The sequence below is a fragment of the Squalius cephalus genome, assembly GCF_949319135.1.
Source record: "Squalius cephalus genome assembly, chromosome: 20".
NCBI classification, from domain to species: domain Eukaryota; kingdom Metazoa; phylum Chordata; class Actinopteri; order Cypriniformes; family Leuciscidae; genus Squalius; species Squalius cephalus.
The window spans coordinates 6,698,030-6,842,208 of NC_137141.1; the positions used below are offsets into that span (position 1 = coordinate 6,698,030).

At 37.6% G+C, this 144,179-nt stretch overlaps 2 protein-coding genes and 1 long non-coding RNA gene across 8 annotated transcripts; 2 read left to right on the forward strand and 1 right to left on the reverse strand.

Annotated features, from left to right (window-relative positions):
* Positions 1-10,690: 10,690 nt before the first annotated feature.
* Positions 10,691-25,605, forward strand: LOC307147752. Its single transcript, XR_013819358.1, has 4 exons — positions 10,691-11,123; positions 23,204-23,312; positions 24,298-24,357; positions 25,430-25,605. It is a non-coding gene; the product is annotated as an uncharacterized lncRNA (long non-coding RNA).
* Positions 25,606-34,246: 8,641 nt separating this feature from the next.
* nkx2.2a (NK2 homeobox 2a) lies at positions 34,247-105,426 on the reverse strand. Of its 4 annotated transcripts, none has more exons than XM_079852409.1 (3): positions 105,215-105,426; positions 36,048-36,353; positions 34,247-35,376 (listed from the first exon to the last, which is right to left on the reverse strand). In XM_079852409.1, exons 2-3 carry the CDS (start codon positions 36,313-36,315, stop codon positions 34,826-34,828), a joined length of 819 nt encoding a protein of 272 aa, XP_079708535.1. In that variant the 5' UTR covers positions 36,316-36,353; positions 105,215-105,426; the 3' UTR covers positions 34,247-34,825. The 4 variants fall into 4 exon arrangements, with proteins under 4 accessions (XP_079708535.1, XP_079708534.1, XP_079708532.1 ...); XM_079852408.1 differs by lacking the exon at positions 105,215-105,426 and adding an exon at positions 41,178-41,196; XM_079852406.1 differs by lacking the exon at positions 105,215-105,426 and adding an exon at positions 41,082-41,136.
* A 1,111-nt stretch (positions 105,427-106,537) lies between these two features.
* On the forward strand, positions 106,538-118,901 carry pax1a (paired box 1a). 3 transcript variants are annotated; one of them, XR_013819467.1, is made up of 6 exons: positions 106,759-106,962; positions 107,331-107,960; positions 109,033-109,166; positions 109,512-109,722; positions 110,575-110,711; positions 118,364-118,901. XR_013819467.1 is itself a non-coding variant. In XM_079854284.1 (5 exons), exons 1-5 carry the CDS (start codon positions 106,959-106,961, stop codon positions 110,658-110,660), a joined length of 1,065 nt encoding a protein of 354 aa, XP_079710410.1. In that variant the 5' UTR covers positions 106,538-106,958; the 3' UTR covers positions 110,661-111,111. The 3 variants fall into 3 exon arrangements, 2 of the variants coding, with proteins under 2 accessions (XP_079710410.1, XP_079710411.1); XM_079854284.1 differs by lacking the exon at positions 118,364-118,901 and having other exon boundaries at positions 106,538-106,962; positions 110,575-111,111; XM_079854285.1 differs by lacking the exon at positions 118,364-118,901 and having other exon boundaries at positions 109,512-109,712; positions 110,575-111,111.
* Positions 118,902-144,179: the final 25,278 nt, after the last annotated feature.

The window sequence follows — 144,179 nt, forward strand, 5'->3', positions numbered from 1 at the left end:
AAATGATTGGCTGCATTGCAAAAGAAGTCAGAGGGAAAATAATAGATGAAGTGAAGGAAGCAAAATTCTTTTCTGTGTGCCTCGACACAACTCCAGACTCAGCTAAACAGGATCAGTTGTCGGTCATTCTTCATTTTGTTGACAAAACAGCCAATATTCAGGAGTGCCTAATTGATATGGTGAACGTGAAAGATACAACTGGTATTGGTCTTGCCAGGACTCTTGTGGAGACAATGGAGAAATACAACCTTGAAGTCAGCAACATCAGAGGACAGGGATATGATGGTTGTGCTGCCATGTCAGGAATATATAGGGGAGTACAAGCGATCAGAAAACAGACCAATGACAAGGCATATTTCGTGCATTGCTATGCCCATCATATGAACCTTGTTGTAGTTGATATGTGTTGTAAAAATATACCCTCCCGCAACTTCTTTGGTCTCATTGAGCAGCTCTACGTGTTCATGGAAGGTTCCACCAAAAGACATAGCTTGTTCATTGATGTACAAAAAGAGTTGATGGGAAATGACCCCGGGAGACCCAAGACACTGAAGTCCTTGACTACAACAAGATGGGCAGCACAAATTGACAACTGCAGAGCACTTCTCATTACCATAGATTCTGTGGTGGAGACATTGGATCGGATTCAGACAAGTGTTGCATTTGACAGGGACACATCAGGAACTGCAATGGCACTGAGAAGAGCCATTGATTTTGAATTCTGTTTCCATCTGGTGGCCTTAAGTAGAATTCTGTCGGTGACAGGTACACTTTCAAAATACCTTCAGGGTGAAGGCATGGACATCTGCACAGCTATAGATCTTGTGCATGATTGCAAAATGGAGTTGTCTGTCTTGAGGGGGGATGAAGTTTTTAATGAGATGTGGAATGAAGCAGAAATGGTGGCATCAAAGATTGATGTTGAATGGGAGGAAAGAAGGCAACGAAAGGTTTCAAGGAGACTGGATGACAACTGGCAAAGCCAGACACAGATCAATCAAAAAGAGGAGGTGAAGGTTAATTTTTACTTTGCCACTCTTGACCTCTGCATTCAGAGCATAACTGAAAGGTTTAGCATTGAGAACCAACCTCTTCTCAAACACACAGGCTGCCTCACAAGACCATCTTTAGAGAAGATCCCAAACCTGAAACAGCTGTGTGCATACTATGAAGGGGATGTAAATTCAAATCAAGCTGAAATAGAATACAAACTCCTGATACACAGATTAAATTGAGAAAACACACCGCCCTGCAAGATGTTGGCTATTTATCAGTTCCTACATCAGAATGGTCTTGTTGAAGCATATCCTGAAATTAGCTAAATGTACCAGCTCATTATCACTCTGCCAGTCACATCATGCAGCAATGAAAGATGCTTCTCTGTGCTAAAATTCATAAAGAACAGATTGCGTACCACAATGTTGCAGGAAAGAATGGCTGATCTGATGGTGATTGCTGTTGAGGCAGAGAGGACCCAGGATGTGAACTTAGAGAGAGTGAGGGATTCCTTTTGGAGCCTTGCAGACAGACGTTAGGGTAGGCATAAAAGTCCTCTAATTTGTGGTTTTATCATCTGTGTTTTAAGTTATTGGCATTGTGTATAGTCATATATCTAAATTGATGCACCCGTAATTGTTGAGTGAAGAAGTTAAGATTGCACTATTTAAGAAAAGGGACAATATTGCATATCCTAGTGTAGAAGTGAATGCCATTTTCAATATGTTTAACCATAACAGCACAAATAATTGACATGAGCACTTCTGAATAAACATACAGGGCTGGCCCTACCACCAGACTTCCCTGAGGAATGGACTTTAAGAGCCCCTCTCCCTAATCCCCACCACCATGACCTTCACCTACCTGAGGAATGGTTTTGCAACAGTTGTTACCCAGAATCATAAATCCAATGGCTAGCTATAGCCCTTCTGTCTGGTTCATAGGTTAAATGTACAAGTTACAGGTTACTAGCTTTTCTGTTAGCTCATAAATTACTCTTTACAAGTTCCTTATTTAAAATATAATAATGAGCAGTGTAACTACAGTATTTCAATGATTTTACTAAAGTAATGTTACATATTACATTTGATTTGATTAGTTTTTTACATTTCTGTCAAATATTAACCATTTTCAAATAAACGGGGTAGTGTTAACCTTATTCAGCACTGAAATCTGTCAAACTTCTTTCAAAGTCCTTCATCACATATTAATATTAAAATAACTTAATTTCAGAGCACCACAAAGTCAGACCTCAGCACCTTTATGTACCTTTAATGTAAGATTGTTCTTAGGTCACATACCAATTTAAAATCATAACATAAAAACTGCAATGGTACTGTTTTTAAAACCATGTGTATTAGGCCTAAGTGTACAGTAAGTGTGTGTGTGTAAACATGCTTTAATGAAGTAGACTTCAAAAGCTTTTGAATTTGAGCTTACAGTTATTTCATCAACCTGTCTTTTACATAAACTTACAAAATAGATACTTTAACTTAGTCCTCAGATAGAGGAGGGTTGCTGCTAGCTCCGTTAAGGTATTTCTGTCCCTCCCAAACTGCATTGAAATGGTATGTTTAGCAGCCAGAATTTAAAAATTTTCAGGGGGAGAAACCCCGACCCTTCCTAACATGATCCATATCACCCGTCAGAAAACAATTGCAACGTCTCAGATTGTGCCCCCCCAGAATTTTGGCTTGCATGATGCCCCTGCTTGAAAGAAATGATATCTGCGAGGATTTCCAGTCAGGATTTAGACCGTACCATAGTACCGAGACAGCTCTCATTAGAGTCACAAATGATTTGCTCTTATCATCCGATCGTGGTTGTGTCTCTCTATTAGTGTTCCTCGATCTTAGTGCTGCATTTGACACTATCGACCACAACATTCTTTTAAATAGACTCGAAAATGATGTTGGCATTAGTGGAATTGCACTAGCATGGTTTAAATCATACTTATCTGGCCGTTATCAGTTTGTAGCAGTAAATGAAGAGATGTCTCATCGATCACAAGTTCAGTATGGCGTACCACAAGGCTCAGTACTAGGACCGCTGCTGTTCACTCTGTACATGCTACCATTAGGAGATATCATTAGGAAACATGGCATTAGTTTTCACTGTTATGCCGATGATACTCAGCTCCATATTTCTTCAAAACCAAACGAAACCTACCAATTCACAAAATTAACAGAATGCATAGCTGATATAAAAAATTGGATGACTCGTAATTTCCTACTTCTAAATTCTGAAAAAACAGAGATTCTAATTATTGGACAAAAAACTTCCTCATGTAATAACCTAGAATACCGTCTAACACTTGATGGCTGCTCTGTTAAGTCTTCGTCGTCGGTTAGGAACCTGGGCGTGCTCTTTGATACCAATCTTTCATTTGAAAGTCACGTGTCTAGTATCTGTAAAACTGCTTTTTTCCATCTTAAAAATATATCTAAATTACGCCATATGCTCTCAGTGACAAATGCGGAACAGTTAGTTCATGCGTTCATGACCTCAAGGCTAGATTATTGTAATGCTCTACTGGGTGGTTGTCCTGCACGCTTAATAAACAAACTACAGCTAGTTCAAAACGCAGCAGCTCGAGTTCTTACCAGAACCAGGAAGTATGACCATATTAGCCCAGTTCTGTCAAAACTGCACTGGCTCCCTATTAAACATCGCATCAATTTTAAAATGTTGCTGATCACTTACAAAGCACTAAATGGTTTAGCTCCGCAGTACTTGAGCGAGCTCTTAACACATTATAGTCCTTCACGTCTATTGCGATCTCAAAAATCCGGCCAGTTGATAATACCTAGAATATCAAAATCGACTGCTGGCGGTAGATCCTTCTCCTATTTAGCACCAAAACTTTGGAACAGTCTTCCTAACATTGTCCGGGAAGCAAACACACTCTGTCAGTTCAAATCTAGACTAAAGACACACCTCTTTGACCTAGCATTCACATAATGCATTATAGACTTCTATAATTCAGTGTTAGGCTGCATAGATTAGGTCAGCTGGAACTGGGAACACTTCCCATAAATCCTGATGTACTCGTTACATCATAAGAAGAATGGCATCTACGCTAATTTTAGTGTCTTTTGTTTATCCCAAGGTTTTCCCGCAGCCTGCCGGATCCAGGCCGTATCCAGATCTGACGAAGGACCTGCGCCTGGACCCGATGACAACGCAGTGCTGAAGTGCCAACTAGTCTCTCCCTATGGAGAATCCCTTTACCACTCTACAGATAAAGCGTCGTCGGGAAACTCAATTCGCGTATCTACCCCGAATTGATCAAATAAAATAAAATTCTGTATCAAAAATTATAAGGAAACACCAGTACTTTGTTTAGGCTTGGTTTGTAGGGAATTCCAAACCTGCGCACATATATTCAAACGCACATAACTATAGAACCCGTTCTTAAATGCGCATGTGAACGCCATCAGCGTTTCTCACAGCGTTCGCGTCACAAAGTCTGTGTAGAGAGAATGGTGTCGTCTTAGCGGCCCCTAATTTAATAACAAATGATTGTTGCGTCGGAAGCGAATCAATCAAAACTAATTTTAGCTGGAAAATAACTTTATTAAAGGACCGCTATAAAGCCAAAACAATCTCTGTTAACTTAAATTATACGTTTATCTCTGTAAAGCTGCTTTGAAACAATCTACATTGTTAAAAGCGTTATATAAATGAAGATGACTTGACTTGACTTATGTGTGTTCTGTGTATAATTTTATATTGAATTAACTGGATGTTTATGTTTGTACTTATGATAAAAGTGTTTCTGCAGATTGTTTTCCAAAATTCCTCATTTGTGTTGATATTGAGATCTTTTTCCCATTGTTTAACTGGTGCTACTATTGTTTTAGAGTGCTACTATTGTTTTAGAGTCTATAGATGATATTAGGGTGTATAATTTACTAAGTGTTTTTAGTGAGTTACTAATTGTGGTGATATGTTTTAGAATTGGGGGAGGTTGTGCAATGTCTTTGTTTCCAATTGTGGTTTTAATAGAATTCCTGATTATGTAATAGTAACACTGTTCTTTTCCTAAATTAAATTTCTGAGTTAATTCTATAAATGTAGCGAAGGTGTTGCCAGTAAACAAGTGATGTAGATGTGTGATACCTTTCTTTTTCCATTTAATATTGTTAAGCGGAATTTTGTTGATAGTAAAATCAGGATTATGCCATATAGGTGAGTTGATGTGTGGTATCAGCTCATGTTTTATCAATGTATTAATTTGCCACCAAGCATTGAGAGTTGTTTTAATCGTTACGTTCTTAAAAATATTGTTCTGTTTGATTTTTTTTGTGAGGGATGGGAGATCAGATATGGTTATTTCTTTGCATTCTGTTTGTTCTAACTCTAACCATGGGTTTTGGGGGTTGTCACCTTTTCAGCGCATTTCTGTATTCGGCTACCTTCTGAGTATTTGCAGCACATGTGTGTCAAACTGATGGCAATGTTTTCTTAATTTGCTGGTGTTTTTTTTTATTAGGCTATTATTTGCATGTGTTTTCTTCAGTTGCAGCAGTTGAGCTTTCTCGGCCACCGTAGTAACAGCCTTACTCAACCAACTTTGACATCTTGTTGAGACACCAGCAATAGCCTAATACACACACACAAATAACAATTAAAAATATACTGAGACAATACCAGAGAACAAAGTTTAAGTTCCTTAAAAAGTTCAGAATGCCTGCATACTTGCCTTCAATCCACTTACATAAGCTAATTAATTTTTATGAAAGCTAGCAAAATATTTGGTAACACTTTAAAATACTGTTTCTTACTTACTGCATAACTAATAAGGAATTATTGAAGAACTAATAGGTAGTTCTTCATTAACTACTGCTTCGCTAACTACTTCGCTAACTTAACTACTAAGTAAGATGTGTTAACTAATCAGTATGTAATATAATTTTATGATTGTGTTAAGTAACAGCTAGTCAATCAATAACTAATGAATTCTGTCATACCTCCTGAAGAACCACTATTAATTATCTACTAATTAAGGTTCAAGAAAAATAACCAATAAGTAACTAATGAACAGTCATACAAAACTACATTGAGTTGTGACCTTCAATTTGAACAAATACATATAAATGTTAAGAGGTTTTTGCCTGTGTGGTTTTGTGAGTGTGTTCTGTAAGAAATCAACTTCAGAAAGGAACCCCACTAAAGTGCCTTGCCATAACTAAACTTAGATTAGTTTGTATATTCTATATACAGTACTGTGTGTGTCTGTATTCCTCAGCATAGAATGCCATTGAGTAAATTCATGTATTTGAGGCAACGACTGAGGGAAACTGAAAATATAGGGAACTTAGTAATTAATAAATAATTATCAAATAATTCTGCAGGAATTACTTAGAACCTGAAACAGTATTCTAAAGTGAAAATATAGGGAACCCATTAGTAATTCATAAAGAATTATCAAATAATTGTCCAGGAGTGCGTTTCCCGTACAACTATATAGCTCACTGCTTAACTACCATAGTACGATGCATTGATCGATGCCCAGGTGAAAAAGACGTAGTATTAAATGTATTAAAAATATACTTGAAATACAAATAGTATGTTTATAATACATTTGTATTACCAACATGCTTATTTGAAGTGCATTAAAAATATATTGAATTGCATTTTAATATATTTCTAAAAAGTATACTAGAAGTACATTGGCAATAAATATATGCTTAATAATACTTTTAAGAAATATGCTAAATACCAGCATAATTTTAATATATTTTTAACAAATGCACTAGAAGTACATTGGTAATAAATATATGCTTAATTATACTTTTAAGAAATATGCTAAACACAAGCATACTTTTAATATATTTCTAACAAATGCACTAGAAGTACATTGGTAATAAATATATGCTTATTTATACTTTTAAGAAATATGCTAAACACAAGCATACTTTTAATATATTTCTAAAAAGTGCACAATAAGTACATTGGTAATAAATGTATGCTTAATTATACTTTTACAAAATATGCTAAACACAAGCATACTTTTAATATATTAACAAATGCACTAGAAGTACATTGGTACGGAGCCCCTAAAGGGACGTGGTGGTGGAAATTTTTTTAGGTTGGGAGAATTTTTTTTTCCAAATCTTTTGCGTTCCCTCGCAAAACTTTTGCGTTCCCCCGAGAAACTTTGCGTTCCCACGCAAAACTTTTGCGTTCCCTCGCAAAACTTTTGCGTTCCCACGCAAAGTTTTGCATTCCCTCGCAAAGATATTTGCGTTCCCACGCAAAGTTTTGCGTTCCCTCGCAAAGATATTTGCGTTCCCACGCAAAACCTGTTTTGAGCTCGGACAGACACTTCCTGTTTAATGCCCCGCTGTCAGTGTTTCAGAGCTCCGTACGTTAATGGAGCGTTTCATAGTGTTTGAACTTGGACTCAGATATAAAGATGCGGTCAGTGCTTAACTCAAGGAGTTCAGTGAAGCTGGCAATATTCATATAGGCTATTCGAACGTCCCTATCTTGAGCTAAACGTTGTTAAAGCACAAACGACACCTATTTACAATCACAGTAACCTAGACAACGAGCTACAACCCAATTCTCATCAAAACGAGCTTTATAATATTAATTTGTCTCTAACCAGACAAATGAGAGACAAGTCCAAATAAGGGGCCATCTGTAAAGTGCAAATCCCCAAACCTTCTGCACATTTTATATTATTGAACATATTCAATAGCTTCACTATGACGCACTGTACTGTCACCAAATTCAGTTCACACATCACTGCTCTCCTGCTGGTTATACTACATAGTTATAGTTATAGTACATTTAAAAAAATGCATAATTTTTATAATTATTTATTATTAAATAAAATCAATAACTTCACCCTTTTTAGAAAATATATTAGGCTATAAATAACTTCACACTGTTATACAGTGATGCCATCAAATTCAGTAAGCAAATATAATGCAAAAGCTGCGTACAGTACCAAAATAATTTGTGTAAAGAATAGGCCTACTTATTTTTTATGTGCAATTGCTTCCCAAACTAAGTGTTGTAGGCCTATAACCAACATTAGAGCGGTGATGTGTGAACTAAATTTGGTGTGTTACAGTGAAGTTATTGAATATTTTTCATAATATAAAATGTGCAAAAGCAGTGTATGACCAGTGGGTCACCATTGATATGTAAACTGAATTGGGTGGCACTACAGTTTGTAACATTGAAGTCAATGACTATTTTTGACTATGAGTTGATGCTGTAGTCGTTTTTGGGTTATATTGCACTTTGCAGACGGTCCCTTTGAACTTGTCTCTGCCGCATGCTCATAGAGATCCATTTAGCCTATATTATAAATGCTTGTTTTGATGATAATTGGGTTGTAGCTCGTTGTCTAGATTACTGTGATTGTAAATAGGTGTCGTTTGTGCTTTAACAACATTTAGCTCAAGAATAGGGACGTTCGAATAGCCTATGTGAATATTGCCAGCTTCACTGAACTCCTTGAGTTAAAGGGTCATTTCACCCGTGGAGACATGAATGTGTATTGAAAGTGGGTCATTTATGTAGAAGAAATGTGAAATTATTTTTGAATTTGGAGCTTTCTAGACTGAGAAAAGCCAGAAAATGTATTTTTGGCTTATGTGGATGAAAGACAACAACTCCCAGAATGCACTTGCTTCGCTGCCCTACAAGGCCACTCCCAAGTCACGCCTACCGGTTAGAGAGCGCAGTTGAAAACAAAAACATCAAGGCAAGGCTAGGCTACGAGTGAGTCTCCGTGACGAGTTTGCCCAAAATGTCCGGGATTCGGCTTTTGCGTTCTACAGTCGCCATTCATCATGTTTACTGTGGCGAGCAGGACGAGGCTGAGGGGCGCGGGAGAACGGCGCGAGGCCGGTGGCGTGATTACTGACGACCGACACCTGTGAGGCACTGTTCTCGTATCTCGCACGGAGGAGCAGGTATTTTCTTAGCAATGGTAAAACACACATCAACCGATCACGCCACCGGCCTCGCGTCTTTCAACCGATCACGCCACCGGCCTCGCGTCTTTCTCCCGCGGCGCTAGCCTCGTCCTGCTCCCTGTATTACTGTGATTACTGATGAGCGCGCCTGTGAGATGCACCGGTCTCATGGGCTATCTCTCACGGAGGTGCGGGTATTTTCTTAGCAATGTTAAAACGCAAATCAACCGATCACTTGTTTAGCATTCATGTAAACATTACATTCAGATTCACCAATCAGGGTGAATTCAGTTAGATTGAAACAAAAGGTGAGCATGTAAACAATGGATGGCGACCGCAGAAAGCAAAAGCTGAATCCCGGACATTTTTGTCGATCTCGACGGCCGGACATGTCCGGGAAATAGAGTATGGTAACCCCTACTACTCAGCTTTCTTCGTCCCTGTTTTCTGCAGGTTTCTGCCGTTGAAATCAAATGCACTCTCGCACTGATCTGTGATAGGTCTGTTAGCGCATTAGGTCCAACCCCCTATGGGCGGGTTTGAAAGGGTGGATCTAGTGCTTGTAGTCTTAACAGAAATCCCCCCCTCTTACACTTCCTCCTACAATGACGCAAAATGACGATTTTTGCGTCATTGTAGGAGGAAGTGTAAAGAGGTAAATACAGATTTCTCTCGTCTCGGGGGAAAATGAAAAAATGTTGCATGACCATTCAATAGTATGACTGGGTTTCTAACAATGCAAAACTTAATGCAAATGGGTGAAGTGTCCCTTTAAGCACTGACCGCATCTTTATATCTGAGTCCAAGTTCAAACACTTTGAAACGCTCCATAAACGTACGGAGCTCTGAAACACTGCCAGCGGGACATTAAACAGGAAGTGTCTGTCCGAGCTCAAAACAGGTTTTGCGTGGGAACGCAAATATCTTTGCGAGGGAACGCAAAACTTTGCGTGGGAACGCAAATATCTTTGCGAGGGAACGCAAAAGTTTTGCGTGGGAACGCAAATAACTTTGCGAGGGAACGCAAAACTTTTCGTGGGAACGCAAATATCTTTGCGAGGGAACGCAAAACTTTGCGTGGGAACGCAAATATCTTTGCGAGGGAACGCAAATGTTTTGCGTGGGAACGCAAAGTTTCTCGGGGGAACGCAAAAGTTTTGCGAGGGAACGCAAAAAATTTGAAAAAAAAAATTCTCCCAACCTAAATTTTTTTCCACCACCACGTCCCTTTAGGGGCTCCGTACATTGGTAATAAATATATGCTTAATTATACTTTTAAGAAATATGCTAAACACAATATTTGTGTGAAGTTTTAGTGTATTTAAAGAAAACATTCTTATGTTGCTCTTACTTAAAGTACATTTTATGTGTAACTTGTGTAAGAACATAGCAAAATGATTAAGTGTGTGTTTAAACACTTAGGCCTAGTGCAATATATTTGTAATATTTATGTATTTATCATTTTAATATTTTAGATTTTTTTTTTTTTTTTTTTTTGTATAAAGTACCAACTTCTAATGTATTATAAACATTTGTCAAGTTTATGCATTGCAATATAAGCACTTAAAATTAATGTTGTTCACTTTTACTTGTTTGTAGGCTATACTTTGTAGGCTAGGCTGTTGTCCATTACATGATATGTTTTTACTACTGAAATTCCCACAAGGATATGAACATCATATTATTTTAATTGCATATAGATACATTTTCCAAAGATGTTTAAATGTTGTCCAAAAATATGTTGTAGGCTTGTTTAAATTTGAAAAATACGAATAACACACGTGACTAATCCTGATTGGTTCCAGAGCCGTTGAACGGCTGTGATTGGTTCTTGCTGTGCGTATGTTCCTTGAATGTGATTAGATTTAGAAGTCTAAATTTAAACTGGAGCGATCCTGTTTCTTTAGAGGACTTGGAGGAAACCACGCGATTCATATGGATTAGGTGATGTTTTTTTGCGATTAACTTTCTTAAATGTTTTGCAACTGCTTAAGGTTGAGTGATCATGACAGCATTTAGATTTTTTTTTATCTAAAGTTAATAGAAAACGTAACTGTTAGTGTTGTTTTTATTTTTTCCCCCATCTTCAAGTTTGCAAGACGTGTGACATTTGGAACCTCATCATGTTGTGATTCTAGGTTTGTATTACATTTACGTTGTCTTTGCCAGTCGTATTTTTACTCAAGTGTAACCCCAGCAAACACATTTACGTTGTGGCAACGTCTGTGGCACGTTGCATTTCTTCTATGGCAACGTCGCTGTCTACGTGCTCGCAACATTGTAACAAGAATTGTAAGACGCGACAGGACTGTAGCAACGTTGATGCGCGACATTCAGCAACTGAGAGACAACGTTCTGACAATATTTTTATATGCTGCTATATCCCCCATTTAGCATTTCGTTAGATAATGTTAGAATTTTGAATTTAGCTGGATCAATGTGCACTGACCGCCACAGTGTTCTTGTCAGAGAACTCAGAGTCATGAATAGATGATAGCCTTTTAATGATTGCTTTGGCATCAACATAGATGGACATGTGCAAGGTTTTCTAAAACAATGAAAGAAAATAATAATCAACATAAATTCACGTAAGTGTTACATTGTAGATATAAATGAAAAACTCAACATGAAGTATTTGCTCCCTTATACAAGTTATAACGATCGCTATTCAAACTTCAAAGGATTGACGGCATATAATACAGCGTGCAATTCACGTGCGGTAAATCGGCCGCTTTAATATAGATGAATAAACTTAGAAACACTATCTACTACAAATACTCTTGCAATATAACATTAATATTCAAATAACACTGGACTTACTTGTCCGTTACTCGTACAATGTCCTTATAATGCAAGCAATCCCGCGAACTTTCCAGTCAGAACGGCTGATGCAACTCTATGGCGCTACGCTTATTCTCAGTCTACTAAATCAGCGTAGGCTCCGCAACTGCGCTTGTTGCGCACTATTCAGTGATTTACAGCGCTGATTTTGTGCGCATCTCCGTTATTATGCTAAACATGGAGAATTCAGAACAGCCGCCCCCACATTTGAGAAGCAAATGTGATGATTAGTAGAATTCTTTATGTTTGCAAATTTTCTGTATTATCTGGCAGTCTGGGAAGTGGGATAAGACGGGCTACAGGTCGTGTGTAGATTTTATCCCGTACTTGAATTTCAACAGTTCGTACACAATCATCTCTGCTTGGAAGGAGTTTCACCACACGACCTATAGGCCACTGGGCTCGTGGTAGGTTGGGGTCAATTATCATTACCACGGTATCCAGTGCAAGGGGCTCTGTTGGATGCTGCCATTTGTAGCGGGGATGAAGGGTTGGCAGGTAATTTCGTAGGTAACGGATCCAAAACTGATCTATTAAGTTCTGACAATGCCGCCATCTACGTCTTCCTATGGTCTCAGGAGCATAAACGGCTTGTGGCAAAGAAGCGTCCCGCCGCCCCATGAGAAGCATATTTGGTGTTATAGGGTCGGGATTAGCCACGTCAGCTGAAACATACCCTAGAGGCTTGGAATTGAGGATTCCTTCCACTTCAACTAGGACGGTGTGAAGTACATCTTCTGACAATGATTGAGCTCCCACAGCGACCTGGAGTGCACTCTTGATGGAGCGAATCTCCCGCTCCCATGCTCCTCCAAAGTGCGGTGCATTAGGGGGATTGAATTTGAAATAAACCTGGTAATTTGCCAGTTGTTGAAGCTGCGGTTCCAATTCTTTGAAAGCTGTTTGGAGTTCCCTGTCAGCTCCTTTGAAATTGGTGCCTCGATCCGAAATGATTTCTGCTGGTTTGCCTCGCCGGGCAATAATCCTGCGGAGGGCTAGTAGGAAGGCATCTGTATCCAGTGAATTAAGGAGATCCAAATGAATGGCACTATCTTGGCAATGAATGGCCCAAAACAATCAACACCTGTTGAGAAGAAAGGTGGGCGAAAGATGCGCAGGCGAGCCTTTGGCAGATCTGCCATTTGAGGAACTTTAGGCTGTGCTCTCCATCTCTGACATTCTGGGCAGTGAAGTTGGTACCTTTTAATGACTTGTCGACCTCTCAAAATCCAATACTGTCTTCTGATTTCTGCAAATAATCTCTCAGATCCAGCATGTAGCAGCTGTTTATCATAGTCTTTAATTATAAGCATGGTAGCAGAATGACGAGGGTCGAGAACAATGGGATGAATATCAAGGTCACTGACTTGCTGTAACTGCCGTAGCCTCCCACCTACTCTTATGAGACCTGTTGTTTGGTCCAGCTCTGGTTATAGAGATTTCTAAGCCTGCTGCTGCTATGAACTGGCTGGCCTGCTCTTAGAGAAACAAGCTCTTCAGGAAAACTTTGTTCTTGGCAGGCTCGCAGTAGAATAGCTTCTGCTTCACGGTAACTGTTTATCAGTTGAGTCTGGTTTGGCTCTGCCGCCCCGTGGCATTGCTGACGTACAGCCTCGACAAGGTCCTTCCATGAATCAAACTGGTTTGCGTCTGGAATATTCTGTGGTACCGATGCAAAACTACAGAAAGTCAGACTTTTTAGTTCATTGGACTTATGTGGCTGAGTGATGTGTGGTCTCTTAGGCCATTCATCTGAAGCTTGCAAGAGGAAAGATGGTCCATTACTCCATCTGCTCGGTCCAGTAAGCACTAGAAGTGTTTTGCCCCTTGTCAAGTCATCAGCTGGGTTATTAAGTGAGTCGACATAACGCCATGATTGCTGATCTGTCAGTTCTTGTATTTCGGATACACGTGTGCCGACAAATATCTTGAACCGGCATGACTCTGACTGTAGCCATTCTAGAACAGTTGTAGAGTCTGTCCATAGTGTGGTCTGTTTCAAGCAGAATGACAATTCTGTATGGATTAATTTTTTCAGCTGTGCTCCAACAAGCGCTGCGCACAACTCTAACCGTGGCATGGTCTGTTGACGTTTTGGGGCCACTTTTGATCTGGCCATTATGAAGGAGACATTGGTAGTGCCCTCATAAGTTGTAGAAAGATATGCTACCGCTCCATACGCCCTTTCTGACGCATCACAGAAAACATGAAGGTGGTGCTCGATTTCAGGATTATCCATTGCTTCAGGAACATAGCAACGCTGGATTGAAACTGAGCTGAGGTGTGGCAATTCACTCTCCCAGACATTCCAAGACTCACGCAGATCTGCAGGGAGGTCTGGGTCATCCCAGTCTCTTTTCTTTGACCATAGCTGCTGTATGGGCCCTTAAGAGAGCAGCTAGAAAAATGGAGCGCAACTGGAAGAAAACAAAACTAGAGGTATTTCGCATTTCATGGAAGGAGAGCTCTATTACTTACAGAAAGGCTTTAAAAGCTGCTAGATCTGCTTATTTTTCAACCCTATTAGAAGAAAATAAACATAATCCTAGGTATTTATTTGAAACGGTGGCTAAACTAACGAAAAATAAAGCTTCAAGCCCAGAAGTTTCCAAGCAACACAGCAGTAATGACTTTATGAACTTCTTCAATTATAAGATTGATAATATCAGGGACAAAATTATAACTATGCAACCGTCTACTACAGTATCACATCAGGCAGTGCATTGTAGTCTCCCTGAGGAAAAATTTGATTCATTCGTTGCTATAGGAGAGGAAGAATTTACTAAACTCATTAAATCATCTAAATCTACAACATGTATGTTAGACCCTATACCGACTAAGCTATTGAAAGAAATACTTCCAGAGGTCATAGATCCTCTTCTTAATATCATTAATTCGTCTTTGTCTCTAGGATACGTACCAAAAAACTTTAAGCTGGCTATGATTAAACCGCTTGTTAAAAAAACGCAACTTGATCCTACAGAATTAGTCAATTACAGGCCGATCTCGAATCTACCTTTTCTGTCAAAGATATTAGAAAAGGCAGTATCCTCACAACTGTGTTCCTTTCTTGAAAGAAATGATATCTGCGAGGATTTCCAGTCAGGATTTAGACCGTACCATAGTACCGAGACAGCTCTCGTTAGAGTCACAAATGATTTGCTCTTATCATCCGATCGTGGTTGTGTCTCTCTATTAGTGTTACTCGATCTTAGTGCTGCATTTGACACCATTGACCACAACGTTCTTTTAAATAGATTAGAACATTATGTTGGCATTAGTGGAATTGCACTAGCATGGTTTAAATCATACTTATCTGACCGTTATCAGTTTGTAGCAGTAAATGAAGAGATGTCTCATCGATCACAAGTTCAGTATGGCGTACCACAAGGCTCAGTACTAGGACCGCTGCTGTTCACTCTGTACATGCTACCATTAGGAGATATCATTAGGAAACATGGCATTAGCTTTCACTGTTATGCCGATGATACTCAGCTCTATATTTCTTCAAAACCTAACGAAACTTATCAATTCACAAAATTAACGGAATGCATAGCGGACATAAAAAATTGGATGACTTGTAATTTCCTACTTCTAAATTCTGAAAAAACAGAGTTTCTAATTATTGGACAAAAAACTTCCTCACGTAATAATCTAGAATACTGTCTAACACTCGATGGCTGCTCTGTTAAGTCTTCGTCGTCGGTTAGGAACCTGGGTGTGCTCTTTGATACCAATCTTTCATTTGAAAGTCACGTGTCTAGTATCTGTAAAACTGCATTTTTCCATCTTAAAAATATATCTAAATTACGCCATATGCTCTCATTGACAAATGCGGAACAATTAGTTCATGCGTTCATGACCTCAAGGCTAGATTATTGTAATGCTCTACTGGGTGGTTGCCCTGCACGCTTAATAAACAAACTACAGCTGGTTCAAAACGCAGCAGCTCGAGTTCTTACCAGAACCAGGAAGTATGACCATATTAGCCCGGTTCTGTCAAAACTGCATTGGCTCCCTATTAAACATCGCATCAATTTTAAAATATTGCTGATCACTTACAAAGCACTAAATGGTTTAGCTCCGCAGTACTTGAGCGAGCTCTTAACGCATTATAGTCCGTCACGTCTATTGCGATCTCAAAATTCCGGCCAGTTGATAATACCTAGAATATCAAAATCGACTGCTGGCGGTAGATCCTTTTCCTATTTAGCACCAAAACTCTGGAACAGTCTTCCTAACATTGTCCGGGAAGCAGACACACTCTGTCAGTTCAAAGCTAGACTAAAGACACATCTCTTTGACCTAGCATACACATAATACATTATAGACTTCTATAATTTAATGTTAGGCTGCATAGATTAGGTCAGCCGGAACCGGGAACACTTCCCAAAAATCCTGATGTACTCGTTACATCATGAGAAGAATGGCATCTACGCTAATTTTAGTGTCTGTGTTTATCCTGAGGTTTTCCTGCAGCCTGCCGGATCCAGGCCGTATCCAGATCTGACGAAGGACCTTCGCCTGGACCGATGACAACGCAGTGCTGAAGTGCCAACTAGTCTCTCCCTATGGAGGATCCCACTACCACTCTACAGATAAGGCGTTGTCGGGAAAATCCGTTTCGCGTTCCTACCCCAAAGCAACAAAATAAAATAAAATTCTTTATCAAAATTTATAGGGAAAGACAAGTACTTTGTTTAGGCTTGGCTTGTAGGGAATTCCAAACCTGCGTATATTCAAACGCACATAACTATAGAACCCATTCTAAATGCTCATGTGAACGCCATCAGCGTTTCTCACAGGTTCGCGTTTAAAGTCTGTGTAGAGGGAATGGTGTCGTCTTAGCGGCCCCTAATTTAATAACAAATGATCATTGCGACGGAAGCAAATCAATCAAAACTAACTTTAGATGGAAATAACTTAACTCTGCTGTAAAGCCGAAACAATCTCTGTTGCCTTAAATTATACGCTTATCTCTGTAAAGCTGCTTTGAAACAATCTACATTGTTAAAAGCGCTATATAAATGAAGATGACTTGACTTGACTTGACTTGACTATGAGAATCTTGGCTCTGGTGGTAAAAGGCGTGATGAAACCCAAAGGGTCATACTGACTCGCTAGTATCTTGTAAACTGTACGCATTGTTAGTGCTGAATGTTTGATAGGTCGGTATTTGTAACCCAGTGTCTGTTCTACAATTCCAGCAGAGTCCTAATGCGGGTTCTTGAGGGTCACACCGACTGTGTTCAAGCCACAGTTCCATGTCCTGAGATCTAGCATCAGATGGTAAGTGAGCCACTACTGATGACTGGTTGCTCGTCCACTGCCTAATTTCAAATCCACCATCCGCCAGTATTGCACGCAAGTCATCCACTCTAGTCTTGGCTGCTTCAGCAGTAGGTAGACTCTCCAGACAATTATCAACGTAGAAACCGGATTCAACAGACTGGATGAGGTCAGTAGTGCTGCGTGGGTGTTCTTTGTCGTGCTTTTGTAGTGCATAGATAGCACAGCAAGGACTACTGGTTGTCCCGAACGGTAGCACCTGCCATTCATATACTTGCGGCGGGATCTCCCGTAGTAAATCCCGCCAAAGGAATCTCAGTAAGGGACTGTCCTCAGGTAACAGTCGAACCTGGTGAAACATACCCTTGATGTCTCCACTGATCGCAACACAGTGCTGTCGAAATCGCAGTAAGACCCCGAGCAGGGATGGTCCCAGGTTTGGTCCTGGCAGGAGCTGCTCATTGAGTGAAGTACCTTTGTAGACAAATGAACAATTGAACACCAGACGTGCCTTACTATTATGGTAGACGAGATGATGTGGCAGGTACCAAGATTCCTCCGATTCATTAGCTTCTTTAGCTGTGATCTCCTTTACATAACCTGCTTGAATTAGTCTATTCATCTCACCTTGATAGTCGGCTGCCTTCTCTGGTTGATCCCGGAGTCTCCTTTCAGTACTGCGGAGATTGGCAAGCACAGATTCCTGAGGAGCACGGAGCTTGGGGGAATCGTCTACATTAATTGTTTCCACTGCAGTAATCAGAGAGCTATTATCTGAGCCAATCAGCAACAAGGGCTGAACATTCTTGAATGACTGCAAAGGAATATCTCTCAAGTGGACATACCGACGTTGAAGAGCTTTCACTGGGTAGCTCTGTTCCACAAGATCTAATCCATCTGCAGTAAAGGCATTCTGGATTCTGTACTTGACTACTGGATTGCTTCTGGAGGACACATCAAAGGTAACAACTAAGCCAGTCAGGAATGTGACATCAGGACGGATAGTACGTAAGGCTAAAGTTTCCTCCTTCCCTTCCAGCTGAAGCTGTTGAGCAGCAGCAGGTAGCAGCATGGTACGTTCAGCTCCGTCGTCTTATATCGCAAAGGTCTCAATTGTTCTGTCCTTATTATGAAGAAGCACAGGCACAACTTTCAGTAGTACTCGACCTGAGGGACTGGAAGGTGTGAGATAGATCCTACTGTTTAATGCACTGGTGTGCTTAATCTTGGATCGCTGTTCAGCGATTCCATGGAGGACTTGGAGATGTATCTCCCCACAGATTCCACATTGTTTCTTTAAATTACAGTCCTCTGGATGATGGGAACGACCGCATTTCCAGCACCGTTTCCCTTCTGCTATCCATTGCATGAGGTTTTCTGTAGATTGCTCCTTTATTTCTGAGCACTGGGTTATGTAATGCTCTTTGCTGTGGCAGAATAGGCAATGGACTTTGGATTTCTTCCATTGAGAGGGCTGAGATACCGGCTTATGTGATTTGACACTTTGGGGTTCTGTACCATGGTAGACTGAAGCACTCTGTCTTTTCGATCGGGTTGAATCCTTTCCCTGAAGTGAGTAGGAGGATTTCTCTTTCTGATAACGTTCAACTAGTCTACTGGATAGACGCTGTTGTTGAGCTTTACTCTGCAGCCAACCAGAAAAGTCCTGAAGATTATATGGATTGAGGCTGGCGACATTCAACTTGCCTTGCATCTGTAAGAACTCAATGAAATTGTCTCTGAGATACTTGGGCAGTTTGCTGAGGAGCCGGTCTACATGGGAACAACAGCTGAGTTCAATGCCTCTCTGGCCCTCCAAGGATAGTAACATACTCACAAGAAGATGAACTCTTAAGGCAAATCACTGGAAACTACTAGCTTCACCGACCTTCACATCTGGAGCGTTGAGTATGGCTGCTATTTCGCTCTGTGCTAATTGATGTGGCTGTCCATAATGCAACTGCAGAGCCTGCATTGCTGCTGTATATGGCCGAGCTTCATGTCGACAAGACTGTCCAATCATTTGAGCCTCTGGAAGTTTAAGATGTTCAAGTAGCACGTGATATTTGTATTTCTCTGACAGCTCAGGATGTGGGTCTAGTAGATTATCCAAAGCTAGTTTCAGATTAGCGAAATCCAGTGGTGGAATGTAACGAAGTAAAAATACTTCGTTACTTTACTTAAGTACATTTTTCACGTATCTGTACTTTACTTAAGTAGAATCAATAGTGCATACTTTTGACTTTTACTTCGTTACTTTTTGCAGCAATTATTATACTTTCTACTCCACTACATTTCTACAACGTTTCGTTACATTTTCTGATCAGTTTTTCCCCTTGCCAAAACAGGGATTGAAAAAAATCTCCATGTTTTCGGTGCAGACGCGTTCATGTAACATGTAACTGTGGCGCTGCCAATAAAGCTGTCACAAAGAACCGGCAAAAGTAATGATTATGAATATGTAAAATATAACAAGGAGACATTTTAATTGATGCTGACGCGCGATCTTTGTAGTGAACGCGCCAGAGAGAAATGCACATTTCATACGGATTACATGCAGAAAACAGTCTGTTTTCTTTCGTTTTGAATTGTTCTGTTTAAAAGTACACATTTCAAGTTTTCTATCTATATATATATATATACATCTCAGACCTGAGTTTCGGTTCATGAGTTTCACCAGTTCACGCGCCCGCGCCTCCGTGTCCTGATCTATTTTCTGCTATATTTACTTATTTATTAAATCCATGAAACATGAATGAAATATTGATTAAAATTAAGATACAATTAATACGAAACGAAATTCACTTTAAAGAAGGGCTTTTGAGGTCTCTGTGAACGTTTTAAAGCAGTATTTTAGTGCCGCTTTCAGAGCGCTCACGTGCGTAACGGAGAACTGACACGTCCGTAACATTGTTTTTCCCCATAAATGTGAACACAAAAAATAAAATAAATATGATATGTTCTGTGATATGTTCTTCATCCGGTGGCTATTACTTTTGGTTTGCACAGTGAAATTCACAGAATTACTAAAAAATATTTTGCCACCTAAAAGTTAAAGATTTTTTTTGTGTCACGTCCGTTACGGATTTATAGCCTATTTCCCTCATATTAAAATATAAAACGCATGTGTCTGTAGACTAGTATTTTTCTAATGTCTGGACTTCTTTATTAAGGGAGTATGGATATATAAACAGTTTCAATTGGTATTTGAGAATTTACATTTCAAGTTTTTACTGCAATTGTCACGACCATAACGCTGGGATTGCCCAATTTAAAAGAATTTATCCAGGTCTACGTATTGTATAATGTTAACTTCAAATAAGGGTGTCGCAATTCTGCCTTCTCACACTCACACCGCGACACAGGTTCGTGGATCCGAGTGTCGCGATTTCGGTTTCATATTGTATATTGTTACAGCCCTAATTATTAGAATATAGACATTAAGAGAATAAATTGTTATGAAAGTACTTTTACTTTTAATACTTAAAGTACATTTAAAATCAGGTACTTTTTACTTAAGTAGGGTTTTCATTGTGGTACTTTTACTTTTACTAAAGTAAATATGTCTCTGGTTATTTGTACTTTTACTTAAGTACTGAGATTCAGTACTTCCTCCACCACTGGCGAAATCCCTTTCACTGTCTACAGCAAAGTCTGGTATGGAAGGTTTTGGCGCCCCATATAAATTAATGGGAGGTGGAGGAGCTGTCTGACAATTATCATATTGTGGCCAAGTTACTTGTTGTGCTGGGTAGTGAACACCATGTGCACCAGTATAACTAGGCTGTGCTGGGTAGGCACCAGGATAATTAGGACGACAGCCAGCATAAACGGAAGGTACAGAGTGTTGCATCGTATGTATTGCAGTCTGAGGATTAGTGGCCCATTGCTGCTGGGACAAAAAAGGGCTGCCTTCAACTCCTAAGGACCTTCTAAGTTCAGGAGGTGACTTATCTTCATACTGCCTTTGTAGGAGTAACTGTCCTTGTAAAGCAGCATCAGAAGCTGTAGGGAGTTGTGGAGACACAAAGCATGATGATGGAATTGAGTGAACTGAACTCATACTATTCAATGCAAGTGTTTGCTGGGCAGACTGAGCTCTTATGGTACCCTGTGCCACGTTTCGCATAACTGGAACTTGTGAGATTGGAGGTAATTCAGCTCCTTCTTGTTTAGGGCTCATTGCATCAGGCGGAGATTCTGGAAAGTCAACTGTTGTCTTTGTAAAGTGTGGAGCAGTCGAGGTAATGTTATGAACAGACTCAGGGGAAAGTGCTCCCTTCTGAGATGCTATATCTGCTTCTTGGAGTGAGAGGTTATCTGCTTCCTCCTCCAGTAGGAAAGCATTAATACGTTTTAACATATCCTGTCGACGCTGCTGCCTTTTCTCATAAAGAGACAGTCTGCTTGTAAGCTGTGCAATCTCAGCTGACTCCTCCCTATCAGCTGCAGAGATGTTTTCCATCAATACTCTCAGGGACATTTTATCAGTTGATTGAACTTGTTCTGCTTTACGTACTGGTGTAGACATCCTCGGCAAGGATAATGCTCTGTCCACAGCTCGGTTTACTGCTGAAGGCACTGGGGGACTAGTTGACCTTGGAAAGTTATAGTCCATAACATAGTCCTCCAGGTGCCTAGGAAGTTTACTCTGTCTCACTGGTCTCCCAGCTGACTGGTCTGAACTGGATGGGTTATCATCAGGCAATGACATATCTGTAGTAGTCAGCATCCGGCTCGAAGGACCATGTTAGAATTTTGAATTTAGCTGGATCAATGTGCACTGACCGCCACAGTGTTCTTGTCAGAGAACTCAGAGTCATGAATAGATGATAGCCTTTTAATGATTGCTTTGGCATCAACATAGATGGACATGTGCAAGGTTTTCTAAAACAATGAAAGAAAATAATAATCAACATAAATTCACGTAAGTGTTACATTGTAGATATAAATGAAAAACTCAACATGAAGTATTTGCTTCCTTATACAAGTTATAACGATCGCTATTCAAACTTCAAAGGATTGACGGCATATAATACAGCGTGCAATTCGCGTGCGGTAAATCGGCCGCTTCAATATAGATGAACAAACTTAGAAACACTATCTACAACAAATACTCTTGCAATATAACATTAATATTCAAATAACACTGGACTTACTTGTCCGTTACTCGTACAATGTCCTTATAATGCAAGCAATCCCGCGAACTTTCCAGTCAGAACGGCTGATGCAACTCTATGGCGCTACGCTTATTCTCAGTCTACTAAATCAGCGTAGGCTCCGCAACTGCGCTTGTTGCGCACTATTCAGTGATTTACAGCACTGATTCTGTGCGCATCTCCGTTATTATGCTAAACATGGAGAATTCAGAACAATAATTATATACTTTTTATAGTTTGTTTATCAATATTATTATTTAATGGGGCTATCAACACCTGCAAGTGTACACTCTGAAGAGTAAAAATGACATAAGGTTTCGTTAATTCAACTTTATTAAAACTGCATATGGTAATCAAATTGCACTTCCAAAAGTAATACATTTGTGAGAAAAAAATAAAATAAAATAATAAACGAATATACAAATTTATTTTAAGTATAATAAATGAAACATAAAAAGCAAAGGCAGATCAGAACATTTAATGAACAAAACTGGTTCTGTATGGCAGACAGTAGCCGAAAGCCGGACGAGAGGAGCAAAGAAACGAATGAGACTAAATAGTAAAATACTAAAAAACTAAACAGTGCAAGCGAGGCTACATTAATCACATTAGAAATTAAAGTTGTAGGTTGTGTTTGATAGCTGAGGTAGGCTAAATTAAACGCAATACTCACGTATCCTTGCTCGATGAAGAACGAGACAACACAATGAGCCCAACAGGTGGTTGGGATTTAAATAGCTGATTTTCCCGCTTCAGGGCAGTGACGAGTAGCCTACAGTATGTAGTCCAGTGGTTGTCAAGACACCGTTGGCACAACCTTAAGCAATGGTCCTGAACGGTGGTTCAATGTCAACATTGTGACAACGCTGTAACAACCTTCACCACACAATGTAGCTATAGCAACCTTTTGGCCATGTTGTTAAAACGTTGTTAGAAGGTTGTGTACGTTGCGCCAACGTTCTGTGTTTGCTGGGACAGCACGTCTTTTTCAGTTCAGCTACATTCAATTTGACCAATCAGAGCCAAGCTTTTCAAGTCGAAGTCGAATCAGACTCGAAGAGATGAATACTGCTATCAGAAGTTACTGGTAAGTTTTAGTTGCTGTTTGCATAAATAAATATCTCACTGTATTTTTTTTTTGTGTGTTTTTTTTTTTTTTTTCCTAGTTGGATAGGTCTCATGCATTTGCTAATATGACGTGTACGTGTAATACTGACGTTAACCGCTGTAACATGATGCTGATAGGCTACTGATTTCTAGCAACTTCAGCACTGGGTATATAGTCAAAGTCTAAAGTCTTTGATAAATGTGTTTAAAATCTATGTGGATAGATTTGTCTCTGTCTTAAAACAACTATAAATCATTGTCCAATGCATCTGCAAAAAACAGAATTAGTTATTATAACATGTACAACATGACATAAATTTTATTTGTATTTGCAAAATGAAGCTGTGTATTTATTTCTGATTACCTGAACATTTTGGCTTTATGATCTTTGAAAAGTTTTAAAAAAACTGACCAGCCAATTATGGAAGTGTGTGATTGGTGTTTATATTTGTTCAAGCTTGACAACCTTATTGCCTTTTTGATAACTTTCTATGGCTGCGTTTACACTTTTTGACATTAACATGCGACCTGTATCTGGAAGTTGTCCACTTACACATTTAAAAGGCAAGTGTAAACGCGCTTCTTTATTTGCAATCAATTTCCAATCAGTACACACTTCTATAATTGGCTGGTCAGTTTTTTTGCAAACTTTTCAAAGATCGTTTACAAAATCTTATTATAGATTAGGCTAAAGATGATAGATTTATTATAATGATAGAATGATGATAGATGATACTCTATTATTAATAGAGTTACAGATTTTTAATTGATCTTTTCTCTTAATCTGGTGTCCTACTTCAGACCTAATTTAAATTTATGCAGGAAACAGAAATCCGATCAGTTATCCAGATACAGAGGCTACTTAATGTGAACAAATGTAAACGTGCCATGCCTGACTGATATATAAATATGTATATATGTAAATCTCTCTCTTTTTTTAAATATTAATATTTGTTGTTTTTCAGACCAGCTGCTATAGAAGAAAAACTGAAATCTGAGTGCAGTGACAAGCAAAGAGTAGAGTAGTAATATGGTTTAATCTCATATCACCTCTGTTATAGAGATTTTTGAATCAGGCTTATTGAAAGGCGATTCGGTCAGTCTTGGTGGGAAAATGTTAGCAAAATGTCCATTTCAGGTGTCTAATTTGTGCTCATTCATGTAAAAACCTGTTTATTTAATTGATTTTTGGGAAAGCTGCAAGTTATTTGTCCTGGCTTACAATATTTTACACAACTTCTAATTTCCTTAAATCTTTTTAACAGAGGTGAAGTGTATGTGTTTCTGTACATCACTTTTTTTTGCTCTCAAAGTCAAAGGGGGCTGACTAAAACATTAATGCTAAAAATAAAGATTAGCATTTGTTATACATTATAATTATTATTCTTGTTGGCTGGGTATACTTTTTCATTTAAACAGTTAAATTGCCCTTTTTTGCTGTGATACAGTGACATACCATGTAGACTTACCATACCTGACATACCATGTAGACACAGTTGTTCAAGAGATATTTTATTAACTCCTTTTCTGAATTACATTAACATTTTATATTGAATGCCTACTGTTAAAATATGAACTAAGCATTACATGCCATGTTAAAGAATTCCATTTTTACCAGGCGAAAAAGACTTACAATTAAATGTATTAAATATGTACTTAAGTATGTTTTTAGTACAAAACAAATGTACTTTAATGCATTCATAATACATTGAACAGTACGTCTTTTTCACCTTGTATGTACAACAAGGGGAAATGTCAAAACATCATACTGTGTTGTAATAAAAAACGTCTAGGTTATGACCTCTGTTCCCTGAGAACAGGGAATGAGACACTGCATCGATGACGCTATGGGGAACACCCTCCATGTGAACCGGTGTTTGAAAAGTTGTACAATCAGGCAATAGAAATGAACTGCCGACAGCCTATGACACTACTAGTGCGACTCAGAAGAATTAAAGAGGCGCCTAGAGAACATCGTTCCCCAATAGCATCATCGAAGCAGTGCAAGTTCCCTTTTGAAAGGGAGCAGTTACTTTTTTAACAGAGGTTAATTTTGCTTTAATATAAAAATAAACTCCTCTTTTTCCCCTTTCACAGACACTGTGATCAAACAATTTCCAACACGTCTGAGGTGCGAGCACTGATTCGAAGGAAATGCAACGAGGCAAACTCAAAGACCAATCACTCCAATTCACTTGAAGGATGAAGATGGTTTGAGTTGTAACAGTACTGTAACTGTTTGCAGCTATTAATGACTGCACTTTATTGACTGTAGTTAGGTTTATTGACTCAAGGTAGTTTTTTGTTGTTGTTTATAATACCTCTGCAGATCACTGTATTTTATGTTAATGTATTTTTTGTATTTTTTTACAGTTTACATATGCAGCTGTACTGATGTACACTGGGTGTAGTACGTTAAAGTTTACTAGCTTTCAAAGTGTGTGTGTTTTATACAAATATTTTTTACTGTGTGTTTTACGGAATGATAATTTTTCACTGTATTTGTAATACATTAAAATATATTAATTTCATACTGAATGGTTTTGTAAAAATATATTTTTAATGTACTAATAGTGGGTCTTATAGTGTTCTACTAATACATTATTAATACGCTGATATTATATTTAAAATATATGGGGAACACATTAATATGAAGTTAAAAATATACTTAAGTTGTATTTATAGAGTAAATTTAAAATGTATTAAAAATACAATTTAAAGAAATGCTAATAAAATACACTAAATGTACTTAAAATAGGTCAATTTTAACACAATTAAGTATAGTAAAATATATTACTATTACCTTAAAATTGAACTTAAATACATATTAAAGTATATTTAGTATACTTTAAGATGTCTCAAAATAACACAATTAAATATATAATTAATACAGTACACTTAAAATACATTAAGTATATCAAAATAAGCACAATTTAAATATATTTCCTTTTTACCTGGGTGGAGAATCGACTGTTTCCCGAAACCGTATGGCATCTGAAGACCATTTCTAATTTTTTTCAGTTATTTTGCTTTATTACCAGACTCAATATTTAGCTCGTTCTTACATAGTAGAGCACGTTCGCACATGCGCAGTCTTCAATAACGGTGCTTTAAATCTCTTGACAAACTAAAAGACGTAAATTACATTTGTATGTATTCTAAATAAATAACACAGGTTGTAGGCTACTGAATGTCAGCTTGCTTATTTTGCTAAATATAAGGATTTATTCAGTCTACATCTCATGTAAACTAGAAACTATGCTTCTAACCACAGCTCGAGAGCTGTCGTTCCAACCACACAAGTTTGCGATGCTGTTTGCGAACGTTCGTTGGAACGATGGTTTCGGGAAACACCAAATCGTTGAACTATGCTGATAACGACGGAACTTGCGACCATAGTTGGCTACTTATAACCTGAAACAGTAAAAAGTGAAAATATAGGACACTTATTAGTAATTAATAAAGAATTATTAGATAATTGTTCAGGGATTACTTAGAACCTGAAACAGTCATTCTAAAGTGAAAATTTAGGGAACCCATTAGTAATTAATAAGTAATTACCACATAATTCTGATTCAAATCAAACTTACTGTAAAAAGCTCTAAGAACATATTTTAACATCTGATGTAAATAGATTTAGTATCTTTAGAAATAAAATAATTTGTTTTATGCAAGGGATCAGGCGTTTGCATCATGCAAACAAGACAGACTCTTTAGCTAGGTAGGCTAACTGACATTGCGTCCTTGTATGTTGCCTTGCATAAAATAAAATGATTTACAGCACATTAATGATTTTATAGATTAAATAAAACGAACACAAACCTGTATTTCGCCGAAGAAATGCACTAAATCGGCGGCACTGAGAACCCTCCAAAAGAGGATGCAAATGCTCGCGCTCTTGCATCACCAAATTACTGTAAAATGTTTATAAAATATGATATTGCCAGAACTTGAATGGTACAAAAGAAGTTTAAAATGTATAATGTTTATAAGGTGTAATGTACATGATAAGTTTTGCTGGTGAAATAAAAAGTTTGCTTGCAGATCAATATATAGCCTATAGGTAAATGTCTGCACTTACCTTTCTTATTAGTGCTGAAGAATGACTAAAACTGTCTAGAAAAAAATGATGATTTTTACTATTTAAGTACTTTAAAAATGAATTACCTTTGTACTTGTATACTAAGGTAATTTTGAAAATGAATAGGCCTCATTATAATTTTACTGGAGTAATATTTGATTGGGGTATCTGTACTTTTACTCAAGTACTTGATTTGTGTACTTCATCCACCACTCCACTGCTGAAACAAACCCGGATTATTGTAGAGACTACTGTGTATGACTGTTCATTAGTAGTTACTTCATAGTTATTTTTCTTGAACCTTAATTAGTAGATAATTAATAGTAGTTCTTCAGGAGGTATGACATAATTCATTAGTTATTGATTAACTGTTACTTAACACAATCATAAAATTCTATTACATACTGATTAGTTAACACATCTTCCTTAGTAGTTAACAGTATGACTTAAGTGTTAATAAAGAATTACCTATTAGTTCTTCAGTAAGAAACAGCATTCTAAAGTGTTACCAAATATTTTACAATTTTGCATCAAGGACATGTAATGATTTTGTTTCAATTTGTTTTGTTTGTTTGTTTGTTTGTTTTTTATTATTTGCAAATGTGGCAGACGTGGCTGAATACAATTTATAGGAGAGACAGCACAAGTTATTTTTGTTGAGGAAGTTGTATGATTATCATGAACAAACATTTACTGCAGCATGCATGGCATCAACCTGAAATATGCACTGTATATGGATGTCTGTAAGAAAACATCCATTCCAAGGTAGGAAATTCATCCAGCACAGTTTCATGATAGTATTTCACAACTTTAAAGTCTTTTAAAGTCTTAGTGAAAGTCTCATTATGATATTTGTGTACAATCTGCTCACCCAAATTCATCAAATGCTCCTACAAATTCTTAAAGAAATCACACTCATATTATATTTACAAATTACGTACACAATACAATTCAAACAATTCAATTAAACTTGTGATACAAGACTTAATACAAGTCTTGCATAATATAAGTTACTGATGATATGTTACAATTGTGTAATTGCAATTCAGATCATCTGAAATGATCTTCCAATTTGACAGGTTAAAAAAAGGCAAACAATCAGACTTGTTTTACAAAAACTGTCCATTTATTTTTCCTTTACAAAGATGTTCTTAATGATCACCATGGTCAGAACAAGAATTGGTCATTTACCCAACCATAATTATCACAAATGTTTTCAGCGTTTCAGGTCTCTTCTAGTCCATATGTTGTTAACCAGATTCTTTTTTCTTCAGAAATTTATGAAAAGTACTACTATTCACACTTAGAAAACTAGAGTATGCCCTATTAATTATTATTATTATTATTATTATTATTACTATGAAAATTCTACTGCTTATTCATCTTTGGTTTGTTGTCCACACTCAGCCACGGAGGATGGACTCCCCCTGGTGTTTCGGTTCCCCTCAAGGGTTCTTCTTTAGAGTTGTTCTTTGTCATGCTGTATTCAGCCATATGTATTGTTAAACAAATGATGTAAAATAAATTGAATATATTTGATGGAGGTTTGCATTAGAGTTGGGCTTCTCAGTATATCCAAGCTATCGTAACCAAGCGAGACTTGTTTAAAGGTTATAGGCCAGAAGGCTTATCTGGTCACACATCTTAAACAACTTTTTAGGAAAGCATAGATAATAAATGTAGAGAATCAAATGGGGAAGGGGTATACTAATACTATTAGTCCAAATACAAATACTAATAGCAATAGAATGTTTAAAAACTATTATCAAGATAAACACTTATTCAACTTTTGCACAGATACAGGTACAAATTAATTCTTGTATCTGTTTGATTTTCACATTTGGACTCACATTTGGACCAGAGGGAAGCAGTACATACTGTGGATACAAGAAGTGAGTTTGATCTCCTACAATCTTCTGTTCCTGATTGAGAATGCATTTCTCATATAAATCTTGAAGATTAAGATGTTCTTCTTGCCCCGCAATTTTCAATGCTGTCAATACCAGGTGCACCCATTTAGATTGAAGCTGTACAGTTCGGTTCCCAAGCCATACCGTAATACCTACCAAACAATACTTTCTAAAACAGCTTTGTAAAACAACGGCATAATCTTCTTGTTAACCCCATAATGACATAATCTGCGTAAACATGGTCACATATCTCTTCTAAACAAGATAACAGATCAATTGCTTGATACAATTGGTTATTTGTTGCAGTTTTTAAGGCATGTGTAACTGTGTACCACGGTCATCTTGTTATCTGCATCATATGAAAAAAATGTATATGAACTTTTAACTTATATATCTCACCTGGCAATGCATCCTTATGTGGTTTTCTGAAGAGAGATAAATTTGGTTCAGAAGACTCTTGAAAAACTTGAATGCTACAGTTCGTCATCAACACTCTGGATTCCTAAAACACAGCAGTTATAGTGTCACATTATGTCCTGATGTTTTCTATATGATCACAGGATGCAGGCCTGAGTTAGGTCCAAATGTTGCAATAGACTTATTTAAACAAGCTATATGAACTCAAAAGTGTTGTTGATGCATCACCCAAACTGACAGTTTGGTCGCAGACTAGCATTGTGTCAAGGAGCATTCATGTCTGGATTGTCCTTTGGAAGAAATGCTGTACTAGATACAGGTCAAATACCAAGATGGGTCGAGTCAACTAGTTAACGGTGACATTGTTTGATTTCATTCAGCCTTTTTTGTATTCATTTTATACATGGTGCTGTGACTTTCTCCCAGAGGAAGGTCAGCCCCCGAATCTTCTTTTACTTTTACTTTTACTTCTATTACTTTCAAGACTGTGTAGTGAGGGTTTTGTGTATTTGTTGTTAAGGTTGAGCTCTGGGTGAAAAAGTTTACAGGTTTTTGCTTCATTTTGATATATGTGATAATACATCTTTATAGGAAGAAACTTCACAAAAATGCTTTGGGCAACATGTATGTAGAAATGTTTTTGTAAGAAGATATTGTCTCCAATTAACATATGCCTAAAAAACCCAAGAAAGCATCTGTTGATGACAGAGACAGAAATCTCCAAACTCCTGATCTGAAGCAACTCTTGAATATTTCACTTTTTGTACCAGACTGGCTGTCTATTTACTGAAAGGAACTTTTTCCAGCATAAATATATTAGTAAATTTGAAGATAGAAAAAATATATGCTATCAAGTATATTATAATTGCAATAAACAAATGTATACATTAAAGAATAAAGAAAAGGCCTTTTTTTTCTATAGTTTGTCAATTATGCATTTCAAGTTTGCCATTACTAGAAGTTTTCATAGAATGTTTTGATATATCCAGCTTTGTATTACTATTATTATTATTATTATTATTATTATTATTATTATTATTATTATTATTCAAGTATGGAAACTCGGAAGTAGGAGTGGAAGTAATAGTATAATCAGCAAATTGTATGTAAAAATGGGACCTTAATTTATTGGTTGAAATGTCCAAAGAACATTTGCTGACAAAATAAAATCAAGGACGCAAATATATGTCCCGTATTATCCTTAAAGTGATGTTAAAGATTATTTGTGGACCAATTGCGCCTCTCTGCGGATCATCTCATGAACCCGCAAGATTGATCATAGCATCAAACACCTCGCTTAAATACAGGATTCAGTTTTAGCTACCTGTATTAGTAAACTTAACAATTGGCTAACTACCTACAATTTAGGGTGTACATTTTTTTTTTTTTTTTTTTTTTTTTTTATTGTATTGATGCCGTTGATGATTGCCATCGATATCTGCAGCATGAAATGAACCAACTAGTCGAACGGAGTGAGCGGCGTTAATGTTCCTATCAACGGGCTCTGTCGCCATCTTGTGGTACTTTTAATGGTGATTTGTGATTTGGTCCATATCACGCTGAAAATGCACTCTTTTTGTAACACGTTCGAGGTGGTAGGGGAATCTAATCTTTATCTTTTATTGGCAATAAAATACCAAATTACTTCCTTCAAATGCTAGTCCTGCTTATTAAGGCGTTGAGAACCCTCATTTGGAGATATGGATGATAAGAAATGATTCATGTTGAAGTTCAAAAAATGGTAACAGTTATCTGGATCCATGGACATCCAAGTGCACACTTCCTGAAATATCCCATTTGGAGGCGTGAAAGGGTTATTATCCACGCGTTAACTTCAGCATACATTCAAAATCGTTTTATGAGGGTTTGTGACTCCCTTACTTTTTATATTTTCGCTGAAATGCTCCGTAACCGAGAGTAGGCTAATTCCAGATAATAGCCTACCCTACAACACTTCAATATATATATATTTTTTACACATTAGAGTTTTCTTTTCAGCTACGGCAGATGTCGTGTCCTCAGGAAATTTCATGAAATCGGTCTTTGATTGCTTGGATTTTTGCCATACGTGGAATATTAGGTGAACGGTGTTCACTTTTCATCCACTCTCATTTTAGTTAAAAATGTGACCAAATTGCGAAATGGAGACTTTGGTTATTATACATTATATAAGCTGCTGCCTACAAATATTTTGCAGTGCCGCGTTTTGCCTATTTTGAGATAGATAGATAGATAGATAGATAGATAGATAGATAGATAGATAGATAGATAGGTTAAATACAAGTTCGCATTCTTAAATGCATGTTTTGCTTAGCATTTATTCAATAATTGGACATTTCTCTATTCGCATAATAAAAAATATCAACACATAGCCTTTCACTTATGCAGGACAGGAAATAAGAAAGTATCTATTAAATAGAAGTTCTAACGCTACAGACTTTGCAGAACAGACAATAATCATCCCCTTTCAACGTCAAGAAAAGGGGGAGTGTATGAGAGGGTTAAAGGAATGAGAGAACTGTTGTTAGCACTGCTATATCAAGGAAGAAGGACTCCCTGTTATCTGTGAATGGGTTTGCCTTCTTTTCCAGAATAGATATAGCACGAATTTTTAATTCGTTTTTCTTTGAGAGACAACAATGCTGCGTTTGAAAGCGGGACACAATTTGGGTTTTGTGAGGGATTCCTTTCTCCTCTTGCGGGCCCAGCTGTCCATATGGAGCAGAACGTGTACAACAAGCACCACAATGGCACCAACTGACAGGCGCCACAAAAAAAAAACAAAAAAAAAAAAAACAAAAAAAAAAGGATAGGATATATCTCCCTGACTCAGGGATGCACTGGTCCAGATAAAGGACCTGAATAGCACCAAGAAACCCGGACTGTCTTTCTCCCTTTCTCCACCCGGAGATACACTCCCCCTGTTAATATGCACGCCTCTAACATTCACAACAACCGACCCTAAGCTTTGTTAGTTTTTGTGCCATGTACTGTATATTGTGCAACTATAGACTGCTCAAAAGTGCTTCGCCACATTGTTGACCATCAGTCCAACGCCAGTGTGGCCAGTTTTTTTTTTTTTTTTTTTTTTCTTTCTGAGCAACACAATCTCAGACTGAAAGTTATTTGGAAAGAAAGTGGTAAAAAAGCTTTAAAAACGTTTTCTGATAGACATTTTATGTGTTCCTTTGAAATAGCATAGTGAAGAAACGTTTAGTATAACACCACAAATGAGGTCTTATAGTCGACAACAGGTGCCATTTTCACGCCGCCTTCTCCTTGGCTACTGAACAATAACGATAATGCAATAATCAAAATATTAGACAAATAATTATATCGAATAAACAAAATAAATCAATACAAATATCTAGAATTTCTTCTTGGTTGAATTAAATCTAGTGTAGAATATAAGCACACGGGGAAAAGATCGAGTCGCGTAAGACTAATTCTGTAAATAATTAGCACAGCCGTTTGTTTAATGAAGGCCAGGCTTGCCCTCATATCATATTTGTAAAACAAACCATTTCGGATTTTGCACTGAACCGTGGTATTTACCCACAACGATGATATATAAGATAATCCTCATTGAGAAAGGAATCAAAAAAGGAGCTGTTGTCGACTTGCCCGTTTGAAAACATATACAAAATCCGGTAACACTTTAATTTACAGTGTCCGTTACACATGTTACATGTACTGTAGTATTTATTATTTATGCTTATTATTAATTGTGCTTAATTACATGCAACTAAGCCTAAACCAACCCCTATTCCTAACCCTAACCCTAACCCTATAGTAAGTAGCCTACGCTACATGCAATCCATTATTATAACTCAGTATTTAAATGTATATATAACACTGTAACACGGACACCTGAAAATAAAGTGTTACCCCAAATCCCTAGACTAATGTTGACACTTTTCTTAGTGGACATAATTGTTTTTAAAAAAAAAAATGCTCTGACCTGCACGGCCGTTGTGTTTATCATTTCAAGCAAATCATGTTTTGATACACACTGTGACAACGCGTAACAACAGCCAAATATAATTGTAACTACTAAAATCACTTAAAACTTTGTCACGCGTGTTTTCCCTCTTAAATGTGCCGATTTAACACCCGAAATGTCAGCCGCGGGGCCTGAAAAGGAAGAGAGCGTTTGAATGAAAAGCTGCTTAGCTGAAGAAGCCCTCTTATATTAAGTGAGTGGATTTTTACCCCCATTTCACAAGTGACTTTAGCCTTCTTATTGCTGAAGTGTTCGTACAGATAAATTCGGAAAACTGAAGCCAATTGTGTTGCTGATGAAGTGACAATGAGAGCGACAAGGTGTCCAAAGCAAAGTTTGTGCAAATATAAAGGCTTTATAAATTAACATAATTATATTAATTGTATTTATTCGTTCTGTTAGCTTATAATAAAGTATTTATGTTAATGGAAAATAGCGAAGAAACGACTCATATTTTGCAAATGAGGCCGAAATCATTGAGACCAAACGCAAAGCATTTCGGAATTTCTGAACCACATCATTTTTATTAAAAGTCTTAATAAAAAGAATTGTAGACCTCCCTCGCCAGCGCGCGTTCTTTCTGAAATTAACATGAGGGGTGTTTATCGACAACTGAGGTTCCCTAAATATCGGATATTTAGGCTAAACGGTCAAACATAATATTGCAAACAATTATCACAAAATATTTACATAGAAAACAAACCAATGAAATAAGCTAAAGATTGCCAATGTTTATTCATGGCCATAAATATATTCGGTCCATTGTAAAAGAAAGAAATAAAATTTTCTATAATCATAAAGTGGTTTTTGCACGTGCTTATAACACGAAGGACAAAAGGAAAACATTTCTACAACACACAAACATACTTTACAAAATTTCACAAGAGCTTTAACATTCTTAAATTTGGGGAGAGGCTTGACCCGGTTTTCTTAACGAAAACATGTAAACATGGCGCACACACGTCAATCCCCAAAATAAATTGGTGAGAAAGGGTCAAGCTGCAAAGTCTTGTATTTTTGTTTGGAAAGCTCCTTACCACGGTCTTTAAAATGCAGCCCTGCATTTGCAAGTCAATGTTTGTTCACCAAGTCCACTGTTGCGTTTGCACCAAGTGATGTGCTGGGAACTGTGGTGTGGTGGCGGCGCTGTAATGCGCGTTATATTGCATGTGCTGGAGAGACTGGGCGCTATATGCGGAGAACGGAATTCCAGCCTGAAAAGTAGCTGCCAAGTCCTGAGCTTTTAGCGTATGGCAGGGTTTGCCATCTCTGACTAACACAGGCACGGCCACCCGCCTAGGAGAAGGGAGATGGGTCACTTCCATACCTTTCTCCGCCCGGGCTCTCTTCATTTTGTATCGATGGTTCTGGAACCAGATTTTCACTTGGGTTGGAGTCAGGCGGATCAAACTGGCGAGATGCTCCCTCTCCGGGGCTGACAGATATCTCTGTTGCCTAAACCGGCGCTCGAGTTCGTAAGTTTGTGCCTTGGAAAAGAGCACCCTCCTCTTTCGCTTCTTACCAGAGTCGCTGCCGTTGCTTGAAGTTTCCTTATCGTTGTCCGGCGATTCGTCAGCTGAAGGTTCCGGAGATTTTGCAGACGAGTCTTGAGAGTTTGCGGATAGGCCGTGTACTGGTCAAGAAAAAAAAAAAAAAAAAAAAAAAAAAAAAACGAGAGAGAAAGAGAGGGAAAAAACAGATTTAATACCACATCAAATAAAAATACATTGCATTGTTAATTGTGTTTGTTGGTGACATTTCTTATTGTCAAATTTACAAACTAACACATTTCTCGGAGAACATTAAGTTAGGGCAGACGGACTGATAAATACAGCCAGTTCAGCAATCAGATTTATTTTTGTTATTACAATATGATATTACAGAATTAGCATTAGCCTCAATAAACATTATCATCGGGTATGTGACCCAACCGAACCGATGGCTTTGCCGTAGCCTATATGCAACAGTTTACAAAGAGAAAAATGTAAGCGAAAACTAAGAGTCAATAAATAAACTATTCCAGAAACTATCTAGACAATTTCAACTGCATTTAAAAAAAAAAAAAAAAAAAAAAAAAAACCATGCTAATTTAACCGCAGTTATGACCACGATCCAGAAGCACATAGTTACGTCTTTAGAGAAGCGCAACAGTGGAAATCTACATCTACAATATCAAACACAGCGGTTATGTAGAATGATTTAAATCAAATATTTGTAATAGATGACCAGTATAAAAAATAGCGCTGATTTAGAATCGAAGAGAGTTTAAACTCATGTGAATTCTTGTGAGGTTGCTTTACTTACATGAGTATTGGATGCTGTCCGTAGTTGCGAGCCATCTGGTATAAGGATTGTCGCTATTATCATAAAATGGATTCTTTAAAGGCAGGTTCGGAACATTCTCTAAAGGACTTTGCACTCGCACTCCAGGCGTTTTAGTCGCCTCAGAAACCTCCGTATCTTCCTCATTCCCGGTGATAGATCCTTCTTCATCGTTAGTATCAGGGAGGTCCAAAATGTCCTTTACTGAAAAGCCCGTCTTTGTGTTGGTCAACGACATGGTCTGGGGCATTTGATGCAGTAAAGTTGCTGCACCAGTTTGGCAATCCTCTGTTTAAAAACACAAAAAACAAGGACGACTTATTGAAAATAGGATATCGGTGCCGTTTCAGCGCGAAGTAAACTGAAGTCGACGCATGAGGCTCGGTCGTTAACCGTTGCTTGGGGGAAAAAAGTAGCGGAGAAATCAGTTCTGTAAGTCCAGGAAGAATGCCAAAGTGACTGAAGTGGTATATCTAGCTCATGGATATTGCGCTACTGCTGGGTGTTAGGGGGAAATAAGCCATTACCAGACTGATCAGTCCATATAAGGTTGGTCTCAACACATGAACCTGCAGTGAAAAAGCATTAAAAACGAAAAAGGTTGGCCACGTGTGGGCGGGTCTTGGGAGTCAAGTGGATGAAGACAGTGTTTGCCGATGTGAAATTGTGGGTTTTGGGGAGATCCTAGCCTATACCATTGGTGCTTCAGAACATGATGAGTGGTATAACGTGTCAATTAATTACAAAGATGGGGAGGGCCTTTTTTCACCCTATTTACATACAAAGAACCTCCGAGTAGCTTTATACACATCATAGGCCTTCTTGAACTGGAAATGGACAAAACCTATGCATAAAATATTCCAATTGTAGTAACTTATAACGCAGATATGAACGAAACACCTAGTGAAAATGATGTTTGGATCCTAAATTTAGAACGATAACATCTGTTGTTATAAACAAATGTTTATTTTATAAAAGGGCAACGAAATCGCCTCAAGTGGTAGCCTACAGACTAATTTATGTAGGTCAATATTTTGGTTCGGGATTAAGGAGAAGGGTCGTTCACTGGACATGATTAAGCCATCAAAAAAAAAAAAAAAAAAAAAAAAAAAAAAAGGACGAAACGGAAAAAGAACATTTAATTATCTTTTCTTTTTTTTCTTTCTTTTTTTTGTGGATGATGATTATTAGTTTCTTATTAATATTCCAGAATTGATGGCGTTATAATTTTTCATAATTTGTAAAATAATTTATAGCGCATTTTTACAAGCGAAATATTTCTAGTAACATGTTATCATCGTTTTCCAAAGACAACCGAAAGAATTATGAGGATAAACAAAACTGTTTATATCACATAAACAACATTTTACTTTCAAACAAATTTCTGATTTATTTTCTGTTTTGTATTGCTTCTTTCGGTTGTACAAAAAGTGAAGCATTATTGTTGTGTATTTTGCCTCTCCTTTTCAACCCTCTGTCCTATCTTTTCTTTTTTGCCTCTTTGCCTCCTATCTAGTATGTGATGTGGGTGACAATGTTGCACGTTTCTAGCCAGTCCTCTGCTCATCCTGGGTGGTCGAACCCGGGCAAACACAAATACAAACCGATTGCTAAGCTGCAGACAATAGGGGAAATGTAGACAAATGTCCGGCTCCTGTTGGAAGCCTTTGTCCGGCCGTAGTTTTTGCATTTATTTAAGGGCCAAAATAATAGATGATTGACGCCCCTGTACAATACGTTCTAACTGTTTGGAATAAATCTGAGGTTGTTCCTAGTTGTCATGGCATTCACTGCTTTCAATGGACTATCTCTTCATTCATTTCTGTACCCCTTCACAATATCAAGGAAAGTCCTTCATCTCTCTCTCTCTCTCTCTCTCTCTCTCTCTCTCTCTCTCTCTCTCTCTCTCTCTCTCTCTCTCTCTCTCTCTCTCACACACACACACACACACACACACACACATAAGCGCGCAAAAGCAAGCACATTCTACGCGCAATTTCTCTTTTGCACGCGCGCATGCAAGCATATTGCCTACACTGACTGGAAGATTGGTGATAAGTAGGGTACAAATTAGATACAATTATTTATTTATGTGATCCATTTCATTTTTTATTATGTGTTGAAATTATAGATTATTGCTGTTTATGTTTTAACACTGTAAGTCACTAATAGCTGCTGTTAAAATATGTTTTTTTGTTTGTTTGTTTGTTTGTTTTTTTGCTAGAATATCAGTTAGGCTAAAATATAGTGAAAAACAAGATTTATTTACAATATCAGCAATTGCATCGAAGAATTGTTCATAAAAACAAACAAACAAAAAACACGAATAAACAAGCATATTTGTCATCTTATGATCTTTTCTATAATCAGTTACCTGATAGGTAAATACTCAACCAGAGTTTCACGTAGAATTAATCATGCAGCGACAGAAAAATCGGACAATGGAAGCATTGAACTGGACGGGCCAGGAGCAAAGTCTAACAGTGAACGCTTTTCGCAAGGTCATTCTCCCAGCCTTCCCTTCCCAGCAGCAGAGACAGGTTACTGAACACATCACTGTAACCATGAAATGATAAATGACGAGAGCCTCTCAAATACGCCGAATTACTCTAAACACTATATAAACGGTTACTAGGCTGATCTCTTTTATCGGCATTGATGCAATTGAAAATTTTATTTCCAGCATGTTATAGGCTGGTGACAGAATTGGTAAACAAGGTACTAATTAATGAGCCAGTCTCTTTTCCCATGTAACCAGAACAACACACTCCGCAATCGATGGCAGGGCTCGTGGTTAGTCTGTGGCCAGTGATTTGGGAATGTGTTTGAACAATTGAACCGAGGAGTTCGGTAAGGAGAAGTAAATGTGCACAAGCTGAGTGGCTATACTTCACTTCAAGAGCCATTTCCTTCTGTTTACCTGTTTACTTTTGCAGGTAGCTCAAACAGACTGTTGGTCTTTACGCGTAGACTGAAAAGAGGAGCGACACTATATCTTAGCGCACTGATTTTAGTTTAGTCTAGTGTAATTCCCTATGAGCATTTTCATCGGTGTTGACATCCGTCTTTTCTGTCCAAATGTTTCAGTACTTGATGTCCCTTTATGAGTTGTGAACATTAGTGTCAGATTGGTTATAGGGATGATAATATGCTGTCATAAATTTCAGGTAAAAAATAGACATATCAACAACAAAACCAATAATAATAATAATACATTTTCATATTTTAAAAATAAATATTTTTGTTGAGCAAGCAGCGCACAATTTACATGGTATTGTATCTATTATAGCTTTACAAACAATACAAAAAAGGACAAAACAAGAAAATAAAATCTGCACTAAGCATCACATTATTACTTAAATTATTATTATTAAATCGGATATATATATATATATATCAGGAGTAGCAGCTTATGCATGTTTTGCAAGCTATATGCTGTTAAAATAAAAAAAGCAACATAGACTAATCGATTTGTTGAATTTTCGAGGAAACAACTGTCGTTCACTGCAATCTGGCATTGTATTTATCATCCTTAAGATTTATTTATTAATACAATATTTCATAATACGACGATAAAACAAATGAAAACATCCTTTAATTAATTCCTTTTAACAAAAGAGAATGTTAACATGTCTGAATCTGCCAGTTTATGGAAGCTATTGTTAAGGGGGGGGTAGAAAAAAAAGACCTTTATACGCTTGATTAAAAAGAAAATCCTAATGCTGCCAGAAGGCTAGAAGAGTATAATAACGTTGATCATTTCTTGCTTTAATCGACGAATTTCAGCGTATTCCGATGCCTTGGGCGAGCAGTTAAGCTTTGATAAATGTAACCCTGTTTCCCTCTAGGTGCTCATGATAAATGTATAAACTGACAAGAGCGATTTTCTGCTTTTCCCCTGCGATTAAAAGGCCATAAAAGGGAAATGTTGGTATAAAAATAAGTCTGGTGGTTTGTGCGACTTAGAGCTGCTGCCCCAAGAAAATGCCCCGAAGCACAGATCGTTTGGAGCTGGTCTGATTCTCCTCAATGCTAGGGCAAACGCTGCGCCTTTATTCGTCTCAGAGCCTCTAATGATTAAACATGTCACAAGGAGATTAACATGGTGCCCATGGCCCAGGGACATGCCTTCATTTGTTTAACTACCAGTTTATTTGTAACGGCGAATTTCATGGCGCATAGTGTTAAATTCTCCATCCTGGCACCTTTATCAGCGTACCCAAAACAAATTGGTTTAAGGATTATCATTTTAATCACGTCTTTTCTCTGTATCTCAAAGTCCACTGGGACTGTTTCTTCTATTTTTGCAATCCGTTTGAAATTAATTATAGATTAATTGAAATAAACTGTCCCTGCTTTACGTATACGTGAAGTTAGACATAGTGCATGTTTCAGAGCGAGATTTCTTTCGTTCACACCAACAAATTATACTTGCATCCATTCATATGATTTCCACAGAGGGTGATGGTGGAGATGGACACCGAAGAAACATTTTTGATACTCGGGCGAACTCTACTGGTACAAATGCGTATAGCTTGAAGAAAAAAAGAACGTTCACCCTAACTTATCTAAAATACATTTAAATATTAACAGATGATAAACGACAGAAACAAACTATAAAAAATAGAAGCAAATAAATAACAACAACAAAATATAATACAAAATCATAATAATAATAATAATGATAATAAACGAATAATAATAATGAATAATTAATAGTTTCTTTTATTTCATATGGTAAGAGTGCACAGGCTTACCCTATACAATAATGCTATATGTAGTTATGCACGTTTTCATATCCAAAGCTAGCTTTTTCATAAAAGAAAGGTAGGCTAGGCCTGCACCGCACGAAACATTACAAGCAAGTTACTTGCTTTTAATAGAACTCGCATAAGTGCGTGCGCGTGCGCAAGCACGAGCTCAAACAAACACACACACACACACACATTTAATCTTTGCACAACCTACCTAACGCACTGTACGTGGAGAGGTCGAGTGATAGTAATAAAGGCTCACCTGGCGGCTGACGGAAGAGGGTAAGTGGTGCAGCTTGCGTTAAGACACCGCACAGTTAATGAAACATCCCCAAATGAAAGAAAGGAGTGCACGCACCGATAAGCCTGATGTGCTTTATATACCCGGGGAGCAAGCACTCCTCTTCTGATATTGTCCAAGTACGTTTGCATAGCTGGCGAAGTGGCTCTGCCTTAGATTTGCTACTAACATTGCATGATGTTTGTTTTCCCCCTGCAATGACGTGAGACAAAATATTGGCCATATGTTCGTCGGCAATAAATTGGTCATGAGAGCAAACATGATTGCCTCATAAGAGCGCTTTTAGCTGATCCGTATTCACCGATTCATGCTACACTATTGACCGAAGTGCTATTACTACCTTCTGTGTCGTTTTGATACACTTAGGCTGTGAATGTGAATTGTTCTAAGCTGTTTATTATATCAAATAGCCAACAAAAAAAGTTTATTCACATGGCTTTTGTAAACCTGCGGCTAAGAATGTCTCTGCCAGAAATCTCTATAATAAATCTCTTGGTTGCCATGATGTTGCACGGCCAAAAGAGCAGATGTGGCATGTTCTGTTGGTGGAAATCCCGTTTACTTAAGATACCCTTATGCAATTGTTGATATCCGAGGTCAGAGGACTCGGGTCTTATTCGAGGTCTACTCAAGGCCCTGTTTATGGTAGGCCTATTAAGATGCGTTTTGGTCGATTGGATCAGACACATTACTGTTTACACCTGGTATTTAAATCCGTCTCTTTTGACGTTTAGGGTATACTGACCTAAAGCGTAAACATTACGGGAAGCGCACTAGTCAGACGGGATTGTGTCTCCCTCATGAACTTGTGATCCGATTGATCAAAACGCATCTTAATACTAAGTGTAAACAGGGCCTAAGGTGTGAACCCATGGCATACATTTTGGATCAGTACAAATGGCTTAAAGCTTCTCGTCAAGTCCCATTTATAGTCAGACACAACACAGTGTGCGTTTAATAAAGTCATACTGAATATGGGTAATAATAATTAATTGGCAGACGTAATAAATAAGTTAAGCCTCAGTGGTAATTAAAGTAGGCCTATTACAGATTCCTCAGATGGCTAATGCTAAGAGTAATACTTTGTCTGGTGCTTAAATAGAAAATGGCCATTTAAATTACACACGTCAATATTTGTGATGATATATTAAATAAAACAGCAATGCAATTCATGAACTTTAGCCTATATTTTATTTGCTTGCAATGAAGAAATAGCGTTATAAATGTTAAAGTAGAGCAGGATAACACTTTTTAATTCTCTAAATTTAAGCTACCTTTTGCCAATATGCGTGTTGCATATCCTTGGAAAAAGCTTAAATTTATCGAAGAAACTGACATCTACAATAACGGATGCCAATATGTTGGGAGAAAAGGCACGATTTGCCAATTAACTTTTTTGTTGTTGTTGCTTTAATTAAACAGGTCTTATTATAAAAAGACATTTTATCACAGGATCTAATTTGCTTTTAAAATACAAATGTAGGCTATGTAATGTTATGTATCTCTCACAATTAAATTAAAATGTATTTTATTTTTTTCTGCAATGTTTATTGCAGGGATGTTTGTGAAGCATCTTCCAAAACTAACCTCTGTATTCTTACAGACAACTGAAAAGAGGCTTAAAGATTTTATTGTGGGCAGCCTAGAATCCTTCCATCACAATGATGGTTTTGTTAAATACAGAGTGACCATTAATCAGTGGAGGAATACATTACCACAGGTTTTTGTTGGCCACCACTTTACTGGTAAAAGACTGAGATTAGCCTCATGTTATCCTTGCTCTTGAGAGCAATGCCACAGTGTGACGAATACACATAAATAAATTGGACTCATCACTCCTTTCAGATTCCATATTAATCTAAATTAGCTGGTTTAACTAGCAATGTATTCATGAAGCTCTTTGCTGGTACAAAAATCCTTTTCTATCATCCTGTTGTGAATCTTTGTGCGGTGGGAGCCCTATTATGATCACTCAGAGGGCTCCCTCAAAGACCTTCAGAGCAAGAATGGAGATGATAGACCCTTGTGGTCAAGCTATTAAGATATATCCCTTGCCAAAGCCTGATGACTGAAACACTTCAAATGAGCTGGACGGGGCACATAAAGACTCCAATGGCATGCTATTCTTGTATCTATCAGTTCAAGTTTTGATATATCAACCACTTGAGGAGGGTCGCTCATACAGAGAGAATGCTTCTCCAAACATAAATGCTTCATTCGTTCTCAGCCAAGGATGCACTTTTGGGAAAAATGTTTAATTAACACCGGGGCAGCCCGGTGCATTGGAGAAGATCCTCTGCCTGGGAGTTGTCCACTCTTTACGTTTGCCTGGTTGTAATGGCTAGTGCTCTTCACTAAAAAGGTGCCTTTTTATTTGGTTCTCTAAAACACCATCCCGTTAATAGTTTCTGAAGATTCCAGGTCAGATGAATAGGGTTTCTGTGGTGAAGAGATTCATGGAAGTAAGTGTTCAAAAAGAAAGTGATTAAGTGATGCTGCCTGACACACTGGCGTTTCGAGTATCTGAGATGAGCACGAAGGGTCATAGATTGAGCCTAAGAAACAGGAGGTGCGATCAAGAGAATATTTTTAAAATGCTTACCAACTGTTACTCCTGTTTCTCCTGACAAAGATGTGCAGTTAATACAGGATATATATATATATATAATATGTACAGTCAGAAGTCTGTTGCACCACCTTGTCATAGTTGCAAAAAGCATGGTTCTTGTCAACATCAGATATTATTCTGAGAAAATTCAATATGTAATATCCTTGAACTCTTGAACATGTATATGTATACGAAATGTTTGAAACTGAGAGTGATTAAATGTTACATTTTTTTTTCTTCATTGGTTATTAAAAATGGCTTGCTTGTTTAGAATTGAACCTGTCCAGGGTATTTCCCTGGATTCAACCCAATAAATCCTGGGATAGGCTCCAGTACTCCCTGTGACTCTACCTTATGCACCAGAGAAACAAGGGTGCAGCCATCTTTAGAATGTTGTCTTTGAACTTCTGTTTTTGTGGCCGCTCTGTATATTTCTATGGCATTCCTGTCCAGGAGTAATTCACTTTAGAAGTGGATTTACTTAATGTAAAGTTAACGAAAGTTATCATGAGGATTGTAATGTTTAAAGCAGATGTCTTAACAAATGTCAGTAGACCGGGAAGATTTTAAAATGAGCCGTTCATTCATAAATACGCAAGATCGCTGTGAAAATACAGACCAGATGGATGGATGGATGTTTAGAAAAGTATGAGAACAGAAATGAATACATTATGTACAGTATGAAACAAAGTTAGCCATAATATTTTTCATCGGGTTCCATCACATCTGTGGCGATGACCAATAGGAGCACAGAATCTCTTCTGTACACAGCTTTTAGACATGGAGAAACGAAAGAGAGATGATGGTATTGGTGCCGCTAGGTGGAATTATGCAATAGAGGAAAGGTTCATGGAACTATTACAATACTCCTGCTTTTATTGTGTTTCCTTGAGGGACTACCATGACACGAAAAAAGATAAATGCTTGCGAGTGATAGTGGAGGTGTTTCAGCTAGTACTGGAGTTAGCATTAGCTAATACACCACTTCGATAGACTGTTTGTTTACTTTCTTGTTTCTGGAAGTCAGTCGCTAGTTCTGCCCTCTCAATGACATCATGCACGTTGTTAAAGACGGCAAGTGATGATTGGTCGGGAAGCAACGTTTAGTCTGACATGTTTTTTGTCCATGACAGGACAAGAATTTAGGAGTCAAAATAGCACAATCTGACACTGAGTCGTAACAGACAAGAATATTGTGTAGTCTGAACCTGGAATTACTCTAGCTAGATCAACACTGAACATCTTATAGACCTTAGAGCAGAATGGAAATAGGAAGCTTTTGAATGAAGCAACAATGCAGTTATGTGCAATGTTGAGGCCTTCATCTCTTGGCGCAGAAGAGAAAGTATAAAACGTAGGTAGTTATGCAAAACGAAGAGAAATGTGTAGTGACATCTTATAGTTATTTTGCTTGTATTTTAAAGCTTTCATTTTATAACAGCTGAATTCATCCAGCTGGCAGCTACACACAAAAAAAGGGTCAAGTTAGACAATTGTTGGAAGAATTGATTGTTGATGTAATGCAGTGGTTCTCAACCATGTTCCTGGAGCAGCCCAATAGTGCACATTTTGTTTGTCTCCCCAATCAAACACACATCATCAGCTCATCAGTAGAGACTCAAAGACTTGAAATTGGTGTGTTAGAAAAAAGGAGACTTCAGATTGAAGGTAATTTGAGAGACAGTGTATTTGCTAAGATCAGACCAGACTGTTCTGCACTTCAAGATTTCTGTATTTTTAGTTTTGATATTGTATTTAATGGTCTAATAGCTCACAAATGAATAGAACTTAAGCTTTATCAATGACTAATTTCAATTAAAGAAACATGTAAAAAATGTTACCTTTATGAGTACAACAGCCAAGGGTAGTACCCTTAAAATTACTATTTATACATTATCTACCCCTAAAGGTGCGCATTACTACCTTAGATAAGTAATATGTACCCTTAAAGTACTACTATGAACCTTTTAGGCAGGGGTAAACGGGTACAAAGTTGTCACTTTAAGGACACTGCTCCAGTCATAAGCTGTTGTAAAAAAAAATCAGAGTGTAGTGATGCTTACGGTAATGCACAAGTCCTGCTAAGACCAAGCTGATTTAGGGGCCGTTTACACAACACCGTTTTCAACTAAAAAAGTAAAAAACATATTTGAAAATGCGTTTCAAAGTGTAAGTTTTTGAAAACAATACCATTATTGTCTTTGTGTCAACAACAAATTAAAACGGTGACGTCATGCGCATGCATATTACATGTTCAGTCTATAGACGCATAGAGTTTGTTTACAAAGTGACATCACCAACTACTGGCCTGGCATGAATGATACATCGCTTTTAATCGTTTTCGTGGACTCGTGTGAACGGGGATAGGTTTGACAACGTTGTCGTCTGTATGTGAAAAATGCAAAGGCAAAACGTTTCCATCATTGTCGTGTAAACTTACCCTTAGTTTTGAAATGACTAAATCAGTCTAAAAGCCCATGGAAACGCACAAAAGACAGCAAAAATCATGGCATGTAATATACTGTATGTAATTTAAAAAGTAATCAAAAGGTAAAATCATCAGATGTTCTAGGAATCATAGCAAAACTGTATTCATCCAACCACTAGCTAAGACACATAACCTGTATGCTAACCTTTGCTCCACACCACAATGTATTACCAGATTATCCAAACTGAATTTCTCTTATTGCTCCCAACAGTTTTCTTATCTCATCCCCCAAATTTTGGGAAGCATCACTGGCAAAATGCACACTTCAATTCATCAGCAGAATAACACACTGCACAAACTCATTTCATAATTGATGAACTTTACACTCTGAACTGACTGGAGCTGAAAAATAACACGTCTTTTTTTAGAGCTGCTTTAGAGCAGAATTGAATTGTTTGCACCATTGATCATTATTTTCCTGTTTATCAATGTAAAGCTGCTTTAAAACAGTCTATATTGTATAAAGTGCTATAAAAAATAAAGATCAACATTTTCTTTCACTATACCATCTAAGAGCTGAACACAGTCCTAGATTTGGAGAACAGGGAAAACAATTACACCAGTTCAACAGGTGGATTTTATTTTTATTTTTTTCATTGAATCAAAGGATTAATACATTAATCCTCTATGGTACTTAATTCGTTTGCAGAATTATGTTGAGTTTGGTTGAAAGTGGTGGCTAAGAAATTAGATTTTATTTTGAGAAAACTTTCTGCAGCTTTTCTCCTGCAGTATTTAAGTATTTAAGGGGTCCTATTATGCCTTTTTACGAAGTCTTGATTTAGTTTTTGGGGTGTACTTGATAGAATATGTTTTCATGCTTGATTGTTCAAAAACGCATAATTTTTCACATATTTTACAGATCCTCTCTCCCCAGTCTGTTTTCGATGAAGCCCCTGCTTCAGAAATACGAAATGTGCTGTGATTGGTTAGCTGGCAGAGCGTGTTGTGATTGGCAGTGCTTTGGCGCATGTTCGGGAAATGTCCCACCCCTTCATAACCTAGCTCTATGTAAATATTAACAATGGGCAATTTCAAACCATTTTGAGCCCGATTCAGACCCTGAAAATGTTAACAAACAAGAGGATTGTGCTGAACGGATTTCAAGTACGGACTTTGCAAGCACTGATTTCAAAGTGATATTTTTATGTGTGCAATTTTCTTATAGATGCGATGTTATCCTAGACTGGGTAAACCCAGCCCGATCTGCCGGCGATTTGATTTCGCCCTGCAGCTCAGGCTGAAAACCTGTACATTCTTCTATCCTGCTTCCGTTACAAATTTGCAGGGACCAATCACAATCTGGCTTATCCACCTGGCACGCTATTGGCGGGTTTAATCCAATCCAATTCCTTTTAACCTCTCGACGATGCTCAATGGCTTCTTTAGTTTAACAAACAAATCACTCGAGTGGGTGTAAATACCACTCAAAAAACTGCAAAAATCGCTGTATGCCATTGCTGCTTCTGCAAACCGCTGATCAATGCTCCAAACCAACACGTCTGTTGACACGTTTCCTGCCTGGAGTTTTCACTGCAAAGTACGCCACCTGGATCGTTGGTCTGAATCGTTGTTCTGATTGGTTGAAGGACTATCCAATTGCGTACAGAGTCATTTGAACTATGCCCGTTGAACACGCCTCTTGTGCAGTAGAAAATACAGAGCAGACTCCCCAGACTAATGTTCAATCTTAAAAGATTGAGCTTGGTCTGGTGATAGCCAGATTAATGTTATCCTCATTTTTGTCAGAAAACTATTGCAATACAAACAGTATACAAAAATTATCCATGGGTATTTTTCCTAAGGGGCTGTTGAACAGTCTTACAAAAGCTAAAGTAAACACTACATCAATACTGTGATGTTAGTTAGCAGGCTAGCGGAGGCAAAGCTTTGCCCTTCGTTTACATCTATCTTAGCAACTACATAAACCTTATAATTGGAACTGTAAATTGAAAGCACAAATAATAAGACATACATGTTGTGATTGGAAAAGAGGTTGTTCCGACAAAATGCGAATGGCTACATCTTTCATGAGATGCTTTTTTGTTTGCTATAGCCTGAATTGTACTCTCTTCTTTTCTGGAAGCTGTTCTCCATAAAATGTCCAGCGCACAGACAAACGTTCGTCAGCCTTAGGACAAACTTTTTCCGGGGTGTAAAAAACAGCGACAACAACTCTCCCTCCTCTCAAAAACAGCCCAACATGGCCTCACTCCCTTTGTTGCGTGTTTCCGGGGGCAAGTTGATGTACATTTTAGGGTTTGTGATAACCCGGGAAGAAGCTTGTTGTAGTCCCTACTAGCCGTTTATTGTAGTCCTTAAAAAGCTATTTCTGTAAAAAAAAAAAAAATCTCCCTTTGCATTGAACTTTGAGTGTCATACCTTTGCAGATGCAGATGTTGTTTATACTCAAACAGCAACATTACACACTAACTAAAATTAAAAAAGTTAAATCATAATCAAAGACCCCTTTAAGGACTGATATTAATTAATTTTATTCTTGCACAATCTTGAAAATGTTTTTGCAGAAGATTGGCACAATATGGTATAACGTGGTCATATCCACAAAGCTTCTACCGTAGATTCTGTACAAGACTCATCATGTGCACATGGTAATCATTATTAACACTCCCTCTCTTTCCCACACTCTGAGTCTGTATGTAAAGCAGTTAAAGGTTCTTCTCTTTTGAGGCTAGGGTACGCTCCAGCTCTTCTCCAGGTAGAACGGTCGTACAAAAAAACAACAAAAAAAAAACAACAGATGACCATGGTTTTAAGGAGGTTGTAAGGCTCTCCTTGAACCACACATCACCCTAGAGATACACGTTACCCATCTGTGTTTTCTGAAGCCTTTAATTAACAGATCCCAAAAAAGAAAAGAGAAGCAAAAAATTCAATGTCCTCTCCACAGATGGGCAGCCAAATTTCAGGATAATTATTCTGTAAATATACTCTTTCTACTCTGCTTTTGAGGGCAATTAGCTTTTTTTGTGAGAAGGTGAAACTTTTCACAAAAGCGGTCAAGATGACAATTTGAAATGAAAGATGGAAATCCATTTAGAAAGATAAGATTTGTGTCCCCATTCTGTAACAACTGAAAAGGTGCTTTTATAAGATGATATCTATTGAAAAATAAAATGTTTTGAAATGTTTTTTTTTTTTCAAGGGCACAAAGAAACTCAAGCAACCTTAATTGCCCATCTCTTTTTTATTGTTGAGTTTAAATACAAGTACTCACTGATGTCTCAACCACATTTGGTGTTCAATAATGCAAAACACTCTTAAGCTTTGATTTGTAGGATGAAAAATAATGGTTATAAAACCCTTAATAGGGCATTTGTCAATTTCAACAATATTACTTTTTGTACTGAGCAATCCAACCAATCTATGTTTGTTACCAAATGTTAAATGTAAAAAGCTTCTTTGAATGGGGACATGCTTATTAGAATACGATTTCATAAACAGATTACTAACTTCCAGTTAGTGTTCTATTAAAAGCTCTCCATGTTTATCTCGCCACTTTAGATGATTTAAAACAAATGATCAATGATTTTTAAAAGAAAGAATTTTGCACCTTTCAAATGGCAAAATAGCATTTATTAAATAGTTTAATTAAAAATTATAACAAACCTAGAATGGAATGAAATATATTCCAGGGCTTCTAATCAGGCATTTGCTATGTTTGAATAAACATTGTTTGAGTTAACAGGTGCATATAATTTGCACAGATTAATATTATCGCACAGATTTTTCTCAAAGCAATAAGGAGCTTTAGAGTACATATGGGGAAATGCAGAGGTGGACAGTAACAAAGTACACTTTTTGAGTATCTGTACTTTACTTGAGTATTTGTTTTTTTTCCTGGAAACTTATGACTTTAACTGCATTACATTTGAAAAAGTCCTCAAAAGGTCAAGGTTGTCAAAAGTCGTTCCTATGCAGCAGCTTTAAAAATCAGTGGATGATTTTTTTTATTCTCTAAAACGTGATTGTTTTTTTTTTTTTTTTTTTTTTTTTGCAGACAGCCTATCAGTAATCACTTTTGTTGGGTCACGTGAAGTTTAATGATTTCCCAGCATTTTTTGAACAGTAGATGGCAGAATGGAAGATGGTTCTTCGTAACTTAGAGAGTATGTTTCAGTATTCTGAAAAGATTAAAGATTGGTTTTGTTTTAATTGTTTGCTTTGTTTGCTTAAAACGAACCATATCACAGCCTTCAAAAACTCACCGTCCAACCTTCGGAAGCACATTAAGGTATGTACACTTCTGATTTCTGGTGAAAGCTTGAAATGGAAATTGTCTGTGCTTTCAGAGCTAAAGTTTCAGTATGAAACATGGTCGGTCACATGATTTTTTTTTAGGATTTGGCCGCCAAGTTGCCATAGCCTTAGATACACCATTAACACTTAGGTAAGGTTCGACAATGCCGTTAGTTAGCATGCAAAAACGTAGTTGGGCTAATAACTTTAACTGAAATAGAAATATATTTTATAGCATAATCTTGTCAAATGAACACAATGTAGAAACCTTTTTCCTTTGTAACTTTTAAACAAGTCTTTAAATGAGTGCAAAGGTAGTCATATGCTAGCATGTCGGATAGAGAATCACTGACTGGCTTAAACCACCATGATGGCACAGCGTGCATTTATACAGTACAACAATAATAAAACAAATTTACATTTGATACTTAAGAACTTTTAAAAGCAAGTACTTCTGTACTTTTACTTAAGAGAAAATCTGTCTTTACAACTTTCACTTGTTGACCAGTAGTGTATATACTTTCCCTAATGGAGTTGTGTACTTTGTCCACCTCTGGGGAAATGTCTGTAGAGGCCGTCAGCTTGCGAAGTGCTGGAGAACAACTGAAGAACTTCTTAACTATGCTGTACACAAAATATTCTGCTACGTTAAGGTCTCTCTCCTATGCACAATATATAGGAAGCTGGTACAAATGTATCATATGCTGTTGAGAAGCTAAGGATGGAAAAACTGGCCAATGAGAAGACACTGGAGTGATGCCACCAGTGCCCTGCAGGAGCGGCTGTACTGCTGCCATCTAGTGGCAAGAGCGCCATATGCTCCAGGCCTGCTGTTCTGCAAAAGTAAAGCAGAAGTGTTGTATGCAGCACCATGTCTCGCCATGAGGCAATTATTTCTTTTATCTACAGGTCACAGGCTGCCACATTCTCATTGGCCAACACCTAATGGGCCATTATTTAAATAAATGGGGGTAACAGGGTGGGGCTGGTGACCCCCGTCAGTGCCATGAGCCTCTCCATACTGGCACACCTGCCGAGACAAGGTAACGTTTATCGGTGACACCTTCCAAAGCAGGAAGAGAAAAGAGAACCAATGTGGCTGTCAAGGTCAGGGCTCCAGGTCCAGCTTGGGCTCACCGCATCCCGAATCCATCCATTTGCTATAAAGCCACGCTCTTCTGGTTGCCTGGCTACCAACTAATAAAGGTGGCGAAGCGTGGCATCATGGAAAACAGAGGTAAGATGTTGACTTTGAGATAAGTACCTCTTGAAATTAAACAGAACCATCACATCACATTCAAAATAGCATTTTCAGAGGTGAACTTTCAATGGCCCATAAGCTGAAAGTGGGTAAAATCTGTGTGTTCCGCAACTCAAACAATAACTTGCATTTGCATAGCAGTTAGGTTAGTTAAAAGAATACTTATTAATGTTTTAATTATACCGTGTGAATGGGATAATATCATTATTCCTGTTTTTGGCCATTTTTTCTAGTGTTTGAGAGTGTACGTGTGTGCTTGAGGCTGGAGTACTTGGATGCCTCTTTATTAAAGTAAACAAAAAGATAATTATGTATTCTCCTCGATAAATGGTAGTGTGACGGGCGCTTACAAAATTCACGGTGGAAATGGTTAACAGTGTACACTGTGTCTGTTCCTCTTTCTTTCAGTGGTGTAAAGGTCAAGGGTGAGGAATATGTTTTGATGGCACTTATTATAACCCATCACATCTGCCACATTGTGACTCAGTGAGCGAGCGGCTCGGAGTGACTCTGTTTGGGCCAGAACAAACTTTCTCAACCCACACAGGGCTGTTTCACCCACGACTAGACAGGGTGAATCTCCTGAGTGAGTAAACAGAACATCTAAAAAATTAAATAAATTAAAAAATAGATACATTCTTAAAAAAAAAAAAAAAACATCCTGGAATTTTTTAACAGTAGCAGCCTCTTTCATGCCTCTTTGAATTAAGTCAGAGACATGGGTATTTTTTAATCACAAATATCTGCAAATTGAGTACACGCCTCCGTTCAGTGTATGCAGACCTAAAATAAGTGGCAGTTAGAGACAACATTATAAAAAAGCCTGTAAAAATAGGGCTTAATGTACTGTTAATATGAATAATTTTTCCATATTGATTTTTGTTTATCCCGTATTTTTAGTCACATATTGCATTGTGTTGTGTTTTAGAGTTAAAAGAAATGCCTGTACATTTATTGGATAAAGGTGAAATAAAAATGACCAGTATGTTTTCTGTTTTTCCACAGATTGTTTTACAGCGTATATGAAAAACATGTATAAATCCCACACACTACTCAAACTTGCACACAACTCAAACATTTAAATCATACAAAAGTATCATCAAATTTTAAAACAACTCATGAACAGTATTTACAGCTAATAATACTGCCAAACACCAAACCTCCAAATTAATTGTAACATTAAAATACCCATTACAGATAATCAAATATAATTTGCATAAATGACAAATGACAAACATAATTCATCATCCAAATGCACAATAATATTAATTCAAATTCTACAGGATAAACAAAAATCTTAAATCAATAAAAAAAAAAGTAGTGTAAAAATGTTACTTTTAGGACTACAGCAGCTTGTCACTGGGGCAGTACCCTTAAAAGGACACCTTCATACCTTTTTTACTCTAAAAGGTACATATTATTTCCAAATACATACCTCAAATAAGTTAGGTAGGTACTACTATGAAACTTTTTGTGGTAAAAAGGTACAAAGATGTCCTTTTAAGGGTACTGCCCCAGTGACAAGATGCTGTACTGTGCTATTATATGAGGAGGTATAGGACCCTATCTTACACCCGGCGCAATGCAGTGCCAAGCATGACACAAGTGTTTTTTGCTAGTTTCAGCCTGACACAGTTATCATTTTCACATTCTGCGCCACGTTGTTTAAATAGCAAATGCATTTGCGCCCATTTGTGCACCCATGGGTGTGCTGGTCTGAGAACGAGGTGTGTTCTGGTGCATTGTTGGCACGTTGCTATTTTGAGGCAACAGTGTGCGTACACTGCTTATTAAACACACAGGGACGCACAGCAACACACAAACATGCCAAATATTTAAAATAAAAGGATTCCAATGTAAAAGATTATTACTGTGTACATAAAGATATGGTGGAAACCGGCTTGTCCCGTAGATGTTCTGCTTGCGCACTTTTACCTCGCGCACGAGCAGATCCGTTTGCGCTCTGGAGACGCATTCGGTCTTTCCACTATCAAATTCCTCCATGTAAATAGCAAATCCACCATGGCGCGAGCGCAACTGGCATTTAAAGGGAATGGGAGATGAGACTCTGATTGGTTTAACGCACATAAGTCCCAAAACACACCCATTGCTCATTAAGAGAATAGGGACAACCCTTTTAGACCATGGGCCTGGCGCGCCGACCATTTTCCCCATCGTTATAGCAAAAGTGGATTCGGACGCCCTAAGTGCACTTGCGCCCTGCGCTTTAGACCATGCGCTTAGATCGTTAAAATTATTCATGACAATTAAATAAAAGTTGCAAGCTCAGAACTCATGAGGGGTTCAGAAGTCGGCATGATATAATATTTCCCGCCATATCTGCCTCTCCCACAGTAAGCGTTCCTTTACTTGGCCCAGACCCCTGTGAACATGATGTCACTGGTAAGGCGCACTGACTACCTGAGGCGATGCAATTAAGAGGATGAAAACACCCAGAGCAAAGGCTGTGTACATAGAGAGAGACTTAGGACAATGTGCAGGGCAAGCCCTATTCAGGCCCCCATTTCTCAAGCACTGGCCTAGTACAGAGAAGGGCTTTTGAGAGGGGTGCTTGGTGGAAAGAGCATAGTTTATGTTGGGATGTAAGTGTGTGACCAGGGAGGTGGACAGAGGGTGTTGCTAGGATGTTGCGAAGTGGCTCTGAAGGGCCCAACTCTTGTTGTTTCAGCATAATTGCCTGACACGTCGATTTGCACAATGACATCTCAAAAGATGGCCAATGGGGGTAGGCAGAGATTTGCTCTTATTATTGAAATATACACACATTTACTAAAAGGCACAAGTTGGGATAGATTAATGCTAATTGCAAGCTATTTGAGATACACATTGAAAATAATGCATTGTGTGAAAATTTCGGTTACACTTTATTTTAAGGTGTCATTGTTACAGTGTAATTATATATTTAAGTACTGAGTAATATTAATTAACTACATGTACTTACTATAGGGTTAGGGTAGGATTAGGGTTTGGTTGAGGGTTAGTTGCATGTAATTATGCATAATTTACTGTTATTACTATGGTATAAGTACATGTAACAAATGTAACAAGGACACTGTAAAATAAAGTATTACCAAAATTTCTTTTAACTCCTTAACAACATTCAAGACAACATTCCCCACATTTGATCCACAACATTGAATAGTTTTAAGTTTTTTAAAATTATTATTTTATTTACGTTTTAGTGCAATACATATTGTTTCAAAGCAGCTTTACAGAAAATGCTTCAGTGTTACAATTAGCACATGCCAGAAATGAGTGTTTTTAATAATTTTATAGAATTTGGATTTCAGACTGTCTTTTCTTATTCAAACAAAATCCTGTCATCCAGCCATCTCCTCCCTTCCTCTTTCATTCTTTTCAGCAAAAATGTATTTTAGGTGAACAGATCAATTCAGTACAAAGAACATAAAAAAATAGGATGTTGGAAAATAGTCTTTTCTGTTAACCAAATGCTTTTTAATCTTCGCTATTGCTTCGATGCAATTGAACAAGCGCGCTGTTATTTGTTGCGTAGTGACTGGTATGTTCAAGTAAGCCAGATTCGGTGCACTGTATTTAATATATCATAATGACTCACAAGTTGAGTATTTGCAATAAATCAGCGCAGATTTGGCTTACACAAACTTCCCCAGCAAAGTGAGTAGACATAATAAGTAACCTGCCAAATTGGCTAGTGATTTGACAGCGTTACCCGCCACAGTTGATTTTTTCTGCATGTGTTAACACTTGGCGGAAACCCTGATTACAATGTAAGGATAATATGTGACAGTTTTGTAGGTCGATCCAAAGTCGGAAAGTGTTTCCTAAGTGTTGGAGTCACCTGAAATCTTCGCAAAGTCTGGATTCAAAGTGGAGCTGGCACAATCTGTAGTTACTCCTGGATGGGCATCCCAAGGTAGAAACAGGGAAGCAAAAGGAGAAGAATAAGCATAGCTGCAGTCCGTAACATTTCATGTGTATTTGGTACCATTTCATCAGGTGATTGTAGGAAGTTTACCATTGGCTAAAGAGATGTCTTTAGTCTTAATGTATTCAGAGTCCTGATTATCAGGAATGCCATTCCAGAGTTTAAGAGCCAGATGCAAAAAAAAAACAAAAAAAAACCCCTACCTCCTTTAGTAGACTTTGATATCCTTGAAAGTCTTTGTGACTTTAGTTAATCATAAAAACAAAATGAGTTAACAAGCATCTCCACATCTCCAAGATTTGGTCCACCAAAGGAAAAAACATGCTTTGTAAATAAAGAATATATTTTTAAAACATCTCATTTAGCCTTCAATGTAATCTTCCACCACCTCTGTGAAACAAAGGGCAAAGAGTTAGTTCAGGATCATTTGCCCTTGATGACACGTCTAACTGCATGTCCCGAACCACTGGTTTGAACTCACAATGTTGTCTGCTTCATCTGCAACCCAGGTGTCACACCAAATCCACCCCACACACTTTGTTTCTTCATCAAACAGTTCTACATTAGCATTTTTTCATTAACAAGATACTCTTATCATTCAAATTGTAGATTATCACTTGTCCTATAGCAACACAGGTTGCCCTTGACAACAAAGAGGAGGTGGTGTAAGCGGAGCTTGTCTGGCAGATAAAGGGTACAGCCATTTAACCACCACAGTCACCATATAGTTTAAGAAACAGTAAATGTTGCACATACTGATGAACATTCTAACCTATACTCCTTTATTGGCATTGATGGTTCCATGATGAACCTTTAACATCCATGGATATTGTCCATAAAAGGTTCCTCAAAGTGGAGAAGGGTTTTTCAGATTTTTAAAGTGTTCTTCACTCTAAGACAAAACAAAAAATTAAATGAAAGGAGAATGAAAGGTTCTTTGGGGAACCAAATGGCTGCTTCTATGGCACTGCTGCAGAAACTCCTTTTGGAACCTTTATTTGTAAGAGTTTAGCAGCGTTCTTCTCCGGACAGCTAAACACAAGTTATGAGAAATTTCTAAGAGAACCTCCTCTAGTTACAATAAAGAGACAAATTCTTTTTTGTACAACAAAGATTATTTTTTACCTATATTGCAACAGATTTGATTAACTTCATGCAAATGAACAAAGGTTTTCAGAAATCGTTTTGTGCGCTAACAGCAATGCACAGTATAATATACAATAGGTGGCATATTTTCATAGTTGGCTACATAGTTTACAACACAAAGGGGTTTATAATTTAATTAAATTGTGAGAATAGCAAAAGCAAGATCTTTTTATGTGTGCGACTGAGTTTTGGTGAGCTTGTGGGTTTCAGTGTTTTGGAGGAAGGGGTGTCAAACTGTGTAGAATAATCTGAAAAAAAATATTCATGTTCTTGTGTTGGGTATGGTCAAATGGCAAAGATTCAACTAGTTTTGATAAAATATATAACTTAATTGCAATTGTATTTATGAAGAATGCATAACAAACAAGGAAACACATTTTGCAAAACATATAATTTTCTGTATACATCAGGTCACATAAATCCCTAACATTTTAATAAGTAATAAACGATAATCCTTACTTGCTCTGAAAATTCAGTTTTTCATCCAGCTGTATCTAACATAACAGGTTTTAGATTAAATTCACCAGTAGGTACATATGAATACAAGACAGAAATGTGATAAAAACAAATGTTGCACCCTCAAAACAATGCTGTTCCGTTGAAAGTTTTTTTTCTTCTGTCATGCGTCACATATATAGAAGTGAGCTGGTAACGCGTGTCACAATGGGCTCATTCCCTTAGCTGCAGTTTGTGACAGTCAGTCCAGAGAAGATAAGATGTTGATGGATGGTCTGCTGGATATCAGCATCTCATTAAGTCACATGAACTAAGACAATGAGTGTACATGATGTAACAACCTTCTCTTTAAGTGAGAAGAAAACACAACTTTTCTTTCTAAAATATAATTATATATTTTTTAACTTGTGTGCTTTTATTAGCCAGGAATTATCACTTCAAAATGAATAGCACATTATTAAGTCTTCTAGTGGCTCTTAGGGTGTTTTATCAGGGGTTTGTATCAGCGTGCAATTCATCTAAAGCCATTCTTCACTCTGAATATGTTTTATATGAGGCCCCATTTATCATCGCCTGTCAGCTCTTAAACGCAGCTTTATTCGGTGTAGAGTTATAAATTGGAATCATTAAACAGTTTTTCATTTAATCTGATGCAATAACTGCCTCGCTTTTATTGGCTTGTGAAAAGAAAACAGTAAATACAATTGTCTGTCAAGATGAGCCGAGATAGTGGCGAGTTCCTGGCTCTCCCGGGTATTTGGTGTTGAAATGAAATTAGGCTGAGCAACGAGGTAGGATCAGTGTCGTGGGGGTTGTGGAAAGAAAGAACTGGGCTGAGAAATTGGGAGAAGCACCACGACACTCCACTGAACACCATAACAAATTCAAATATTAAAATCGTTGGGTTTTTTCCCCTCTAGGAAAAAAGTCAGTCCAAAGGCTTGTCTGTACAGTTTGAGATATGAATGCGGTGCACAATTATACACAGCAAGTATGAACCACATAATGCCTGACCTGTGAACTCAATCAGATTTTCAAGCCATAACCTGCTTGCGTTTAACCAGAGTGCAACGACCTGTCAAACAACAGGTGAATGTAAAGAGTTTTGGTCAGATCTATTTGTAAAATCCATTTTTAACAACATCTGTCGGTAAAGTTAACGTTGCACCTATTTGACCCACATTGATTCCTGATATGAAGAGCATCAAGACATACAGTAGAAGTAAAAGCACCATGAAAAGTTTCATTAAAACTTTTTTATCTAGAGAGTAACATTTCAACACTTTAAGAAAAGTCTGTCATCATTGACTCACCCTCATGTTGTTCCAAACATGTATGAATTTCTTTCTTCTGCTGAACACAAAAGAAGATATTTTGAAGAATGTCAGCAACCAAACAGTTAATTGGCCCCATTGACTTCCATAGTATTTTTGGGGTCCATCAACTGTCTGGTTATCGACATTCTTCAAAATATCTTCTTTTGTGTTCAGCAGAAGAAAGAAATTCATACATGTTTGGATCAACTTGAGGGTGAGTCAATGATGACAGAATTTTCATTTTTGGGTGAACTATCCCTGTTGTTGATCATAAAATGGGTTGATGGTAAAAAAAATACATAAATAGGGGAGCGCGGGGCACAACCTAACACGAGGTTAAATGTAACATGCATGATAAGATTTCGTGAAGATACTGGACAAAGAGTGTTTTAACACCATGCAAGTACATTTTTTCATCATACGTTTGTTTTGGTTTCTGGGTTGGGTGTGTACATCACCAAATCTAACTTTAAAGGGACTGTGTGTAGGAATTTCTCCCATCTAGTGGTGAAATTGTATTTTGCATTCAAACGAATAATGCTCTCCAGCGCCTCACTTTTTCAAATGCGCGTTGCATCTACGGTAGCCGTTATGTACCAAAAAGCTATGACAGGATGTTTTATAATAGCACTTCGAGTTTTTCTTCGGGTGAACAGGTTTGTTATTTAAAACAAACTGAAACTTGAAACAACGAAAAAAAGAATGTTACAGTTATCAATTACTGACTGTGAAAAACATTAACTATGGTAGTTAGTAGTAATGCCTTCTTTACTCGTTATATTTTTTGAAGTACGTGCATTGTTAGATATCATCATCATCATCATCATCAGCGCATTCTCTAACGTTACTTTACTCAATAGCTGCTATTCATCAAAGAGCCTGTTTAACTTTTAACTATAAATGTTCTACTGTCTATATAATAAAGTACACAACCAAGCAATGAAAAAAAAGCTTGTATATAAGACCGTAACATTGACTTACCTGTCGAGAAGAAAGCAGGCAACTTCAGCGTCTCTTTTGAAAGCTTTCTCCTGCATTAGCTATCCCGACATTAACCCTTGTTTTTGTAATCTCCGGTCACGTTTCCTTTTACGGTCGATTTAGGACTTTTTCGACGACGAGGACTCATCCTGTGACTCAGCATATGTATGAATGAACGGTGTATAAATAACCGTGCAGTGCATCCTTTTAAACTTGCCAGGGCAGTGACAAGCGCCTCTCACTGCTCTGCTCCTCCGCTTCTGCTGGCTTCAGTCACGTGACGCTGGTTCTGAACGAAAACGCGTTGTGGAAACGCGTTGGCCTAGTACTTTTTGTCCCTCTTTTGCTATTATAGTTTTTCAAGATGGCGGAACTACATGGAAGCCTCCGTGGACCTACCCGTCCCATGTATATAAAGATAATAAATTCTTCGTTTACGAGAATTAGTCTGATCATTGGCATAGGTATTTGTACACCATTGAGGGCATATTTATTAATAAAAATATTGATTTTAGATAATAAAATACTTAAAAAGCTACACATAGTCCCTTTAAATGACCTTAATCACTATCTTGTTGGCTAAAACATAGCACCATTTTGAAACATGTCAGCAACTCCTAGCAACTGTTAGCTAGGCTTAAAATATTTTTACACAGAGGGGTTAGTTGTAGCACAGTGTTACAACTAAGCCGCCAAGTGTACAACGACAATGAAATGAAAACTGGGAGGCACACAATTTTTCAGGTTTGGGTATTTATTTATATATTTACTTTGCCACATTTAACTTTCACAAACAATGTTGGAATTTAAATGTCAAAGTATGATTTTTTTCACTTTGTAGGCTATGGGATTTGTTTACTATGCATTGATCACTTGTTTATTTATTCAAAATATAGCCTGTTATTCAAGCAATAAACATTCATTTTTATTATTAATGTTATTAGAATTAATAATTTTGCATGCAGCTGCCACACAAAAATATAATTCAATTGCAATTACAATATTTGATGATTTATTTATTTATTTATTGCAAAACTGTGCAGCCATTTTCTACATCTCTATCCATGATATTGATCCATGATAGAAGGATGATTGGACGAGGGATGGATGTATGGATATCTATCTAGATGCACAAACAATATCAAACTATACAGATACAATAGTACTGAATTATGTGTTACACACAAGTGTTACAACTAACCCCTCTGTCTGTTACAATTAAACCCGCATATGGGGTAAGTTGTAACATTTGCACTTCTGTCACTTTCAGTGCAACCGTACGAAAATGGTAGGTCCTAGAAAAAAACTTCAAGTGTTCATTTGTAGCAGAGATGTGTATGTTGCTTGTGTGGAAAAAAAAGAAGAAGATTAATCTAACTTAATTATTTTTTTAATAACTGAGACAAAACCAAAATGTGTTAGGTTGTGCCCCGCTCTCCTCATAACACGGTATAACATTCTTTGTTTAAAAGTAACCTTTTGTAAAACACAATATAAAAATACAATCTTTATAGTCAATGTTTGTTTAGTATAGATTAACATTCGTGTTTGATGGGGATTATGTTGGGAACATCTGCTTCTATTTGCAGACAATGACACAACATATATTTTTGAACAGTGTATAAAAAACAAACCAGACTGGAGGAAATGTCAAGGTGAAGAAAACAAAACATGTAAACATGTAGAGTAAACATCTTTTAAAGCTAAATAGAGAAGCTCTTTTCTTTGAAATGTTAAAGGATAGCAAGCATGCATTTCTGACAAATGAATGGACGTCTGTAAGAATGTAGGGATGTAAAAGGAAGGACAGAATAAAGGGATGTGGAATAAATGCACTGTAGAAAATAAGTGCCAGCACTGAATTAATGCCTTACCCTTATGTCGTTCCAAATCCGTTTATCTCCGAAACACAAATGAAGATATTTTAAATTAAATTAAGAGATTTCTGTCCCTCCAAAGACAGTCCACGCAACTTTGTTGCTTCAACTCATAAAAAAAATCGTAAAACTAATGAATCGAGTGGTTTAGGCCAAATTTTCTGAAGAGACTGGTTAGCTTTATATGACGAACAGAATGAATTTAGGCTTTTATTCACATATAGCCTAAACATTGATCAGCAAACAGAAACAGGGCTGCGTTTTAGTAAATATATATATTTTTTTGCAATAGGCTACCCTATAACTTCCCTCCGTTTCGTTCACACGGGTACGTCATTGCTTACGTTGCACTAGTGCCCACTACTGCCAGACAACCCTTGCAATGTGTTTAAATCAGGGGGGTAATCTTTCAGAAAAAAACTGAAGCTTCCCCTGGGGCCATTGATTAGCAGACCATCACCTGCTGTTAGCATTCCATTGACTCCCATTCATTTTGGCATCAGCGAAAAACTTTACATCTGAGGCGTTTAAAAACTCCATTTGTCCATCATTTATTTCTAAAGAAACACGAAAATGTATAAAAGGCTCCATTACCTTATATCTTACGTTATGGCCCCGTAGCAGCTGTTTTTGTAAAAATAGGCTAATGATTGCATCATAACCACGCGACTCTCTGTCGCACAGTAGAGAAATTACCGTAGCTATGGACAGGAGGAGAAGCTCCAGGCAATCGGGGGGACGTGGAGGCAAAATGACAAAATAATTAATCAGAATACTTAGCAAAAGTTTCTCCTGCTCATAGCTCATGGACACCTCCTACTCACACTCTCCGTCTCTGCAAGTTTCGGAAGGGAATGATTCAGATTTATCTTGGCACAGCTACTAGAAGACAGACAGGTTGCTCACATCACATCTACGTTGTCAAGCTCAGTTTGAGTCTGCGCAGTACGGTCAGCCATCATGAAGTGACTGCTTCTTGACTTCACTTTTCTCTGTTGAATCCAATGGGGTCGCTTTGTCCATTTCTTTTACTGTCTATGGTTTAAATGGAGTGGACTAACCCCTAACCCCCAATTTCCACCAACTGCAGAACGGCTACGGATCCGCTCCAGAGCGGTTTTAAATGCAAAACTTCTGCGGAGAGAGCAGTTTCATCGCGGCAAGTTCAAACTAAACGGACATTTAAGAGATACGGTATACAGTCATTCATCACTTATTACACAGCATTTCGCTACATAAATAATTATGGGGATAAGATGTATTGATTTCAGATTAAACGGTTTCAAAATCGTACCTGTGTGTGCCTAATCCAACAGGGTACAAAACAATAGTCACAAAATGGCAGCAGCTGCGTTTGTATGAAACGAGAGAGCAAGTCCACCATATTGGGTGGCATAATTAAATAACTACAGACAAAATATTGATTCGACTGAGTTTTAATATTTTATTAACTCACCAAACGCAAAACTTTAATGAAGAAAAACGGCATTATCTGTTTTGTATCGTTGTTATCTGGGAATAATTTACCGCTGGATGGCGCTATTAACCAATCAGAATCAAGTATTCCACAGAGCATTGTAATAACGTTAGATATAGATAGTTAATTGCAGTTAGATAAGGTGAGCAACACTTCAATACCATAACCAAATGCTAGTTGTCATATTTTAACAGTGCTTAGTCTTTTGATATCTTTCTCTCAGTAGCCGAATGAGTTCATGAAGATTCAAGAAATACCGTGATCTCGCGCCTCTGGATATAGGCTAATACAGACTTTTGTTGAATGCAATGGGTTGCAATTGGGGGGCAATGGGTTGCAATCTATAGGTCTAGTAGTTATTAGGTAATCAATTTAATTATAGCAAATCATATTTTATTTTAAAATATGCACACATTCACTCAATCGTATGTCTTTTTATAGGCCTATGTCATAAACGAAAAATGTTTCGTCACATTCAGTTATGAATTAGGCCTAAATCATGTGTTCAATAAACGGCGACATTTCATAGAAAGTTGACTAGTTTGCATCGCTGGATATAACTGTCGGTCGTTGAACATTGCTATCATAAAACAGTTGTCAATTTTTAAATGTTTAGCTGCTTACCACCGCAATCTTGCGCACTTGTCTTCTGTGAACAAGACCCGCTTTTATTTGATTGGCCATCTCGTTAATTTGACATTGAGGAGCGCTGTTAGACTGCTGAGGCACAGCGACTTTCAAACATTTGTCATCCTAACAACAACAACAACAACAACAACAACAATCATAACTCATTATATCCAGTAAAATAATAAGGTAAGGCGAATCAAATGAGAAAATATCAATTCTACAATTTTTTTTATTGATACCACAAAATTACAATTGAATCTGATAGTCTGAGGGGACATGACATAACGTTATATATATATTTTTAGCTGTAGACTACTATGGGAGGTTTCATTCTTTGCATTGTGAAATGTTTCAAAATAATGTAAAATGTTACAATATTGGGAGAAGACTGCCATCCTCTGGGCTGGTGTTTTATTTAACATTTTATTATTAATTCAGTTTTTTATTAACTAATCAAAGATAACTGTTTGTAGTTAACAGATAGATCTGTAAAGCTGGGAAAGTCTTTAGTAAATGCTTTTCTGTCCTCTTTACTCACCTCTTCTCTGGTAACTTCTTTCATGGCACGGTAATGAGGACAGAGGCGAATTTTAGCCTATAAGCATATGGAAACCCTTGGCCTTGTAAACACTCAATGAGAGAAAGCCTATTCCTTTGGTCATCGCACCAACAACTTGAAAGTGAAGAACTCAATTACAGGTGTAGAGCAGCATGTGAGGGTCAGCCACTTACATTTCACCCCAGTTTATTTCTGTCTAGCTCTCAAAGCGACAGTCTAACAGCACCTTCTTCCACTCTCTATCCTTCACTGCCATCTGCTGGTCGTTCAAATCAACACTTCTTGTTATCAATAAAAATCAGTGCATTATTGGTACAATGCATCACCAATAGGCCTATATATAATTCACACTTTATAGGGTCCAATTCCTATTAACTACGACTTAATAAACTCATATTTACTGTTTATTAATAGTTAGTAATGTAGCTGTTAAGTTTGGGTATTGGGTAGGATTAAGATATATAGAAAATGGTCATGCAGAATAAGGTATTAATATGCTTTATAATAAACAGCCTAGTAATATGCATACTAATAAGCAGCTAATAGTGACAAATGGACCCATTTCATGTTCAGGTTGTGATAAACATTAATAATCAGTATTTATGTATTTATGTGAGATTTTTATTCAAAAGTATAGGCAGTAATTTGCTGTTCTTATGTCTTTAAGTGTGTCACTCTCAATATTTGAGTGGGGTGGTGTGGCGCAATGGATAAGACACATGCCTTTGGTGTGAGAGACCTGGGTTCGAATCCACTGTGAGCCACCAATGTGTCCCTGAGCAAGACACTTAACCCCTAGTTGCTCCAGAGGCGTGCGACCTCTGACATATATAGCAATTGTAAGTCGCTTTGGATAAAAGCGTCAGCTAAATGTAAATGTAAATATGTAAATTATACTTTCAAATGACCTGCAGTGAAGAAAACGTAGTTTAATTTTTATTTTATTTTTTATTTTATTTTTTTTTGCTGTGGTGAGAGGGGTTTGACATTGATTGTTTTATTGAAGTCCAAACTTGTCCCAAACATTCCACTATTATTGTATCGCTCTTAACTATTTATTCACCCGTACAGGCTCATGTTTCCACCAGCAGGTTTAATGTGTTTATGGGCAGAGACAATTTATATAAGAGACATGCCACTTCCTCAATCCTCAATACAACTATAACTAATTCGAGTGCCACGACTTGCCTAAAAGGACTTTGTTATGGGTAAACAACTGAGATTGAGAAATGTTGTACATCCACCAGGGCAACGCTGCCCTCTACTGACTAGTTTGTAGTTTCTTCCTTGGAAAGTTTCAGCAATGAAAGTCAAGCTGTTAACGACATTACTCACATAAAATCAGGAACTCACTGACATTAATAATAACATTTTTAGTTAGTTTTGGGTTTGTAAGAAAAACGTAGCCTTACAGCCTTCTTTTGAGATTTTTTATTAGCAAAGCATATAACAATACAACAAATGTTATTATGTTGCTATGCTGTTGGAACACATATTTTATTTTATTACATAATATAATTTGTATTTATTTTTTAAAATTAAAGTCTACAGGCGAGTTCTAATATAATAAATGAAATTAAACTACATGACATTTTGTGAATGTATATTTCACCTAATGCTGTGCCTCCTTTAAAACCTGACTGCTGTCATTTCATTACTCATACTGTCTTATCTAGATTCTTACCCGAGAATTTGATATGACTGCAGAAAAGGGAGCAGAGTATTATTATTTTTTTCACCACTGTGCAAATATTGCCCATACATCTACTTTCTATCACTTCCACCTCTTAGTCAGCCCTTAGCCACTAATATCATTTGACCAAGATTTGCACAATAAACAATACACACAAATAAGTTGCGGTTGGAGACTTTATGCTGCTTGAATTGTCTCAAAATAATTTATTTTCATGTTCATTGAAAGGTAGAAAGAAAACACCTAAGGTGAGTTATTAGTCATGGACTTGCTTGCGGTTGTTTTGGCTCCTGGTCAAGAACAAAATAAAGGTTACTTAATCCATGACTTAACCCCATATATAGAGACAGTGGCAATGTGTACAACCATAATCCAAGCATTGTGTCCTGAGATAATAACGTTAAACTGCATTTACATTTTTGTCTCAAAAGATTGTGACTTGATCAACAAGTTGGACAAGAATGGCATCTAGAGACTTACCAACACTTAATAAATACACAGACACACTGCTGTGAGCATGCTGCTGCTGCTACATAAATAGACATATATAGATCCCATAGCAGATCTAGGCAGGTGGAGCTGGGGGAGGTGGAGGGTTTAAGACAAACTCTGATAGTGCGCTGCAGGACCTACAGCAAACACTGAACCAGGCGATTTAAAGTTGAGCAAGCAAACTCATTGTCTGCAGGATTACCACATGGCCAACTAGATATGTATTGTGCCTTAATTATAATGTATTAACTAACATTAACAAAAAAGGAAAAATACATTTGTTATGGTATTTGTCAATGCAACTATTTATTGTTAGTTCATGTTAACTCAATTCTATTAAATAATATTAATAGAAACAACTTTTGATTTTAATAATGTACTAATAAAGGTTCAAATTAACTCAAATGAAAGAATGCTTTATAAGTATTTTTCATTGTTAGTTCATAATAACTAATGCAGTTAACTAATATTAACAAATTGAACCTTATTGTAAAATATTACCAAATTGATTAATTCTGGAAGTTCTGTCCATGTAATGAATAACACACTCAATAAAGTGCATTGTTACAAGACGTGTCAGCTTTAAAAGCTAAACCTAAGCAGACTTATTCTAGCTGGAGAGAGATACTGTATCCTATCCGTTCATTTATTTGCTGGCAATTTCAAGATGTGACCTGCTATGCTACCATCTTTGCTCATTGACACTAAGTTCTGGGCACACCCATTTAAAGCAAATCATGAGCCATAAATAGCAGGTATGTAATAACCCCTTAAGTGTAACACTTTACAATATGATTCCATTTGTTAACATTAGTCGACTACATTAGTTAGAAGTAACAAGGAAAAATACTTCTGGTTTTTAATCTTAGTTTTAATCTTTGTTAATTTCAACATTTGCTAATACTGTCACATACATCATAGTTTTAAGACAAGGAAAAACAAACACAAATACTTTAATAAACACTAGAAGAGTGCACAAAAAAGAATTCCCACATTACATATAGATGCAAACAGACAAGGGGCTGAACAGAACAGGGAGAATATATAACGAGGGAACACAGGGGAATGTAATCAGTAACTGTAACAAGGTTAGTTGTTCAGGGGAAGAAGACGGGAACTGGAGAAACGTTCATGACACTTTAATATTAAAATAAACAAACACAAAATGAAAGTAAAAGCGGAAGCCCCTCACGGACAACTACCGCACACACTTAAACAAAACATAATGTAAATGTCCAGGCCTGGTCTTCTCTCGTCCTTCACTGTCATCGCTTCTCCTTTTATGCTTCCGAAGCTCCTCTGTGAGAAACTCGAGACCGGTGCGGTGTGCAGGTGACGCTCTTTATCAATCACGCTGGGGCTTACCCACGAGACTGCTTTCTACTCCCCTGATCCATGAGGAGCGACAGAGACGAGAGAGGGGATAGAGGGAAAAAAAACCAAAAAAAATTCTTGGTCTGGTTTCCAAAACGCACTGTCATCCAGTCCCCCACCAGCTGGGTGAACTCCTCCGCAATGCCTAGCGGTGGCACTGGACCCTCTGTGGATGGCTCGACACTCCTCTGCCACCTGGTGGACGCCGATGACTCCTAAGGGTTCGGACAGCCGGCAGGAGTCCCCCATTCCCTGCTCCTCCCCATCATGGCAGACAGCAGCAGGCTCTGGCCTCAGGCAAATGGTGGCAACTCCTCCGCTCCCTCACGGATGGCAGCAGCCCCTCCACAACCCAGGCGGCCAGCAGTGAGTTTGTCTGTCCCCCTGGCAATTCACTCCAGCCCATCGCCTTGAGCGTTCTTGACGGCAGACTCTGCTCAGCCATGCTCGATGGAACCGCGGATTCCCCATAGTGGCAAGGGCTCCAAGATCAGTGTGGTGCCCAGGTGATGATCGTAATCAATCATGCTACCGGCCTTGCTTAGAGACTAAGTAGGGCACAAAAAAGATTAAACTGAAAGGATAAACATGAAACCAAGATACATGAACAAAAACAGAACTAAACAAGAAAAAGTCCTGATAGTATACCCCCCTCCCACAAGGCATGTCCTCACACTGTTAATAACAGTATAATGGTGAAGAGCAGGAGAGGGCTTTGGAGACGGGTGAAGAAGGTGTGAAGTATCCGAAGGACCAGGCACAGGAGGAACAGAAGAAAGGGAACACCACGGTGGAGTCGACAGAGTGAGGAGCCAAGGTGGAGTCCCAATTGCATTCCTGGACAAAGCCTTGGGTCCTATCGATGGAGGTGGAGCCAGACGCGGTGGAGACCTCAGCAAAGCTGCAAGTATGATGGCCTAGGATGACAAATGTAGGCCTGGAGGTCCAAGCCAATCACAAGGGACTGGTAGAACGAAGTGACGCCGGAAGGGGTGAACACCAAGGCTGAATTGGAGGGAAGAAGGATCCCAGTGGAGCGAAAAGGGGTGGAGGGCTGAGGCGCAGCCGGAGGCCCGAAAGTCCATGGTGAAACCAGGGTGACAATGGACCAAGGTAGAGCCAGTGGGAAGAGGGAGCCCGTTGAAGCCTTGGTGATGACAGACCATGGCAAAGCTGATGGAGCACAGAGCCAAGGTGGAGCTAACAGGCTGACAGGCCGAGGTGGAGTAATGGGCCTTGAGTCCTGTGGTGAAGCCAGGGGATCCATCTCGCAGAGCTTAGCTGGTTAGATAGGAGACCCGAGGCAGAGCCTAAGACCTAGATGGAGCGACACCAGAGGGGCAGGTGAGTCTTGAGTTTTATAAGAAACCAGCAGGGAGGACTGAGACATTGGGTTGGGCAGGTGACTGGGAGGGACCAGACTGTCTAGAAAATTACTTTGAGTGATTTCAAGGGCGGGAATAAAGGTGGAAGCTGGTTTCGTCTATATATACAGTGCAATGCATAAGTGAATACACCCATGCTAGAGTTGACTAAAAAGAGGAATAAAAAATCATATTTTGGAAATTGAACTTAATGCCTTAATTAAAAAAATTAGGAAAAATCCAACCTTTAAGGACACCAATTTTCTTTGTGAATGAATAATGTATCGTAAATAAATAAATGTTCTTCCTTAAAATACATGGTGCATAAGTGAGTACACCCCTATGTTAAATTCCCATAGAGGCAGGCAGATTTTTATTTTTAAGTATTTTTTAAAAAAATTTTTTAGGATACTATGCATCCTGATAAAGTTCCCTTGGCCTTTGGAATTAAAATAGCCCCACATCATCACATAGCCTTCATCATACCTTGAGATTGGCATGGGGTACTTTCTATAAGATCATCTCTCAATGCAAATCAAACTAGCTTTTAGGCTAACTGAAATAAAACCATGCCAATTTATAAGATTTATAAGCATATACTTTAATGTTTATTATCTAAAGCTGATGCTATAATGTTTGGAGTAATGTATTTGGTTATGTGAACATTACTGGATATTAATTGTGAATAGTTTTCTATTTACAGTTTGACCACACACACATAAATGTGCACAACTACAACTAAATTACAACAAAAAACTTAATGTGTACATTGTGAGTTCTGCACAAGAGGAATAAAAGACAAAAAACAAGATCCAAGTTAATGTTATCATTTTACAGGTAACATTAAAGTCAAACACAAGGAATTAAGAAGATTGATGACAACATGGACCAAGATTCAGAAAGAAGTATGACTCATGATCAACAACTAAAATGTCTCAAGCGTCAACGTGGAAGTGCAAAGGCTGCAGTGACATGCTTGATGACACATATTACAACTTCTATGAACTTTAACCAGTCCAAAGAAGTGGAGATGAAACTTGCTGCTTTGGATGCGGTTGTTATGCGGTTTAATAAGATTCATGACATACCATAAAACATTAGAAGATGATGATGACCTTGATGCTTCTAAGGGCTATTTAACATCGGTCCTGCGTGATGTTCAAGACTTGCAGCACACAGTCTTGAGCTGGTTTGAGGACTTTAAGCCATCAATGGTGGATCCAAACATAGAGTCTTCAGATGCACTTCATTTCCAAGAGGAAGAGCCAATATTTGATAAATCTCTGATGTCTTCTGTAGACCAGCTGTCTATCCAGCTTCAAGTGCTACAAAATCTAAGACAGAAAGAAAAGGAAGAGCTTTCCATGCTTATTGCTTGACATGAAGAATGCGTGCATGCAGAGTTTAAATTACAACTTCAGCATGCAGAATTTGAAATGGATGGACTGAAAAGCTTACTGAAACTCAAAGACGCTGAGATGGAGGAAAATCGTTGAAAGGCTGAGTTAACAATAATAAATAAAGACTTTTCCACTCCTGTCTCGGGTAACCCATCCCTTAACTTTCGTTCCTCAATTTCAGCAGTGAATGAGAATTCTTCATGCCAACTACTAGACCTGTCAAGGCAACAATATCATTCACACATTGATTCCATGCATCTACCACATGTTGACATCATCAAGTTCGATGGAGAACCCTTAAAGTACTGGCAGTTCATGAGATTGTTCTCCTCTGTGATTGATAAAGAGACAGTGCCAGATCAAGTGAAACTCACTCGACTTCATCAGTACACTGTTGGCCAAGCTAGAGATGCTATCTCACATTGCTTGTACAACCCCAACTCTAGCCTGGGCTATGCTGAAGCCATGGCTATTCTGAAGAGACGTTTTGGCAATCCATATGCAATATCACTTGCATGGGTTGACAAGGTGCTTAATCACAAAGATATTAAAGACAACAAGCAGTTGCAAAGCTGTGAAGTGTGTAGTTGCTGTGAAATGAAGTGTGAGGAAGAGCTGAATGCTGGACGCACTTTGCTACAAATTGTGGAAAAGCTACCTGAAGACATAATGAAAAGATGGCTCACAATAAACTATGAGATCATCAAGTCTGGTCGTTTGCCAAAGTTAGATGACATAGTCAGTCTTGTTCAATCAGAAGCTGCTAAGAGAGCAGATCCTATCTTTGGGAATCTTCTTAGCCCTCCCTGTCAAGCCTTTAGAGCTCTGTATTTTCAAGAGTGTCAGTTACTAATGAATGTACCACATCATTCACACCAAAGACAAGATCAAGGTTTAAGTGTCCAAAGTGCACTGACGGACACTTTCTGAACCAGTGTCAAGCCTTTAGAGTTCTGTCTTTTCAAGAACGTTTGGCCTTTGTTCAACAAAAGCAGCTCTGTCTGAACTGTTTCATAAAAGGTCATCGCAGCACAGTCTGTACTCGCAGCTGGGTATGCAAGGTGCATGGATGTTGGGAAAAACACAACAGTTGGATGCACTCCACCATCGTAGCTTCTAACAATGACGACAAAAGCCAATCTACTAATCTAGCTACTGGAGGTGAGCCAGCTGCTGACCTGTCTCAAGCCATTCAAGCACATGCCACTAGAAAGTGCATTGAAGCCAGTCGAAAGAAGATTGCACTTCCCATCTTGCCAGTAGTGGCCAAAAAATATCAACATTCACCTGCTGAAAGGTCTAAACCAACCAGACATACTTGCTCCTCGTGAGACACGCTGCGGTGAGTCAGGCGAACCTTATGCGATTCTAACTGGCCTGGGGTGGACACTTCATGGGCCAGTAGCTGATGGTTCAACATTTATTTCTGCCAATTTCATTCAAGCTGACCACTCTCTACAACAAGCTGTTGAAAGATTTTGGAAATTGGATGATCCAGTGCACATGAACAATGACTCACTGTCAGTAGTTGATGAGCAAGTTGTGGATCTATGGAACAAGAAAGCAGTCAAAGAGGAAGGTCATTATACACTACCAATCCCTTTCAAAGAACATCCACCACGACTGCCCAATAACTACGGAATGGCCAAACATCGATTAGACCTTCTAGGAAAGAGGTTAAAGAAGGACCTGATTTTGCATCACAAGTATACAGAAGGTATCAGAGACTCTATGCTGAAAGGATTTGCAGAAGAGGTCATTGACATTAACAGAGACGAAGGTTGATCATCCAGTGCTACATCCCCGCAAGCTGGAGAAGGTTTGTATTGTCTATGATTGTGCGGTATGGTACCAAGGTACTTCATTGAATGATCATATTTTCCAAGGCCCAGACCTTACCAATAAGCTACTAGGAGTTCTTCTCAAGTTTAGGCAAGAACCCGTTGCTCTGAATGCGGACATTAAGAGCATGTTTTATCAAGTCCGAGTGCCATCTGATGAAAGAGATGTGCTTTGCTTCCTGTGGTGGGAGGATAATGACCCGGACAAACCACCTAAGCATTACCGTATGATGGTTCACCTTTTTGGAGGTGTCTGTAGTCCTAGTGCTGCCAATTTTGCCTTGCAACGAGTGGCTGAAGACAACCGTGGAAGCTTCTCTAATGACACCGTGGAAACATTGAAGCGAAATTTCTACGTTGACGATTGTCTTAAGTCGGTACAAACAGTAGAGGTCTCCATTAAACTTGCTTCCAAACTCTGTGAGCTACTCACCTGTGGAGGCTTTAGATTAACCAAATGGTTAAGCAATTCTAAAGAAGTGATGAAATCAATACCAGCTGATGATTGGGCAAAGTCATTACATGAGTTCAATCTTGACCAGGAGGATTTGCCATTTGAACGATCACTGGGTGTCCTTTGGGATGTTGAAAGAGATTTCTTCAGATTCGAGGTCAAGGCAGTGGACAAACCTGCAACAAAGAGAGGAGTATTGAGCACTACCAGTTCCATCTATGATCCTTTAGGATTTGCAAGTCCATTCATGCTCAAAGCAAAGGCAATCTTTCAAGAATTGTGCCGCATGAAAGTCGACTGGGATGAGGAGGTACCGGTGGACATAGCAGCACAGTGGCACAGATGGTAAATGACTTGCCTCTGTTGTCTGCTCTGAAAATTCCAAGATGTCTAAGACCAACATCCACTAGTCGCTTGTTAGCGACCCAGCTCCATCACTTTTCTGATGCTTCGGAACTTCGGAACGATACTCCAAATGGCATCAATTGAAGAGGGCTACTGCTATCCTGTTGCATGTCAAGGCTTTGTTACGCAAGAAAACAAGTGTGCATCTATCTGACCCTGTCACTGTAAGTGAGCTCCAACAAGCAGAGTTAGCCATTCTCAATTACATTCAATCTGCATCTTTCGAATTTTCTCAAGCAAAACTCAGTTCTCTTCTCAAGCTTAAACCCTTTGAGGATGAAAACAACCAATTCCTTTGTGTGGGAGGCAGACTAACAAATGCCCCAATTCCATTTGAGGCAAAACATCAAGCCTAACAATCATCACGTCACCCGTCTGACTATCAGTTACTACCATCTTCGCCACTTACTCACTGTAAGTGAGCTCCAACAAGCAGAGTTAGCCATTCTCAATTACATTCAATCTGCATCTTTCGAATTTTCTCAAGCAAAACTCAGTTCTCTTCTCAAGCTTAAACCCTTTGAGGATGAAAACAACCAATTCCTTTGTGTGGGAGGCAGACTAACAAATGCCCCAATTCCATTTGAGGCAAAACATCAAGCCTAACAATCATCACGTCACCCGTCTGACTATCAGTTACTACCATCTTCGCCTGGGTCATGCAGGTCCAGAGCATGTATTTGCGGAAATTTGTCAACGTTTCTGGATTTTAAAGGGACGTACTGTCATTAGCCGAACTCTTAAGTCATGTCTACAGTGTCGCAAGTTAAGAGCTAAGCCGCAAACTCAGCTAATGGCGGACTTACCTGATTCTAGAGTTACACCAGGTGAGCCTCCATTTACTCGTGTGGGCATAGACTACTTCGGGCCATTCTTGGTTAAGAAGGCATGCAGTGAGCTCAAGAGGTACGGATGTTTGTTTACATGTCTCACTACGAGAGCTATCCACTTGGAAATTGCGCACACCCTCGATACTGGCTCGTTTATCAACGACTTACAGCGATTTATCTCCAGGAGAGGCCCACCCATGGAAATACGATTGGATAACGGGACTAATTTCATCGGTGGATTACGAGAGTTGCGGAAAGCCATCAGTGAGTGGAATCAACAAAGGATTTCAGATTACCTGCTACAGCACAATGTTAAGTGGATCTTCAATCCACCTGCTGCTTCCCACATGGGTGGTGTTTGGGAGAGGCAAATTCGCACCGTTTGTTCCATTCTAAACACCAGATGATGAAGGTTTGCTGTTGAGTCTATTGTCAATGGTAGATCAATCACTAAACTGTCAGACGACCCATCAGATCCTCTACCACTCACACCAAATCATCTGTTCTTGCTTTGTTCAGGTCCAACTCTACCTCCAGGAGCCTTCGTAAAACAAGACCTTTACCAACACAGATGGCGCCAGGTGCAATATATCTGGCAGATATCTTCTGGTGCACATGGCTCAAGGAATAATTGTCTGTACTACAACAACACAAAAAATGGCTGCAACCAAAGAAAAATCTTCAAGTAGGAGATCTTGTGCTTATTCTGCATGAGAACACACCACGCAATCACTGCTTACTCAAGTCTTGTGCATACTGTAGAAGTGAAAACACAGGCAGGTGTCTTCATTTGTCCTGCAGACAAAATCTGCCTCCTTGGAAGCTAGTCTTCTCAGTTGAATTTGTTAAATTGACACATTACCCTCACTTTGTTTGAATGACCTGTTTGGTAGGGGTGTAACGATACATCGATATGGATCGATGCATCGATATAACGTCTAACGATACGATGCATCGATTCCACACTTAAAATATCGATATACACCTTTATTTTGACACTCTCCACTTTCTTACGTAACATCCTTCCGCCAAAGCGCACATTTTCGTTTACTCACCAACCGCCTGCCGGTGTGTAACGTTAATCTCCTCATCTGAAAAAGACGCCTGACAAGACTGACTAAACCCTAAACAAGTTTTTTCCACAAAAGTCGGTATTGTCCGCTGTCAAGGCATCGCAAGTTCATGTTTTACAGCAGAAACAGACAAGCACTCGCACCCTTGTTGGTGAACACAACACGATAATAGTCCGTTTTAGCGACTTAGCGCGCAGTATTCAGGTCAGATGTCACTTTGAAAAGACGCGCTGGCTAAGAGGAGTTTCGTCAAAGCTGACTAAAAGTGATCGAGGATGGATAATTTCAATGAACTCGTGATATCTTCTTCACTTCAGGGCGTAAAAGGAAAATAAAACCTGAAACATTTTCACGGAACCTTACTAAAGCAGCTCGTTTAGTGGTGAGGGAAAAGCTCTCTGTACTGCGTGTAAAGTTACGTTATCACAACAACAAAGTTTGTTAGGCGTCTATGTCAGCTGAGGAGATTAACGTTATGAAGATTAACCGAGTGTTGTATTATTTATCATAGCAATTACTTAGTTTTGTTTGACTCAGAAAGATGAAATGTGAATGTATCTGCTCTGCTAAAAAAAAACAAAAAAAAAACTTTTAACATATTAAAGCATACTTTCAATTAACTTTAATTTTGTAATTTACCTGTATTTTTAAAGTTATTATTATTATTAATCAAAACAACCCAGCTGCAGTTTGATTGATATTACTTGGATGCACAATAATAATAAAAAACATGATTTATGAAAATGAACAAGAACGGAGTACTTGCAAATGACCACTTCTGTTAGAAATGTCCCAATTGGGAGAGGGTGTGCAATTTTCAAAGAGTTTAATTAAACGTCCATGTTATATATTTTGATTGCATTTGTGAGTTAATAAAAACGTAACTGGTTGTGTGAACATAATATCTAAATATCGATTAATCGATCGATATAGCCCTGAATCGAATCGAATCGTATCGTGGAATTTTTTGAAGTATCGGAAAATATCGTATCGCTGGCTGAGAGAATCGATATCGTATCGTATCGTGATGAACTGTCCGATTTACACCCCTACTGTTTGGGTCATTGTGGCCGGGATGCAGGGTGCTGCCCCTTTAAGGACGTTGATTCTGTGGGCTCATGTGATCGCCTAGGAAGAGGCGCAGGTAGAAAAAAAAAAAACTGTACTGAGTGAGAAAGCCATGTTGTGCTCATATGCAAACTTTCTAACTTTCTATAACAATTACAGATAAAAATATAATCTAAAACGATATATGCCCAGCGTGGTGAGTAGCATTTTGTTGTTATAAGTGTATTGATAAATCACTATGTAGATGTTTGGTTAGACATTTACAGTCTAAATTGCCTTTTGAAGTATTCAAGCAATATGTGTTGCATGTATTTGTTAAACAAAGTTTAATACGTGTTTGTAATACAGCGACTGTTTTAGAAATCTGTATTGACCGTTGTATCACACATATGTGATAATGTTTCATGCTAATATGTGATATTTGTAGGGGATATCTTTGATTTATAAGCATATGTTTACTATCTAAAGCTGATGTTACAATGTTTGGAGTAATGTATTTGGTGATGTGAACATTACTGGATATGAATTGTGAATTGTTGTCAGTTTACAGTTTGACCACACACACATAAATGTGCACATAAATACTCCCAGCTACAACTAAATTACAACAAAAAACTTAATGTGTACATTGTGAGTTCTGCACAAGAGGTTTAATGACAAAAAACAAGATCCAAGTTAATGTTATCATTTTATAGGTAACACTGTGAAATATGAAAATTTCATGATATCTTGTGTGTCGTTTTCTGGATGTTAAAATACTTCCTCTTATAATGTGCAGAAACAAGTATAAGTACAGCCATTCATGCATTTGGTTGATTTCCCCAAAAAGTGTAAACACTGTGCAGGGCTCTGTGAAACGTTCAGCATTGCTCGGCTTGTTTGAGTGGCTGACACCAACACTGGCTCAATCAATAGCACAAGTTTGAGGTGGGACTGCCTGTTTGAATGACCAATGGCCATGCATTCATGTTCTTGATATAGAGGATGCATCGAATGCAGACTTGAGAGAGTTAGAAATCCCCCAAAATTGCGATTCTCTTTTCATTTTCCCTGACATCTGTCTGTCTCTCCCTTATGTGTGTGTTTGTACTTTTTTGTTGTTGCTATTTTTCTTGTACCTGTCACTTCTTCACCAGCAGGTCTACTGTAATGAACCAAACTGTCTCTATACCTTGTTTCAAAACAACCACCTCATTGTAATTGGTTTGCACATAATATACATTTATTTGACTTAAATTCAAAGTATTACATTAGGACAATGTGTTGTTGTTATTGTTGTTGTTTTATCTTAAAATTATTTAAAATTATACCCAATATTTAACAATACTATTTTTCCTACAAATATATTTAAACACATTTTCTAAATTGCCTAAGTCAAAATTCGAACAATAATAACTACTTCATGACAATAGAAAATTGTAATACTGAACATGTTATTGCATTATCAAGACTCATATTTTTGTCGTTTTCTGTACTAGCTCCCTCACTCCCTACCTACCTATACTATAAATCGAAGTGAATATCTGTCTGCTAAATTACTATAATGTAGCCTATCTTTACAATATATCTTTAGCATACAGTAGTGTGTTGAGGTTTAGGATTATAGGAATGGGGTGCTACTACTAACATTTGCTATCAGTTTAATACTTAGCTAAGTATAAGTTAATGAAGACAAAACTACAGTAGCCTATTTACAGATGAAACTGGCCTACACTTGAAGCCCTGAACAAGTCAGTAATTTTGCTCTATTTCACTGCTTCTTCTTGGAAACCTTTCCCTCTCTTAAAACATTAAAAGTAATGCGAGTTATGTAATCAGATTACTTTTAAGGGACTAGTAAAGTAACACAATATCTGATAAATCAAAAAAGTAATGCAAGTTACTTTGTTTTCCAATTTATTGACTGACAGCTCTAAGTGCAGAGGCATTGTGTTCTGAACATGATGGTTATTTTTAGACTAAATGTGAGCATGGATTTACTAGTCAGACTAGTTTAGAGTCAGACCTTAGTTTCAGTAGTCATGTCAAAGCAATAACTAAATCAGCATACTATCATCTGAAAAATATTGCAAGAATTAGATGCTTTGTTTCCAGACAAGACTTAGAGAAACTTGTTAATGCTTTCATCACCAGCAGGGTGGATTATTGTAATGGACTCCTCACTGGCCTTCCCAAAAAGACCATAAGACAGTTGCAGCTCATACAGAACGCTGCTGCCAGGATTCTGAGCAGAACCAGAAAATATGAACACATCACACCAGTCCTCAGGTCTTTACACTGGCTCCCAGTTAAATTTAGGATTGATTTTAAAGTATTATTACTGGTATATAAATCATTCAATGGCCTAGGACCTCAATACATTGCAGATATGCTTACTGAATATAAACCCAACAGATCACTCAGATCACTAGGATCATATCAGCTAGAAATACCAAGGGTTCACTCTAAGCATGGCGAGTCCGCTTTTAGCTATTATGCCAGCCGCAGCTGGAACCAGCTTCCAGAGGAGATCAGACGTGCTCCTACAGTAGTCACATTCAAATCCAGACTCAAAACACTTCTGTTTAGCTGTGCATTTACTGAACGAGCACTGTGCCAATGTTCGTCCGACTGTTTGTACTGTACTGTATTTTATTTTATTTTTCTAAACTGTTTTAATTATTCTTATTTCTTTTATTATTTTAATTTCTTCTATGTAAAGCACTTTGAATTGCCATTATGTATGAAATGTGCTATATAAATAAACTTGCCTTGCCTTGCCTTGCCTTGCCTTACTATCTCACTTGCACAAAAACAGATTAAGTACTCCTCAAGATGAATAAAAACAGTAAAATGCAAACTCAGAATATTACACAAACCGGCAATAATTAAATATGTTAAATAATATAAACTTGTATTTAATTTCACTTTATTAACCAATGTATTTTCTGCTGTCCTTCGATTATCCAATTCAACCATAATAATATACAAAAATTACTTTAATTAAAATTTTTAATTTAGATTGACATTTGTGTTTATTTTTTTATTTTTTTATTTTTTTTGTTTAGTTTTTAGTGCTAAATTGAGAGTGTTGAACTTTCTTCTCCTGTGTTCTTTTCTTCTGCGATCCAGAATGGCAGCAGAGCTGAAAGTTTTGTTTGAGCTGCGCCCTCTAATGTACAGGCACAACATCATCAGCCTGAGGCTTATTCATTTCACTTTTGGTGTGAAATTGGCCTTTACATTTTCCCAAAATACAACTTATTAACAAACAAACAAACAAGCAAGCCCAGCTCAGGAGAGAAAAAGTAACGCAAAAGGCAACATAAACACAATTTCCATTAAAAAAGAAACTAAGTAACGCACATCAGTTACATTGTACACCCTTCACCAAGTGCAATCCAAACGGCTACATAATGGCACACAAGTGCCCTGCTCACTCCAAAGTCCCCACTTCAAGGGCTCTGCCCTTCGAAGTGAGTAGGGCATAGGGATGCTCACGAGCAATAAGCATGTCCCAGCTGGGTTCGTCACTTATTGGGGTCCCCTGGAAACATTTCTGTTGTGGTCTATGCTTTTTGCAGCGTGTTTCTGTATTTGGTTGTGTTGTGAACGTTTGCAGCGAGTTTCTGTATTTGGTTGTGTTGTGAGTATTTGGAGCACACGTGTTGTAAAACTAATGAAGATGTGTTCTTCTTTTTCTATTTGCATGTGTTTTCTTCAGTTGCAGCGCGTTGAGCTCTCTCGGCCACCGTAAGTAACACAATATTGTAATGCATTATTTTAAAGGTAACTTTCCCCAGCTCTGTTAAGAACATGGTCAAGAAAAAGGGCTTTGATGCTGTAAAAAAAAGTTATCTTTGTTTCTATTACTTGAACACAAATTCATAATCAATTTTATTAAAACTGATTTTATGAGTTTTAAAGGGGCTGCATGTAGCATTCAGAAACCCTTGTTATTAGTGACACCTGTGGCCGTTAAGTGAACTGCAGCCAGCAACTTATTGCTCATGCTCCCACTCATGCACACATAATGTACAAGAGACTAAATGTGATTCAATATGTGCTTTATTCTCAATAACAAAATAAACACACTACAAAATGCCAGCGGAGAGAAAACAATAGTTAAGAAAGCATCTAATCTTAGCGATGTGGATATGTTTGCTCCAAGACAACCTAGGAAGATGGGGAAGGTCTTGTTTATTAAGTTTAGCTACAAGCTATTCTTTGACAATAATAATAATACTAAAGAAAAAAAAATACATGGGAATTCTTACAAGTAGCCACTTTAATAGGTTCAACTCATTTTTTTCAGTAAGTAAATTCAAAGTGGTATGATAAATTGAAAGTTGTAACTTAGGCAGCACTTTGATCACTGAGCACTTTGAAGTAAAACAGGGATTTGAATTTTTCATTATTTTTTGAGTATTATTTATTTTAGTAATAATGAACTGCCCAATCATGGTGATGACGTTAGAATTGAAACTGTAGTGTAGCATAGTCTCCAATAGCTACCACACATCACTGATGATGTTTTGTCACTGTCATTATTATTATGAAGACGGAAGCTGGCAAGGTGTTTATTCACTCCACTCATGGTCATTAACTTGCGAGATTGTTATGATGAAATTTAGTTGTTCTCCACCAGGGAGAACTTTATCAAACTTCCAAGGGGGCCTCAAGATGACTAAAAAGTATATTGCCAAAAGTTTTGGGACGTCTGCCTTTACATGCGCATGATCTTTAATGACATTCCATTCTTAATCCATAGGTATTAATATGGAGTTGGCCCACTCTTTGCAGCTATAACAGCTTCAACTCTTCTGGGAAGGCTTTCCACAAAGTTTAGGAGTGTGTTTATGGGAATTTTTGACCATTCTTCTAGAAGCACATTTGGGAGGTCAGGCACTGATGTTTGACGAGAAGGCCTGGCTTGCAGTCTCCGCTCTTATTCATCCCAAAAGTGTTTTATCAGGTTAAGGTCAGGACTTTGTGGAGGCCAGTCAAGTTCCTCCACACCAAACTAGCTCATCCATGTCTTTATGGACCTTGCTTTGTGCACTGGTGCGCAGTCATGTTGGAACAGGAAGGGGCCATCTCCAAACTGTTCCCACAAAGTTGGGAGCATGAATTTTCCAAAATGTCTTGGTATGCTGAAACATTAAGGGTTCCTTTCACTGGAACAAAGGGCACAAGCCCAACCCCTGAAAAACAACCCCACACCATAATCCCCCCTCCACCAAACTTTACACTTTGCACAATGCAGTCAGGCAAATACCGTTCTCCTGGCAACTGCCAAACCCAGACTCATCCATCGGATTACCAGACAGAGAAGCATGATTCGTCACTCCAGAGAACACGTCTCCACTGCTCTAGAGTCCAGCGGCAGCGTGCTTTACACCACTGCATCCAACGCTTTGCATTGCACTTGGTGATGTAAGGCTTGGATGCAGCTGCTCGGCCATGGAAAGCCATTCCACGAAGTTCTCTACGAACTGTTCTTGAGCTAATCTGAAGGCCACATAAAGTTTGGAGATCTGTAGCTATTGACTCTGCAGAAAGTTGGCGACTTCTGTGCACTGTAAGCCTCAACATGCACTGACCCCCCTCTGTGATTTTACGTGCCCTACCACTTCGTGACTGAGTTGCTGTTGTTCCCAATTGCTTCCACTTTGTTATAATACCACTAACAGTTGACTGTGGAATATTTAGTAGTGAGGAAATTTCACAAATGGACTTGACTTATTGCACAGGTGGCAATCTATCACAGTACCACGCTTTAAACTCATGCTTTAAACTTAAGAAAATATTTCTTAATGAAGAACATACAGTTCTGGAATACAGAGCATATCTTCTGGAATCACATAATAATAATATATTCATAGGCCTCGTTTAACATACAAGGCTTAGAATAAGCCAGAATTAGGCCTTTGTTAAATTAGGGCATTTAAGTAGCTATTATAAACATGCCTTAGAAAAAAACATTACTAGTGTGCATCTTGAGACAAAACAATAGCATTGACATATTTTAAGATTTGCCAGTGCAAGTTGCTTTCACTTAAAACAGCTCAATAACACTGTAAAAAATTTCACTGTAAAATAACGGTAATCTACTGGCAGCTGTGGTTGCCAGCAATGTACTGTTAATTCACAGCCCTTTACCGTTAATTTACAGCTCTCCATTTTTACAGTATGTTACCATTAAAAATACCATGGAAGGTAACTCATATCATTTGGGAAACCGATTGCTTAAAACAGTATGAGTTCAAAAACTAGTATTTATACTGATAGTACTGTGAACTGGCTTCATTTGAGTCCACTGAAAATTAATATCTCTTAACATAAAACTGCAAACATCTAATGTGTAATAGTGAATTCATTAAAAACATGACTTTAGCTAAAATCTTTGCAGTTCGCAGGGCTGCCAACTCTCACGCATTGAGCGTGAGACTCACGCAATTGACACTTTTCACACGCTCTCACGCCACACATCCATTTTCTCACGCACAGAAAAATTGCGGAGCAAAGAGGTACTTTAATATTAAACTAATTCTCAGCTCTTAGATTCTGTCAATTTTATTACGAAATTCAGACAAAAATACGTTTGGCGCTTGTAAATGTAATGTGACAGATCGCTGAGCGCCTCAGTTCAAGTGCACGTGAACCGATCATCTGTTACTTTTTTATTTAAAGATGCAGTACAACTAACCGAAAGTATACATAATATCGACCAATTAGTGTTTTTCAACCACGGAAAGAGGTCAATATAACAGCAGGAGAAAAATTATGTCACATAACGTTACATTTACCTCAGGAAAGCCATTTAATGACCATAGCATGTTAATTGAATAGAAAAAATAGCTAGAGAGATTTTGCTGAGCACTATATTACATATTTATTATATTTTTACTTATGTCATTAAATAATTGTTATTATAACAAAAACTGCATTATATTTAATTTGATTTGTTATTTTTAACCTTTAATAATACCAGCAGATTGGGCCCTCTATGTTTACAGCATTAGGTGAGATTATTTTTTTAAATAAAATTGAAAATAAACATGTATCCAAATGAGTCAATACTGAATCAAAATCGGAATCAAATCACAAGAATGGAATTGAAATCTTGAAATTTTTGTCAAGCAATAATAAAAACTGTATCCTACCAGTCATTGTACAATGTAAACATTGTAACATGTTGTCACTAAAATTTTATTTAGTTACCAAATGTTTTGACAATCACAATCACAACCCCCCCCCCCCCCCCCCCCCAAAAAAAAATCTCACTCCAAGCTAAACTCAAAAGTTGGCAGCCCTGAGTTCGTATTTACCGAACAATAGCACGCATGCATGTGCTAAAATAATTGGCAAGGAGATTGTCACTGCATCAGCAACTACACAGTTACTGCTTTTAAATAAAGCAACCGGCAGCAGAACATCAGTGTTTCTCTGCTCATCTTTGACTGAAGCACAGGCTCTACTCTCCAGCACAATGCTGACCCACAAAACTAATTAATTATTCTTCTTCTTCTAGTCTTCTTCCTCGTCGAATTTCTGTCGCTCTACATACGTCATCTGGTATAAATGAAATGATTGGCTATGAGCTACGTACAGGCGCATTTGATAGACATTCGTATCGCCCAATAAACAGCTCTGGGCATTCGTAAACAACGCCTCAAATGCGAGAAAATGAACATGTGGTTGCCAGACCACGGCTCAATGAGAAAGAGGTCTGACGTTAGCCAGGCTAGTTTTTCTACAGTTTTATGCCGTAAATTAATTTACAGTTGATTACTGTTAAATTACGCTTCACTCTGTTTTTTTTATGTATTTAACACTTTTAACCCTTTTAACCCCACTGCAAAATCTTCAGTGACTGCTGTAGTTGGGCTCTTTATCCTTGACTTCAACATTAGTTTTTCATTGGCTGCTATAACTGTGTGTTTTTGAAACACATTTGTTGTGGCAAAAACAAAGCCAACAAAAATGCGATCAGGTTTTGCTGATTATGATGTAATCACATAATGTTTGGATCACTGATCACATCCCGTGTCTAATCCCTTATCAAAAATGTGTTGTTTTAATACAGCTTAAATTTATATTACTACACTTTGAAACTACAGCAAAAGATCAAGCAGTGCTGCGTAATCAATTATGGAGGATTTTTTAAACTCATCGTTCTCTAAAGAAATTGAACTATGGCTTCAGTTAGACACACACAGACATCAAGAATCAGCCAATAAATCTCAACAATGGTTACAATCAACAAAAAAGATAACATCAAATCTGAACATCACAAAACACGCTACTAAAAGTCAACACAAAACCAACAGCAAAAAGTAAAAAAATATACCAGACAATTCATCTGCATAATTTATTCCTGCTGCAATGCATGCACTTCATGGAGTCATGGACGATTGTTTTGTACTATGCTGGTACCCAACATGCATTGCAGCTTGAAACTTATGATTGTCACCATTGTTGAGATTCATACGTCGATTCTTGATGTCTGTGTGTGTCTGGCTGATCTAGAATTTCAAAATGTTCTGAAAATAAACTTTTTTAAATTTTTCATATTTTATGGATGTTAAAACACAGTGATGCAATAATCAATAATAACAAAACATCATCCAAATAAATATATTCGACAATAAATGAGATCAGTGAATCGGACCACTAGATGATGATTGTGACCATTAACAAACAGCCATTGTCTGATTTCTTTCAGTTTTTTTGCCATAGCAAATCTATTTTAAAGACACAGGTATTGTTCAAAGTCAAGGGTCAAGAGCCCAACTAAAGCAATCACTGATAACCATTATGGTAACATCAAATGAAAATAAAATGACATCTAAACCTCTGTCACCTTTTAATAAGACCTTCTGTAGACGTCTGACAGAAATAAACTCAAACTGATTAGTAATAAGTGAAGCTGGTGATGCTGTATCCTCCTCTGCTTAGATCTTCAGATTTAATGTATTTCATCTTTAGCTGATTTAGGGCCCTATCTTGCACCCAGCGCAATTGACTTTGTACACCGACGCATGTATCATTCCTATTTTGCACCCGCGCAAAGCGCGCTTTTCCCTCCACAGAAGCACGTCGCTAAACTAGGGAATGAACTTGCGCTCCCTGGGCGGTTCAGCGCAAAAAAGGAGGCGTGTTCCGGCGCAAACGTTCCTTCATGCTATTTTGCAGGTTTAGAAAACAATTGCGCCACTAACCAGGAAAAAATAGTTTAAAGTCAGTGGCGCGTTGCGCATGTTATTCATATGCTATTTTAAGGGCGCATGCTTGGCCATAATCAATGTAGCGTGTGCACAACGCGCATACACTTTGATTCTCTCATCTACACAGAAGCAGCAGTTTTTATTTTTGCAAATCATACATTATTACGATAGATAGATAGATAGATAGATAGATAGATAGACAGATAGATAGATAGATAGATAGACAGATAGATAGATAGATAGATAGATAGATAGATATGTAACCCCATCATCTCACAAGGGATGAGGAGAACTCAGAAAGGGCCACAACCACAGTGTGTTTCGTTGCAAATATAGCAAAAGTTTATTATACAAGATTCACAAAAAGCACATGGGGTAATCAGAGATGGCAAAGAGAATAAAAAACAAACAAACAAAATTGTAACCGTTACAGACAACAGGGTTCCCAATCCTATCCAATGGAAATTGCTCTGAAACTATGTGCACACTCACAAGTTCAATAAACACACTTTCACTCCAAACTCCACAAGTGTAAAGTAAATCAAAGCACTACCATCTGTTCCCAAAACCTTACAGAGTAAACCACATACAAGAAAATGGGAACCCCACCGTCAGTTGTAGGTCCACAACAAACAAAACAAGAACAAAATAAAACAAAACAAAACAAACAAAGACAATTTCACAAATTAAATCAATCCCTTTGCCACTTCCATACACAAGACCCAATTCAGCATAAAAGTCATCTCTTCAGACACCCAATAAGCCACCAATGCTTTCACTAAAGTAAACGGCAATCATGCATCATCTGTAAAGAAAACAAAGAAAGAATACACATTGATGATTGCCCTATAAAATATTTACAAAGATTAAAAAAAACCTTAATCATTAAAACATAAAACACAAATATAAAATAAAATAAAACTTAAAACCAAATCTCCCTATTAAATAATTCAATTAATATCAGTACCTGTATTCTCAAATATATCTGCTTAATTCTCTGAGGCACCAATCAACACCCTTCCCATAAGAACACTTCCCACTTCAGTTCTATAAATCAACTTGGTTTTTCATCTGCTATTACACAGCCTTGAAAGACACCAAACAGCTTTTCCTGTTTGCCACATGGTACCACAAAGAGGAAGTCTAAACAGTTTGGTTTCCCTTTATAGTATCTTAATTCATGGGATTTGTAGTCCATCCAATTTGTAGTCCTTCCCCTTCTACCCCATTACAATACACCCCGCTTAATTTAAATCGACGTCCTGTCGATCGGATTTCTATGACCAAGGTCGAAAAAACAGGGTATTTTTACCCTTGGAGAGCTCTGTCATAGGGAGAGAGGCATGACCATTTGGCTGGACTTCGCTACACACTGCCGACTGAGGAAGATGATATGGATTTGTATGTTGTCCCGCTGTGGACCGTGCTGTCCGTCTCAATGGGCCCACCTCTAGCTGCAAAGGCGGTTCATCTTGATATGGCTCTGAGATCAACTCACGATCAAGGCCACATTCTTCTGCTAAAGGGGGCATAATGCATTCATCCTCCTCAATTACACCAGGCAATTCACCCAACACCATGACCCCTCCAAAATCGTCATAATCGTTGTTCAAAGGGGGTAATCCCAGATACTCTGCTTGGCCATCTGATGGAACATAAACTGGTCGCAGCTCACTACGGTGGATGTGTCTCACTTTACCACCATCGACTGGAACAATAGAATATACGGACCCTTGATCTTCAGGGCATTGGACAATTCTGTACGTGGTTGGATCCCAGGCATCCTGGATTTTACTTCTACCTTTGTGACCGTGAGCTCTCTGATATACCAGCTGGCCTTCCTGTAAGGACATACGACACGCCTTAGCATCATTTGCACGGGCACGCTGAGCTGCAGCCTTTTGGAGACGAGCTCGGGCACAGTTAAAAATCTTTTCCAGATTATCTCGATGGTCAGCCATCCAATCACAATTCGTTTGACCATAGTCATCCAATCCTAACATAACATCTACAGGTAAATGTGGTTCTTGTCCAAACATCAAGACATAAGGACAATAGCCTGTAGACTGGTGCTCTGTGGTATTATATGCAAAAACCACCTGAGACAAATGTGACGGCCAATCACGTTTTTTTTCAGCAGGAAGGGTGCGCAGCAAATCGTGCATGGTTCTATTGAACCGCTCACACTGACCATTCCCCTGTGGCCGATATGGTGTAGTATGAGTCTTGGTAATTCCATAAATTTGACAAAGTTCTTGAATCAAACGGCTCTCAAAGCACCTTCCCTGATCTGAATGTAACTGTCGTGGGACACCGAACATATAAAACCACCGTTCCACCAGTACCCGAGCCACCGTCTTAGCAGTCTGGTCTTTAGTAGGGATTGCCTGGGTAAATTTTGAAAACACATCTGTCATAATTAATACATTTTCTATTCCATTAGATGATGGGTCCAGCAGTGTGAAATCAATAGCTAAGATATCTAGCGGTCTATCAGCTACCAAATGCCCCATAAAGGTACGCACCTTCGGTCTAACTTCTTTTGACAGGGTACAGCGCTGACATTTCCTACACCAATCATCCACATAGCTATACATCCCTGGCCAATAGCACCGAGCCCTTACTAACCTTGCTGTTCGCTCCATCCCCTGATGACCATGGTCATCATGAAGGCAGGTGAGAACCTCTTCCCTAAGGACCGATGGTAACACCACCTGTCGACTTCCTTATGACTTTCTTGTGGCCAAAATCGTCGGTACAAGACGCCATCTACCTTCTCCAATTTCCCCCACTGACGAACTAACTCCAAGACCTCTGATCGTTCAAGACTACGCTCTTGAGATGTTGGTGGCTGCTTACGGTCCCAGTAAACCATGAACCTTCCTATAACTGGGTCAGCTTCCTGCAGCACACCCAAATTGTCCTTTGACGGTCTAGGAAAGACAGAGATGCTATTAACCGCAGATACTGGACCATGATCAAAAACGGACTGCCGTATCTGTTCAGGCACAACTGCAATTGAAGCCAGTCCCACCAAAGGGGCGGCGCTTTGTCTAGACAAAGCATCAGCATTGCCATTATTGCGACCAGGCTTATATTTTATGTCCAAGTCAAATTCTGCGAGTTGATTGACCCACCTTTGTTCCAGTGCCCCTAACTTTGCTGTCTGCAAATGACTAAGAGGGTTGTTATCAGTATATACTGTACACTTATTGCCCAGCAAATACTCTCGGAATTTTTCGGCTACGGCCCATTTTAGAGCCACAAATTCCAACTTCATTGAACTATAATTTCGCATATTACGTTCTGATGGCCTCAACCCTCTACTTGCAAAAGCAACTGGTCGACATTTGCCCTTTAGTTCTTGTGACAAAACGGCACCCAAACCCTGAAAGCTTGCATCGATTTCCAAAATGAATGGCTTGCGGAAATCAGCATAAGCCAACACAGGCGCACTGGTCAAAGCTACCTTAAGGGACTGGAATGCATTCTCACAGGCTTCCACCCAGTTATTCCCCAACTCAACTTTTGGCCGCTTGGTTTTCTGATCCCGAATGACCTCCGCTACTAAAGTATTCAACGGCTTTGCAATACATGAAAACCCTTTTACAAATCGTCGATAATAACTAGCAAAGCCTAAAAACGACCTCAATTCTTGAAGAGTCTGTGGCCGTTTCCAGTTTGCCACTGCAGCTATCTTATCTGGATCAGTACTAACTCCTGCAGCGGAAACTACATGTCCCAAGTAACGCACTTCTGATCTAAAAAAACAACATTTACTCAGTTTGACTTTTAAATTTTGCTGTCTTAAACGACTCAGTACCAGTTCCAATCGCTGCAGATGCTGTTCTACTGTTGTTGAAAAAATAATCACATCATCAAGATAGAGCAGTAAGGACTGAAAACTTTGGTCACCAAAAATTCGCTCCATGAGCCGTTGGAAAGTACTTGGTCCATTGCAAAGCCCAAAAGGCATCCGGAGAAATTCAAAGAGTCCAAAAGGAGTACAGAAGGCAGTCTTAGGACGATCAGCTTCAGCCACTGGCACTTGATTGTAGCCACTTGCTAGATCTAATGTAGAAAACCACTTTGCCCCAGTCAGTGCGTCTAAGGACTCCTCAATCCTAGGAAGAGGATAAGCGTCCTTTCCGGGTCCTTGCATTTAGCTGGCGATAATCTACGCACATTCTTAAGGAGCCATCCTTTTTCTTCACCAGCACAATCGGGGATGAATATGGACTACAACTCTCCCTAATGACCTGGCTCTCCAGCAGCTGCTTAATGTGAGTTTTCACTGCTTCAAACTGACTAGGGGGAATTCGGCGATGGCGCTGACGCACCGGGACATCATTCAACAAAGGGATTTGGTGCTCTATTAATTTAGTACAACCCAGGTCACCATCATCCTTAGCAAAAACATCCTGATATTTATACAAGAGGTGCTTAACTACTTCCCTTTCAGCCTCTGAAAGCCCCGGTAACTCAACCCTTTCCAGCTCACTGTGGTTTGAAATGGAAGCTGTCATTTGGCACTGGATAACCATTTCACTAACATTACCTTGCACCTTTTCTTCAAAGGAAATTTCTTGGTCAGATTGATCAATCACCTCAGCGCTAACCAAACTACCCAACATAGCCTTTTCAGGTAAATATACAGTCTCTGTGCTGACATTAACCACGGGTACACAGATTGTATTTTGGGAAGACTGTAACAATGCAGGAGAAATCAAAATTCCTGCAGGTAATCCACCACTACCATCACTGCTCATAGGTTCTAGTAGAGTGACCAACACTCTTGGGGCAGTAAGCCGTAACTAACCTCATTGTTCCAGCTGGGATCTGCACTGGATGCTTAGCTTGCACTCGAACATGGCCAATGAAACCAGGACAAGAAGGATCACTAGCTCTCTGGCACTGCAACAATGCATCCTTCCAGCCTGATTCCGCCTGCTTAACCTGTGGGACTGAAAATAAGGCTGAACCATGTTCTTCAAATAATTCATTATAACACTGCCCTATTATATTCATACCCAACAGGCCAGGAACCAGTGTTTTCTTCTTGGACATGTTTTCTGGGTCTTTCACAACCAATACACCTTGTTTAGATATAATTTTCCCCAACACGTTAACATCAGTTTCAAAATACCCCACATAGGGAATGTCCAAATCGTTTGCAGCTTTTAGCTGAAGCCAACCACAATTTTTCAAAGTGTCTGGTGCTAGCTGTCGAAAATGTTGGTCAAAACAAGACTCTGTTATTGTGGTCACCATTGACCCAGTATCCAACAGACATAAAACAGGAACACTCCCCATTTGAATGGTAACAGTAGGACATTTGCCAATAAGACGCTGTACCACTGTAGGACAAACAAGACTAGAGGTCTTTAAACCTCCACTGCCCACTTCAGTAGTCTGACTAGAAGCAACAGGGGAGGTGGATTGATCATTCTCCTCCACAAGTGTTTCTCTTGTCGTCACCATAGCTGGCCTAGATCCAGACTCAACAGGCCATGGTTGTCTACAATATCGGGCAATATGACCCAGTTTATTACAACGTAAACACCTTCGAGAAGTATTTTGTCTTGTCGAAACGATGGAGGGTTCATTACTCAAGGGTTTAAGATAATCAAGAAGCTTAGTAATCTCGTCAATCTGAGCTTGTTGTTGCTTTAACAGCTCCTTAATTTCTTTTAACTCAGTAAATTCCTTATGCATCTATGATTCAATTACTCTACCCTGAGCAGCATTACACCACAACTGAGCAGCAGAGGGAATAACTTCCCTCTTCCCTTCCTCATTCCATCTTATAGCTTCGCTTCGAACATCAAGTAAAGTACAGTGTGGAGTTTGTCTTACAAACCGTTTGAGTTCGCGTTTAAGCGCTACATCATTAACATGCTCCACAAACTGATCACGAAGAACTTGATCAGCATTTGGGACACCATCTGGACGACTTGCGAGAATAGAGTCAATCAAAGACATAAGTGCATGAGAAAATTTAACAAGGGATTCACCCTCTCTTTGTTTTCGATCATAAAACCCCTTCTGCAACTGCACAAATGTTTGTTTTGCACCATACATACTTCTTAACACATTAAAAATGAGTTCAGGAGTTCCTCGTTCAGCTACGGGTCGGAGTTTGATCTCCATTCTGGCTTCCCCTCCCAAATAGTCCATCAGAAATGCTACCCTTTCTCGTACAGTCCAACTCCCATCCCCAATGCAGGCCTCAGCCTCCTCAATCCAGTCCTCAATGTTCAAGTTAGAGTCCAAGTCCCCGAAGAATCGGCGACACTTCCGCTCCCGAGGAACATACATCACCCTGCTGAAAGGCACAGAAGGTGGAGCATTAGGGTTGGATACAGGTTGATTAGTGTCAGGGTTGGATTCGGCACGTTCTTCCATTAACTGTTGATTCGTAGCGCGTAAACTGCGTATCTGCTCCCGCAACTCGGTCAACTCCTGCTCCATTGCAACAGTTTTTCTTGCACGATTGCCGTTTACTTATACAATTACCTATTAGATACCGACACAAAAGAGTGGCTATCAACACAAGAAAAAAGATAAGAACATGCAAAAAAATATTTTTCTTTTTACATTTAAACACACTGTAGTTCTGCCCAAAAATCAAACACCCTGCCGACTACGCCATTTGTAACCCCATCATCTCACAAGGGATGAGGAGAACTCCGAAAGGGCCACAACCACAGTGTGTTTCGTTGCAAATATAGCAAAAGTTTATTATACAAGATTCACAAAAAGCACATGGGGTAATCAGAGATGGCAAAGAGAATAAAAAACAAACAAACAAAATTGTAACCGTTACAGACAACAGGGTTCCCAATCCTATCCAATGGAAATTGCTCTGAAACTATGTGCACACTCACAAGTTCAATAAACACACTTTCACTCCAAACTCCACAAGTGTAAAGTAAATCAAAGCACTACCATCTGTTCCCAAAACCTTACAGAGTAAACCACATACAAGAAAATGGGAACCCCACCGTCAGTTGTAGGTCCACAACAAACAAAACAAGAACAAAATAAAACAAAACAAAACAAACAAAGACAATTTCACAAATTAAATCAATCCCTTTGCCACTTCCATACACAAGACCCAATTCAGCATTAAAGTCATCTCTTCAGACACCCAATAAGCCACCAATGCTTTCACTAAAGTAAACGGCAATCATGCATCATCTGTAAAGAAAACAAAGAAAGAATACACATTGATGATTGCCCTATAAAATATTTACAAAGATTAAAAAAAACCTTAATCATTAAAACATAAAACACAAATATAAAATAAAATAAAACTTAAAACCAAATCTCCCTATTAAATAATTCAATTAATATCAGTACCTGTATTCTCAAATATATCTGCTTAATTCTCTGAGGCACCAATCAACACCCTTCCCATAAGAACACTTCCCACTTCAGTTCTATAAATCAACTTGGTTTTTCATCTGCTATTACACAGCCTTGAAAGACACCAAACAGCTTTTCCTGTTTGCCACATGGTACCACAAAGAGGAAGTCTAAACAGTTTGGTTTCCCTTTATAGTATCTTAATTCATGGGATTTGTAGTCCATCCAATTTGTAGTCCTTCCCCTTCTACCCCATTACAGATAGATAGACAATTTATTATAAAAGCATATATCTAGCTTACACATTTACCCAAATCATCATACGCCTTTTTAACCAAAGTTAATTTGGGTGGGTTTCTCCATCCCCAACGTCCCTGACGAGACCGTTGCTCTCCTCGGCTGTGAACCGCTGCTGGCGTGCGTCTGGCGAATCCGCCGTTACAATAGGAATCCGCTTTAGAAAAAGCGCGTCTGCTCTTAAAGGGAATGTGAGATGACGCTCTGATTGGTTTATTTCACGTTACGCCCAAACCACACCTATGAATAATGAAGCTACTTCAGACCAACCCATTTTAGATTTGCGCCTGGCGCAAGAGTCATTTGTCCCGCCGGGAAAATAGCAACAGCGCCGAGACCCGCCCACAAAGTTACTTGCGCTTTGCGCTTTGCGCTTTGACACTTGCGTTTCAGATCGTTAAAATAGGGCCCTTAATCTTTTTTTCTTTTTTTCCTTTTTCCTTCAGTGATTCTGCTTGTAAACAGCAGGTGTTCATCAGTGTCTGAATTAACTTAGAAAATTAACTGAATTAACTTTTAAATTGTTCACTCAGTCAAGTGGACTATATTAGTGAACTAATGTAGAGAATAGTGAATGAGGGTATAGGGTGTGATTTGGAACACAGCATCTGAGTTCATGCGTTCATGCGTTCATGACCTCAAGGCTAGATTATTGTAATGCTCTACTGGGTGGTTGCCCTGCACGCTTAATAAACAAACTACAGCTAGTTCAAAACGCAGCAGCTCGAATTCTTACCAGAACCAGGAAGTATGACCATATTAGCCCGGTTCTGTCAACACTGCATTGGCTGCCTATTAAACATCGCATGAATTTTAAAATATTGCTGATTACTTACAAAGCACTAAATGGTTTAGCTCCACAGTACTTGAGCGAGCTCTTAACGCATTATAGTCCTTCACGTCTATTGCGATCTCAAAATTCTGGCCAGTTGATAATACCTAGAATATCAAAATCGACTGCTGGCGGTAGATCCTTTTCCTATTAGCACCAAAACTTTGGAACAGTCTTCCTAACATTGTCCGGGAAGCAGACACACTCTGTCAGTTCAAAGCTAGATTAAAGACACATCTCTTTGACCTAGCATTCACATAATACATTATAGACTTCTATAATTCAATGTTAGGCTGCATAGATTAGGTCAGCCGGAACCAGGAACACTTCCCATAAATCCTGATGTACTCGTTACATCATAAGAAGAATGGTATCTACGCTAATTTTAGTGTCTTTGTTTATCCCGAGGTTTTCCCGCAGCCTGCCGGATCCAGGCCGTATCCAGATCTGGCGAAGGACCTTTGCCTGGACCCGATGACAACGCAGTGCTGAAGTGCCAAAATAAATTTTGCGTACCTACCCCGAAGTGACAAAATAAAATAAAATTCTGTATCAAAAATTATAAGGAAACACCAGTACTTTGTTTAGGCTTGGTTTGTAGGGAATTACAAACCTGCGCACATATATTAAAACGCACATAACTATAGAACCAATTCTTAATGCGCATGTGAACGCCATCAGCGTTTATCACAGGTTCGCGTTTAAAGTCTGTGTAGAGAGAATGGTGTCGTCTTAGCGGCCCCTAATTTAATAACAAATGATCGTTGCGACGGAAGCGAATCAATCAAAACTAACTTTAGCTGGAAAATAACTTTATTAAAGAACCGCTATAAAGCCAAAACAATCTCTGTTACCTTAAATTATACGTTTATCTCTGTAAAGCTGCTTTGAAACAATCTACATTGTTTAAAGCGCTATATAAATGAACTTGACTTGACTTGACTTGACTGAGAGTCGACTTTGAGCGCTGTTAATTCACAGTATATTCCTGTAGGCTACTTTCTCGAAAACGACAAATATCACCCAGAATGCTTTTTTTTTCTACGGTATATTGCTGTTTTAATGGAAAACAGCACATTACTGTAAAATTTGGCTGTTTTTTTTTACAGCAGTTTTTTACAGTAGTCTGGGACTAGACTTAAGCCTTGTTTAAAGCCAGGTGCACACTGCGATTTTGGCCACGATTTGGCCGTCTGAAACTAATTTTGCAAATCCTAAAAGATTCCTCTGATCCTAGGCTAAAATCTTAAGTCTTTGATCGTTAGTTTGACATGTTCACCAACAGCCGATTAATGACAGTTGCAATCAAATTTTACCTCCGACGAAATTCTGGCAGTGTCAGAAGATTTGACTCGCAGTCCTGCAGTGTGACTTCTACGACTTTTTCAAGACAAGCCATGACCAAAATTAACATTAGAGATTTCTTTGTAGCCACCATTTAAATCCCATGTGTAATGCAGCTCACATCACTGACTGTCATTGATTAATGATGTAAAACTCCGGGCAAGTTTTCTTGCGTGCGTCTGTTTTTAACGCGTCTTGACTGCCGTACAGTCTGACATCAATGACAACTGAGATCTTAGAGTGTGACATACAGCGATGATCATGTTTGTACAGTCTGACAAGCAACAATCGTAAAGGATTATTATAATTCGCACTCGGCTTAAACCGGGGGATAATGTATTAAAATGAAGTAACCACATTAAATAATGCAATATATCGGAAAAAAAAAGTTTTGTCATAATTAGAGCAAAAAAAAAAAAAATATCGGAATACTTGAATATTGTGTTGGACAACGGGGACCTTTGAGTCAAAAACAGAGAGAACTACTGGCCTAGTATATACAAAATGTATCAAGTTTCACGTTCACCTAACTAAATTTAGAATTTTTTATTTTATTTAAAAAAAACTATATATATATTATTGTAATGCTGATTAATGGTGGAGCATATGAGTGCATAATATCCAGGATATAATACACACAGCTCTGCTGAGTAACTGGAGGCTGCTGTTATAAGTCACTCATAGATACCCAGATTACCAGCAGTGTGCTGTCATCTTCCAGCAAAGCTCACCTTACACTTTTCCTTAAAGAGAAAGGATGATGTATGGTGTAAGCTCTGTGAGCTTTTGGAGACTATCACAGTTTAAATTCTAATATCCTTTATCACTACAAGAAGACTATGACAGGGGGGAGTAGATGCTGGCTCAGTCTTGTCATCCATGTCATAGACTTGTAATTTTATGTAATTCACTGGTTTTAGTGCAGAACAAAAACACGAATGTGAGTGCAAATGCATGCATATATGAGAGGGGGTACTGTACCGAAAGATTGGGTTCAAACTGACATGCCCAGGCTGGCTTCTGGCTCTTTCTGTCTTCACTCAAAAGAAGCGTGTTCTGCTACCTGCAGCAGAGAGTTTTCCCCCCACTCCGCCCTCTGAAGAATAGTTCCTTGTCATTTGTCTTACAAATGGTGGAAATCCCCTTGTGTAGATGAATTTATATAATTTATTTTCTCAACAAGATCTTTGACTTATGAATTCACAGAGAATGTCAAAAGTAACATGTTGAAAACCAGCAGGTTTTGCCATATGTGGAATGTCTTGTCACAAACATCCTCTTTAACTGTCAGCTGTTATTTTACCTCAGAAAGCATAAAAGAACTGTGAACAAAAGAAGAGAATTTGAAAGTAAATTCTGTCTTTAAAAAAAACATGAAATAAGTATGGCGTGAGATATTAATCTAAATAAATACATTCACAGACAAGCAAGTGATTAATTCTAATAAAATGAATACTACACACTAGAATACAGCATTCATTCAACCAGAGATTAAAAATTTTATATATAAATCATTTGTCGAATGAAAGTGGTTTAACTGCACTTTCATTCAAACATGATTTATATTTTTAAATTTTGAGCTTAACTGAGTCAAACAGAGAGTGCACAAATGTATATTTGTATTGGCAAATTAGGTATATAATTTTTCCAAAAAATGATATTACATTTATTCAGCATTTCCCTCCACAAGAGTAAAGTTTGATGAATCCATGTGTGACTGCACAAACAAGCTGGCATTATGTGAACATGGGGCTTAACATATGCAGCTTTCAACAAATTGTCCAAATGACAGACGACTTGCAGCACAGGTTTGTGGGTATTTCAGGAAGTCAGTAGCCCTTTTATGTGAAATGTGGAAGCAAGAACCATGCTGAACACCCAAAACAAACCCATGGCTTGGGCCGGCTGGCACCCACACAAGGGCAGAAATAAGGGATGGTATTTATATATGTCTGGCAGAAGCTTGAGAATGTAAGCAGGGAATTTCTGCACACACAATATGTCAAAATCAGGCCAACTTTTAGCTCCGTGTAACTGATAAATTAGTAATACTTATACAGTGTTCTCCTGTTTTTTAGTATTCTGTACAACTCTAAAGCATTTAATAAGGTGTGCACTTGCTCATGGTGGATTATTCTTGTAAATTAGCATTTAAGCCTTGGGTAGAGCCAATCATTCTAATATTTTTGAAAAATCTTCAATTAAACTTTTCATGAGTGTGAATCCTTTTGTTGCTGATGTGTATCTCGCTATTCCGAGAGATACTGGGATTTTCATTTAAATTATTGTCATTGTAGTTGCTTTCATGTTGCCATTTACCAACCCATTTAAGTTTAAACCCAAGTTCTGTCTACATGTGAACTCTAAACCAGGGTTGTTTATACAGTAGGTTGTCTATAGAAATGAAACTAAATGACTATTTTAGAATTTTCCACCTCTGAAAGCTACCAATTCTTTCTCTCACACACACAGAAAATGAGTAGAATCTGAGCTTGTTTAACTGTGACATCAATACTCTCTTTTTCTTTGAAATTCCAAAGTCACAGCTATGTTATTGTATACTGGTTACACTGAAAGATATCCAATGTGGCCTTCAGATGAAGACACAAGGTTCTCATAAGCTCATTAATCTTGAAAGGAACAACTGTCAAAACCATACACTGCCCCTATGCCTGACATAAAAAAGGCATATTTGTGGCCTTGATTTTGGTTTTGTGGGAAAAAAGATATCACACAGCCTCTCTGTACAGTAGGTATTGAGCTTTTAACATAGTTAGGTGGATTTTCTGTACTAATGGACCAAAAAAAAAAAAAAAAAAAAACTTCTATACAAAAATTTATTGAGCTGAAATTGATAGTCCTCTGACAGGAGTTGCTGAGTTCAGTCAGATAGTTACTAAATGAAGGCCTGTTCACACCAAGGACAATAACAAACTAAACAGAAAACTGGTGATAAATAAATTAAAAGTCCAAGAATGTGAAAACTAAGACAAACTAAACAATGTAATTGTGACAATAAACACACTGGTTTGTAGCGCAAATAGTCTTACTGTTTACTGTAGTTGTATTATTCTTCTAGTTATTTGCCTATAGTGGCTAATGAATCAGAAGTTTCACACATTCAAAGAAAATAGTTTACTTCCGCATTGCAAAATATTTGCAGTACAGTCCACTCATCGACTAGTCCACTCATTCAAAATAGAAGAATGCAAAAGAATCACTGATGGATGTGAAATCATTTTAAGCATTTGTGTTTACATATTAAACTGAATCAAAATTAGAAAAGATGCAGCCATTATACGTGTAATGGTTATGTTCTGTTAGTTTTGTTTTATTATTATGGTGTTTTGCGTTTCCTGTTTGACAGTTTAGCTCCTAAGTGTTCCTCTTGGATTTATTTATTAAAGACTGTGTTTGTTATTCTCTGATTGTTGTGCGCTCATTACAGCCACCAGAACGTGATAGAACACAGACCCACACAAAAGCACAGAGCAAACACCAGAGACCCAAGCCTGTTGAGATCCAAGAGCCAGAGATAAATTAAGTCCACCATTGCCCCGGAGCCCGAGCCCAGGGAAGAGTCTGACCAGGTGCATGGGTCGGCAACAAAGTGCGTTCCAGTGGGCTTGCCTGTGGAGTTTGAGGGCATGAAGTGGAGCTACGCCCACACTCCCTCTGGATATTTATAGGATATTTATGTCTCCTATTTATATATGTCTCCTGATGCCTCTGGTCCTGCCCAGCTCCAAGTCTCCTGTGTCTCCGCTGGTCCTGCCCAGCTCCAAGTCTCCTGTGTCTCCGCTGGTCCTGCCCAGCTCCAAGTCTTCTGTGTCTCCGCTGGTCCTGCCCAGCTCCAAGTCTTCTGTGTCTCCGCTGGTCCTGCTCAGCTACAAATCTCCTGTGTCTCCAGTGATTCCACCCAGCCTCCCTCTCCCACCTCCTCTATCAATGACAGCCAGTTCCTGTGCCCCACCTCCGCTGGCTCCCTTCAGTCTCTCGGCTCCTCCTCCTCTCCAACTTTGCCTTGGCAAGATAATCACCTGGCTCTGCCTCCAGCCACCAATCCCGCCACTCCACCTTGGCCCATCGACCAGTCGGCTCTTCTTTGGCTCCTCCCTCCCTCGGCTCCACCTGAGACCATTAACCTGATGGCTTCACCGGGCTTCTTTATCCCTTTGGCTCTGCCTTGGTCACACTACCCTCCACCCCTTCGGCTCTGCCGGACTTGCCTTCCCTCCAGCTCCACCATGGTCCTCAGTCCCATTGGCTTCGCTTCAGTCCTCTGGCACCGCCTCAGACGCTCATCGCTGCGGCTCCACTTCAGTCTCCTGATCCATCTTTGTTTGTTGCCTGGCACCATCAGCTTTTTGGTCATCAGCCATCTCCATCAGCTTTATCTCTGTCTCCTGGTTAAACCTGCTAAATCTCCATCATTGCTTCTCCCTCTTTCGACTCCACCGTGGGCCTTCGTCTTGGCTGTGTTCTGGGTCACTGCCTGGCTCCTCCTGCTCTCGTCTCCTCCCTGTCTCCTCCCACTGTCATCGCCACCATCTCCTCTTGTCTATTGCCCTTCGTCAGCCCCTCGTCCTCCTCCAGAGACCCTGCCCTCCCTCTCTCTCTCATCAGTTTGGACAATCATTGGCAGGAGGAAGCAATTTTCGGGAGGGGGGAGCTACTGTAACAGTTATGTTCTGATTAGTTCTGTTTTATTGTCATGGTGTTTTGGATTTCCTGTTTGCTTTTCTACCTGTCTGTGTTTCCTATTAGTTTTCGTAGTTTCTAATTAATTACACACCTGTTTCTGTTCAGTTCATTACCACTCCTTGTGTATTTAAGTCCTTAGTTTCCTTAGTTCTGTGTTCCATGTCATTTCAGTTTTCATGGTTGTGTTACTGTAAATTTCTGAAGATACTCCATGTGTTCCTTTTGGATTTATTAATTAAAGACTGTGTTATATTCTTTGATCATCATGCGCTCATTACAGCCAGAATTTGACAATACTTTACATATTATAGGGTTTGTAAAAATGTTCAGTAAAAAATGTTTGTAACTTGAGCAGTGAAGCTATCTAAATCATCGCTATGAGGTGGAACCAGTCGAAAGAACAGCTGTAACGACGCAATTAATGTTTACTTTGCAAACAATAATGTCACATACATGTCGCACCCTTGCATGCAAGAAAGAAACCTGGGGTGCATTTCCTGTACAACTATATAACTCGCTGCTTAAATATCCAGTAATTAGGTGTGTTCGACTTCATGCAGCATTGCACAGACCGATTGTATCTGAAGCATCCGAAGCAGTTCATGCCAGTTAGAAATTTTGTTGGGATGGCGCCAATTCTACGTCACTACATTTACATGCACCCAAACAATCTAGATAGCTATTCAATTGATAGCTCAATTGGTTTAAAAAGCCTAATAGCCTATATCTAAAATAATATGATAAATAGAAAAAAATTGAAATGAAAAATTGTAATATGACTCAATCAGATTAAAAATACCTTGCACAAATGCACAGTGCAGTGATGCGTATGTTTACCAGAGCCCTTTTAAATTAAGATCACTATACATTTTACTTCTTATGAATGTGCATTACTGTATGTTTATTTATGACTAACAAAATGGTCAGTAGAGGAGACATTGTGTGTGGTTGGAACTAATGCAAAGTTGTGTGGTTGGAACTACTACTCTCAACCTGTGGTTAGAAGCATAGTTTCTTGTCAAATTCCATTCTACGTGATGTAATATGACGTACAGTCATATTTTGAATGACTGATGTGCATCATGACTTCTGAGTTAATCTCTCTAATGATGCTTCATAGAGTGGTTAAGTAGTAATGTCGTTGTACGGGAAACGCACTCCTGAATTGCTTACAATTTTTAAACTTTTTCATGTCATGACCAAACAGTAAATCAGGTTCTTTTTCCCAAAAGCTTCGTTTGTCAATTTGTCACAAATTCCGACATTATAAATATAAATGGGGGGCAGAGAGTCGTGGAAATCCAGCAATAATTTGATCTCGAACCAATTAATAAGCAGAAGTTGTAGAAAAAAATCACCCCCTCACAGTTGTCATGAAAGTTTTTTTTAAAGCAGCTTCACAATAATAAACTGGCTGCATTTCTCAAAAGCATTGTAAGCTAAGTTAATCATAGAGACCATTGGTGGCAATGGTTCTATGATCTACTCATAAGCTTACGATGCTTTTGGGAAACACAGCCAGGAAAGTAAAAGAATTAATGATGCAAACTTCATCAATTATGATACAAGTTCAAATTCTGTTTCAAAGCAAGAATTTCTAGAAGATTTTGCAAGAGGATTTAGTTCAGTACTTCTAGTTCAGATTTAGTACTACAAACACAAATAAAAAGAACTACAAACATGGCCGATGTTCATTAGGCCAAAGGTTAAACAGTGATGCCCTGAAAGGGGTTTCAGTTCATAATCAATTATTAACCAATAGTTAATAAACCTGTTAAAAATAATAATAATAATAATAATAATACTAATAATTATGTTGCATGTGCTATATTTTATCTGCAACAACATTGTCAATGTTTGTAGGGGCAAAAAGGAAGTAACGTTTTAAAGCAAAAGAAAAAGCATAATTGTTTTAGTATGCATTTAATTAAATGTAATTTAATTAAATGTAAATGAGATGACAATATATATATATATATATATATATATATATATATATATATATATATATATATATATATATATATAAAGATGCCATCTGAGCAGGTAATTTCCATATATTTGCGGTTGTTTTGAGTCGTTGGAAACATTTATGTTTTTAAATTAATGACGTTACAAACGCTTTATTATTATTAATATTATTATTATTTTACTTTAAACGATTGCTAATCACATTAGGTCAAACAAATAACTGCGGGATATGGCGAAAGACCATGGTATTAATTAAGTTATACATTGTCATTTCTAATTCATACACTAATTCAATCCGAATTAATCCAATTAACTTTACCGCGTGAGTGCTCCAGACACCGCGTTCAGAACTAGAGAAAGCAATAGAAAAGTGACATGTGTGTTTCTCCTTCGTAAAGCATTTGTATCTACACTCCTGAAAAAACAAATATTTATATCTCAGCTGTGGAATATAAAAAACAAAAATTTGGGAAAATTCCACTTTTTCCCTTGTAGGTCACAATATTAACTTTTCCATGGCCTTTCACGAGCTCATGCCGTCAGTCCAGGTTTGGTCTTTTGCTTGGTCTTTTGCCATTTAGAGTTTCTAATTGCTTTAACGGGACATTGAAAAATGTCACTGATAAAGTTTCTGCATCTGTCATTTTTTGGAGCACACCTTTTACTCACCCCCACTCGTACAGACTTTCATGCACACCCACGTGCATTCACACTTTAAAGGCACTAGGTTCACATCAGCTTTTTTCTTTTCCTTTTTTTTATGGCCACAATTTATCCAAGTCATATCAAATCCAATTCACAATCCAATGCAAAATCAATAAAGTAAAGCATTAAGCACAATGACTATTCAGCACAAGTGGTGTTTTTTCGCCTAAAAAATGTTCAGCTAGTAGTTTTGGAGTTTGCTATATGCCTTACTCTTTGAAGCAATTAGTTATTTTTTCCACATGAGAAAAAAATTCTGTAAAGGTCACAAAACAATTAACCAGGCTTTACACTGGCACTCACTTTGCTGAACTTGGGGTGGAGTCTTCAAACCATAAAACCGGCTGCCTTACTCTCGCACTTCACAATTTCAATAAACTCTTAATGGAAACATTTAGTCTTTTATCGAAGAGGTCATGAATGGATGCTAGAACTGAGTAATGTCCAGTGTGTGGCCATAATTTAGACTTTTTATGGACATTTTCAGATCACTTATCTAGAAGATATGTTGTACCAACCCGAGCATTTTCTCTTTTACGCAAATAAAATGATACATCAACAGGTTTATATGGTTTCATTGTACAGAGAAGCATATCAACTAATTAAGATAATTTAAGGAACTGTACAATACATTTTATTTAAACGTTCCAAACGTTCATAAAGATGACAACGACTGTCTGTTTTGTTGAATGTAGTTGAATCAAGCTGTATGTAGAAGTGATTTTAAAAGCTCAGTGACCCTGCAGATCTTACGCTATGAATTATAGATTCATGTATTTCGTACTTAGGCTGCTTCGTGTTCTTCACCCCATGTTGATTCTCATCTGCTGAAAGCAAGCAGGCCAGGCCTAGACTAATAATTTCCATACATAGCAATGAGATCACAAAACTCACAAACACTAAATCAAGACCCGAGCCACAACGGGTCTGTAATAAACCGTAATATAGACCGTCCATCTGGATAAAAAGAAAACTGAGACCATAAAAAATAAGACAAAATATATTTCGTGCACATCCGCGACTTAAACGTTTTAATACGACAGTCATATTTATCATTGCAATGTTTATAGCTTTGTTAATCATAACTGGGAATTATATACTTTAGGTGTCTGAGGTTTGTTAAAAAGCATTCATCAAGTTGATACTTCTCTATAATTTTTTTATTGTGCATGTGATTGTGCACACTCTGAATAAATATTTGTAATTCATTGTAAAATGTGGTAACCTGCAAATGTTACTTTAAAGAGCCCATTCTACCTGATTTAACCAATAAAACATAGCTTTGCTTGAAAAAAAAATATGTATTTACATTGATTCAGTGTTATTAAATAATATTTTTGACTTAACAGTTCATTGAAATGTAGGCTACACGTTGTGTGGGTTCATTTTAATAATAATATACAATTAGAATACTATCATAAATTAAAGTTTGCGATATTTCGTCATCTGACAGATTTTCATGTCAAAAATAGTAGCCTACTCATTTGAGAAGCGCTAGACCCGAGTGTCAAACCAGACTTTAGTTCTATTTTCAATTTGACAGTGTCCATTTGGGAGAGAGAGCACCTCTCCTCTCCTATCTTAATCCTATCTTGCATCGGTCTTTATCTGTGAATAGGAAGAGTGAGAATGACCAATGATCGGCACTAAATTATAGCAGATATATAGTTTATTTGATATATTTGAAGATAATGGGTGTAGACCTACTGTGAAATTATAATCAACAGAACATATCAGCCGGTAAATATGAACACAACTAACGACATATTTAATCTGAAAGTCTCCATCTTAATGTGTTTATTTAATCTTGATCAGTTATATAATGCAGCAGAATGAATTTAATCCTAAATTATCACAGTTATCATCTATATTTAAACTACATGACTGTAAATAGAACCAACAAATCATATACGTGACATTAGCCTTGTCGGTCCATTATATTTCTAAATGAATGAGTAAAGCGTGTGGTCAAAATTATATCAGTGTTCAACAAAAGCGTTAGTCCTATACTGACATTAATTAATTTCTAAAATAGACTTTTATTTTCCAAATAATAGCCTACATATTGACAAAAATAATATTATTTTAGCTTTGACATACAGACTACCATCCAGGCATTAAGCGATATTATTACTACAAAGGCATAAAACATCAAAGAAGGATGTCAAAATATGTGGCTATTATACAGTTTTCAGCATGTAAATCTGTTCGGTTTTTGTTTTTGTGTTTTGATTTGCTTATTGTGCATGCCGCATTTAAACTGTCAAGATACAACTTTATATTATCTGCCCCTAAAATAGGCTAGCTACATCGCAAGTCATGATGAAAGAAAGAAAGAAAGAAAGAAAGAAAGAAAGAAAGAAAGAAAGAAAGAAAGAAAGAAAGAAAGAAAGAAAGAAAACTTTTTTCTTGTTTTTTTCTTTCTTTTTTTCTATCTCTCTTTCTTAACTCTCCTAAATCGAACCATTCTAAATATATAATGCCTTTGGAAGGAAGCACAATTTCCGTTCACATCATTAAACCTATTCAAGAATTTTCGAATTTTTTAAAAAAGTGTAATTACGGACATACATCACAGCAGCAGTCATATAGCAATGCGCTACAATCCTCTACACACGACATGTTTCCATTTAAATAAAGTCGGTGAAGCTCCGTGCGATGACTCGAGCCTGCATAGGCCTACCTGAGAATCCTGTGAAAGACACCCATGAAGTGAATTCGTCGTCTGCATGTTTCACAAATGTGCTCCTGGAGCAATTTTCTATAGCCGTGTCTCCCTGCTAACCTCATTGTGTATCCACAAAGTTTGACTACTTAGTGTAATTGCCTAAATTATCCAGAGGGGGGAGACTTTTGGCTCTCTGCTCTCAATATGTCCCCTAATGGGTTCTGACCACGACTTAAACCTGTCGGATTCTTTTGAATGGTTTCACTGTGACGCACAACACACATCTCGGTGATAACACCTCATTTTACACACGGTCACAATACGTCTGTGATGCTGATGTCTATTTTCTAATAGAACTTTGTTGTGACACTATGTTCCCCGTACATTCTTTCTTGTGTGTTCTCACAAAACGCAGTAGACAGGACGCTTTTCCTCTTTGATTTCGTTACATTCTACTGAACGTTTTGCCACAGATGTTGTGAGATGATCTGGAATGATGTTCTCCATGTGTTGAAGTTAGAGACTTGTGACCTACACATATGTACGGATAGTGACACCGCTTCTTGTTCTATTGGGTCGTCTGTAAACTTTTACAAGTGACATTTTGTGAGCTAATAAACTATACCATCTTTACTTCCACAGGAAACTCTGTGAGCATGCTGTGATAGTGTTGGCCTTTGGAATTCAGTCAATACCCTATAACTCTAGAATTCATTTGACAAAGATATCGATTGCATATTTGGAGCACGTGTGCAGAGAAATTAATTAGACTGGCTTTCCATGTACAACGTGTATGATAAGTATTTTTATCCAGAATTTTCCTCTCTCAATTCTGCATCACGCTAATGGAGCATTTCCATTATTGGTCCACCAAATTATTTTACATAGGCCTATTTGTTTAGCCTAAGCGTCAAAGTATATAATTATTTAGGCTGTCCATAAAAGTTTATTTGCTTAAATATAATGTAGAAGTGACAGCACAGCAAACTGAGTCCCATGTCTAATGGCTTGTTGGTTTAGACATTGAATATCCTAAGTATGAAATAACTGATATAGAGCGTGGTACATGGATTTTAAAGTTCGTTGTTTTAGCGACACATGGATAAGTCATCAAGCTTTCACTGATGCACGGGTTGGCACGGATTGGCAAAGGCGCATTCAATTTATTTTCTATCACATAGTAGCCGATTGAAAGTGTAGAATATGTGCACTACAGAATACATGTCTATTTCTCTTACGTCTCGGAACGCGGGCACGTAAACAGCTTTTCTGTTGTAGCTACACCTCTTAGACCACTCCTTTGCTTTTTCAACTGCATATGCTGCTCATTTTATTAATGTTGGAAATGTGTCAAGTTCAAACGAAGCGTTTCTCTTTCCTTCTAATCTGAAATAATATATTGAAATGGTTAAACTGCATACTGGATGGTACTTACGCGCACACACGCAGCCTATCCGCAGACTTCTGGACCAATGAAATCAACCCATCGTTCTCCGCGTAACCAGTTAGATTGACGTGGAGGACGCGTCAAATTAACTCCAGCAAACTTCACCCTGCGGGATCAGACAAATCCCTCTTTAACGGGAGAGGATCACTCGTTTCCCATTCTGCCCTAGACAAGTTTGGCATGTAGAAGTTTTGCAGCCGGAATAGACAAAAGTTTGTCGAAGTCTTCCGAACATCTCCACACAGCAACCGCATGCAGGAGCGTTCAGCCATTGAAGGAAAACTGCTTTAAGGACACGCATCGCAAGATCAAATGGGTGAGATCTCGTTCACATCTGCACGCTTCATGAGAGATGCTTTATTTAGACCAGAAATAACCGTGACTTTGAGCCTCAAACTGAATGGTTCAACGTTTGCTTTAGTTATGAGCATGTGAATTATTAAAACAAAGCCACTATGCGCTATCTACTGTCTCAATAGCCCAGTAATAACATTCATTATTTCTACTGACAATTTCAAGTGTTAAAAAAATGTTGGTATTTTAGAGAATGCAGAAAGAGAAAGAAGATCGCCATTTTCATGTAAAAATCTTTGATGTGCTCAGGTCACTGAATATGATGTGCCATGCTGTTTTACGACATTCATTTTACTTAACCGAAGTTTCAATGTCTTTTGTTTCTTACAGATCAAAACTACGGGGAGGTGAACCAGCTGGGGGGAGTTTTTGTCAATGGACGTCCTTTGCCCAATGCAATAAGATTACGAATAGTGGAGTTAGCCCAGCTTGGCATCCGACCCTGTGACATAAGCAGACAGCTTCGGGTCTCCCATGGGTGTGTGAGTAAAATACTTGCGAGATACAACGAAACTGGGTCCATTTTGCCCGGCGCAATCGGTGGCAGCAAACCACGAGTAACAACGCCTAATGTAGTAAAAAACATACGGGACTACAAACAGGGAGACCCGGGAATTTTTGCATGGGAGATCCGGGACCGTCTTCTCGCGGACGGAGTATGTGACAAGTACAACGTTCCTTCGGTCAGCTCTATCAGTCGGATATTAAGGAACAAGATTGGAAACCTCTCCCAACCTAACCAATATGAAAATGGCAAACAAGCACCTCCGCAGTCCGGCCTCTCCTATAACCATATATACCCGTATTCATACCCCAATGCAATGTCTCCTTCCGGGACCAAAATGAGCAATCCTCCCGGTGTCCCTGTCACGGGTGGGCATGTAAGCATTCCCCGTGGTTGGCCTTCAGCTCACACGGTCAGCAATATATTGGGTATTCGTGCTTTCATGGATCCTACAGGTGAGACTTATTGTACAGCTATTGGCTTAGACAACAAATCTTACATCACACGATTACAGGCCTCAGCCTCACTCACTATCTACACAAAGCAAACCGAGGAGGCCTATGTAATCATCTGCTTTAAAGAATCTGAATTTTAAAACTTTAGATAAAGTTTAGAAATGTGTTGACATACCTGACATTAAGAAAACAGAGTCACTACGGCATATTTTTACACAAATCCGTATACCATACGGAGTAGGCCTTCAGGTTCTCAGTACTGTAAAAGGTTGTGACCTACTGATAGGTGCTTATATATATATATATATATATATATATATATATATATATATATATATATATATATATATATATATATATATAAATGCTATGGGGGGTCGGGGGCTTAATGCGTGAAAAGCATTTATTCGTTAAATTCCTTTTTTGTCCAGTATAACGAATAAATGCTTATCACGCATTAAGCCCCCCATAGAATTTTGTTATAATACGCATTATTATAATAAAACATGCTGTTGAAAATACTGTATTAGAAAACATGTTATATATTATTATATATAATAATACGTTAAATATTGTCACTATAAGCAATTGATAATAATGTATTTATTCAAAATCCATTTAAGCAAATATGTATGCAGAATTTTCGCTTAACATTTTCATGTAAAAATATGCTGCACATTTGTGTCGAATGTATTTATAAGATCGTTTCAAATCATTACATTGCAAGGAAAAGAAAAACAGACTAACGCTGTCAGTTAATTCGGGAACACTTTATTTTAAGGTGTCATTGTTACAGTGTAATTATATATTTAAGTACTGTGCAATATTAAGCAACTACATGTGCTTACTATAGGGTTAGGGTAGGATTAGGATTTGGTTGAGGGTTAGTTGCATGTAATTATGCATAATTTACTGTTATTATGTAACATATGTAACAAGAACACTGTAAAATTAAGTGTTACCTTTAATTCCATTAGTAATTCTTTATTCAGCTTGGTGTAATTCTGATTTGGTTTGTTGCAAAGCAAAGTAAAAACAGAAAGTTACATTCATTTAAATATTTTTTTCCTAGCTATTGCTAGCGCTGAAGGATACGCACCAAAAATGGAGGACTGGAGTAGTGTCAACAGAGCGACATTTCCCTCTGCTCATGGAGTCAATGGAATAGACAAATCAGCAATTGATGCAGACATAAAATACCCTCAGGTACCGTAGCAATTATAAAATTGTATTTTATTGTTTGAGATGCAAGCTCTGTTCAAAAATAAATTGGATGACTTTGGAAGTTACCTTTCATGTTATTGTGCAATTACATAGGCTACTGTGTAATATCTACATTAAATCGTTCCTAAATTGTTGGCTAATTATTTATATACAGCTGCTTACACACTTTGTTAGTAATATTTATATCGCGCGTATTTATATGTAAACGCAGCCTAACAATAAACGTTACCTTATTATGTATTACTTTGCATAGTGTGTGTTTCTGCTTCTCTCCTCTCGTTGTCTGCTTGCTCTGTTAATGTGCTTGTTTTTCTTCTGTTACTTCAGCCTTCGTCGACTTTGTCTAGCTATGTCCCAGCGTGCGCCTACTCTCCCTCCAACCAGTACGGCGTGTACAGTGGTCCAGCAGGCAGTTATGTGAGCCCAGGGCATCACTGGCAGGCCCAGGGCACCAGTCTCTCACACCCTGGCGGTGGCGTAGCGATGCACCCGAGTGACATCCATTCTTCTATGGCGTTCAAACATGCGGTGCGAGATGGTATGCACGATCATACTTTGATATCAGTCATATTTTAACGGCACTTTAGGAATAATAGATCGAAGTTTTCATGGGCATGCCTTTAAACACAATATTTTGACAGTTATAGGTGTTGCCAACTTTAAGATATCGATACACCTATTTAACGTCAGTAGATATATCTACTGTTATCATTACTATGTTATTACATAGCAATTACAAGAAACAACACTTGGAGGAAAAGAAAAAGATAATTCTGATTCAGCTCTCATATAGAAGCCTACCAAGGCTACTGATGTTCTCAACCAAATCATTAGGCATGCACATAAAAATTTCGTATGAGAATAAGGTCATGCAGGGTAAACTGAGTGGTATACGCATTGCAGTATGATCTCAGTTGGGGCCTATGCTCACCAGCATTAATAAATTATTGGTCGCATCAATAGGCCCATATGAATACATTTCTACTATTGATTAATGCTGTTTACTCATTGTAGACATTGCGCATTAGCTTACTTTAACATAGGATTACAGGCACATTTTGATCGTATATGTCTTATGTCAGTTTTGGGGCAGCATTTGTAAAAAATAATAATAATAATAAGTAGGCTACATTTCAGAAACTTTTATTTCAGAATATATATATATATTTTTTTTTAAATAGATTTTTTTTTTTTTTCTTAGAAATTTGAACAGAGTGGCCTATTTTAGAGAATCGAATAAATTAGAACATGCATGCCCCGGTGGCTTGATCCCATACATTACACGTGACGTTAAACGTTTTAAAAACAAAAAGACAATGACTTGATTGGATGTGAGGAGAGTTACGACTTGTTTTCTCTCTAAATATGTACTCCTGTTTGTCCTCCACAGGAGACAGAAAACCACCGAGTCCCCTAAGTAAGCAGCAGCACTTGAGCAGTATACACGGACTCAGTCTTTCTACCTCATCCTCGTAACAGCGCTGATACAGCAGCTTAGAAATCATTCCCATTTCAAGAAAGCAAACTGTAAGTTCAACCACTGCACATCTCTCGACGGTGATGTCCATGTTCAGCGCGCTCTGGGAATACAATCTTTGTAAAGCCGAATGAATGTATATGACTTTGTTCTTTACTGTAATTATAACTGTCTCCAGGTTGCTGTTTTTGGTGGTTGTTCGTGTAACCAATAGTCATACTGGTTTTGTCTATGCCATTTATGACAACGACTGCATAGCGGATGCAAAATACGATTGTCAGCTAGTGCATCAGTGCATTTTAAAATAGTGAAAATACATTACTTAAACGTGTGCATTAAATAACCCCTATGTGAACAAAGTAATAAATTGTTAATGTAAATATGAAGAAAGCTTTAGTTATATATTTTTTATAAATTCACGTGTAAATATGCTAAATAAAGGTATTGCATAAAACGAAGTCACAATCGTTGTCTTTCATGAGAACCTAATCTCACTTCCAATTCTCGCCAAGGTATATGGCACTTTTACAAATGTTTTTTTCTCTGCTCATTCTGCCTTGGCTTTCAGTACATTTACGTTCACTGTAAAGCTAGCAGCAAGGTTTTTTTTTCTTTCTTTATTTTATTTTTTTATCAAGAGAATGTTTCACGCAATAGGCTCTGCACGCAGGGAGTGATAAGGCATTCTGCTGTTTTCTGTGCACTACTGGGCGTAATGGTGCTTGTCCGCATTTGGCGCCTCCAGTGATGCTATCTGTGTTGATGCTGGATCACTGCCACACAGTGCAAATATATAGCTTACATATATATTATATATATATTTAAGTAATAAGCATATAAATAATTCGGCTTAGCATATGACCCTCGATTGGAGAGGTTCCCTAAAACGGGTTTACCTCCATTTTGTTTTAAGCGTTTCTGGTGACATTGTTGAGGGGTTCTTTGTTTGCAATTCTGTGGAAGATATGCCAGCTCAGCATATAATACAGATACGGATCTTCGAGTAACGTGTACAAGTTTGAACCGTTTGAATAATGTTCGACACTATGAGAATGATGATGATGATTGTTATTATAGCTACTACATTAGGCTATACATTAAATCTTTTCTTGCAGTCACCTGTAGGACAATTGTAAAATTACACATAATTGAATTACACTTCAAGTAGACATGATGCTTTATTTTATACCTTTTGGCTACTTAATTGATTTGGAATAAATGCACAAAAACATGAAAATAAATTAATATTAAGAACTAAATAAAGTATCCTGATTTGTAACGAACAAATATTGTTTCGGACAACTGTAGCCTATAAATGAAATTCAGTGGGACTGTGGGAGCAGACATTTCACATGTTCAGTGACTTAAACAACGGCCATATATTGCACGTGGTCATTTTTTCTTTTTCTCTGACACCCAAAGGCGCTCGCGCCCACATTGCACATGTGTTGCGCATTTCTGCCTCCATCACCGTGGGGGAGTAAATCGGTGAATGTCCCTAAAGTGCAGCTTACACCTTACTACTTAAAATAGCTGACCCTGGAAACGTGCACATTGAACCACAAATTCATTTGTGAAAATAAAACACGAAAAACGGACACTGTATGATAAAAGTAGCCTACATAATCTCAACATTTTAGTAAATAAATTAGGAATTAAATATTGAGAATATAACTTCCCCGGACTGATAAATTATTAATATTTCAACAAGCAAACCGTTATAGATCATAACGTTACACAATGACAAACAACTGACGCTTATTTTTTTCCCCCCTGCATGGATAATTCACAGAAAAGGAACGAACCCTACAGCCTGGCAAGTACAGAACCCTCATAAGAACTAAGATACATACAAGTGTAAATATATATTATCTCACTGCGCTGGCCGGTGAGATATTCGTTCGTTTGAAGCTTATTCATTTATACAGCAATACGATTTCTAAATATGATGTTAAAATTACTGGAGACATAATTACTTTGTCTTTTATTTTTTATAAATTAACACCCGCGTGTCAAAGACATGTGAAAAAAGCAATATTTTGCACTTGTCAGAGCCAAAACATCATAGTATGAATTTATTATTATTATTATTATTATTATTATTTATTGTTTGAAATTTGATTGATTAAATAATAGACGTCTTGTTAAGCGATATAGCAAAAACTGACAGGTCAGCTCGATGTGATATTTGATAACAAATAGCCAACATCTATCAATATTAGAACTTGTAGCCTATTGCTAATGTTGTTTCAAACATTTTCAGGACAACGACCATATAATCTTTCCTAAAACATCGAATATTCTACTGTAGAAAAGTCAATCACAACGAAATGAAAGTCAACAACAATTCACGACTTCATTACATTCACTGGTAATAACGTTAACATAATAATAATAATAATAATAATAATAATAATAATAAAACAACTAGACTGACCTATACATTATTATTAAAAAAATGACAAATTATCCAAATGTTTAATTTAAAATGGAGGAGCAAGTACGTGCAATGCAAATATTGATATATGTTAATGTTTGATGGTTTAGGACTGTTGGTCAATGTGGAACATTCTCATGCAAGCTTGTGAAATGTGGATTTTCTAGTTCTGCTCTGTAGTTAGTATAAAACGAATTTAAAGTGGAACAAATGTTAACTGAATGAAGGTAGAAGTTAAGGATCGGTATCATTGATGGATGCTAAATCGTAAAAGGTGAAAATTATAAAGAGATATTTTTCATCTTCAAAATAACAGTTGAAATTTTAGTTCTAATTCAAGTTCTGTTGGGTTCATTTCTCGGCTTTCTGTAGCTTACATCTGAAGTTAATTAACGTAATTTGTCAGGTAATAATGTAGAGACTCCGACTGATTTCACAACGGAAAGATCTCTGTGACATGTCCCTTAGAGAGAGCCTATCAATGCATGTACTGTATACTTTCCTGCCATTTTGGCACTTACAGTTGTCAATGACATCATAGTCATAGACTTTTACTTATAGCAACCTCTAAGCAAAACTCTTTGCTTCTGGTAACAAGCAAACATGCGAGCTTTTTTAAGCAAACATGCGGCCATTAAGGTGTATTTATTATATTATTGCTTTTCGATAAATGCAGTTATATGGAAAGGTAAAAACTAACCCTTTATGCATAAATAAATTGTAATGTTTTTATGATGCAATGTGAGCTATGCACATAGTGCATTTTACAATAATGTACACTCAGCAAATTCATGACCTTAATAGAAATCCTAATTATTATTTAATAGACCGAAGGAGCAGAATCATTTTTACAAATCAAAATTAAAGAGCTCAATTTAAACACTAAGTAGCTTAGCACATATATTGTAGCCAGAAATATAATGTTGCAATAAACAGCAATTGTCCTGTGCCCTGTTTACACAAACTCTTTTAGCACCTTTTAGCGCATTGGTCGAGGTTTGAAAACGTTTCATGGACTTCCTTACATTAAATTATTTACTTCCTTTTATGAAGACAATTTTAGCCTGCTACTGCTAATATCTCCTTTTGATGCACTTGTCCTCAAATGAAACGGTCACACAACACTCGCAGACATTTGGGGGTTTACAGTTGGTATAGTGGATAGTGATGCTGCTGTAAACTTTGAGAGTGCTGTCATCACGTTAGTATTGCTGTTGTAACAACAGCAACAGCAAGGTCATGTCATGGGTTCAAGGAATACATGAACTGGTAAAAATGTATTCCTTGAATGCAATGTAATGGCGCTACCAAATGCCTGAATGGTAAGACATTGGTGCTGTTGCAGCGTGATCTCATGACATGCGTATTCGTTTGTGTTTTAAAATGTTCTACCACACATTTACTTACGTTTCCATTGACACTGAAACCTACAATACTGACAGCACTAAAACTTAAATTATTTACGTTTGAACAACTTTACAGACGTACAAAGGTGTACGAATCCTCCTTTATGAATAATAAAATCGTGGCATTCATATCTTGATTCTGTGGTATTCAGTTGTCATTTATGACGTTATGCTTTCAGTCGCATTTATTAAACGCAGTTTACTCACACCTTGTGATACATTTCGCTTTGAGACTTTTGCTGCAAATTTGTTTTAAAGTTTTGGTTCTACACTTTAAAACCTTAAAATGAATAGTAGTATTTCTGTAATCGTTTAACCATTATGTATCATGTAATATTTATTTTGTTTGCCAAGGGTGTATCTTGTTTTCTCTGCTGTGACTGACATGATTGCTGAGAATTTGGTTCGTTGTTCTTCACAAACGTATGGATTCTAAATATTTGGATAACAGCGCACGAATAGGCCTACTGTACATTATTATTATTTTTATTATTATTATTTTATTATTGTGTGTGTGTGTGTGTGTGTGTGTGTGAATTTTGCGAATTTATGTGTATTTTATGGTTCTTTCGTGCGCTGTAATCCAAATCTTTAGAATCCATAGCTTGTGAAGAACGGACCCAAATTTGAGCCTTTATTCAGCGATCCTCAAGACCGTAAACATCAAATCCCGCACTCGTTGTTTGACTTGTTGCCTCGCTGATTCGCTTAGTCGACTTTGCTGGCAGCGTTTGCACATGAAGGCAGTGGTGGAAAGAGTACTGAAAAAACATACTCAAGTAAAAGTACCATTACAAAAATGTAGTGTGAGTAGAGTACAAAGTACTTGTCCAAAAAACTACTTGAGTAAGAGTAAAAAAGTAGCTAAATTAAAAGTACTCATGAGTAGTGAGTAGTGAGTAGTGAGCTGCGGATTCTACCCTATTATAATAAACACTGTGCACTACAATAAAAAAAAAAAAAAACATTGCATATACTGTAATTCACACTATCTTTTTTTTTGTCATTAAGATTGAAGAATAGCTATCATTTTTTTTAAATGTATCAACTCAGTACAATCACCATTTAAATCACATTGTTTGAAAAAAAAAATATATATGTAAATAGTATTAAAATTAGGTGTAAGGCCACTGAGCCAGAGCATTGTTACATACAATATCAATGTTCACAACTGTGCAAAGAATTCAAAAACCTTTAGAAACTCATAGGATAGTTAATCATCACACACCATGAGATGGGTTAAATAGAGATATTAAAAAGAAATACCTAATTTCTCTTCAAAACGGTACCAGTTTTAGTGTTTTAATAACTAAATGAGAATCACTAATGTTATCAGATTACCTCATGCACTGAAAAAGGCTAAGATAGTGAGCTGACACTATACACTGTAATTCCATGCCATTAAATATGCTACAATTTAAACGTAAATGCACATTGTTCTAGAAGGGGGGCAACATCCCTTACATTTTACACGGCTACATTTAGGCTACTCGTAATGCTGATAATAACTTGTAAGGAAAATTGTGCATTAAATAGAGAAGTTATATCCGGGGAAATTTACAATTGAAACAAACACATAGCCTACATGCACACAAACAAATGAAAAAATGTTTTTGAGCAAGTGCACTTGCTAAATGAAGGCAGATTATATGAAATTGATTAATAAAAAAAAAACGTTGTTTATTAACGAGCTGTAACGCACTGTCAGAAATGCAGTTCAAGTTACCGCCATATGACGAGCGCGAGGGAGAGACGCAGCAGTGCACATATCGCTACGTGCATCTCTATATGTAAAGTAAATGCATGGAGCGGGAATTTACCGCATTATGAACTCGGCACATGAGGGAGTTAACACAGTAGGCCTACGCAATACCCCAACCTCACACAAAATGTTAGGCCCTGTAGATAGGCTAGCCTATATGGGGCGCCGTTTGTAAAGCGGCTCACGCTGAAAATAACAGCAACATTTTGTCACATTTAGCTTCAAACAATGTTTAAAAAACTGGTATGAATTTTTGACGGTCACTTTTTAGCACATTTACAACAATATTTGTCAACTTAGAGATATTTTAAATAGTTAAATCTATTAAATGTTACACCTAAATGTTAAATCTAAATGTTAAATCTAAATCTAAATGTTAAATCTAAATCTAAATCTAAACGTTAAATCTAAATCTAAATCTAAATGTTGAATCTAAATCTAAATGTTGAATCTAAATGTTTTGGGTGAAACTAAATATTTAACTAATATGCAAATTCAAAATGCCGGTAACCGGAAGTGCCAAAATAAAAGCTCGAGGAGGTCAGTGTGTGTTTATAGCATGGTTTATAGTGTCAAATAACGAATAAAAACCATCTCATCCGAGATAATGGACTCTTGGACATGGATTATCATGATAATAACTACCTAAAATAGTAAACACGTTTGGAGAAACTGTAGAGTTTCGTGATGAGAGTGATGACAGAGTGATGACATGACATTCAGTCAAAGTGAGCTCCCTTTTGTGGTGGGCTATTATGGCTACAGGTCACAAGTCCCGCACTAAATTTACAATACTCTTCAAATACAGTTTCTCCAAACGTGTTTATTATTTAGGTAGTTATTATCACGATAATCCATGTCCAAGAGTCCATTATCTCGGATGGGATGGTTTTTATTCGTTATTTGACACTATAAACCATGCTATAAAAACACACTGACCTCCTCGAGCTTTTATTTTGGCACTTCCGGTTACCGGCATTTAGAATTTGCATATTAGATAAATATTTAGTTTCACCCGAAACATTTAGATTCAACATTTAGATTTAGATTTAGATTTAACATTTAGATTCAACATTTAGATTTAGATTTAGATTTAACATTTAGATTTAGATTTAGATTTAATATTTAGATTTAACATTTAGATTTAGATTTAGATTTAACATTTAGATTTAGATTTAATATTTAGATTTAACATTTAGATTTAGATTTAACATTTAGATTTAACATTTAGATTTATATTTAGATTTAACATTTAGATTTAGCATTTAGATTTAACTAAAATATCTCTAAGTTGACAAATATTGTTGTAAATGTGCTAAAAAGTGACCGTCAAAAATTCATACCAGTTTTTTAAACATTGTTTGTAGCTAAATGTGACAAAATGTTGCTGTTATTTTCAGCGTGAGCCGCTTTACAAACGGCGCCCCATAAAGCCTATACATATATAGTATGCAGAAATGTACCTTAGTATATTAGAGGAAGACGCAGATATCTCGATTGAATTGATGCTTGAAGAATGCACTTCCACAGCAGCCACGAGTAACAGCAGATAGCCTATAGGGTTAAAGTTTTCTATGCAGAATTTGATTTGATGACAGTCACAAGACCGATTACTTGATCCAATCACGTTGATGGATAAAAATAAAATTAAAACAAGCATGTAAGGAGTGACAACAACAAACGGCAGGAAAATAGCGGAGTATACATCACTTAAAATGTAGCCTACTCAAGTAAAAGTAAAATTACACAATTTTAAACTAGGCCTACTCAAAAAAGTACAATTTATGAAAAAACAAACAAAAAAACAACTTAATTACAGTAATGTAACAAGAATTTGTAATTCATTATTTCACACCCCTGCATGAATGTAGCCTACCTCACTAAACTTTTCAGACAGACCTCTGAGGCAGCATATGGTTTAACGATCTACAGCAAAATAGAGCGAGCTTTGGTAAAAACTAAGCGAATATTTTATTACTAGGCTACAATAGTAATTTCTCGCTATAATTTAAGCCTACATCAAAAGTGTAGGTCAAAAACGTACATACACAAACTGACCACCAACCGCATCTTTCAGACGCCATCTTTCTTTTTTAGCTACTGTCACGGAATGGAACGCACAGGATTGTGGGATGTCAAAGGCAGCGAAAGATCTAGGCTGCCTTCAAGAATCTAGATGAAGGTGTCTCAGGACACAGGAAGTGAAGCTAACATATTTCGGGAATCGGACATATGCCTTGATGCCTTCCTACCTTGCACTGCATCCTCCAAGGCACCATTTTTAAGATTTTGGACGCAGCCATTATAATCCAAAAATTGCTGCTTCAAGCTTTATGCCTAAGACATGTTTTACGGCAGTGAAATTAAACGCTCATTGGCTCTTGCCTGCTTCATACAGATTACTACATGATGTGCCTTTGAATGAGAACTTGTGAAGTGCGCGCCTTTAGCTTACAGAGTGGATAGTGTCCATCGGGATAAGATTTTCAGCAATTAATAACTTAAATTCTGGTCTGTACCTCATACAAAACTATTATATTCCACCAGAGAGGACTGCGACTTCAACTCATCGTCGTTTTGACTACTCTTGGTAGGCCTACTGCTTTTGACATTTTTGCAATAAATAGTTATTGTGATTACACTTGTCTGTCTGTTGTTTTATCTCTATAGCTGTACAGATTTCTTTTAAAGAAATAGTTAGGTTTAGAGTGGAATTAGCAGCTCACAGTATCTGTTTAAAGCTATATTGTTACTAAAATTGTTATTTTCCTACACATTTATTCTGTCCATAGTTTAACATAGGCAGTTCTTTTTATATCCTCTAAATTGTTGTTTGGGTTTGGGGATGGTTAAGGGATCTACAATTTATCCATTAAAGGGCAATTATACAAATCTATCTTTATATAAAAGATATAAAATATTCATAAATATTTGATGTTTTTGAGCTATAAATACGCAATAATGTTTAAGTTTAAATGTTGTCAATATGTCTATATTGTATGTTTCAGCATTTATCCAAATGTACAAAAATGTACGTTTTGCACCTGTAAATGTTGTAATACCGTATTAACTGTAGGTGTGTTTGAATTTATGCAGTGCTGCGCAGAACAATCAGCGACTGACTTGGAGCAGTGCATGCTGGTTAGAAATTTTGTCAGACTTGAGACAGCAGTGACTCGGCTCTGATGACGGCACAGCTTTTCCACGATTAGCTGGATTCACCAGACAACAATGACGTGTGTTTTGTATTTATTCTGACACCTTCAGTTCTGCTAATGCTCACAAATCTGTGTTTTATAACGGTAAAATCTCTTTATTCATGTAACCATAATATTATATTATGTCATGTTTATCAAAACAAAACTGCTAAAAAATATATGGACCCAATCCATTTTTCACTTTCATCCCCGACTGCAAGTGGCAACTCTCGTCGATCGGTCTGTGCAGCGCCGCATGAAGTCAAACACACCTAATGAGACCCTGGCTGGCTGTTAAAGGTGTATTTCTGAGAAACTATGTTGAAAGTGAATCGGGAGCATCAAAACACACTTCAGTTAATCAGTTCAGTTCAGCCAATCAGCAGTTCGCGAGTTCACACTTACATAGTATGATTTAATGCGTATTTGGCGTGCTGTCCGGAGGGAGGGCTCCGAGCTCGGAATTCAGCCCGAACCCAGAGTACTCCCCCCGCATGTAAGTGTTTAGAACTAGAAGTGTGGATAAGGGGTGGTGAGGGGATGCTGCAAACTGTCAATGGATCAAGGTAAGACTGCTGAGTCTATACCCTCTTGTCATTGATTGCTGAGTGCTATCCACTCGTGTTATTTATCTGAACGTGCTCCTCCCGAACTTAGTTAATAAAACTTAATTCAGGGCATATACACTCATTAGGGGGGAGGTGCCTGGGTTGCATAGCATGTTTTGGTGATTTCAAATATCAACAACATTTCTCAGAAATTGCTTACTGCACCTTTAAGACCCAGGCATATAGTGTTGCAGTTTTTAAGCACAGTTTGTTTGTTTGTTTGTTTGTTTGTTTCTTTCTTTCTTTCTTTCTTTCTTTCTTTCTTTCTTTCTTTCTTTCTTTCTTTCTTTCTTTCTTTCTTTCTACCATAGTACGATGCATCGTTGGAGAAATTATGCCAATTCCAATGTTAACAATGGTGAAAGAGCATGATTTAAAAAATTTAAACTAGTAGATCTAACAGTCCTTTTTTAATTTTTTTTTAGCAGAATTAGAAAGACTACACTACTAAAATCTGTTTTGTACCTTTAACATGAAAAAAACTGAAAATCATAATATCATGTTCATAAATAAAAAAGCAACATAATAAAACCAAAATCCAAGTGCATCACAAGTATCCTTTTCACAAGCTGAGGAAAATACTAATATATGTGCATGCAGTGTCATGCACACAAACTCAAAACACCATATTCACAGCATTACACTAAATTAACGCAATAAAAAATAATTAAACAACATTAAGGTCCAACATGAAACATCAATGTACATAGCTGATAACAAAAACTAATACAAAACAATTATTTAAATGAAATTCAATTTAATTCTAATGTGATGTATCAGAGGGAATTCTGGGAATGCCAAGTTATATTTTGTTTTGTTTTTTCACTGTAAATTAAGATGCCTTGTTCTTTTTAACTATTCAAAAGCTGTACATATAACAGTATTTTACTGTAAAATGACATGTTTACAGTGTACTATTTGAGCTAGAATCCATAAATAAATAATGGATAACTATTCATTGTCACACATTGTTGATTTATTTCTCTGTTAAAAATGTTCTCCAGGGTAAAGAGAGTCTGACTGAGAAATGTTGTTGAACACACTTATCAAGCTAAATAAGATCTAAATATTAAGACTATATCTGATAGACATGCAATGATAATCTCAATAATGACATTTAAATATGTGAAATATGTTACACTTTAATGAAACGGTATATTTATAATATGTCCAATTGATTTTCTAGAATGGTTGCAGAGAGTCATTAACATTCTATTATACGCACCATATGAAGATCATAGGTCTTTAAGCGTTTAGTCTGTGAAAGAGAAAGCTGTGAAAGGAGAAAGAAATTCATAGATATTTAAACTTTTTTGTTGTTGTCAGTGGTACTTTTTTATTAAAGGTGTATATATTATTTATTTTGCTTAAGCTGCTACCCTTCAAATAGTCGAAGTCAAATAGTAAAAGCAAAGTCTGGATAAAGGCTCTCCTTGGCTTTAAAACGTTTTAGCAACTCAGTTCAAGACAAATTATGTACTATCTGTTAATTATCAATCAATCTTTCTGTCCTCTGGCCTTTTTAAGAATTTGAACTGTAGTAGAAGTTTTTTTTAATGAAAATTTCCCAAAATCCTATGTATGCAAGATATACATCTTTAAAGTGAAGAAAGTTTTTTCTCCTAAAGGCGGTCTTGGAGTAACAAGCTTAAACAGATACTCACAGTGGTGAAACAAATCTCATCTGTTAAGCCAAACAATAGTGAGAGGCATGCCTTTACCGAGTCAGAGTAGGACATCAGTACTCCTATCCTGAGAGTGAGTGATTTGTCATTGTCTCCTGTGTGTAAAGGAAAGATAGGACTGACTCTGTAGAAACAAGTGCTCATCTTATGGTTCTAACAAGCCACTGGAAGTGATGCAGCGGCTTCATATTACAATGTTATTTAATGTTTATATCTGACTCACTGACTCAGCGCTTTGCATTTAGATGAATTTTGTGCTAAATGAGGTCAAAGATCAGTTGATCACTGAAATCTGTTACTAATTTCATGCAACATGCAACTTTCTAAAAAAAAATAATAATAATAATCAGGTCAGCGTAAATGCTGCTTGTTGTCCTACTCAACATATAAGCAAACCGTCATGGAGAAACGTGTCTTCAGCACCATTCAATATAATAGATGACTCTCTACTAAGTTTCAACTCGCTGTAACAGCTCACCACATCAACCAGTCACTTTGAACGTTGAGACACACAGATGGGACAATGGCATTCAACTTCTCTAATTAAAACATAACATGTTCATGTCCCCTCAGAGGCCCCAGCACAGACATGATTCTTAGATGAACGATTTGCTTTGGAGACAGTTTTATATGTGCAATAACAACAGTTTCTCTTTGATCCTAAACTCAGATGATTGCATAAAAAAAAAAATTAAAAAAAACTTCAGCAGCATCAAATTAAATTTGGACATACAATTGAGATGGTATTTTTTTTAGCACACAGGCCACTGAATTGTTCTAAAGTATATGGTCAGTTTCTGCATTGCATTAACAGTTGTTATGTAAATACTGTAGCTAGTACAAATTGTCATGTTTCATGCATCCAGCTGAGACGGATATCTTTGATAGAAAATATTTGTGCAGTACTGAGTAGGAAAAATGCTTTTGTGTCCATGGCTTCTGATGCAATGACTCTATATCTGTGGTAAACAGATCTCTGGGAATGGAAGGAGATGTGCATGATTCCCCCTAATTTTCAGGGACTAGAGAATTAATCATCTGCTAAGATGCCCATCTGTGATTTATTTCAAGAGCTGAAATATGTTATGTGTGGTCCATGCCATCTCATATATTTCTGCAATTACCATCAGGCTGTGTGGCAAAGGATTTAACTGTTGCTGAACTAATTTTTTGGCACTGGTTCTTATGAGGTGAAAAGAAGATGATGACTTTCCTCAGATTTTTTTTTTTTGTGTGGTTAGCCACTGTTCTGTCTTGGTTTTGTGTATGTTTTATTCAAATCTAAATAGCGTGAGCAGTACTGCAATGGGTAAAACAGGAATAGATCATTTTCCTGCAGGTTGGTAAGCTAGTAGTATTTTTGATGTTTGGTTGTGACATGCAAACTGCCATCATTTACATAATAGTCATAGAGCAGGACTTTGACTTCTTTAACAATTCTGTTGCCTGAAAATGCAACTTTCATATTGGTGCTTAAACAAATGAAATGATGCTGTTATGGTTGAAAATTTATGAGGAGCCATGTACTAGGAGGTCACTGCACAATTCACAGAGCAATACAACACAGTTTTGCTTTAGTAACCGGACACAAGACATTCTGATGCGCACTGTGAAGTCCTCTAATGGTGCATTCAAGTCCTCCTGGGAAGTTACAAGTTGGGAAGTTGTAATTACGACATCAGATGTGTTCGTCATTTTGGTTGGAGTAAGATGTTAATGTACCATTTCAACAAAGATTTTTTAACTCTTCTTCTACAGAATGATGAATAAAGAATGAGCATCATTTGTGTTTTTTGGGGTTTTTAATGTTTTAATTCAATTTATGAAGGTTCTGTAAATTGAGCCGATATTCTGCCGTAATTGTACGGTGCTATTGTATTTTGTACATGCAACTTACATGTAGCTAGTGTTATTATAAATGAAAAAAAACAACAACATTAATTTCAACTAATTTACCATCAAAGTAAATCAACATCAAAGCTGCATGTTTCCCACTTGTAATTACTACTTTGTGGTCACGTTCATGTGCCTTAAACTCATAAATACAATATTTCTGATATGACTTGCATCATAACATTTGAAAAGGGGAATGCGAGAAATGAAAGAAAGGAATTGCTTTTTTGAAAATCAGCTGTTCACTTTGAGTGAGTACTTCAAATGACAATGTGTACAAATGCATTTTTTTTTCAGCTGGAGTGTCTGGTTATGTGAGAGACAGTGAGAATACTAACTGTAATGGTGCGTAGCTCAGCACCAGTGACGACAGATAAAGTAGGTAAGCTAGCAAGAGATTAATGTGTGATGTAAATACAAGACATGCACAAAGACAAATGAATTTTTTTTGCTGAGCTGGTGGAGAGTCAGTGTCTGACTCAAGTGAGGCATGCGGAAAAGTTTCCAACGGGACCTGACAAGCAGCCATATACACCACGTACACAATAGAGCTCGGAATGAACACTGCCACCATCCAGTCATTAATCATGTTTGACAGCATGCCACTCCTATAAAGTCTGACATGATGACAGAGCATATCAGAATGCGCATACGTTTGTTCTTACATCCAGTTCCTCCTTACTTTTTACTTGATTTCCTCAGATAACTTCACCATCACCTTTCTCACATGCATTTAGCTACAAATTCCTCTCATGCTATTAGCTACAAATTTGATCTTTGTGTAAAATTAGAAAATTGAATATATACATATGAATACGTAAAATATATTGAACAAGACAATGAAGTTATATGTCATTTTCACATATTTTTCACATATATAGTTTTCATTTTTAGGGAACTTGAGTTCAGATCGTATTTAATGGTCAGCTAACATAACTTATCCTATAGACCACAGATTCAGCAACAAAAGTTACAAGATAAAATAATATTATCTGTGGTGAAAGGGCAGAAACAGAATAAAAATATGAATTGTATTACACACTAAGTAAAACTGTGGACACATGCTTAGACTCTTTTAAACATACAGAATGAGATCTGAAGATCAGAATGAAGCACTCTTTTGAGTCAAATACTTGGTCACACAGGTCAGCAAAATAGTCTGAATTGGTTTGTGAGTTCACTGAATTGTTAGGGGTGGAAATCTCACTTTGTAAAACAGTACTGGGATATTTCTATTCAAATCCAACCTGCAGCCTTGCACTGTTTGCCAATGAAAAAGGTATTTACAACTTTGAGAAGACCAAAGCATGAAGGTCTACCTCTAACCCTAACCCTCAGTGGGGCATAAGCAGATCACATGAAAATGTACAAATGAAATCGAACAAATTCATACAAATTTGCCACCAATTCTGCTAAACTTAAGTTGCGAATTGCCATTAAAGGCCAATGCTAACATGAGCGACTTGCTCAGGTAAAGACATTTTCCAAAACAGAGATCTACACAAACCCCCCACCCCCCCACCCCCCCAAAAAAAAAAAAACGATGAAATTATTCTAACACTTTGTTTAACAGTGTCCTTGTTACAAATTGTCCTTGTAGCGAAATTGTTTAAAATGCATCGCTTTGTTCACTTAATCCCACTGGTTGCATTAGAGACCAACATTTTGTTTGGGGTTTTAAAGGTCTAAAACATATTCATGATAATGCTTGAGTTCACGTGAACATTTGGTGTAAACACTCACATAACCAGAGCCATGTCAAAATGCCATACAACTGTAAAATTTGCTACAGATAATGTTTAGATGTGTATTATTAATTTGCAAGAGTGGCCTTGTTCATCTGTACCTACTGTACTAATCACGATCACAGGACATGTTGTTACATAATACATTGTTAAAGTCCCTCTGTGGTGAAAATCAAGCTTATAATTTTATTTATATGTCTATGTGGTATTTTTAATATGCTTTAAGACAAACCATGTGCAAATTCATAAGTCGACAGCATTGCTGAGTATTTTGTCCTTAAAACTGCAGTGAACCAAAGGCAGTCTCAAATATGCGGTTTAAAATAGCTGGTGTTTCTGAAGTCACAAACTAGCTTGTAACCAATCAGGTCAACGTTTGATCGTCAACAAGTGGATCTCTGAGCTGTGTATTTGCATACTCATAGAACCACGTATGCTAAATGCAGCAAGGGTGTAGAGTTACATTCAAGCTATTTTAAGGCACGAATAAAACGAAACTCAAGGAAAAAACATTAAAATATGTACTTTTGGTTATCAAAGATGAGTTTTAAGGGATAAAATGATTGACTGCAGGGGGACTTTAAGTTAAATGAATTATAAAGTAAAATTTGTTCTTGGTTAATCATGTCCTTTTCACCCCCAGTTTCATTTGTAAAACATATAAAATGATGTTACTATAGTACTGAGCAACTGTAGTTTCACTGTTTCACTTTCATGTAGTTTGCTTCATTCCAGGGAGTAAAATACATTTGCTCACTTATCTGTGAAAAAAATTGATTAAATGGGTTAATTGTGATATTTTGATAAAATGAAAATAGTATGATTTCCAGTATGATTTCAAAATATGATCCCCTCTCCCATCCAAAACAAATTTTTAGTGTTGTGGTTTTGAAGCATTGTGTTCAAATAGTTCATTATTGGGGCACTTGCAATGGTGTTTTACACAGACGAGTATATGCGGTAGTCCTCTGAACCGCCCACAGCAGTTCCACACAAATGGTTCCGCGGGTCTTTGAAGAGCATGAAGCGTGGCCAGCCATGGAGAAGCGGTCATGTCCTCTTATTACTAGAGCTACCCCAGTTCAATCTCTACCTCAACATTTCCATGTTTCAGTCTGTAGACTGACTGATTCAGTCGGATGCATTCAGACGTTTCAAGGTCAGACAAAGGACACACCTGCATATGCAGAGAAGTTCAGTGTGCCGGACGCTAGTCAAAATATGAGATCTTTCCCAATTTGGATAGGCCACTAAAGTATATAGTTATATATAATTCATAATTAACAGATTCTCAATTATATGAACTACACTACACTGTACAAAAACAAACAAAAAAAACAATCAATCAATCAATCAATCAATCAATCAATTATATTCACATTTATTTGTATAGCGCTTTTCACAATACACATCGTTTCAAAGCAGCTTTACAGAAAATACATGAGTCCACATTACAATTTAGAGTGATCTGTTATCAGAGGTAACTGTCTAAGTTATGTATTTCAGAAATGTACATGTACAAAATCACAGTTAGCTGAAAATTTATTAATTTAAACAATGTAATAGTTTAAGGCAGAAACAATGAGCTCATTGAAGTAATGCACACTTGTTCAAATGATTATGACATTTAGAAAAATGTAGCATGGTGCATGTTGATTCAGAGTTTGTGTCATCTGAAGTCTTTGCAGGAGTCTGAGTCATCTTTTCTCAGGTGTTGGGCATCTGAAGTCTTCATAATAGGCCGGATCCAAACTGGAGCTGACATACTCTCTAGTTACCTCAGGATGGGCATCCCAAGATAAAACAGAGTAGCAAATAGAAAATATTTAGCATAACTGCTGTTCACAACATTAATCAAGGATAATCATGTGCATTTGATCTAATAAATTGTATAAGGTTATGCTGGGTACACACCACAAGATAATTGGGCTGATTTGGGGCTGATTTCTCCCCTTACGACAATCCTAGGTAATGTCCAGATTATTTTATCAGATTTTCCCTTGGTGTGAGGTGTGTTAAGAGTGACTGAATCTGCTCGGAAGAACGTCGGAGCCGCCCCGATTGCGAATCGTAAATATAAATATCGTAAATCCTGATGTATGGGGGGAACCCCGAGGACAAACACGCACAAGCTCTGGAGATTATTACGTGAAACAAAACAATATCCAATCAGAAAGCAAGCTGAGAGAAGACAAAAGCATAACAAACGGCACAGCACAAAGTTAAAAGTTAAAAGTACAGCAGAGATGGAGGATCAGCTTGTCGATTTGTGGCAACAGCACGAGTGTTTATACAACCACAATAGACTTTACAAGGAGAAGAGTTGGTCAGAATTAGCTTCTGCAATGGATGTACCAGGTAGCTAACCAAATAGCAACAGAATAGATTTCTCTCTGTGTGTGTGTGTGTGTGTGTGTGTGTGTGTGTGTGTGTGTGTGTGTGTGTGTGTGTGTGTGTGTGTGTGTGTATGTCTGGTTTGACCTACATTATGATGACCCATATTTATTCAAATGTAAAAATGCAGAACGTTTTCTGTGTTGGGAAGGTTAGGGAAAGGAGCTAGAAAATGTAATTAGCTCAGTAACCATTACGCCTAATGTCCACATAAGGATAGGTGTACCAGAAATAACCATGGATTTATTATAAGGCATATTGAAGATTTGTATAACCAAAGAAATACTATAGGTAAACTTTTTTTTTTTTGACAAGATGGTTGAAAATCTGTTTGTGTGTGGTGTGCTGTCTTTGTCACATCATGGCACACCACACACTAGGAGCAAAACGGTTAAATCTAGAATTTTTTGTCCTCATGTTTGTGGTCTCACATTTTTTAAATCTTTTAAGATTATAAAAATCTTTTAGCGTGTACCCAGCATTAGGAGATGCATTGTATGAATGCTAGGCTATATAAAGAGATGCATCTTTAATCTACATATAAACTGGGAGAGTGAGTCTGAGCCCCAAACATTATCAGAAAGGCTATTCCAGAGTTTAGGAGCCAAATGTGAAAACGCTTTCCTCCTTTAGTGGACTTAGAAATCAGAAGCCCAGATTTTTCTGACATTAAAGAGCGTGATGGATTGTAAGGCGATAGAAGTTCAGTTAAATACACAGGAGCTAAATCATTTAGGGCCTTATAGGTCAGTAGCAATACTTTGTAACTGATACGGAACTTAATAGGTAACCAGTGTAGAGATGATAAAATTGGTGTTATATGATCATAACTCTAGCAGCTGCATTTTGGACTACCGGTAATTGTTGCTTGTTTATTGAGGATGCATGTAACACATGAAATATGATTTTCGAAAGACAAGTTGCTGTCTAATATAACTCCCAGGTCTTTAACTGAAGAGGATGAAGGTTACTGTACATCCTCCAGAGATTCTGTGTACAGGTTTTTGGTCCAGTAAGTAATACCTCGGTCTTAGCTGATTTTAATAGAAGAAAATTACAGGTCATCCAATATTTTATATCTTTAACACACTCTGTCAGCTTAGATAATTTAGAGAATTCATCTGGTCGTGATGAGTATCATTAGCATAACAGTAGAAATTATTTCCATGTTTTTTTTATCATATTACCAAGTGGCAGCATATATACTGAAAATAGCAGAGGGCCCAACACAGATCCTTGGGGCACTCCATAATTTACTGACATTATATGACAATCTGACAACCAACCAACCAACCAACCAACCAACCAACCAACCAACCAACCAACCAACCACTTAGTCAGTCAGTCAGTCAGTCAGCCAGCCAGCCAACCAACCAACCAACCAACCAACCAAGCAACCAAACAGTCAGTCAATCAATCAATCAATCAATCAATCAATCAATCAATCAATCAATCAATCAATCAATCAATCAAATTGTTCAGGAGCTTTACAGATACTGAATGTGATTAGGTTGATAAAACTACACTGCCGACCAAAAATGTATGCACCTCTTGATGGACATAAATGATGTTATTTCCTTTAAGAGTTGCAGGAATGTTTGTTAAAGATCTTGCATTGACAATACAAGATTCAAGCACTCTGTAAAGTCTCCTCCAGCACATCCCAAAGACTTTCAATGAATTTAAGGTCTGGAGTCAGAGGTGTCAAATCAGGTGTGAAAATTATTATTCATGCTCCTCCCAACCATTATTTTACAGTTTGAGCCTGATGAATCTTGACATTGTCATATGGCCATGATAGTTTAAGAACTATCTGTTAAAAACTACATGGTCGTTTAAGAAATGAAAAGCGACACACTCCATCAATTAGGGTTAAAATACGGTAACTGTTTCCAGACATATAACATGCTAGAAACATAATAATTACTGCAATAATGATCCAATAGACTCCTATTCCTATTTACATCCAAACATTTTTTTTTTTTTGGCCGGGCATTGTATATTAAATATAATTTTTGACGACTACAGCCAGTAAAGTTTTTGGTTACCTGACAAACCTTTTTTTTTTTTTACAGTTAATTCTGAACAACATGGAACATTCTTACTTATCAAAAATGTGTAAAAACAAAGATTATTTGAGAAGGTTTTACAAGAAAACACAATTTCAGTCTAAATTTTACATTTAATTCAGTGTGTTACGTTCAATTGATCACTAAGCAATAGCTTTCCAGTAGGGCATTAATGGTGTCATTATAAGCATCTTCAAAGTAGGCTATATTTGTTGAGTTTTAGTTGCTTCTTGGCAGTAATGGGGAATGCAACATGATCCAAGAGTAAATACCTTTATTTGAGCAGAGTCGCATCAATGCAGAGGCCCAACCATGCCTTTGTACTAACAATCTACTGATCACGCTATGCAAACAGAGCCAAGAACATCCTTTCTGCCCATCCTTTCTGGACTTGGGAGGACCTTAGATGTGTGTTGGGTTGATCAAGTTTTCTTAAATGTAATTATATGGCACATTGCATCACCTGTGAAGGCTGATCTGCTTCCTTGGATGAGTAGTTTTGATAGAGTGAGGGTCTGTTGAATATAAATTACACTGGGAATAAAATAAGGAAGCAAAAATAATCTAAAAGACTACAAAGAAGAAAAAAAAAAGAAAACGTTAACAAAGATAATTGAAGTGGTACTAAAGTCTTCTAACAACATAAAGTTAACTATATATAATACAAATCAACAAATAAATGTTGTGATTGAGGTATCTGAGCCATAACACATGGCCGGAAGAATTCCCCTCAAACCTTCAACTTTGTGGGAAACAGGAGCACAAGTGTTTAGCTGCCACTCCACTCACTCTTTATCTACGACTCCCAGAGTATCCTCATTCTTTTGTAGGAGAGAACAAAAGGTTTGTGTTAGAAGATTTAAAGAAGTGCTTTTAACCTCATCTTGTAGTCTGTGACTCAGGTATCTGCTTTGGTCTTGAAGAGCAATTTCCTGAAGAAAAGTATGGGATCCTCTGAGTAAATTCTAAGCCCGCCTTTCTTTGCACCTTTTTGTCACCCCTGAAATACAAAGCAAATAAACACAGTTGAGCGAGCCCTGTTAGTTAGTCTATGGTGTCAACAGGTGACTAGTCCATAGTGGGTCCACACACCCACAGCAGTATTTTACTCTTCTGTGCAAATGGGTTGAGATTATTGAGAGAAACACACTATTATTGGGGGTATGCCATACTTTTTGTGCATTTAGAAGATATAATTCTCTATAGTCATAGTGTGAAAAGGTGTCTTATTCGATTGGACATTTTTCTATGCAAAATCTCTCTCTGATCATACATAAAATCTCATCTGTTGAATCCCATTGAATGTTTAGAGTGACCGGTAAGTGAAGCCTTTATAATACCTTTATATATTGTATAATGCACTATAAAGGTATTCATAATGTACGTCACAATGCATTGTATTTCATAAAATTGTAAACAGAGGAACATAGGGTGCATTACAAGATATAATTGTAACTTTACCACTTTAAACAATCTAGTCAAGTGTAAGTAACTTTGTAACTACATGTCAACAAGCAGCCATTAGAGTATTAGTAGACTGTCTGCTTAATATCTGCTAAAACTTTATTTTGATGCTCCCCAACAGACATTCTACTAACTTTAAGAAACTTTGCAAGTGGATTTCAACTTATTATACTAACCTTAACCTATAACAGTATACTAATCCTCCATGAGAGTTACAAAGTTACTTAGTAGTATAAAGTGAACTATCGAAATAAAGCATTAATAATTAACGCATAATTGTTTTAATGCATTATTTATACAGGCTCCAAGTAAAGTGTTGCCGAGTGATTTGGAAAGAAATTCATTGCAAATACAAATATTTTTGGATGATTAGCTTTCAGCATGCATTTGTACTTCTCCCTCTATCTGCACCTTCCTCTTTTCTTACTGACAGTGGGCTCCACTTTCATCACATGGAAATAATAAAGAGGTCAAGCAAATACCCCTCCTCGTGGGTGTTGATGGTGGGGATAAAGGAAGATGGATGTCCCTGGTGTCAACATTGCAGGTGTTTGCTTTTATGACCGAGCATAGTCTGCAAGCAGTTTCTCATTACAATCTGGAGAGCAGGACAGCCTTCAAGACTCCTGCACTCATACAGTGTTCCTTGGACTGTGTAATTTAAGAGACTAATTTTAGGGGGAAGCAAATCTGATTTTATTCAAAGCAGATCTGTGTCAAATGGGGATTCACCACTGTGGTCAGACTTCAGACCAAGCTTAGTACTCTGCCTTTTTTGTGTTCTGCAAATCTTTCCACTTCAGAAAAAGAGCTCACTTTAGTAACCCGACTTGTAACACAAGAAGTAAGTAGTTCAAGGAGATAAAAGCTGTTGACCCAAAGTTTGGTCTATGTGATTTTACTAACAATGCCATATTGTAGTAATAAGATTAAATGAATTCTCCTGAAAATGTTGACTATGCCACAGACTTTCAATCAGTACGAGAAGACATAGCACACACTTTATCACCTGATCATTTGAAGTCATACTGTATTTAAGTTAACAACAGGGTTTTTTATTCTTCTCCATTTTAGCATGGAATGTCAGTTGTTACAGAATTGTCTTTTGGTCTGCTTGTGAAATTGGTTATTACACAGTGGTTCATCTTACATCAGCCAGCCTAATAAAGACAGCACATTTAACTTTTGAACAGCCTCAAAGGGCAAGGATTTTCTCTCCAGGTTCTCAGTCTGGGTTGATACACTGTTCCTTTCAAAACATCTGCAAATAATTACAGCCTTACTATTAAAATTAAAATGGAAAACCTTGGCTCTGAGGTCAAAGCAAAAATAAGGATGGACTAACAAGGATGTTCAGTGTTTCACTTTGATGTTCTGCATCATTCATGCAGTGGTCAGTCAACTGCTATTGACCATTAATTAAGGGCTTAAACGACTATCATAACACTGATCTTCATGTACAATAGTTGTGTCTAGAGCAAATCTCTTTTTTGTGAAAACACAGCTATTAAAATGAATGAAATTAATTATTAAAAAAATAACAACAATAGCATTTATGTAATAATTAAAAATTTGAAGCACAAAGGAATATTAAACATCTGTCTTTTGAATATGATTATAGGATTATTGAATATTCACACACACACACACACACGCGCACGCACGCACGCACGCACGCACGCACACACAAACACACACGCACGCACACGCACGCACACACGCGTCATTAGTAGCCATTCAACCTGGGAATTACTGTACACAGACCAGAGATGAGCAGGTGTACTCATTATTTTCACTAGCAGCATACAATGTTTCTCAACAATGTTATAAATCAAAACTGATTTTAAAATTTTACGGTAATTTTCAAGTTTTTAGTACGTTCGTTTATAGTATTCTACCACAATGAACTGACAATTCACTTGTACTTTGTAATAAAATGTTGAATTTTGGTGAACACTGAATTCAATGTGAACTTAGTTAAAAGTTACAACTTTCCCAGCACTTTTTGAACTTACTGTTTCATCTACCAAACATGTTTTTGCTGATTGTCATTGATGATATCCCATGATACAAAACTAAAAATCCCATCTGGGATTAATTTTTATTAATAAATTATCTGTTAAAATTCTCATATGGTTCTAGCTATTTCTGACTAGTCTTTGGAAATCACATATAAAAAGAATGTAACAGTTATAATGCCAAATTAAGTGAATGTTATTTAAATATCATTAAATCTCACAATATAACATGTTCATTTTGCTTGCCTTTTTTGTGTTTTTGCAAGGAGTTTCTACACAAAAGGGAATAAATGTAATACAATATCAGGTTTCAAGTGAATTATGATTTAACAGGCTTTTATCTTTATTGTTATGAGTCTTGAGCTTGCTTTTTTTTTCCATCCTGCGTTTCTCTCTGATGGCAGAACAATGGAAGTTTAATTTGTCAATTCTTTTTCAGATTAGCCAAGATACCAGTACAAGTCTACTGGACTGAGGCTTTCTGATCAGTAGTTCACTCTCATCTTAGCATTCTCTCCTTATCATTTTCCTCTAAGATATGGTATATGTTCAACTAATATTTTATGGTCATTCACTGTTGCACTTTCATTGTAAGTAAATAATGTAAGGTAAACACATGGGTTAAGGTAGGGATAAGTTCAATGCTATTACCTAGTTATTACCCAGTTATTGTAATTAGTATAATACGTATGTACACGCATAACAACTGTAGGTGCTACAGAATTCGCTACTTTTATTTATGCTAATTCAAGTTTGTGTACCACATTATTGGCATCTATGGTTCCATGAAGTACCGTTGGCATCCATGGAATCTTTCCATTGCACAGAAGATTCTTTACACTGTTAAAAATGAAGGTTCCAAAAGGGGTTTTCGATTGCAGTGATGCCAGAGAAGAAACATTTTTTTGTGATCAGTTCTTCTAACAACCTTAGTGTAAATAACATTTTAATAATCTAAAGAACCCTTGGTTACACTTTATTTTAAGGTGTCGTTGTTACACTGCAATTATACATGTAAGTACTGAGTAATATTAATTAAATACATGTACTTGCTATAGGGTTAGGATTAGGGTTTGGTTCGGTTTAGGGTAAGTTGAATGTAATTATGCATAATTTATAGTTATTACTATAGTAACTACATGTAACAAAGTGTTAGCGAACCCTTTTCCACTATAAAGAACCTTTTGTGCAATGGAACATTTACATAACATTATTTTATAGAAACTTTATTTATTTATGTTTGTGTTTACATACTCTGTGTCTGTGTTATATGTTTGTCTTCATTGTAAATGTTCTAAAATGTTCATTCTAAAATCTAAAAAGCTATGTCTTTAAGCATTTTGTTACCGTGAAATCTCTATTACTTTGACAGAGGCTTGTGCTGCAGCCTTCAGTAAGTCATTGGCTGTCACAATCTGATTGGTCAATGATAGGCTACTGCAATGGTATAGGTGTAAGTAATGGCCCCCCAAGTACATTGAGAAGCTATAATTCTCAGACTTTGCCTTAATCGTTTTGATATTTTCGGTGACATGACCTTACCTCAGTGCTCATTTCAGACTGGAGGCGGCTGATCTTTTCATGTCTGTCACCCTCGAAACGCCTTCTCTCCTCCCTTCTCTCTGATAATCATCTCTAATGAATAGCTGTGTGTGGTTGGAGTGCTGAATGATAACGATCATGTCAAAGAGGGTAGGGTTCAGGTCTCAGAAACAAATCAGAACATTCCATCTTAACCATCTGGATGTCTTCCATAATGCCACACACTCACCGATTGTGCTTGTAATGGACCTACACCGAAATCAAACTTGGCACCACCCATGCAAGCATTCTTGGCCCCGTCTCTGTTGCTCTGCGTGTGAGGTGGCCCATATCAGGACCAAATGTGCTGCTCATTGTGTGTGTTGTGTTCTGATGTCAGGTGGAGATAGAACACGGAGTGTGTGCGCATGTGAGTTTTGCTTGTGTTGTTTGTTGTTTGTGTACTGTATGTATATAGGGGTTAGTGTTGACACGCTCACGCTTGTGTGCATGATAGGTTGTGCATGTATAAATATATGTATGTGTATATGCATGCATATAGATCTGGGTGAGATTACATTATTAAAACAGGCAAAGTAGCTTGCAAAGTCTTGTTCTGTTCGAAACTGGCCTTCGACCAACAGTCTGTCTTCAAGGGGAAAGCTTATCGTGAACATGGCTAGAGACGAGGTGTAATTAGCAGTGTTATGGCAAATGATGTTTAATAGCTGTTGAGGCTGTTAAGACTTTTTTGTGGTGACTAGTCAGTAATTGATGTAAAACTCTGCCTGTCGAGATATACTGTGATGCCGAACCGCAATCGATCACGTGCTGGCTGCTGTTATGTCAGGGTGTGTCATGGAATTAATTATTATGTCAACTAAACTTGTGATTCATCTAAACAGAAACTTCTTGTGGCTGGTTTTATCCTCAAGAGTACACAAAATGCATAATTACTGTCACATTTTGACAAATCCCTGTTATGGTGATGTCTCTGTTACATTGACGGAGGCTTGTTCTGCAGCAATCAGTCACAGTCTTGCTTTTACTATCTGATTGAAAAGAATACAATTTGGTACATTGTAATGTTACACCTTCCTTGTACTGAAAACATGTTTTGCAGGGGTTGAACTAGTGCCAGCAATTAACTTTCATTAAGGGGCAATATTTACCTCCTGTAACTGAAAGGGATTAATCATTTTTTAAAAAGTAGAGTCGACCACTCCAATATTTCAGACAATGAATGACAATAAATTCTCATTCTGAACAATTATTATATATAAAATCAAATCAACATCAAACACAATAATAATGTGCAATATATAACACACCTCTGGAACACTACTGCTTTCTATGCCTAGAGTAGAATTTTTAAATATAAATATAAAAAACTTTCTTCACATTTAAATATCTGGAGCATTTTTTCTTTGAGCCCTGGTTAATTTCATTCATGGATTTTTATAATATTGAAAATACCCTTATGCAAAATTTAATTCAAAAATTATAAATTTTTCCGTGGTCCATAAATGAATTTGTTTTGTTTTAACAGGGCAGATAGGGGAGGTCAATGGCTTAAATATATTAAACAGAAATGTAAAATATGCTTTCTGTCTTTTAAATAATCAATTCAAACACAATTTTGACATGGAAAAAGTTTGCGGTTGCACTTTATTTTACTGTACATGCATATGCACTTTCAATGTACTTGCAGTGTACTTACCCATGAAAGAACTGAGTCATGTAAGGTTAGGTTTAGAGGTAGGTTCAGGGTTAGTACCTAGTTATTACACAGTTAGTGTCATTACTACAATTAGTGAATAAGTCCATGCGAAACAGGACTGTACAATAGAATATAGCTGTATGTTGGTACCTAACAGAATGGATGTTGTAAATTCCTATTGAGGACTGAGCAGGTCCATTTTTCTAATCCTCTGAGTGAAAAATTCGACCTGCCAGCACAAGGCTTGTTTTTTCTCAAAGCTGAGACAACCCTAAAAGCTTCCTACCTGAATCCTTTATCCAAATATTGAGAGAGACCCTCTTGATATTCTAGCTCACTGCTATTTACCCTGAGATTCCAGGGATTAACGCATCACTAGTCATTCCTTCAGAGAGAGTGAGGATAAGCTTTCACACGTTTCACCTGTTTAACTTACTGAAACTGGACAACCTTGTAGAACGGCAGAAAAATCTCAACTCATTACACTCGCATGGGAATTTTGGGGTTTAGCTTGAGACACTTTTTTTTTTTTTTTTTACTTAAGTACATTAAGCAAATCAATAGGACAAACAAAATAAATTAAGTGTAGTTTACTAAAGTTATTTATTTTTTTATTTTTTTGCAGTGAATAAGAATAGTAGTATAGCTTATTTGCAGTTAAAAGTAAGAATAAAATAAACGATTTCCTTTTAGGAGTGGAATAAATGATAAGCAATGTATAAGAGCAAAAATGCATCATAAATGACAAGATAAACTCAAACACAACAGTGCCTCATACAATTTCTGTATCACTCTTTGTAATATTTTACCCTCAGTTATACATAAAAATATAAATAATTACTATTCATTATTGAACTACATTATTTCTGATCAATCTTAAAGGAATAGTTCACTTCGCAGAAGAAAGAAATTCATACAGACTTGAAACAATTTAAGGGATGAGTAAATGATGACAGATTTTTAATTCTGAAGTGAACTATTCCTTTAAATACATTCCTAAGTCCTTTTTGAATGCTTTTTGGTCACACTTTAGTTCAGAGGTCTTCAATCCTGCTCCTGGAGGGCCACTGTCCTGCAGAGTTTAGTTCCAACCTGCTTCAGCACACCTGCCTTTGAATATTCAAGTGATTCTGAAGAGCTTGATGAGCTGATTCAGGTGTGTTTGATTAGGGTTGGAACTAAACTTTGCAGGACAGTGGCCCTCCAGGAGCAGGATTGAAGACCTCTGCTTTAGTTTATGGTCCAGTTCTCACTGTTAACTACAACTTTTGCCTCAATGAACTGGTAATTACTGCTTATTAGTCTGTAAAGGAGTTGTTAAGTTTAGGTACGGGAAAGGATTAAAATATGGTCATGCAGAATAAGGTTTTAAAATTTGCTTTGTAAGTGCTAATAAACAGCAAATATCCTAGTAATATGCATGCTAATAGGTAAAGTTGATAGTGAAAATTGGATAGTGTTACCGATTTTGAATTAATTTGACCGTATACTGTACCCTATCCATTATGACCTGGTCATCTGATCATGTGAGATTGTTATAAGTAAGGGCCCATTTTATGGACTTCTGTTCTGATTTCTCCATCTGTGGAAAGTTGTAGACCATTGGAGGACATCCCTTGAGTCTAACAACCCCTCATTGGATTCTGATTTACTCAGCTCTGTGATTTACTTGATTTGGCGAATATACTTTTCAGTATATTGATATAGTGTGCAGTATATTTATATATATGATGAAATATGGTTAGTCAGCATTTGACTTCCTCTTTGAGTTGTGCCTGTTTGTTGACCTGAACTTCTCTCTTTTGGCGACGGCACAATAGGCAGCCTATTCGCAGCAACTGACCCCTGCAGCACGTCCTGCCATAATGGAAAGTGTCCGCTTCCAGCAGATGCCTTGCGGAGGTCTGGATGAGGCCATTTTACCTGACCTCATCTCTTTACCTCATGAGGCTGATGAAGTAGAAAGGACATGATGCATGCACATGGGATGCCATTGAATGGGAAATGGAAAGGGACGGAATATTTCATGGATTTCAACTCTAGACCATATTTCAATAGAAAAAACACATCCTGGGATTTCCTATTTACCCCAAATTGTGCACTAGCTTTTATTGTGAATAATGTAATAACATTAGCCTGCAAGAAAAATGTAGTTATTCGTGATTGAGTATGGAAGATTGGGGGATGCATTTCCTCTGTCTTACACTGAGTGGCAGGAGATCTGTAGAGATTTTTTCCTCTTGTGGTTGGTCTTTCACTCCAAGGCCATTTCCTCTAATGCATCTCAGCTGCTTTAACTCCCATTGTAGCATATACCAAGGACTCGAAATCAGCTGCCATTGCACCCTAACCCAGATGTTTTTTCATAAGGCATGAAGATCTGCTATGAGTCAAAGTGTGATGTGCTCTTCTGTTATGATTATAACATTTCCTTACCCTGCGTGCCACACAAGAAAGGGAACTTCAATTTTTAATGGAAATTATGTTTTGTATAAGGTACACTTTATTCATTTTAGTCCACTTTAGACATTCTACTAACTATAAGTAACTTTGTAACATGTCAACTAGCAGCCATTAGAGTATTAGTAGACTGTCTGCTTAATATCTGCTAACACTTTATTTTGATGCTCCCCAACAGACATTCTACTGACTATAAGACACTTTGCAAGTACATGTCAACTTATTCTACTAACCCTAACCTAACAGTATACTAACGTTCTAATGAGAGTTAGTCGACATGTTGTTGCAAAGTTACTTATAGTTATTCGAATGTCTAAAGTGGACTATCGAAAATAAAGTGACATGATTAGGCATCTAGTAAGTTTAGGCCATTAAAACATCTCATAATCTTTTTACTGTGCTTTTTTTATTTGAAGGGGAAAAAATGAGTGCGCCAGTGTTTGTTTTTGTTTTATTTGAGAGGTGTCCAATCCTGCATGCACCATGACCTACGCTACCATTACTCATCTTGAAAAGCTTAAATATACACACCTTTATAAACTAGACACGACTTTTCAAAATATATATATGAGTTATGAACCTCCTCCTCCTTGCTTTTCCTCCCCACATCTAGACAGCTTTCACATTTGACATTACTGAAAAGGAATTTGTTATCCAGGGATTCTGCGCTCCTTCGACGGCTGTGGCTGCATACGGCACTGCTGGTTTTCCAAAGCAGATGAATCCTCCTTACGAATCAGAGCTAGGTTTTTGGGCCAGAAATGAATGTGTGTGTTGGACTAGGCTACACATTTCTGAAGACCACACAGGTTTCCAGCCTGACGTCCAACTCTCTCTGCTGCCCTCCATCTTTGTCTTGACATGTCTCCATGGAAATGAGGTCACAAGTTCAACAGCAGCAGGGGGACGGACAAGACAGAAGCCAGGGCAAAACACACACCACCAGAAGACAGAAAGACAGTCTATGCTTCTGTTATCTTTGAAAGCATCAGTGAAATAGATTATCTTAGAATAATGCCATCATGATAAATAAGCTGGTTAAAAATGAAAATTTGGTAACACTTTCTTTGAAACCTGTATTTATGATGCATATTAAGGGTATTCTTAATCCATTATAATGCATGCATAATGCCTTATAAAACATAACAAGACTTTAGTATACACTAACAATTCAATTGTCAACAGCTGTCTAAAAACACAGTTAGTGAATCCCATTCACAGATTTATGACATTATACATAATGCCTTATAAAAAAAAAAAGATGTTGTATCTCATGAATAATCATAACAACAGTTATAATACTTACCTATTAAGTATAAGTTAAAAAGGCTTCATAATGTGGTCATGATTTTTAGTATATTTGAGCTTTGTCTGCTTTAAGTAAAGTAATATGAATTAAGTCTTCTTTTAAGAAATTACGAAGGGGTTACATGGCACATTTGGCTCATCAGACCCATTAGAACACTCAGAAATGAACAACCACTCAAAATAATTGGTAAAATACTGTGCAGATCTTAATTAAACAATGTCACAACATGAGACTTAGAAAACATTTGTTATAAATGTGTTGTAAATCATCATACTCTTAAAAGTTATAACCACAAATAAGAAAGTATTGTGATGTACTATAACTGTACCATAGTCCACTGGAGACAAGCTTTAAGAACCCAAGTGCAGTTTTTATTTAAACAAAACGTGAACAAAACAAATCATAACCTAACCTAACCTAACCAGGAACAGGAACTAAACTTGACTATGAACATGAAACTCACCAACAGAGGTAACAGGTAATAAAGCTAGACCAGAGACAATGGTAACATGAGGGCTACATATACACAAAGACTGATGACTAAACAAGACACACACACACCTGTGAACAATCAAGACAATGAACCAATGACAACATAACACATGAGACTTGGGAAGCACATGTCAAGATCACATGAAGACATAAGGGAATCACATGACACACAGGAACTATAACTACAAAAAATAAAAGACATGAACCATGAACAAAACCAACAACAGACATGACAAACTGTTGTTATGATTATTCACAAGATGAAAGATTTTTTATTTATTTTTTACAAGGTATTATAGAGCATTATCATGCACTGAAAAAAAAAAATTGGTGAAGGATTTACTTTGAAACGATTTTCACAAATTACTAGTAAGTGTCTCAAATAATTGCAAAGAAATGCAAGTAATGCATTGAATTAAATGTGAAATGTTGAAGTAGAAAGAATAAAAGACTGAAAGGTTTTTCCTTGTTATACATACTCCAATAGTCAACTTCGGGGAAATATGTGTGTGTGTGTGTAATGAATTATAAATATGCATTATTATTTTAATTTTTTTTAGAAAGATGGATTTGTTAGTGCCTACTGAGTTTTTTTTTTTTTTTTTTACAAAATTTCTCTGCAGCAAATTCATTTAACCTGTCCTTGAGGATATTTAAGCCAGTGGCGGGGGAGTGTGTGCAATGACCTTCGACCTCACACTCCCTAAAGAGCCACTGCACAACTCCCTGTTCCCTCGTATCCTCACACAAATATACATTCAAACAAGTCATTTCATTATCTGCAGAACACCTGAGAGAGAAAGCGAGACATACGGAAGAGAACACAGAAGGAGAAGAGAGGGAAGGAAGATGTAGACGACGCTGGTGATCTCATTTAAAGTGCTGAGGTTTTACCATTATAAATGAATTCCCACCATGTTGTGCCATAAATGACCTCACCAGTCATGCTGCTGCAGTAAACTAAACTAACAGGAATGTGCAGTAAGAAAAACAGAGCGTGCGGCGAGGAGCACCACTACGGGACCGGGAACTGCCTGCCGGGTGTGCGTTAACGCCGCACTGTTAAACCATTGTCCTCTCGACATGTGTGAGTGTGTGTTTGACAGAGCGGTAGCCAAGGTGCCCCCTCTTTTTGAAGTTTATATGGAGATGATGACGTTTTTCAAAATTTTTCAAAACTTGCACCTTGGAACCTATTTCAAAGTTTGTGTTCTCGAGCCACCAAACACTGCTGCCAGAACACATTAAAAGTTTTCTGTTTTCAGTTAAAACATTGTCGTGTAAGAAGCCTCAAAGTTAATAACTAATGATCTTTGCAACGGAAGTGAATCAATCAAAACTAACTTTAGCTGGACAATAACTTTATTCTAGAGCTGCTGTATAGCCAAAACAATCTGTTGATTTAATTTCCTATTATCACGGTAAAGCTGCTTTGAAACAATCTATATTGTTAAAAGCGTTATAAATGAAGGTGACTTGACTCGACTCTTACCCAAGAACATCCCAAGCAACCATGGAGGAACGATTCCCTCTGCTGTGGAAAGGGACTTCCATATGCACTTGGACTTCCAGTGGCCTTCTAACCCAGAACAGATGTCCACAGTAAATGGCACTGATCCGCAGAGGCCCTTCAGCGTGCAGCCGGGGCCGCGTTCTGGACGGGATGTGCTGGGGAGAGCCGGGCCAGTCAGCACCTGATCAAACTGCAAGGTTTACAATAAGGAGGTGTAAAAGCATCTCTCCGTGCACCCAGGGACCAGAGGCCTTTCAGAAACAGCAATATTTTAGAGTCTAATTGGGTAGAGCAACAGACTTCAGGCTCCCGAGAGACCAGTGTGTGAGCTGTTACAACCCACCTCCTGTTACAAGCTCTGCTGCCGCATAATGACCTATCAACTGTCTCTTACAATCTCTCTGGAGAAATAAAAACGGACCCTCCACTCTAATATATAATGTAATGTCTTTATTTCTTTTTCCCCTTTGGTTTCGTTTATGTGCTTAGAGTTTGCTAAATAGCATCCTGACAGCCTGTCATATATTTCTCCTATATAAGCGTCCCTCCAATGGCTTCCAGTTAAATTCAGGGTTGATTTTAAAATTCTCTTGTTTGTACAAGGCTTTGTCTGGCCGTGAAAAAAAGGGACATGGTCAATCGATAGTGTTGAGATGTATGAAGTACAGCTCAAACCAAGTAGCTTTCTTTTGGTCAGTGCACCAAATTATCACGACCAACTTGAACATGAGCAAAATCTTTTTCGCCCTCACGCCAAACCCCGGAACATCTTATTGGACTGATTGGATTTCGCCCGTGAAATTTCGCTTAGCAGCTGTAAATGTGACGCACCTTAAAGCTATGGTCTACGATTTCAAAGATTGTTCATTATTAATAACCTCGTTTAGATGCTGGTTATGGTTCTACAGTACAGTCCTAACAATATGAAGAGAAAAAAGAATGAAAAAAATCCATTCACTCTATTGGGTGTACAGCTGCAGAGAAGTTGACCAATGTAAGCTGTCCGGCCGGACAGCTTACATTGGTCAACTGCTCTCATCCAATCCCCCGCTCCTCTTGACGCTCGCGTCTCCACCCCACCGCACCCCACCCCGCCCCCCTCCTGCGTCATGAAATTTCGCGGGCAAGCAGCTGACAGTCTATGGTAGCTAGCAAAGTAGCATCAGCTGAGCAATAGAGAAAAAACAAACCAAAAAAAAAACGACGCTGACACGGCTGACTTTTTGTTGAGCAGGTAAGCATTTATTTTTTACTTTTATGGTGTGAGGTGTTACGTAATAGCTTTTTATCAGTCTGACAACATGCTTATGCTGCCGGTCGGCATTGGAATGTTAGCCGTTTAGCATCGCCTATCACGGGTCAAAGTGATTATATTTCTTGAAGTGCTTGAATATATTTCAGTATATATTCAGTTTCTGTTCGAGCCGATCGGAATTTGAACAAGATGCGCCAATGTTTACTACCGGTGATCACAGCTTGACTGAGTGACGTTGTTTAGGTCGTTTCCCGGTGGGAGGGATCAGGTAGCACAGAAGGGAGGGGGGTGTGTGTGGAGGGGCGGGATGAGTTTTTTAAAACTTCACAACTGTCTCAGGCTTTCTCGACCGATTTTCAACATCGTAGACTACAGCTTTAAGGGTGATTGGGCCTTTTCTGTGGCCTGGCCAAAACTTTGGAATAGTCTTCCCTATTATGTAACATCTGCTTCTTCATTGGACATTTGCACATCTACCCTAAAATCACATTTGTATTCATTAGCTTTTGAAAATGTGTAAATGTGTTTGGACTGATTTTTCCATATTTTACAGCACTTTCTATCAATTTT

Bases quoted from the DNA above. Each gene is read 5' to 3' on its own strand.
- nkx2.2a (XM_079852409.1), bottom strand. From the start codon at position 36,315: ATGCCCCAGACCATGTCGTTGACCAACACAAAGACGGGCTTTTCAGTA. The intron at 35,377-36,047 runs GTAAGTAAAGCA...TTTCTTGACCAG, and splicing joins GGACAGCATCCAATACTCAT to TACACGGCCTATCCGCAAAC.
- pax1a (XM_079854284.1), top strand. The intron at 107,961-109,032 runs GTGAGACTTATT...TTTTTTTCCTAG, and splicing joins TGCTTTCATGGATCCTACAG to CTATTGCTAGCGCTGAAGGA. The intron at 109,167-109,511 runs GTACCGTAGCAA...CTGTTACTTCAG, and splicing joins CAGACATAAAATACCCTCAG to CCTTCGTCGACTTTGTCTAG.